Consider the following 140,427-nt stretch of genomic DNA (forward strand, 5'->3'; position numbering starts at 1 on the left):
TGTTATACCAAAAGGACTGTGTTTTTTACTCATTAAACCAAGTCTCTCATGTAACATAAATATATAAAATAGAAAACGTTCCTCCATGTGTTATCTAAAATTACTAGTCTCGCCCAGCCAGCATGTTGACATCTGGGATTACAGTCTGTTGTGAGAGACTGTCCTGTGCACCGTCGGGTGTATAGCAGTATCCCTGACCTCTACCCACTAGATGCCCACAGCACTTCCACCCCCAGGTGCGATGGCCTAATCTGTCTCCAGACATTGCCCAATGCCCCCTGGCGGGGAGCAGAATTGCTTTAGGTGAGAACCACTGTACTAAAGCGCCACAACAACCTTCTGTGGTTCACAGGGAGTATGTGATGGAGCTATCTGAACCCTCTGCTTCCAGAGTCCACACTCCGACCACTGTGTGACAGGGCCTTACATTTGGCCTTGGTCCTGGGCTCTGTCCTCTGAGAGTTCAGCGCTGCTCGGGACCTGCTTCACCTCTCGGCCCCGTCCACCAAGCTAACCAGCCCCAAGGTCAGACCTCCCACCTGGCTGGCTCACCTGCCAGGCTCTAAGTCTGTAACTGCATCCAGAATTTATTTTCGATAAATCAAAAGACTTTGGAATAGCCATCCCGGGAAAAACATCTGCACTTCCTTTCTTCAGCTTTTCAGGGTTTTAACTTTTGAACTCATTGTTTCCTCATAGCTTCAGGCTCCTCCGTGTCGGACCTGGCCCCTGCCTGAACCCAGACAGTCACACCTCCCCTTGAGCCTGCAGCCCGTGCCTCAGTTTCCCCAGATGGGCTGGTAATAATAGTTGGAGCCTTTGCTCTTTCTAGCCTCCTGTGGCTGTCTCTCCCCCCCCCCCCCCCGCCCCCGCCCTACCCCCCCCCCCCCCCCCCCCCTCCACTGGCCTTTGACAGATATTTCCTGGGCATCTGGTTTGCTGGGCCCTGAGGAGACCGAGGAGAGTCAGAGGCCAACTGTGAGTCCTCCCATCAGCCTGCCCACTTGCCCAGGTCAGCCGGCCACCCACCCACCGACCCAAGAATGGTATCTGTCACATCCGGAGGTGGGGCTGACCCTGTCTGGACACACCTAGAGCAGAGGGGCTGGCCAAAGACAACGATAGGATCAAGGGAGGGTCAAGGTGGCTGCCCTGGGGAGGGTGGGGTGGGAGGAGCAGAGCCTGAGTCTGGTGCTGCTGGCTGAGGCCAGAGGTTTTCCTGGAGGGAGAGCCGCAGAGCCCCAGGGGCCTGGGTTGGACCCAGGATGCAGAGCGAGCGGAGGGGCTGGCTCCCAAAGGTTGGTGGAGTCTGGGTTCCCGGTGGCCACAGAGGAGGCTCCTGGGGGCTTCTGGGGATCAGGGGTGCTGACTAGGGACCCCTGTCCAAGCTGGGGAGCAGGCCCTGAAGTGGGGGCCTTGAGGAGAGCCGGGATGGGAGGAGGGTGTTGAGGGAGGATGGAGGAGGAGGCCCCCGGCAGGAGCAGGGCGGCAAGGGGCCCGAGCGTTTGCGGTTTCTGGGTGTCCGCACGTCTCTTTCGCCGTCTCTTCTGCGTCTTTCTCTCCATCTCTCATCTCTCCAACGCAGTCCCTGCGTCCTTCCCTTCCCGCCACTCTCCATACCTCCCCGACTCTGTGTCTCCTGTTCTCAGTCTCTGGGGGCCGCGCCTAGGTCCCCGCCCAGAAGCCGGCGAGGCCGGGGGCGGGCCGGGGCGGGCCTGGCGGGGCGGCCGGGCGGAGTTAAAGGGCCGGGCGGCGGGACGGTGCGTTCAGAACCGAAGTGGCGACGCCGGTGATTCCGGATTGAGGGCCTGAGGCCGAGACCCGAGGGGTAAGTGCAGACGAAAGCGGGGTGGGGACGGTGCGTAACCCGATCGCGCCCTGCGCTGGAACCCGAGGCGCGCCGGCTCCCGGGCTGTCGGGGCGGGTGCGAGGGAATGCGCGGCGGCCTCGTGGATCCCGGGACTCAGGACGGAGCTGCGCGTCCGGGACACTCAGGTTCGCGGGGGCGGGGGGGGGGGGTATGGTGTGTCCCAGACGGTCGCTACTTTTGAGCGCAGACTTTTCTGTGCCCGTCGAGGAGTCCTGGGTGCATCCTTTCTGGGTGTCCGAGGTGGGCAGGGGCCTCAAGAAGACCCACCCCATTCTGCCCCCCCCTCCCCAATCAGGCTCTGCCCTGTGCCGCCTCCTGAGGGCTGATTGGCATCAGTGGGATTTCATTGTCTTAAAAGGGAGGCTGTGCGTCCCACCGACAGACTTCATGCTCTGCTCCGCCTGCCCACCCATAGCAGGCACAGGCCGCTGAGTGCCCCTGTGTGAAGGCAGGGCGCCCTCCTGGGCCCCCAGAGGTAGCTGTGAGGGTTGTGTGAGGTCCTGCAGTGGATCCTAGCTGGTGTTTGTTGGATGCTGGTGACACGATGCTCTCTGGTGTCCCAGGGGCCAGCCTCTCACTCACCCCTTGGACCAGGCGGTAGCTAGCTGTTCCCGGACCATGCCCACCAACTGGGGAATATCAGGCTGAAGGTGGGGGGAAGACAGAGCGACAGTGGGTGAGCTGGGATTTGAACAAACCAGCCTTGTGTGACCCCAACATCCTGGGCACTTTCCAATGGCCCCGGCCTCTCTGTATGGCCCGGCTTGGGTTTCTAAGTGGTAACATTAGCTCTGGCCTGGCAGCCGCTGGTGACCTGAGTAGGTATCTGCAGAGGGGCTTGCCTGACACAGGAGCCATTCACAAAATGCGACCCTCACTCTCCTCTCCGGCAAGCCTTGGGCCCTGTTCTACAAATACCGGGGGGCCGGGTAACAACCTTGAGTCTGACGGTGGCACTAACAGCAATGAGAGGTTCGATCAAGGACTTACTGTGTGCCAAGCACCAAGCTGAGCACATTAAAAATGCTGGGTTGTCCTAACAGAGTCACGAAGCGGGTACTGTGGTTCCTGTCTTCCTGAGGAGGAGATCGAGGCTCAGAGTGGCATAGACACTCGCCTGAGGCCACACAGCAGGGGCTTATAGAATTCTTTCTGAGTCTCACATGTCAGCGTGGCCACACTTGCTCCGGATGGTGCTCACAGGCCCTTGCAGCCCTGGGATGATCTAGGTTACGACTGGTGGCTTTAACAGGTCTTCCTCTGCCAAGATCTACAGTGTGCCCAACGCTGCAGTGAGACTCCCCCCTCCCCACGCCAACTTGTCCACTTGACCCTGCCCTCCGAACTGCCCCTGAAGTTTTCTCAGAACCTCAGAAATCTGGGGTAAGCTCTCTCTCCGTCAAGCCTTCAGGGGCCTGGCACTTTGGGAGCGTATGAGTCTTGGGTGGGGCAGCCCTTTGGCAAAGAGGGGGTCAAAGAGGTGCCATGCGTGAGAATGGGGGAGTGGAGAACAGAGGCGGGGGGTGGGGCAGTGGGACCAGTGTCACGTGCTGGGCTGTCAGGCTGCCGGTGTGCCCCAGCACCTGTGCTTCAAGGAGAGGCAGATAGATGGTTTCCGGCAGGTCAGGGTCTCTGTCCTGAATTCCTTCCTAGGAGCCCACACACCTTGTATGACAAGTCCCCGACTGGCGGCCGGGCTAACCTGACAAACCAGAGCTCCATGGGCGTGGGCCTTGCAGCCACTGGCACCTCCATCTCCAGATAACGTGGGGCCGTCGCAGGACAGGCGGGGTTGCCTCTGCCAGGGCAGGGCTGCTGCGTGCCCTGCCTGGGTCTGGGATGAGCTTGAGGGCTGGTGCAGAGAGGAGTAGGTATGCCGGCCTCCCACAGCATCCTATGTGTCACTTCCATAAAAGAGTAACAGCAGAATTAGGGACGATGGCTAACATTTTGCATGCTACCCGCTAAGCCTCGCCTCACCAAAGTGTCCTAAACAACCTTAACAGGGAGGTCCTGCTATTTGTAACCCATTTTCCAGATCGGTAAGTGGAAACTGAGAGTGGGGACTCGACTCACTCCAGGCTGCTGCTTTATTGGGGATGAGCAGAGTCATGATTTTGAACCGAGGCTTGTTTGAGTCTGTCTACACCTCACATTCTACAGGCTGATACCATGCCCAAACAACATTTTCTTTTCTTTGAAGTTGAAGTGTAATGTCCATACAGGAAAGTGCACATTCCAGACCTGGACCGTTCAGGAGTTTTCTCAAGTTGAAACCACACATGTCACCAGACCCAGGTCAGGAGAGGGAACCTGCCGGCGCCCCACAGCATGCTCCTCCCCGCCAATTAACGCATGTTAACTCATATTTTCATGAATTTTGACTACTTAATTTTAAAATAGTCCTGAATTTTTGGAAATATATTTTATTGATTTTTTACAGAGAGGAAGGGATAGGAATAGAGAGTTAGAAACATCGATGAGAGAGAAGCATCGATCAGCTGCCTCCTACACACCCCCCACTGGGGATGTGCACGAAACCAAGGTACATGCCCTTGACTGGAATCGAACCTGGGACCCTTCAGTCCGCAGGCCAACGCTCTATCCACTGAGCCAAACCGGTCAGGGCTAGACCTGATTTTTTAAAGAGACGTTTTAGACTTACAGAAAAATACGTAAGAAGTATAGATTTCCAACACACCCTTGCAACTCCCTACAATTTCCTGTTTAGTAACATTTTGGAACGGGCAATATGTGCTCACGGTATAGAAAATCAAAAAGCCCCTATGCCCATGGGAAAGTTAAGTCTCCCTTTCACTCCTGCCCCCAGCTCTTCCAGGCCCCTTCCGGAGGCAGCCACCGTGAGAAATTTCACATGGGTCCTCGAAACACTTTGTATTTTTTTTTTTTTTTGCCTCACCTTTGTCTCCTCAGTGCCCAGAACAGAGTCACACACAGAGCAGGGGCTCCCACATGATTTGCCAGCTGAGTGCTGGAGAAATGCATGCAGAGCCCTTGGCGAGGGACAGCACGATGCTCAGTAGCAATCACTCGCTGGCTTCTTGGCATCGCCGGGGGAATCGTTATCCACCGTTAAATCGGTAAAGAAAGAAATACCCACGGCTGCTTCCTGTCGAGCGTGTCGCCTGGAGCTGCCCGAGCGAGAGGCAGCCCAATCATCGCACGTCATTGTCCACAAGTCGGAGCATCTGCCTGGGGCTTGTGACTTGGAGCTCTCTGAGCTTCATTTTGGGGGGTTGCCCACCCCCCACCCCCACCCTACCTGGACCTTTTACGGGGGCAGATCCCCTATACCGGGCAGTCTGTATTTTTTTTTAAAGGAGTTTAAATTGTGGTAAAATACACATAACATTTAGGATCTTAACTATTTTAAGGGTACAGTTCAGTGCCATTGAGTACAATCATATTACTGTGCAACCATCACCACCATCCATCCGCAGAACCTTTTCATCTTCCGAGACTAAAACTCTGTTCCCATGAAACACGAACTCCCCATCCCTCCCTCCCCGCCCCCGCCCCCCAACCCCTGGCACCCACCCTTCTACTTTCTGTCTCTAGGACTGTGACTACTCTCAGGACCTCATGGAGGTGGACCTCACAGTATTTGTTTCTGGTGTGACTGGCTTATTTGACTTAACACAATGTCCTCGAGGTTCATTCATGTTGTAATATGTGTCAGAATTTACTTTTCAGGGCTGAGTAATAGTCCGTTGTATAGATGTACCCCATTTTGTTTATCCATTCATCCTTCTATGGACACTTGGGTTGCTCCCACCTATTGGCCATTATGAATAAGGCTGCTGTGGACATGAATGCACAAATATCTGAGCCCCTACTTTTGCTTCTTTTAGAGATCCATCCAGAAATGGGATTGCTGGAACATACGGCAATTCTGTTTCGTTTCTTTTGAGGAACTTCCGTACTGTTTTCCACAACCTGGCTGTACCATGTTACATTCCCAGCGGCAATACATATGCATTTCGGTTCCTCTGCATCCTGGCCAGCACTTGTTATTTCCTGTTTTGGGTAGTAGCCATCCTAACAAGAGTTCGTGTCATCTTCGTTTTAAGTCAGACCATCCCAGTGGGCCTCTCCAAATCTGGTGATGATCTACCCAGATCGTTTCCCAGGTCGCAGTGACCAATAGAAACTTCATGTTTCCTGCACGGTTGATGTGGCTGGACGTCAGCAGGTGGAAGAGCCTGAGAGTCTGAGCCCCAGGGGCACCACCAGCTATAGTGGGTAGGGACTGAGGCTCAGGTGGGGACCTGAAGTGCAGGGTTTCTTCATCTTTGTTGCTGGAGGAAGTGGAAGCGTAGAGGGAACCCTTGTCTAGTAGGACTGGGTAGAAAGAAGAGGTGAGGACAGGACCCACCCTTTCAGGAATCCCCTTGGCATTGCCTGAGATTGATGGCCTCCCCCTGTGAGGGCGATTGAGGTTGATCTCTGATGGGGTCTTCTGGGGCCAGCTCTTGTCTCCCTTGAGCTGGGGGAACGGACGTTTAGTTGTCTGGAAAATAGCGAGAACGAGCCTGGCTGGTGTGCTCAGTGGTTGAGCATTGACCCCATGAACCAGGAGGTCACAGTTCGATCCCAGTGAGGGCACATGCTTGGGTTTCAGGCTCAATCCCCAGTGTGGGGTGTGCAGGAGGCAGCCGATCAATGATTTTCTCATCATTCATGTTTCTATCTCTTTCTCCCTCTCCCTATCTCTGAAATCGATAAAGCATTTTTTTTTTTTAAAGAAAAGAAAATAGAGAGAATGATGGGACCTCCCTCTAAGGATTGATTTAGGATTCCATGAGACAGCGTGTAGTAAGGGCACCGTATCTGGTCACTGAGTTATTATTGTTACCCACCCACCTTGTTTTGGTTGGCTGCTTCGGAGCTGACCCTAGATCAGGGATTTGAGGGCAAGCAGTTTATCTGGGAAGTGATCCCAGAAAAGGCAAGGAGGATGTGAACCTGGAAGAAGTGAAAACAGGGACTCAAACAAATGCATGTCCACACAGATGCATAGCAGCACATGTCCCAATAGGCAAAAGGTGGAGACATCTAAGCTATCCATCAACAGATGGATGAATAAACACATTGTGATATATCCTTACCATGGAAAGTCACTCAGCAGAAGAAATAAAGCGCTGACGCATGTCACAACGTGGATGAACCTTGAGAACATCATGCCGAGTCCAAGAAGCCAAACACAGGTCACATGTGGTATGATTCCATTGATATGAAATGTCCAGAACAGGTAACTACACAAAGACAGCAAGTAGATCAGTGGCTGCCAGGGGCTGTAGGTATGGGGGGAGTGGGGAGTGACTGCTCAGGGGGACGGGGTTTCCTTTTGGGGTGATGACAACATTTTGGGACTAGGTAGAGGTGATGGTTGCACAACAGCGTGAATGCACTAGGTGCCACTGGACTGTGAACTTTAAAATGGTTCCTTCTATGTCGTGTGACCCTTATCTCAATTTAAAGAAGGAGGAGGTGAAGGTTGAGGAGGGCAAGGAGGAGGAGAAAGAAGTGGAGCATTTCACAGAGAAACTTTCCATTGTGGCCAGCTGGAGTTTAACCCCACTGGTAGCGCACGTGGAACCCACACCTCAGGGTCATGGCACCCAAGGGGAGAAGGCGCTGGCGTCTTTATCTAGCAATGCTCCCCCGTCTTTGATGAGAGCTGCTTTGGGGGCAGGGCGTGTCTTCATGCTCCAGCACTCTGACCAGCCGCAGGGGCAGAGAAGTCAGGAGGGATGTCCTGCAAAGTCAAGGCTGGGCATGTGGTGGGGCACTGGGGCATCTGTCTGGCCAGCTGGCGGAGACCACTGCTGAGGGCAGGAGAGAGATGTACTCTTGGCCTCTGGAACTCACATGAATTGAGCACCTACTGTGTGCCAGGCACACCAGGCTTGACTCCACAGGTCACTGTGCATATGCATATGGCATACGGGTGGCCGGAGGGCGGTTTCCGTCGGCACTGACCCCTACCCCGTGTGTCCCCCCCAGGATGCTGCCCATCACGGAACATCTGCTGCGCCTGCTGGGACTGGAGAAGACCGCCTTCCGCCTGTATGCCGTGTCTGCGCTCCTCCTCTCCCTGCTCTTCTTCCTCTTCCACCTGCTGCTGCGGTTCCTGCGGCTCTGCTGGCACTTCTATGTCACCTGCCGCCGGCTGCGCTGCTTCCCCCAGCCGCCCCGGCGCAACTGGCTTCTGGGCCACCTGGGCATGGTGCGTGTGGGCCGGGCGGGCCGGGCTGGGCAGATCCCATGCATTCAGGGAGCCTGATGGACTGTTGGCTTCCCTCATCCCCCCCAAGAAACTGGTTGGAGCCAGGATGTAAGACTGAGGCTCAGAAAGGGCAAGCAGTTTGCCCAAGGTCACGTGGCTGGGATGAGGCAGAGGTTACTGCAAAGTTTCCTCTGTAATTCCAGGCTATGGCTGTACCTTTCATAGGATATAGGTTCTATCCGATGATATAGTCAGATTTAATATTCAGAATACAGGTACCAATGCCTGTGAAGTTCATCCGATTCTAGGACCCGGGTTGGGGATGAGGGGGGCATGGTCCTGTAGATTTTGTTGCTCCATCCCCAACCCCAACTTGGTTCCATACTTTATCTCCCTCTTCAATGCTGTGGTCCCAGGTCATGGCGCCAACCCTTTCCTTGCATTTCATTTCATTTCTTTCTTTCTTAATCCTCACCTGAAGATATATATTCTGTGAAAATTTGATTTTAGAGAGCCCTGGCCAGCGTGGCTCAGTTGGTTGGGCATCGTCCAGCGCACCAAAAGGTTGCCAGTTTGATTCCTGGTCGGGACACATACCTAGGTTGCAGGCTGGATCCTTGATACGTGGTGTGCAGGAGGCATCCGATCAGTGTTTCACTCTGATATTTTGCTCTCATATTGATGTTTCTCATTCTTCCTCTCCCTTCCTCTCTCTCTAAAAATCAATAAATTGAACAAAAAGATTCTTTAAAAATTTGATTTGAGAGAGAGAGGGAGAGAAAGAGAGAGGGAGAGAGAGGGAGAGAAAGAAACATGGATGTGAGAGAGAAAGATCTATCGGCTGCCTTCTGTACTTGATCGAACCTGCAACCTTTCGGTGCTTGGGGATCCACTGGGGATAGAACCCGCAACCTTTCGGTGCTTGAGACGACACTCCAATGAACTCAGCCACCCAGCCAGGGCACATTTTATTTCTTATTTCACATGTATGTGCCAAGTATTATGCCAGGCGATTTATAAATGTTTACTCCTTTAGTCTTCTTGACATTCCTAGGAGGTAGGTCCCGTTACTATCCTTACTCTGCACCTGAAAACACGGTGGCTCAGAGAGCTTAAGTGACTGGCTCTAGGTCACACAGCTTGTCAATGGCAGAGCCTGAGTCCAAACCCAGCTCTCTGGCTCCAACACACCTGCTCTTAGCTCTCTTCCCTCTGCTACCTCTATTTTCTGGATAAGAAAGGCTGGACTTTTCTAGAAGGGCTTCGCAGGCCAGGGGAGAGAAGTCCAGACCCCTGAGGGCCCTGAGGCCCCGTGCTGAGTGTGGAAGAGGACTTGGGAGAGGTACCATGGACCTGATGCCATTATTGACCAGCGACTGCCTGTGTGGCCTTGGGCAAGCTCCTTCCCCCTCCAGACCTCAGTCTTCCCATCTGCATTGCAAGGACTGTGCTCATGCCTCGTAGCCTCATGGGATTGTTTTGATGATTCCTGCAGTCACCTCTGGGACAGGCTTGGCACGGAACCGGCTACACGGTGGTGGATGTATGAGCTCAACTTCTGGGTCCTGCAGGGACAGAAACATCTAGAAACATTTTAGATACTGCTTAGAGGGAGTGTCTCAGAAGAAGGAAGTGGGAGATGCGTTTCCACTCAATAGTACAAAGAACATTTATTTAGCTTATTTTTTGGAATTATCCCCCTGGGGCCAGCACTCGTCAGGTTTTGCCTGTTTGTGCCTGAATCCCATCACTCTCTTCCATCCTCACCTCTGCTCAGGCCGCATGCCCCCCTGTTGGACCATGGTCCAGCCTCCTGCCTGGGCCCCTGCCTCTGGTCTCACTTCTTCAGTCCATCCCCCATCCTGTCTCTAGAAGGATTCTTGAATCTACCATGTCCCTCCCCTGCTCACACACGCTCCATGGCTCGCCACTGCTGTCTGAAGATGTTCAGGGCCCTTTCTACTCCAACTCCTCCCCTCCTCCCCTATTCCACCGACCCCCTCCAATCCCATGAAATGACTTCCTATTCCTGTCACAAGAGGCCCACTTCCCCCCGCCCCATTCAAGGCCTTTGCTGAAACTGTGCCCTCTGCCCAGAATATAATTTCCTGTTAGATGAACTTCTACTCATCTTTCATGCTGAATCTCCAGTGCCCTTACTCCTCTGGTTTGGATGGTGGTCCTATAGGTAGGCTGATCCTGATAGAGAAGGAGACATCGGAGCTACAGAGGAGTCATGTGTTCATTTATTCATTCTATAATTGCTGGGCCTTACCACTGGCCAGACACTGGGTTAGGCCCCTTCGGATCTGAGCTCTCCCCTAATTCTCACAGCCTGTGAAATAAGGATGGATCTGCCCTATATTATGGACTCCATCTTTGGGGCTCAGAGAGGTTACGTGACTTGACCAAGGTCACACAGAGGCTGAGGGTGGATTTGAGTTCAGATGCATCTGACATTGAGCCTGAAGTGTTTCTGTTTCATAGAGCATGTTGGTTCAGAGCAGGCGTGTTGTAGCCGGGTGGCCTGTGTTCAAATCCTGGCTCCGCCATAACGGCCGGTGGTGCCCAGTGCCTGTCCATATCCTCTGGGCCCATTTCTGGGTGCAATGGCCTGACTTCCGGCTGCCAGCACCTGTGTTCCAGGGCTTTTTCCAGCAGCAGGAGCCCACTCTGCCACGTGGACGGTGAGCCTGAGCGTTAAAGCCCCGGGAGGGCTCTCAGCCAGTGACTATGGGACCGTGTGAGTTGGTGGGTTGACGCTGAGATACGTGTCCCGCAGGGGTCACTCGTGGCACCGAGCCCTGGTCGCCCATGGTGGTCACTTTCTTGACAACTTATTCTTTGCTGGCCACCTTCCCTGCCTCTGTCGCTTCCCCCCTTCCCCATGTTTTTTGGGGTCACCCAAATAAACTACTTGCCCTAGAACTCTTGTCTCAGGACCTGTCTCTGGGGAGGCCAAACCAGGACAGCCACTTACCTGTAACTTCAGATAAAGTAAAATGGGGAAATAGTAGCAATTCTGTCACTGGGTTCTTGGGTGGGTTGAACATATAAATCTGTGAAAAATGCCCCAAACAGAGCCTAACATTGCAAGCACACGCATGTGTTAAATGTGACAATACTAGGAATAGTTTACTACTAACAGAGCAAAAACTTGATAAATACCAACCATTATCATGGACGTGTTTACTGTGCCTGTTTTTATTTCTTTTCTTTTTTAAAAATATATTTTATTGATTTTTTACAGAGAGGAAGGGAGAGGGATAGAGAGTTAGAAACATTGATGAGAGAGAAACATCAATCAGCTGCCTCCTGCACACTCCCTACTGGGGATGTGCCCGCAACCATTGTACATGCTCTTGATGGGAATTGAACCTGGGACCCTCCAGTCCGCAGGCCAACGCTCTATCCACTGAGCCAAACCAGTCAGGGCTGTTTTTATTTCTTGAGCATCAGCTGTGTGTCAGGCCCCGCGTTGGGGTTCTGATGCTTTGTTATTCCATGAATTCTCTCAACTGTCCTCAGACAGAGTTGATTCTTCCCCACTTTTCAGATGAAGAAATGGAGGCTCAGTGAGGTGCAGCCGCTGTCTGCAGTCGTATAGCCCTTCTCGGCTTGTTTGGGGTGCAGGGAGGCGGCAGGGGGGAAGGACTGGCAAAAGCTGGGGCTGGACACCTCCTCACTCTCCTTTCCTACCACCCCCACAGTACCTCCCAAATGAGATGGGCCTCCAGGATGAGAAGAAGGTGCTGGACAACATGCACCATGTGATCTTGGTGTGGATGGGACCTGTCTTGCCACTGGTGGTTCTGGTGCACCCTGATTACATCAAACCCGTGGTGGGCGCCTCAGGTAGGTGGGCTGGGCCTCTGAGTGATGGGTAAACCCTCAACTCCCAGAGTCCACCAGGGCTTCTAGGCAGGTGGGCTATCCAGAATAAGGGTCATTTGAGTAGGGCTTTGAAGAATGAATAGGAGTTCACCAAAGCAGAAATGGCAACACAGAGAATGGGAATAGCATGGGAAAAGGTATGGTTAATAGAGTCCCAGGAACTTTAAGAGAATGCCCATCCACTGGGAAGTCAGAAGCAAACAGGTTTGGATAAGTAGTTGTTTGCCCAAGATTTTGTTAACTGGTTGTTGCTTAATTCTAATGGCACTCCCATCATTTGGGTTCTGACTATCCCAACCTATAGCCTGCTTTCTTCACTTGGGCTGACTCTGACTGGCGGAGAGAGAGATCTAGAAGGATTGTTTCTTTCTTCTGCAATCCACACCCACCCCATTGTGTAGGACTCCCGTGTGCGTGGTAAGCTCTTGCTCAGCCTGCAACACCCAGTTCCAATGACCTCCCTCCCCTCCTCCTGGAAGGTTTCCCAGACTCCCCAGCAGACCATACCCCTCTCTCCGGGACTTTCCCATTCTCAGTCCACACTGTTTGGGGTTGAGTGTGTCTGTCTCTGTCTTCAGTGTGGTCTCGCATGTAGGTAGCTGGGCACCTTCAAAAGCATCAGGGGGCATTTGAGAGAACAGGGATGAGAAGAAAGAGTCCCAGGAGTTTTAGGATCTCTTGCCTCAGCTTGGGCCTCTACAAACATACGTCTGGAGACTGCCTTCAAGGCTGCCACCAGGAGCCATGAAAGAGTAAGGGGCTGTCATCCTTCCCTCCCCCGTGAAGCCCTCCCCATGCCTTTACATCCCCCATTGTTGCATTTGTGAAGGGTGACCATCCCCGTTGCACACACGAGGAACTGAGGCCCTGGGAGAGGTGACTCTTTCAGGGGGTGGGCACTGCGTTTGGGAAGAGCCTTGGGGCCAGGTCTGGGGTGGGCTGGTTCCAATCCTGACGGGAGCACATACTTGCTGTGTGACCCAGAAATTCATCCAGGCTCTCCGGGCCTCAGTTTCTGATCTGTAAAATGGGACTGTTGTGAAGACTAAATAAATATAATGTAGGTAGGTGCTAATAAGGGTTTCTTCTCTTCTGTCTTTTTAATATACACGTTTTTCTTTCTCTCCTCTCCCTGCCTCTTCCTTTTCTCCTTCTCACCCGCCCCCTTCCCTCCCCCCCCGCCCCCCCCAGAGCATTAGTTTCCTAAATGTCATCCTGCTCGGTTTGAGACTCCAAGTAGATCAGGAAGTAGAGCCCCCACATGAGCTTGGCACTAAGTAAATGCTGACGCCTCTTCCTCCCCCCACCCCTCCTTCAGGACAGGCAGGATACCACGGCCTCCCCCACCAGAGGAGCAGGATGGGGACTTCAGGTTGGGGAGGGTGGGGCCTGGCCTCAGGGTGCCCCTGCCCGTCCGTGCCTATCCCCCTGGGATGGGACAGGTCTGGCCCAAAACTCAGACTCCATCTCCCTCTGGGGCCTCCTTGGGGGTCTTGCTGCTCTGAGCTTAAACCAGCACAGCTGATGGGCCCTGAGGAAGGCGTGAGTCCTCTTGGACCCTCTGTGTTTTTGTTTTGTTTTAATTTTCTAATGGGCATTTGGGATAGAGAACATCAATGCGAGGAAGTAGGTGAAAATGCTTTTCAGAGGACAAGGCGTGATATATAGGCATATAATTATAGCTTGGTTTGATACATTCATTTTTTATTGAGATGGAATTCACATAACATGTAATTAACAATTGTAAAGTGCACAGTTTTAGAGTGTAAGATAATTAGTGTGTTCACAATGTTGTGCAACCATCCATCGGCTCTCTCTAGTTTCAAAATTTTTTATGACTCCGTAAAACACCCTGTGCCCATTAAGTAATCACTGACCATTTCCCCCTCTCCTCATCTCCTGGTGAACATTAATCCACTTTCTGTCTCTATGGATTTTCCTATTCTGGATATATCATAGGAAAGGAATTATACAGAATGTGTTCTTTTGTGACTGAATTCTTTCACTCAGCATAATGTTTTTGAAGTTCATTCACATTGTAGCAATGATCAGTGCTGGGGGAATTCAGGCGATCTGGGGTGTCTGGAGTGAAGATGATGTGTGTGGAAAAGTAAAAAATTAGACAGGAGCTGGACACAGAGTACCTGTGTGCAAAGCGAGTGAGCTTGTGTTTTACTCTGGGGGCGAGGTATTTGAAAAGGACAACCATTGGACAGGTCTGTGAGTCAGAAGGCCCTCTGGGAGTCCCAGCCCGGAGTCCAGAGTCCAGAGAGGAGAAGAACAGCTAGACTCCCACTTTCCTCTCCAATGTTTCCTCTTCCAGGGAGCTTGCCTTGACTTCCAACAGCCTTTTCTCGGTGCCTCCCTTCTCTCATGACACACTTCCTACCATCTTGATAACTGCATGGCGTGCTTCTGCTTCCCTTTCCCACCCACCCCGCCCTGAGCTCCTCCAGGCAGGGCGTGGAGCTGAGCCATCTCTGGGTTTCCAGCATCATCCAGCATGGGTTGGGCATGGAAAGGTGGCAGAAGAGGCCTGTGTTCAATGGGGGAATGAATGAGTGGACAGATGACTGTGTGCGTGATTGGCCAATTCCTGGGGAGTGTGTGTGTAGGCAGTTGAGTCACAGCTCAGATAAAGTGACATCACTTGAGTTTCAAGTACTTCCTTCCTAGGCCCCTACCCATTCTGTCCCAAATCTGTTTAGCATATAGAAAAGGAATTCACTCACTCACTCACTTACCCATCCATTCATTCATCCATTCACTAATTCATTTGCTTTTTCATTCATTCATTCATTCATTCATTCATCCATCCATCCATCTATCCATCCATCCATCCATTCATTCTTTGATTGATTCATTCATACAATAAAAATTTATTGAGCACCAATGTATCAGAGATGAACGTGGTCTCTCCCCTTTAGGTGATTGTTACGGGAGTGATGGAATTCAGAGTGATTGGTCGGGGAGGGTATGATATTCACGTAGAGACTAGAAAGATGAGAAAAGAGTTTTTGAGGAAGAGAGGCATCTGGTGGAAAGAAGCAGAGAGAGAACACAGCTTTTCCCAAGGAGCTGAGAAAAGTTTTATGATGTTAGAACATGAAGTATGTGTTGGGGGTGGGGTGGGGTGGGGTGGGGATAGAGGTGTTTTGAGAGCGGTCTGGACTGGGGTAGTTCACTTAGGGCTTTGAAAATGGGCTGAGAAACTGGTGCAGGAAGGGACATGGTCCGATGTAGAGTCAGATAAGATCCCCATGGGGCCAGGGTTCAGGACAGGCTGGAGAGGGCAAGGATGGAGGCAAGCATAGAAGATATAATTCCGGTGGCCTGAGCTGGCAGAAAAGTGGGGATGGATGAAGTTGGAGAAGGCCATTCTGGATGGGGAGCACAGCCTGGGCGAAGGTTTGGAAGTGAGAGACAGCATGTGGGGTTACTTAGTGGATGTTGAAGGATGAGGTGGGAGAGGCACACAGCGGCAAGATGGGACAGGGATTTTGATGCTAACCTGAGCTTGAACTTTTTTTACCAGGGCGATAGGGAGCCATGGGAGGTGTTTGAGCAGGGGAGCCTCATGTTCAGGTCAGCATGTTATAAGGATCTTTCTGGGGTAGGTGTTAGGATGGATTGGAGGGGTGAGGTGGGAGGTTGGAGCCCAGAGAGGAGTCCCAAGGAGGTCAGAAGCAGAGGTCAAAGGTCAGAATTCTGGATCGAGTCATCATTGCTCCTCTGTCTCCACAGCTGCCATTGCCCCCAAGGATGACCTTTTCTATGGCTTCCTGAAGCCTTGGCTAGGTGAGTGTGGGACTGGGTAGGCTGGGGCTTCAGGGAAGAGGGGGGTGGAGCATGAGGTTTCTTGGGGTGTCTCAGAGTAATAGGAGAGACCCCCTAACCTCAGTCTTCTGGGCCCAGGGGATGGGCTGCTGCTCAGCAAAGGTGAGAAGTGGAGCCGGCACCGCCGCCTGCTGACACCTGCCTTCCACTTTGACATCCTGAAGCCCTACATGAAGATATTCAATCAGTGCACCAACATCATGCATGTGAGTCCCAAGGTTTCATGGGCAGAGGATGTCCTGGAAGTGAGGCTGGTCAGGCTCCAGCTCGCGGGTGAGCCATGTGATGTCACAGGGCCTCACTTCCTTTAACTGTATTGGGCTTGTAGTGAGCGTGCAGCTAGGTCCTTGTCAGCCAGGCTTTAAGTCTGCATTCTTTGTGCCCATTTGCTGTCTCTCTCTTCCAGGCTAAATGGCGGCGCCTGGCGGAGGGTCCAATGGTCTCCCTTGATATGTTTGAGCATGTCAGCCTCATGACCCTGGACAGTCTTCAGAAATGTGTCTTCAGCTACAATAGCAACTGCCAGGAGTGAGTGTGGCCTACCTGGGGAAGACAGGACTAGCTGCTTTAAGGGCAAGGTGGTGGGAGGAGACAGGTGGTGTTAGGCACCTATGGGCTGCTGGTGCTCTGCCAGACAGGCTGTGTGGTTCCAGGAAACTGACATCACCTCTCTGAGCCTGTTTCCTTATCCCCTCCCCCCATTAGAATTCCAATTCCTTCCCCATAGTCATGGTGTGGGAATTAAATGAGATAATATGAATCAATGGCTTTGCACATAATAGGTGCTCAGTAAATGCTAGTTTCCCTTATTCTATGAAGACTATATGGTCTTTGGAAAGTATCCCCCCACTTTCTGAGCCTCTGTTTTTTTGTTTGATGACCATCCCTGACTGTCTGAGAGATGCTTTAAGAATAAAATGATATAGCACTGCCCAGAAACACAGTAGAGCCCTGTGAGTATTTGTTGAATGAATTAGTAAAATAACCATTGCCCTGGTTCATTCATTCATTCATCAGATATTCACTGTGTACCTACTATGTGCCTGGCACTATGCTAGCTACTGGGAATATGGTAGGGAAACAGACAAAAACCCATTTCTTTGGAGCTTATAATCTAGTTGGGGATATAAGAAATAAGGACACAATGAATGTCAAGTTTGTAGCACATAGTAGGTCCTCAATAACAAGCTTCTGACTTTGTTATTCAGGGCTTTGCAGGGATATGTTTCAATTGGGTAAGGTGGAGATGACTTTGGTAATTAATTAATTAATTAATCTAAGAAATATTTACCGAGTGCCTACTATGTGCTAGTCCTACAATACTGTGGTCAATAAAACAGACAAGGTCTTGCTCTTCTGGAATTTATATGTTGGTGGGGAAAAAAGCAGTAACCATGAACAAATAAATAAACAAAAAAATGACCGACTGTGAAAGGGTATGAAAACAAGCACACTTCAGGACCAAGGACAGCTCCTTGACCCCCACCCTGCAGTGATTTTGTTATGATTGTTGTTTTGTTTTTAAGTCCTCACCTGGGGATATGTTTTTGTTGATTTTTAGAGATAGAGAGGAATGGGGGGCGGGGGAGAGAGAGAGAGAGAGAGAGAGAGAGAGAGAGAGAATGAGAGAATGTGAGAGAGAAATATGAATCTGTTGCCTCCTATTTGCACCTAGACTAGGGGTCAAACCCACAACCTAGGTATGTGTCCTGACTGGGAATAGCATCCAAAACCTTTTGGTGTATGGGATGACGGTCCAACCAACTGAGCCACCTGGCCAGGGCTGTTGTTATTGTTTTGTTTTGTTTTTTTAAATATATTTTATTGATTTTTTACAGAGAGGAAAGGAGAGGGATAGAGAGCCAGAAACATTGATGAGAGAGAAACATTGATCAGCTGCCTCCTGCACACTCCCTACTGGGGATGTGCCCGCAACCAAGGTACATGCCCTTGACTGGAGTCGAACCCGGGACCCTTGAGTCCGCAGGCCGACGCTCTAGCCACTGAGCCAAACCGGTTCTGGCTGTTATTGTTTTAATAACAGCTTTACTGAGATGTAATTCACATACCATACAATTCACTCATTGAAAGTATACAATCCAACCATAATAAATTTTAGAATATTTTCACCAAAAAGAAACCCTGTATATTTTATTTTGGGGGATGATATGACTAGTTATCCACCAGAGTGGAAATAATGTCTGTACAAAACCATACATTTGTTAATGTAACTTTTGTATCACAGTTAAAATCCAAACAATTTTAAAAAAACAGTCATCTCAATCAAAACTCATTATGTTAGAATCAATAGCTTCTTTGAAGCCACAGGTAACACTTAAATAAGGTTAAGACTCAAATGCAGACATTTGGTTGCTAGGAAAGCTAATTAAATTTCCAACTTGCTCAAATAGAATTACAAAAAGGCAAAATTGTGTTTTCCACAGAGATACAGTCCCCTGGATTCGCCAACACTGGACAGCTGTTAGAGTAGAGTCCTGAGATCCTAAGAAATCCAAGCATCCTTTAGAATCCAGTGGTTCTCAACCTTCTGGCCTTTATTTTTTAATTTTTAAAATATATTTTATTGATTTTTTTTACAGAGAAGAAGGGAGAGGGATAGAGAGTTAGAAACATCGATGAGAGAGAAACATCGACCAGCTGCCTCCTGCACACCTCCTACTGGGGATGTGCCTACAACCAAGGTACGTGCCCTTGACCGGAATCGAACCTGGGACCCTTCAGTCCGCAGGCCGACGCTCTGTCCACTGAGCCAAACCGGTTAGGGCTGGCCCTTTAAATACAGTTCCTCATGGTGTGACCCAACCATAAAATTATTTTCGTTGCTACTTCATAACTGTCATGTTGCTACTGTTATGAATCATAATGTAAATATCTGATAGGCAGGATGGTCTTAGGCGACCCCTGTGAAAGGGTCGTTCGACCGCCAAAGGGGTCGCGACCCACAGGTTGAGAACCGCTGCTTTAGACAGACTTCTGCTGTCCTTTCATCCCAATCAGAGATTTGTGGGCGTGTGGAATGACACCACCACTAGCAATCGTAGCCTTGATGAGAGAGTCCAATTCTTCATCTCCATGAATAGCAAGTTTCAAACGAGGAGGGGTAATTATGTTTTACCTTTAAGTCTTTTGATGCGATTCCTGCCAATTTAATGGACTCTGTGGTGAGGCAGTCCAGATGACTGCGTTGTACACAGCAGTAGTCGCACCCACATGTCCGTGGCTGGTCGTCCTAGATCCTAGATTTTAGGTGTCAATGAATAACAGTTCAGTGGAAACTGTAAGCTCACCCTCTGTGAGCAAGAAACTGCCTTCACCCTGGCCTTCCCGGGATCCTTTCCCGCACTGCCAGCCATTTCAAATTCTGCTGATGTGGAAACAAGCAAGGCAGAGAAAGCACTAGTCAGCCACCCGGCGAGATCCCACCGCCTACACCAGTGGTTGGCAAACTGCGGCTCGCGAGCCACATGTGGCTCTTTGGCCCCTTGAGTGCGGCTCTTCCACAAAATACCACGTGTGGGTGCGCACGTACAGTGCGATTGAAACTTCGTGGCCCATGCGCAGAAGTCGGTATTTTGTGGAAGAGCCACACTCAAGGGGCCAAAGAGCCGCACGTGGCTCAAGAGCCGCAGTTTGCCGACCACTGGCCTACACCATCACACTGTGACTCAAACTGCCCCTACATATGTGAGCACTCACCTCCCAGAACCCACTTCTCCTCCAGATCTAGGCAATCACTAATCTTCCTTCTGTGTCTACAGAGTCGTCTACTATGGACATTTCATAGGTGGAATCATATAGACTTTTGTTCCTGGTTTCTTTTACTCACCATCATGTTTTCAGATTTGTCCATGTTGTAGTGTGCATCAGTAATTCATTTTTCAAAAATTGCTGAATAATATTCCACTTGCTGCGTAAAACCACATTTTGTTTGCTTGATTATTTGCTGATGGGCATTGGGTTGTTTGCACTTTGGGGCTATTATGAATAATGCTGCCATAAGCATTTGTGCACAAGTTTTTGAGTACATTTATGTCTTTAATTTTCTTGCATATATACCTAGGAGTGGAATTGCTGGGTTATATGATAATTCTATGTTTAACTTTTTTGAGGAACTGTTGGACTTTTTCCTAACGTGGTTTTTACGATCACTTTAGGATCCCACCAGTAGTATGTGAGGACTCTAATTTCTCCATATTATCACCAATACTTGTGATTATCTGTGTTTTTTTTTTTTTTGGTTATAGCCATCCTAGTCAGGGTAAAGTGGTATCTCATTGCGATTTTGATTTACATTTGGCTAATTATGTTGAATATCTTATCATGTGCTTTTGGGCATTTTCATATCTTCTCTGGAGAAATGTCTATTCATATCCTTTGCCCATTTTTAAATTGGGGTGTGTCTTTTTTTATTATTGAGTGTTAAGAGTTCTTTAAGTAGTGTAGATACAAGGTCCTCATTAGCTACATGGTTTGCAAATATTTTCTCCCACTCTGTGGATTGTGGCAGTTTAATTTCAGTGATGTCACATAAGTTTGGAATTCCTCATCCCTCTTTGGGCCTGTTTTAAAATGCACCCAGATTGTAGTTTTATCCAGGTATGGTGGGTCCCAACAGTTCAGAAAATGAGGTTCCCAAGAGGAGAGGAAATGCCACACGACACAGGGCCACATGGAGAAGCACTAGGAGAAAGCACAGCAAAAGCCTTTTGCGGGTGTTTCTAGGAATAAGTGGGAAGTGCAGGGCAAGCAGCCTTAGGATTGGCTAGTTTGGAATATTTCAGCAGGCTCTGGAGCCAAAGGGTGCCCCTGGCTGTCCAGTACTTGGTGATTAAGGCAGGGGGGTAGGGGCTCAGCCTGGTAAGGTTTGGAGTAGGGGCTATGGATTGGTTGGTTTCCCAAAGAAAGGCATGCTCTTGGGTGAGTCTCTAAGAATAGGCTAGTGGGGTGCGGGGGGCAATGTCTCTCTAGTCAGGGAGGTCCCAGATGGTAGAGCATCGGGAATACAAGAAAATATAGCTAATCCAGAACGTCTCTCTCTCTTTTTTTTTTAAACGTATTTTTATTGATTTCAGAGAGGAAGGAAGAGGGAGAGAGCGATAGAAACATCAATGATAAGAGAGAATCATTGATTGGCTGCCTTCTGCACACCCCATATTGGGGATCAAGCCCAGGCATGTGCCCTTGACAGGAATTGAACCCGGGACCCTTCCGTCCGCAGGCCGACGCTCTATCCACTGAGCCAAATCGGCCAGGGCCAGGGCCTCTCTTTGTCACTTACCCACTGGGAGAGGAAGCTTGGCTCTACACTCATGGCCCTTCTCCCCGGCAGGAAGATGAGCGATTACATCTCAGCCATCATTGAGCTGAGTGCGCTGTCCGTGCGACGCCAGTACCGCCTGCACCACTACATCGACTTCATCTACTACCGCACAGCCGACGGGCGGCGCTTCCGTCAGGCCTGTGACACCGTGCACAGCTTCACCACCGAGGTCATCCAGGAGCGGCGGCTGGCGCTGCGCCAGCAGGGGGCCGAGGCCTGGCTCAAGTCCAAGCAGGGCAAGACCTTGGATTTCATCGATGTGCTGCTCCTGGCCAAGGTGAGGCGGGGCCCTGGAGGGTGGGCCCTGCCCAGGATGGCCTCCTCAGGAGTTGCAGGAACGCCTAAAATAATGAACGCCCAAACTAACTTAGGCATAGGATGCAGGCAGATGCAAAACACGTAAGACCTGCTATGTTCGTCTGCTAGGGCTGCTGTAACGAAGTGCCGTACACTAGGTCGCTTAAACAACAGAAATTCACCTCCTCCGCTTTGGAGGTAAGAAGTCTGAAATCAAGTTGCCGGCAGGGTTGACTTCTTCTGAGGCCTCTCTCCCTGGCTTGTAGATGGCTGTCTTCTCCTGTATGTTCACGAGGTCTGCCATCTGTTCACGTCTGTGTTCGAATCTCTCTCTTTTTTAAAATATATTTTTATTAATTTCAGAGAGGAAGGGAGAGGGAGAAAGAGATAGGAACATCAATGATGAGGAAGAATCACTGGTCGGCTGCCTCCTGCATGCCCCCCACTGGGGATCGAGCCTGCAACCTGGGCATGTGCCCTTGACCAGAATCGAACCCAGGACCCTTCAGTCCACAGGCCGATGCTCTATCCACTGAGCCAAACTGGTGAGGGCTGTTCTAATCTCTTTTAAAAGGACTGCAGTAATATTGGATTAGGGTCCACTCTAACGAGCCCATAGTAAATTAATTACTTCTGCAAAGGTCCTATCTCCAAATACACTCATATTCAGAGGTTCCTCAGGTTAAGACTTGAAGATATGAGCTCCGGAAGTCCACAACACTTACATGACCTTGAAGGCATGTGACACCTTCAGAGATAGGTGGCCACCCATGTGTGGTGCTTCTGCGGAATTTCTGAGCAGCACCTGGGTTCTGGACTCACACAGCCCTAGACTCCACTCCTGACTCTGATGCTTCATGGATGCTTGACCTAAGTCATCTGACTCTTCCCTTGGAGCCTCTGTTTCCTCATTTATGACATGACTAGAGGCCTGATGCACGAAATTCGTGCAAGGGTAGGCCTTTGCAGCCCTGGCTGCTGATGGCCCCGTGGCCCCACCCCCCCGCTCACTGGTTGTTCTGGAAGGTTGTTCCGGAAGGTCATTCCGGAAGGTCGTTCTGCCGTCTGGTCTAATTAGCATATTAGCTCTATTATATAGGATGATCACATGACCCGATCACAAGATTGTTGGTGCTAGAGCTGCTCAAGAAACACAAACTCCTTTCTTCTCACCTTTGACTTGCCTCCACTCTTTTCATCTTTTTTTTTTTTTTTTTAATATATTTTATTGATTTTTTACAGAGAGGAAGGGAGAAGGAGAGAGAGTTAGAAACATCAATGAGAGAGAAACATCGATTCAGCTGCTTCCTGCACACTCCCTACTGGGGAGGTGGCCGCAACCAAGGTACATGCCCTTGACCGGAATCGAACCTGGGACCCTTCAGTCCAAGGGCTGACGCTCTATCCACTGAGCCAAACCAGTTAGGCTCTTTTCATCTTTCTTAGACAAGTTGCATACTTCCATCTTCTGGGAATCCTTTCTCCTGAAGCTTGGCTTAAGAGAGAGAGGGGAGCATGTATGACTTTGGAGGAGCCCCTAGCACGCAGAAGGCGGGATGAAGTGGGCTGACCCTTGTCTGCTGCCCATTCCAGGATGAAGATGGAAAGGGACTGACAGATGAGGACATCCGAGCTGAGGCGGACACATTCATGTTTGAGGGTGAAGACATGGCGCAAGGCTGGGGAAGGATGGGGGGGGGTCCCCATTTCCTGAAGATAGCGTCTCTGCTATCTCCAGGAAGCCTCCATGCCAGCTCCTCATTTGCCTGCAGGTCACGACACAACGTCCAGTGGGCTCTCGTGGGTGCTGTTTAACCTGGCCAAGCACCCAGAGTACCAGGAGAAGTGCCGGGAAGAGATCCAGGAAGTCATGAAAGGCCGGGAGCTGGAGGAGCTGGAGTGGTCAGTCGGGGGTCATGGGGATGGTGGGGACAGGTTGAGCCTTGGGTGTGAGTCGCTCTGCTCTGCCACTTACTGACGTTCTGACCTCAATCTTAAGTGAAAAATCACTTAAGATTCAATTTAATTTCAATTTCTTTAACTGTAAAACAGGATGCCAACAATGTCTCTGCGTAGCTCATAATGTAGGAGTTCTTACTTGGGAGTGTCTTAGCTAGCAATGGTTGCAATAGTGCTGCATAACAAACAGCCTCTAAACTTAGGGGTTTACGGCAAGCATTTATTTTATTTCTTGCTCTTGTCTGCATATGACGTTTGCACTGCTGGGCGATGCTGAGTTGAATGGGGTTGCTTCCAAACTGAGGTTTGGGCTAAGGTCTGTTCCACATAGCTCTTCATGCTCCTTGAACCAGCAACTACTCTGGGCATGTCCATCTCAAGATAGACTTCAGAAGCACAAAGAGGCACACGACTATAAAAAATGTGATTGGGGTGACATTGATTATTGAAATGATACAACTTTCAGGTGTACACTTCTAGAATACAGCATCTGTATATTTTATTGTGTGTTCACCACCCTAAGTCAAGTCTCGTCCCATCATCACTGAGAGCCAGACAACTTCAAACCTCTGCTTGCATCTCAACATTCCATTACCTAAAGCAAGTCACATGGCCAGGCGCAACACGAATGGGCTGGGACACATACTCCACCCATCGAAGTGGAAGGCACTGCAGAATCACAGGGCACAGGGCACAGGTGCATAATTTGAATACAAGAAAAAGTGAAGAATCAGGAACAATAATCCAACTGACTTCATATGTGTGTTGTGTAGAGCTGCTTCTGGGTGAAGCAAAGAAAACACAGCATTAAATAGCATTGAACAGTGAGGAAGTGGTTCAGTGGCAGCCTTTCAGATTCTGAACACAGGGAGAAACTCTCAGGTGGGTGCTATTGGATCTTTAACACCTTGCTAACTGCTTTTTTTTTTTTTTTTTTTTAATCTTCACCTGAGAATATGCTTAGTGAGAGGAAGGGAGGGAGGGAGGGAGAGAGGGGAGGGAGAGAGAGAGGAACATCGATGTAAGAGAGAAACATTGATCGGTTGCCTTAATCACGCTTCCTGACTGGGGATGAAACCTAAAACCCAGGTGTGTGTCCTGAACAGGAATTGAACAGGTAACCTTTTGGTGCACGGGACAACCCTCAACCAACTGAGCCACTCTGGCCAGGTGCTAACTGCCTTTTAAAAAAATAAATGTTTTTATTGATTTCATTGAGAGAGGAAGGGAGAGGGAGAGAGAGATAAAACCATCAATGGATGAGAGAATCATTGGTCGTCTGCCTCCTGCACTGCCACCTTCTGGGAATGGAGCCCCAAACCAGGGCATGTGCCCCGACTGGGAATTGAACCGTGATCTCCTGGTTCATAGGTCAACCCTCAACCACTGAGCCACGCTGGCCGGGCACTAGCTGCCTTTTTAACAACGGGAGACGATGCTCCAGGTCCCGAGGACTGGGCAGGAGATGGTGCCTTGCCAGAACTTAATAACTCTCTGCTGGTTTCCCCGTGGTGCTTACGTTTATGACACTTCTATGCCAGGAATGCCATTTGCCCTTTAAAGTAGCAATATAAAGTTTCTTTGAAGGAGAACCTGTTGGTGTAAAGAAAACCACTAGATCATGAACCAAGAGTTATAATCAATCCAATGTTGGGCTCTGTATTCCCAAGGAAAAAAATTAAGTGAATAATAGTAAAGGAGGTGGATGTCTGGGTTCTTAATACTGAAGTTGATCCACACAAGCTGGTAAATTGCTGCTGCCTGGCCCCCCTTGGCTTTTCAGGCACCTCCTCCAGTGGCCCTGACTCCCCATAATCCATCTGTTAATGGGTTAACGCTGGGCCCACAGAAGCCCGCTAGCACTGCTCTGATTTGCTTAGAGTCAGCCACAGGGTTAACGGTGTGTGCAGGGCACAACTGCAAATGCTAGAAGTTGGGGCAAGTCTGAGATCCTGGCCTCGAGCACCCACACCCCCACCCCATGCTCCCCAGGGATGACCTGACCCTGCTGCCCTTCACCACTATGTGCATCAAAGAGAGCCTCCGCCAGTTCCCACCCGTGACCCTGGTCTCCCGCCGCTGCACGGAGGACATCAAGCTCCCGGATGGGCGCATCATCCCCAAAGGTGCCTACTGTGTGCTCCCTGCTGCCTGGCTGCTCTGTTGCTCACGGGGCTCATCGTGCTCACCCCAGGTTCACCATCCTGCAGATGGGATGGCTCTCTGTGTGGCTGTTGCTTCTGGGGTGATGGGGGAGACCCAGTGTACAGGGGGGAGATAGAGGTGGGTGAGTACGGATGGACAGGAAGCAGTGGGTGTGGCACGGCGGGCCCTCTCTAGGTACAGGTAGGGGAGGGTTGGTTTCGTTCAGTTGCCAGATATCCCCTGGAGACCCAGCCCTGTCCTGGGTGATGCTGGGGATCTAGAGAGGCCTCATCTCCAGGACCAGGCTGGGGAATACAGCAGGGCACAGACTTTCCCAGCCACATGAGGTCGGGGGTGGGCTAAAGGGAGGGAGAGGGGCTGGAGCAGCCCAAAAGAAGGATGGATGGCTCTATCTGGGAAGAATGCAGGGAGGGCTGCTTGGAAGAGGAAAGGTGGGAGGTGAGCCTTGGAGCTTGGAAGTGAAGATAGTGAAAGGCCTTCAATGCCAGATTAAGGCACTTAAACTTGATCCTCAGGGTAGCAGGTAGCCACGGGAGGGGTTTGAGCCTAGGAGAAGAAATGCCAGATGTGTGAGTGAGAAAGAGCCCTGTGTGGCTAGCGGAGCAGCCAGAAAGGGGATGGAGACCTCTTAGGGAGGCATGCAGCAGCATTTTCCAGGGAAGGATGGGCAGGGGAGGTGGCAGATGGCTCATGGAACACCATGGCGCCAAGGAAAGCAGGTCTCCCCGACTCCCCTCTGCCCCACTGACCTCACCCCTCCCTACAGGAATCATCTGCCTGGTCAGCATCTATGGGACCCACTACAACCCCACAGTGTGGCCTGACTCCAAGGTGAGCTCTTCTCCCTCAGTGTCCTCTTCAGGAGGGGCAGTCCTGCGGCAGTGAGGCCTCCCCTGCCCTGCTTCCCAGCGAACCAGCCATCAGGGCTGGATGCAGGACTTGAGCGCCTCACGCCCCCCCCCCCCCCCCCAGAGATCCCCCACTCACTGCGAATTCATTAAGTCCACAATTATTGATTGAGCTCCTACTGTGTGCCAGACCCTGTGCTGGGTGCTGAGGACAGAGAAAGATATTGTCATTACCCTCATGGAACTCACAATGAAGTGTAAAGAAAAAAGAGCAAAAATAAGATGATTTGGGATATTGGTAAATGTACACAGGAAATAAACAATGGAGGGGGTGGTGGTGGGGGTAGAGGAGTACTTTAGCTCACATGGTGAGGAAAGATCTGTGGAGGAAGAGATGTTTGAGCTGAGACCTGAGAAGTGTGAAGAGCATGGGCAAGTGTGTTTCAGGCAGAGTTAACAGCAAGTGCAAAGGCCCTGGGGTGGGAATGAGCCTGGCATGCCTGGATAGCAAAAGGAGGCAGTGAGGCTGGAATGCAGTGTCCAGCTGGGCTGCTCCCCAGAGGCTGAGGGAGGGGGCCAAGCTGATATGGGTGGGCAAGTCCCCAGACTCACCCGGGCTGCTTCTGCTTAGGTGTACAATCCCTATCGCTTTGACCCGGACAAGCCACAGCAGCGCTCGCCGCTGGCCTTCGTGCCCTTCTCGGCAGGACCCAGGTAACTACTATTTCCCCAAGTATAGGGGGGACACCCAGGCCAGTGGAAAGCCAGGGATGTGCCTCCTGGACAGAGCCCGCATCCCACCCAGGTGTCCTACCTGCCAACCTGGCATACTCTTCCTGTCCTCAATGCACCCCTACGCCCCCAGATCAGATCTGTGATAGCGACCCTCAGTATTCAATGCAACTACTGTGCGCGAGGCCCTGCGTTCTGGGCTCTTAGGCTCCCAAAGGCTGTATGATGCATTGTTCTGTTTTACAAATGAGAAAACCGAGGCTCGGAGGGGTGGGTGGTCATTTACCCAGTTCCAGGGACCCCACTCACGGTCGTTCTTCCTCCAGGAACTGCATCGGACAGAGCTTCGCAATGGCCGAGATGCGTGTGGCCGTGGCGCTGACTCTGCTGCGCTTCCGCCTGAGCGTGGACCGAACGCGCAAAGTTCGGCGGAAGCCGGAGCTCATATTGCGCACGGAGAACGGCATCTGGCTCAACGTAGAGCCCCTCCCTCCGCGGGCCTGAGCCCGAGCGCCGGTGCGCCCCTGCGGAGCCCGGGGCCTAAGCCCCGCCTAGAGGCCGAAGCCCCGCCCTCGAGGGACCAGACCACGCCCCTAAGTCCTGTGGACCTAGGCCACGCCCCTCGAAGTTCAGGCTCCGCTCAGGGGGATCAGGGTCCTCCACTGAGCAGCGGGTAGGTGCAGGCCACGCCCCTCAAGGCAAGGCCACGCCCCTTGAGTTCCAGGACCCACCCACCGAGTGCTGTCCTCTGGTTTGAGGGCCAGGCTAGGCCACACCCCTTGGGCCCAGACCCCTCCTGGGGCTTCAGGTCTTCAGGCCTCTCCCATGGAGCCTTCTAAGACCCTAAGGCCAGACATCTAAAGCGTCTTGGATTCAAGCCCTGGCCCACGCGGATCTGACGGGCTTCTAAATGGAGGACTTGGGAGCTGGAGCCCGAGGTCAGAGCCTTGAACCTGGATATCGCCTTCCTGAAGCCCCCAGCTCGGATGGGCGAACTTCTCGGGCATCAGGCTACCTCCTGTGGCCCTGCTGTTTGCTTTTCTTGTTTTGTAAACTCAAACCCTCCTTCCAAGCCCCTTCCTTCCTCCCTTACTCAAAGGCCCTTTGCTAAGGATGTTGATTTTTGTAGAATAAAAGCAAGGGATACAGACATCCACCATCATCCACCCTCTAGCGGCTAGTCTAGCGGCTAGAGCAGTGGTTCTCAACCTTCCTAATGCCGCGACCCTTTAATACAGTTCCTCATGTTGTGGTGACCCCCAACCATAAAATTATTTTCGTTGCTACTTCATAACTGTAATTTTGCTACTGTTATGAATCGTAATGTAAATATATGATATGCAGGATGTATTTAGGTGACCCTTGTGAAAGGGTCGTTCGACTCCCAAAGGGTTTGCGACCCACAGGTTGAGAACCGCTGGGCTAGAGTCTAGCCTGACCGGACCCTGACATCCAGAGCCCAGCAAGGAAATGAGGGACCTTGGACAGTTGGGAAGCAGCTGAGGGAAGCTGTGAGCTAGGAGGCTGGAAAATCATTTGTCCTTGGACATAAACAGACTTTTTGGGACAGTTTGTGTATTCATTTATTTCATCAACAGACTGCATTATTAACGAAGTGTCTGCTAGCACTGGGCCAGGAGCACAGCTGGCCTGATTCCTGCCCTCAGGAGGACAGGGTTGACAAATGCTGAGCAAATAATTCTACATATAAATATTTACTTAAACTTGTGACAAGTGCTCCAAGGAAGAGACACCGTGGTGCTGGGTGAGCATAACATTTGGTGGGGGTGGCTCAGGGAGAGCTTCTCTGGTGCTGAAGTGGGAGTAGAGTTTGGTGACAAGGGAGAGAAGAGCATTCCAGGCAGAGGAATACCATCTGCAAATGTATGCAGACGAGGGAGAGCATGGTGTGCTAAGGAACTCACAAGGGGCCAGAGTGGCTGGACCTGGGTAGTGGGGTAGAAAGGAGGAAGGGTGGGGAGGGGCCAATCGTGTAGGAACTGTGGGCTATGTCACAGTTCAGCCCTTATGCTGAGGGCAATAGGGAGCTATAGGAGGTGTGTGAGCAGGAACAGGACACATCATGATCAAGCCTGGGCAGGCAGGGAGGTGGCTTGAAAGGGAGTACAGGGGGCAGAAAACCCAGGGGAAAGGGTGCCTGAGGTCCAGGTGGGACAGGAAGGGTGGGGTATAAGTGGAGGAGAAGGTTAGGGTGATTCTCAAGTCTTTGGCTGGGGGAACTAAGTGATGGAATAGTCCCTGATGTGGTGATATAGAAGGCGGGGCAATGACAGCGTCTACAATAATCATATGAATTCATCAAATTGAACATCTACTGTGACCAGTGTTTGAGCTCTCGTGTAACTGACTTTCTAGACAGGGGGGCAGATAACAAATGATTAAAAAGCAAACAAATAAGCAAATTTACACAGGGCCTTAAAGTCACTGATTTTATTGTGAGAAAAATAGGGGGCCATAGAGGATTCTGAGCAGAGGAGGGATAAGATTTGCCGTACAGTCGTTGGCTGCTATGTTGAATAGAGACTACAGAAGGCAAGGATAGAACTAGAAGATGAGGAGGGGGTGACTACATTAGTCCAGGTGAGCGATGACTGTAGCTAAAACCTAAATGGGGGCTGTACAGGGGAAGAGGGGCAATTGGACTCTGATGAGGAATGATTGTTTCATGAAGGTAGTCCTGGCAGGTTTGCCAATGGATGGAGTGTGGGATTCTGAGAAGGGCAGGTCCCCAGGTTTCCAGGTTTGAGCACCTGGAAAGATTGGAGTGCCATCAACGGAGATGGGGAATGCTGAATGAAGCAAGTTGTTTTGGCGGGGGGTGAGATTAGCATGTCCGTTTGGACCAGGAGCAGTTGGACCGTCAAGCTGGCACTTGGACAGATGGGCCTCAAATTTGGGAGAGAGTTCTGGGCTAGGACAGACATTTGGGAAGCCTCAGGATTCAGATGGTGTTTAAAGCCCGAAGACTGAGATACTAGGGTGTGTGTATGTGTGTATGTGTGTGTGTGTGTGTGTTCACGAAGGAGGATGAAGCCTGGAGGGTCTCCGAAGTTAATATAACAATAATGATATTTATTTTTAAATATATTTCTTTATTGATTTCAGAGAGAAAGGGAGAAGGAGAGAGAGATAGAAACATCAATGATGAGAGAGAATCATTAATCAGCTGCCTCCTGCACACCCCCCACTGGGGATCAAGCCCGCAACCCAGGCATGTGCCCTTGCCGGAATCGAACCTGGGACCCTTCAGTCCGCAGGCCGACGCTCTATCCACTGAGCCAAGCCGGCCAGGGCAACAATAATGATATTTAAATTGACTGAGTACTTCTTGTGTGTCCTTTCCATTTAATAATCTCATTTAATTCTCAGGTACTGTTATCCTGAGATGGATATTGAGTTCCCCAGAGTGAAATGACTAAACTAGGGTCCAACAACGATATCCTTGGGGACCTCAGAGGGGACCCTGAGTCCTTTTCCACCCCATTCCTTGGGCCTCCTTGTCCTGCTCAGGGGCATCAGCCGAGATGGCGCGAGGTGGGGGATCTGGAGATGAGTCAAAGCTGGGCTGTCGATCCTGGAGCGCCCCCTGGTGGTGTGTGCTGGGATCGTCGGCCGGAATGCCCTTCCCGAGGTAGACTGAGCGGGAAACATGCAGTCCCAGGCCCTGCCGGAGCCACCCACTGCCTCTCTCACACCCCCATCCCGAGGGAGGGTCTCCGAGCGCTCATTATTCCCCAAACATTGCACCAGCCTCCCTCAACCCACTCCCACCACCCACGCCTCGGAGCAACCCCGTCATGTGCCAGCAGAAATAACTTGACCTTGGGATGCGACTTACATGGGTTCAAACCCAGGCTCTGCTCCTTACTAGCGGTGGCCCTGGCGCGTGACTGCCCGTCTGCTCCTCGGTTCTCCTGTGGGTTTTATAGGTTCATCAGGTTTGTCATGCACGTTGACTTTTCACGAAGGGTCTTGGTGGATGAACGAGGGAGGAGGGCAGGCATGAGGTCCGTGGGGCCCGGGACTCACCTCCACCTGCGTGTGAGTCTTTATACACCTGGTGCCATCACATAAGGCTCGTTCCTCTGCTGAGTGTGTCAGAGGCTCCCTCTGCTGGATGCTTTGGGGACACAGGCTCTTGTCTGTGTGTGTGTAGGGATTGGCGGGGGAGGTGCTGGGAAGAGAGGAGGGGAGAACCCCACTCATTGAACGACTATAACTGTCCACATGGGGCTGTGCTCCTGCTCAAGGTAGGAGCCCCTGTCCAGAGCCCCTCCGTGCCTTGCAGCAAGCAGGACGTTCTGGAGAAAACGTGCTTGCGAGCAGCCCTGACTAATGACAGTTGGGTGCGCGTTCTCTGCTCTCTCCCAGAGGTCCCGAGGGGGACTGAGCCCCAGGTTCCAACAGTGGGAACTTCCTTTTCAAAGCCCCTTTTCCCTGCAGCCCTCCCTTCCCTGCCTCACTTCCCACTGCCTTACTGGCATCTCCTGGGATCACCTTCCAAAGAAACAGCTTACAGTTGAATTTTTGTCTCAGAATAAAGGATTTGCACTTGAATTCTCGTGTCACCGTGACTTTCGGGGAACTCAAACTAAGGGATGCACGTAGACCTGTGCTTATGCCCAACCCCCAATCCCCACAGGCTGTTACTATGCCCTTTTTACAGAGGAGGGGCTTAAGGTTCAACGGGGGGGGGGGGGGGGGGGATGTCTCCGAAGTTAATATAACAATAATGATATTTAAATTGACTGAGTACTTCTATATATATATATTTATATTATTGATTTTTTTTACAGAGAGGAAGGGAGAGGGATAGAGAGTTAGAAACATCGATGAGAGAGAAACATCGATCAGCTGCCTCCTGCACGCCCCCCACTGGGGATGCGCCTGCAACCAAGGTACATGCCCTTGACTGGAATCGAACCCGGGATCCTTCAGTCCACAGGCCGACGCTCTATCCACTGAGCCAAGCCGGTCTGGCTGACTGAGTACTTCTTGTGTGTCCTTCCCATTTAATATTCTCACAGGTACTGTTATCCTGAGATGGATATTGGGTTCCATAGTGAGGATCAGAGAGGGCAAGTCATTTGCCAAAGTCACACAGCTGGAGAATGGCAAAGCTGGGCTTTGATTCTGGGCCCTCTGACCCCAATCTCAGGACTTGCACCCCTCTTGGAAGCCCCCCTCCTTGGTAAGGGCTGAGGGAATGGGGGTCATTCACAGCTAGTCATCCATGTTGTTTGTAGCAGAGGGACCTAAGACTCATTTATAGCTGGTTCCCATGTCTTCATTCTGTCATGAAATAAGAGAAATAATGGCAAATACACGCTGGGTGCTGACCATGAATCAAGGGAGGGTTGTTATAAGCACTTTATTTATTTATCTCCTCTCTCCACATATTGCATGAGCTGATGTAAAAAAAAAAAAGTTGCAAGCGTAGCCCAGCTAGTGTGGCTCAGTGCTTGAGTGTCGACCTATGAATCAGGAGGTCACAGTTCGATTCCCGGTCAGGGCACATGCCTGAGTTTCAGGCTTGATCGCCAATAGAGTGCGTGCAGGCGGCAGCTGATCGATGTCTCTCATCATTGATATTTCTTTCTCTTCCTCTCCCTTTCTCTCTCTGAAATCAATAAAAAACATTTTTTTTAAAGTTGCAAGTGTAAACATTTTAAAGGGAAATTCTTCCATTTCTACTCTCCAGTCCCAACCCAGCAGTTTGGGTTGATTTTTTTCTACAGTTTTTACACATTGCATATATGAACATTTTCCCGTATCTATGCAAACATTTATGCACACACAACCACTTTTTAAAGAGAATTTTTTATAAGAGTTTATTTGAGCCAAACTGATGACATATGCCAGGGAGCAAGATCACAGAACCACTCTTCTGAGGACTCCAAACATGTTGGGAAGTATCTGTTCCAGTTAGCTGTTATTGCATAACGAGCTGCCGAGACGGTTAGTAGCTTCAATTGACAAACTTTACTTTGCTCACCAATGTACAGTTTGGCTGGGCTCCGCTGGAATGGCTTTCTCTACTCCAGTGGTTCTCAACCTTCTGGCCCTTTAAATACAGTTCCTCATGTTGTGACCCAACCATAAAATTATTTTCATTGCTACTTCATAACTGTAATGTTGCTACTGTTATGAATCGTCATGTAAATATCTGATATGCAGGATGGTCTTAGGCGACCCCTGTGAAAGGGTCATTCGACCGCCGAAGGGGTTGAGACCCACAGGTTGAGAACCGCTGCTCTACTCTCTATATCGTCAGTTGGAGCAGCTTGTCTCCAGCTGGAAGATCCTCTTCCACCATAACTCGCTCACATGGCTGGCAATCTGGTGCTGGCTGTTGGCTGGGGTCCTCAGTTCCTGCTAACGTAGGGCCTCTCTGTGGGGCGGCTTGGGCTTCCTCCTAACATGGCAGCTGTGTACAACGGGGTGTATCCCAAGGGGGCTGGAGGGGAGCTTCAAGTCTTCTCATGATCTGGACTCCAAGTCCCTGAAGTCACTGAGGACAGCTCGGGTTCCAGGAGAGAGGAAGTAGATTCACCTCTGTATCAGACCAGGTTCTCCAGAGAAACAGAACTACTAGCACAGATGTCTACCAATCATCTATGTACCCATCTTTTCATTCGGCATCCATCATCTATCTATTATCTATCTCCATCGTCTGTTACTTACCTACAGCATCTATCAGTCATCTCTATATAAAGCATTAAATGTGTCCTGTGAGCAAATAGAGGTGTAAGCTGCCAGCTGTCTTCAAGGCCATCCCTGGCATGACACCACATACAGTGGGGCCTTGATTTACGAGTGTCCAGACTAACGAGTTTTTTGAGATACCAGCTGTCTCTCAGCGGATTTTTTGCATTGAGTTGATAGAGTAATTTGAGTTAACGAGCTCCTTAACTTAACTTAACTTAACTTAACTTAACTACAGTGGGGCATTGACTTACGAGTTTAATTCGTTCTGAGACCGAGCTTGTTAAGGAGCTCAAATTACTCTGTCAACTCAATGCAAAAAATCAGCTGAGAGACAGCTGGTATCTCAAACTCGTTAGTCGGGACACTCGTAAGTCAAGGCCCCACTGTAAACTCCCTTTCCTGGGGACAATGGCAAAACGTTTGCAGGCAGCACCTTGGTGGGCCTGAGATTCTGCATTTCCAAGATGCTGCAGGTGAATTCCAGGCTGCGGGGCTGAGGACCGCATTCTGAGTTCTTAGAGCTCATGGCTGCTGCGTCCTATTCTTCCCTACAGAGTTAATGAAACCTGCTATGGGCCAGGATTCTCTTTCTCCGAATGGCTTTGTTGTGTGGCTGGTACACGTTACCACACCTCTCTGGACCTTTGTTTCTTCTTCTGCTGCTGCTCCCCAGACCTGTCAGGCCAGCCCTGCTGCCTCATCCACCCTGGCCCTGCCCTTCACTCTTCTCCAGATGGGCCTGTCAGCAGGTGGACCCACCCAGCGGAGGAGGAGGAGGAGGAGGAGGAGGAGGAGGAGGAGGAGGAGGAGGAGGGGAATCTAGGGCAGTGTGCCTCACCTGCTGCGGGCTCCGGAACAGGCATCTGGAGCTGGATCATGTAGGACTGGAAGGAGTGAGGTGGTGTGTGTGTGTGTGTGTGTGTGTGCGTGTGTGTGTGTGTGTGTGTGTGTGCATGTTCCCCCAACATTCTATCAGTTGCAGGAGGAAAGTCTGTCCCAATCTTCTCACTCAGCTGCATCCTTCAAATTCACCCTCATTTTGGAGCCTGACCATGGGGACACCTCCTAGGGGCTGAGACCCCTTCGCAGGGGAATTTGGGAAGGAGGTGGACAAGCTGTGACCCCTCTCCGGCTCTCACTCCATGGGAAGGCTAAGCCCCAAAGGGGCCAGCACAGCTTGCAGTCTGAACGAGAGCGAGAGCGAGAGCGAGAGCGAGACAGTAGTCACCGAGGGTCTCCCAGCTCTGCCCTCTCCTGTCTGGACCCTCTTCTCACGGCCCCACAGACCCACCCCGCTCACCCCCAGGTGCCCTCTTTCCAAAGGGCCCTTCCACCCTTGATCTACCCCCATCCACCCCTGAGTCTGATGGGCGAGGCCCCAGTCAGGCTGGGTTCTTTGTTCCTCTTCCCAGCAGGCAGGTGTCAGCTCTGGCCCTGGGCTGTTTGGAGGTAGGGCTGCGTGCCCTGGAGGAGCCAGGGAGATGCTTAGGCCAAGACTCGCCTGGCAACTAAACAATCAAGTTCAAGCTTTACCTGCTGAACCCTAGACTTGGAAAGGTGGAAGAGGAAGTAAACTTGGGGGGCCGAGAGTGACCTTTGTCCACACCCAAACCTGTCCCCTGGCCCCACTGGACGTGCTGAGTCCTGAGGTTCCAGCGCTCACACTCTGTGACGTTGAGCTGGTTTCTCTCTGGACCCAGCTGGCTCTGGCTTTCAGTTTTGGGTGACTGCCATCAGGGAGGAAACAGCTAGGCTCGCAGGCATTGGCTCACTCAGCCAAGCCCAGCCTCCCGGAGTTCAGAGGTCGGCCAGGGACTGTCCTCCCGGAGGAGGGAGAGGAGATCTCGTAGGACTAAGGGCTCCAGGCAGAAGGTACGAGGCTAGGCTGACAGGCCTGAGGGCCCTGGGCCTGGGGCAGGAGGGGCGCTCCTGGGAGCCAGTTGGCCCAGGACTGTGGTTTCCTTGTAATTGGAGCCGCCCCTGGCAACCTTCTGCAGGCTGATTCTTGTCGGGGGCGTCTCTTCATTCCCCTTTCTCTTTCTCGCTTCCCCTTCTCTCTGTCTCCCTCCCTCCTCGTCTCTCTCCCTCTCTGTCTCTGTCTCTCTCTCTCTTTCTGCCTCTCTCTCCCTCTCCCTCTGAATTTCCCTGGGCCTGCCTTCCCTCCAGAGCCCCCATGTCCTGTCACCTGCCCATACCCCTTACGCCCTTGTAAGCTGGTCTCTGCCTCTGAGCTCGCCCTTACCGCCCCGCCCTAGGCCCCAGGAGCTCACCCTCTGCCTGCCCTGCAGGATGCTGCAGCCGAGCCTGTCCTGGCTGGGACTGGGGCCGCTGGCAGCCTCCCCGTGGCTACTCCTGCTGCTGCTGGGAGCCTCCTGGTTCCTGGCCCGAGTCCTGGCGAAGATCTATACCATGTATGACAACTCTCGCCGCCTCCGATGTTTCCCGCAGCCCCCAAAGCGGAACTGGTTATGGGGTCACCTGGGCTTGGTGAGTGTGGGCATCAGGACAAGTCTGGGGTATCAGGGTAGATGTGTTACCTATGAGTTTGGGTTCTTGTCTTCAGATATTTAAAGAATTTAGACCAGGGACACTGATAAAAGCAAAGGCAGATTTATTGAGGAGGAAGAGAACACAGAGATAAGGTACCAGGTTCTGCTCCCCAAATGTGGGGCTCAGGGCTTTAGGGCTTGAGAACACAGAAATTTCTGGGTCGACCAATCAGGGAGTAGGTTAGCAGGCTTTTCCTTTCTGAAACGCTGATATCCAGGTATACATCCATGAAGCGAAGCATTCTGGGATTGTGCAGCACTTATTATGGGATGTAGGAAGGGACTTTCCAACCGGGGATGGAGTTTGTCCCTGTGGCTGGCAGCTTGGCTTTAGATCTGAAAAACAAACTTAAGTCAGGGAAGTTCCTGGACCGTTGTTTTATAATTACCTATTGATAACGGCCGTAGTTCTGGTAGGGCTTGCCCCATGGAGACATTTTTGGGAACATTTTATTCTACCGTTTCAGATGGTCTCCCCGAAGGCTGGGGATGGGGCTCAGAGGTTGGGCTGGGGTCGAGGACAGCAGAGCAGTGAGGGAGCCCTCTTTCCTCACGTCCCCACCAGGCTCGTTCCTCTCCTCTGTGCACTCCATGTCCCCAGCGCTCTCTTTTTCTTACCCTTCCTCACCCCAGCCCCCTTCTGCTTGTCTGTCCCCATCCGTGCTCCTCTGAGGGTTTCTCAGGGTGGACAGCACAGAGCCGGGTGTCCCGGTGCCCACAGTCTCCGCTGCTGGACCCGAGGCCTCCTCAAGGTCCGCTCACTGCCCGGCTCATCTCTGTTGGCCTCAGGCCAGTGTCTGCTCCTCTCTTGACCTCTGCTTCCCCAAAGGAATTAACTATGACCTCTGCCATCTCCTCCCTCTCCCCCTCCCCGCAGGGCACAGCTGGGCCTGAGAAGGGCGTGGGCAGTCTCTCCTCCTCCCTTCCTCCGGCAATTTTCTTATCTTGCCTCCCACTCCCCAGGTGTATCAATGGGCCCTGTTGCCCAACTTAGATCAAAGTTGACCACTTCACCTTTCAGAAGGGATCCCTCCGGCCTTTGCCCTTCTGGCCGACTTCCTGGGACGGGGCTCCTGGCCCCCTCCCCCATTCCTAGCCTTCTCCCCAGAGGCCCTCTGTCCATGCTGCATCCACCCCCTGTTGCCACAGTCACACTTTGGACTTTGTCATCACCTGTAAAGTGCTGCCTCCAGAGCCACTGATCTGTGTGTTGCATCCTCTGGCCGGAACCCCCTCTTCCTCCCAGCTTCTTTCTTCTTCTCCATCTTTGAGGCCGCCAGGATGTCTAGTCCCTTTACGTCTCAGTCCGACAGCTTCCTACTGACCCCTCTTCCTTGGGCACATCCTTTGCACATGGGCTACGGTCTCTCGCCGACTGAAGTTTCCATCATGACTCCTTGGACAGCCTCTGCCTGTTTGAGCTCAATCACCACATCCTCCCATCTGTCTCCACGACGATGCTAGAGGAGGTCATGAAACCGGACGACAGGGTGTCAGCTAAATCCCCACTCACCTCCAGTGCAATCCAACCTGCACAAACCTCCCGTCTGCGTGCTCTTCTGTCTCCTCGTGGACAAAGACTTGTCTTCCCTCCTCTCCTCCATCTCCCCACTCAGTCCTCACCTGCTCTAGTCTGCTCTGCTCTTTTTTTTTTTTTTAAACATATTTTATTGATTTTTTACAGAGAGGAAGGGAGAGGGAGAGAAAGCCAGAAACATAGATGAGAGAGAAACATCGATCAGCCGCCTCCTGCACATCTCCTACTGGGGATGTGCCCGCAACCCAGGTACATGCCCTTGACCGGAATTGAACCAGTGACCTTTCAGTCCGCAGGCTGACGCTCTATCCACTGAGCCAAACCGGTTTCGGCTCTAGTCTGCTCTGCTCTTGTCAGGCTCTTCTGAGATGAATGTGAACTCAGATCCCTAAATCCCATCTCATTCACCTCCAAGCAACTCAGACCTTGCTGACTGCTCTGTCATCTTGCAAACTCCCTTTTCTCTTGATTCTAGGATAAGTCCCTGCCCTCATTGTTACCTCCATGTGGCTCCTCTATCTCCAGCCCCGACTCCTCCTCCATCCTACCTTTCCATGTGGGGATTCACCCCGAGTCCTAACCCCTCCTCTTTCTCCCAAGGCCACCTCCTTACCAAGGGCTTCTAATCTTGAGGAGACCATCAGTTCCCTGCATAAGTGAATCCCAAGTTCACATTTCTCCCGAGTCTGAGGCTCTATGTCCAGCCCCTTCCTCCCCTCCTCATATGGTGGGGATGTCTCATAAATACCTCATTTCTCCGAGTTGGAATCTGAAATCACGGCTCCATCCCTAATCCTCATCCCCACCCTGGGTCTAGTTCATCATTCAGTTATCCACATCCCATACTTTAGGGTCCCCTGGCCCCTCTCTTCTCTCACCTACACATCTGGTCCATCACATCTGGTATGGTGCCTCCACCACCTTTCCTCAGTCTGTCCCCTCTGAATCATCCTGTCACACCCCTGGCTCCATCCACCATCATCTTTTTCTGGAAGCCTCACCCAGCTCCCTCTCTAATCTCCTCATTTGGCTTTTGTTTACTATCATCCTCTCTCTCTTTAACCTTGAAGAGATTTTTCTGAAATTGAGTTTAGATCATGCCTCTTCTTGGCTGAAGACTGATGACTGCCTATCCCTCTGAAGATAAAGAATAAATGTTGCCTGCCCTCGCCAGCCCCACCCACACTCAGCTCCTGCTTTAGCTCCTCAATGAGCCAGGCCATTCCTACCCCAGGGCCTTTGCTCATACTGCTCTTTTGACTGGAAGCACTTCTTTTCTTGTGGTTGCCTGGTCGATTCCTCCCATTTTTCAGCTCAAATGTAACTTCCTTCTAGAAACCATCCTCGACCCCCAGACCTTGACTTCTGACTAGGCCTTGCTCACACTTAAACAGTTAATTGTCCAACTATTTGTTCCTTATTCATCTCTCCCATTAGATAGTGTCACTGGGGGTAGACACAATATCTGTAGTGCCCATGCCAGGAACTGATATACAGTAGGCACTTCATAAATATTTGATGATGTCATGGTGGAGGCCATGTCCTAGGCCTGGATGAACTTGCAATCACCTTTCTTGGTTATCCAAGGCCGAAGGGATGAGTGTCCAACTCCTCTCCTCCCCCACAGCCCCCCAGCTTATCACAGAACAGGATGTCCTAAGCTCATCACAGAACAGAAGGTCCCAAGCTCATCATGAAGGTTGGTTGAGATTCTGGGTCTTAGAATGATCTTAGTGAGCCCTGGGGGCAGTGGGAATGTTATAAAGTTACAGCAGTTCTGCCTCCCCCTCCAAGGGCTCGGATGTGGAGGATGGCCTTGGGCACTCTTCCCTCTTCCAGCCCCTCAACTGGTGAGTGGAGTCACTCTTTCTCTCTGGAGCGATCGAGTTCTTGGAGAGCAGGGACAGGTCACACAGTGAAAACAACTCATCTCACCTGCCTGGAGCACCGGGGAATCTGTCAGCTCTGACGGGGCATTCCATTCGGAGGGGCTGGAGAGGACACCTCACCAGGAGGTGATCCACCCTCCTTCCCCTTTGGGGGACATGGCTTCAGTTTCTCATTTGTAAACGGTACAATTAATGGGTGTGTCCATAGCTTCAGGAGAGATAGATAAACAGGACATACTATGAGAGATGATGGGTGGATAGATAAATATAGATAGATAATAGATAGACAAAAGATGATGGATGGATAGATGATTAGATGATGGATGGATGGATAGATAGATATATAGGTGACTAGATGATGGATGGATAAATGGTAGATGGATGAATAGATAGATGAATATATAGATAGATTATGGATAGAAAGATGGTAGATGATGGATAAATTGATTGATAGATTGATAGATATATAGATTATATATATAGATATAGATTGATAGATGATGGATAGATAGATGGTTGGATGGATATGGATAGATAAATACATACATAAATACATGCATACATACATACAAACAGAAGATAGATGTATGTGCATCTGTGTATGTACTTATTTCTTTTACTCCCTCTGTTTACCTGTATCTCTATGTGTTCTTCTCTCTGTCTCTCCCTCACTCTTTCTCTGTTTCTTTTTTTTTTAAATATATATTATCATTGATTTCAGAGAGGAACGGAGAGGGAAAGAGAGATAGAAACATCAATGATGAGAGAGAATCACTGATCGGCTGCCTCCTGCACGCCCCCCACTGGGGACCGAGCGTGCAGCCTGGGCGTGTGCCCTTGACCAGAATCGAACTTGGGACCCTTCAGTCCGCAGGCTGATGCTCTATCCACTGAGCCAAACTGGCTAGAACATCTTTCTCTGTTTCTTTTTTTTTTTAAAATATATTTTATTGATTTTTCACAGAGAGGAAGGGAGAGAGAGAGAGAGCCAGAAACATCGATGAGAGAGAAACATCGATTAGCCGCCTCCTGCACACCCACCACTGGGGATGTGCCCGCAACCAAGGCACATGCCCTTGACTGGAATCGAACCTGGGACCCTTCAGTCCGCAGGCCGACGCCCTGTCCACTGAGCCAAACCGGTCAGGGCCTTTCTCTGTTTCTTTGCTTTTATTTCTCTGCCCATCTCTCCAATTCCCCATCTGCTTCTCCTCATCTCCATATCCTGCATGGCCTCCCAGTGCCCTCAGAATCAATCCCCTGCCTCTACCCACTCATGATCTCTTGATGCCCTGCTTGATCTGCTCTCCTTTCCACCTTTTCTCTGCTTCCCACCCATTTCACTTTAGCTGCACGGAACTCCTTGCTGCTCATAGCCAGGTGCTGGCTCTCTCACCTCCAGGCCTTTGAGTGGGCTATTCCTTTCCATTATCTATCTATCTATCTATCTATCTATCTATCTATCTATCTATCTATCTATCATTTATCTATCATCATCTATTTGTCTCATATATCTATCTACTTATTTATCTCGTAAAGAAACAGAGAGATAAAGAGAATGAGGGGACAAGGAGAGACACATAGGTAGCTAGACACACAAAAGACCTGAAGAGAAGCTAACTTAGTGAGGTGGAGACAGGTGCAGACCAATAATCCAGGCAGAAGGAGTTAAGGGGTGAGTAGGGTATGGTGAGTAGGGGGTACAGTGGGCAGTTGTTGCATCTGAGGCCCCCGGTCAGGCCTTGCCTCATCCCCATCCATTCCCAGGTGAAGAGCAATGAGGAGGGCTTGCAGATGATAGAGGAACTGGGCCACTACTTCCGTGACGTCCATCTCTGGTGGGTTGGGCCGCTCTACCCCGTCCTGCGGCTCGTTCACCCTAAGTTTGTTGCCCCCGTGCTCCAGGCCCCAGGTACCTCTCCCAGGAGCCCCCAACCCTAGCCTCTCCCTTGCCTCTGCTCCCAGCCCTTCCCACGCCTGGACAGACCAGGTTGAGCAGGAGAATGGGCTATGTTGACAGAGTCCATGACTGTGACACTAACCTGTTGGGTAACTCTGGGAAGGTCCCTGGTTCTCTCTAGTTGACAAAGTCTCTTTCAGTTTTGAGTGGCAGAAACTCAACATTGTAGGTGTGAGTAAAGAAAGGGGAGCTATTGACTGGAAAGCTCAGTGAGAGTTGTCTTCAGGTATGGCTGGATCCAGGTCTTCAAACAATGCCATTGGAAATCTGTCTTCATCTCATAGTTCTATGTTCTTCTGTGCCAGAGCTCAGCTGCCCCGGAAAAGTGAGCTCATTCCCAGGAAAGATTGCAGGATTCTCTAAACTGGCCTGGCTTCGGTTCCAGGGACCAATCCCTCATCTAATCACTGTGACTTGATTGCTAAGTCTCGGAGTCATATGCTTAGCTCTGGAGTAGAGGGTGGGTTGTCATGGCCACCCTCCTAATTACTTGGATTGAGAGTGGAGGAGGGATGGGATCCTGGTTTCAGGAGAAGGGGATGGACACTGGACAGGCAGATACGAGATGTCCATCTACCAGCAACCTTGGTAGGTGGGCATTTCCTGGGTGAGGAATCAGGCTCAGAGAGGCATGGTAACTTCTCAAGACCACAGAGCATGATGAAGCTTTCCTCTTAGTCCTGTGTGTTTTCAGCTGCCTTCGCTGCCTCTGATGGGAGGAACCCTAAGCTAGAAGGTGATTTGGGATGGGAAGACCAATGGCCAGACTATTGTGGGGGAAGATCCACCAGACCCCAGGTTGGTGACCTGTGTCTGGTTGGCCCTGGGGGCCTGGTCTAGAAGGAGTAGTGGCAGTTCTTCATGGTGAGTGGAGCTCAGTATCTGGGAGGGGCAGCATCCTCTATTCCCTTTAAGGACAGAGGAGCCCCTGACTTAAGCACTTAATGCTGAGTATAAGGTAGAGGAGAATACTGGGAAAGTCTGGGTCATACCTGTGTCATGTCTGAGACATTAATGGGACCATATTTAAGTCCTAACTGGAGCCTGTTTGCGGGACATACTGAGGTCATGTCAGATTGTCTTTGGACCCATGTCAGAGCATGCTGTATTATGTCATGGCATGCCATCCATGTTGGAGTCATGTCAGGATATGTTAAAACATGTTTGAGCCATGTCAGATGTCCTAAGAGATGTCAGAGAGTGCTGGGGCAGACAGGGTGTCCTAGGTCCCTGTAAAGGCATTTTGCAGAGTGCTGGACTGTGCTCGGGCATGTAGAACATGTTAGATCATGGAGGATCCATGTCAAGGTGTGTTGAAGCACGTGGTGCCATGTTGGGGTGAGTCTAAGCATGTAGGACGGTGTCTTTGGGTCTGCCTTTGCTCTGCTCTGTGTTGCAGCCTGGTCTGGTCCTCCCGTGGCTCCCTCCTCCTCACCATTTCCTCTGCCCTTGTCCCATTTCTGCCATGATGGGTTTGGAGGGGGAAGGCAGACCCCTGGTTCTTAGCCTCCTCCCCTTACTCAAAGTTCCTCTCCTCCCCCCTCCATTGCCCCTGATGGTCCTCGTTCATGTCAGCTGCCGTCGCCCCCAAGGACATGGTCTTCTACAGCTTCATGAAGCCCTGGCTGGGTGAGTAACTGAGGGAGAAGCAGGTTGGGTACACCCCTTGGGGGACCAGGAGAAGGTCCTACCTTGCCCACTCCCTGTGGCTGCCTCTACTAGGGGATGGGCTTCTGCTGAGTGCTGGTGACAAGTGGAGCCACCACCGCCGCCTGCTGACTCCCGCCTTCCACTTTGAAATCTTGAAGCCCTACATGAAGATTTTCAACAAGAGCGCCGACATCATGCACGTGAGTTCCTTAAACCCAGGGACCCAGCTGGAGCCTTGGGAAAGGAGGAGTGGCCTCAGGCATAGGTGGTCTGGAGTCCCTGCTCTACTGGATGGCTAGGGGGCCATTGCATTTCCTCTCTAAGCCTCAGTTTCCTCATTTGTACACTCGAGATAACAACCCCTTTTTAATGGTGGTCAAGATGATGGCACTAGCGCTCAGAAAGGCTTTAGTATCCAGTCTGCTCACGGAAGCCCTCTAAGTTCAAGACGGTAATGATAAAGATTGAATAGTAGCTTTTTTTGCACAACACACCACCTTAAAACTCATGGATCTGAAAAAAAAAATTTGTTATTGCTCATGAGATGCTGGGTCAGTTGAGTAGTTCTTCTTGTCCTAGCTGGAATCACACACTGTCTGTGGTCATGGCTGGGTTCAGTAGACAGCTCTGCTGATCCAGGCTCCGCCCTGTCACATGTTTGCGGCTTAACTTGCTGTTGGCTGGTCTAGGATGGATGGCGTTTGCCTTTCATTTTCTAGTAGGCCAGCTCACTTGCATGGTGGAGACTACATTCCAAGAGAACAAGCAGAAACATGTAGTGCTTCTTGAAGCCTAGTTTCAGAATCAGCACACCGTCATTTCCATCGTCTTCTATTGGCTGAAGCAAGTCCCACATCCAGCTCAGATTCAAGAGATGCTCCCTCCTAATGGAAGCACTGCAGTGTCTCATTGCAAAGGATGAGGATGTAGGGACGGGCAAAGAAAAGGAAACTTTTTTTTGCAGTCATTTCCCATTTGATCATTTGATGATGATGGTCATTATCAAATGGGAGTAGTCATTTTGGTAGTCATACCACCATGATAATGATGAAGATGAAAGTGATAGCTAACAGTTACTTCACACTTACTGAATACCAAAAATGACGAGCCAATTCCATTGCATATGTTGTATAATTTAATTTTTAGCAACCATAGGAGGTAGAGATGATAATTATGACCACTTTGCAGGTGATAAAACAGAAGGTCAGAGAGACTAGGGAGTTGCCCAAATTCACAAAGCTAGTAAGTGAGCGATGAGTGGTGGATCAAGAATTTTAAGCTAGCCCGACCGGGCTCAGTGGTTGAGCGTCGACCTATGAACCAGGAGGTCCCGGTTCCATTCCCGGTCAGGGCACATGCCTGGGTGGTGGGCTTGATCCCCAGTGTGGGGCGTGCAGGAGGCAGCCGATCAATAATTCTCTCTCATCATTGATGTTTCTATCTCTCTCCTCCTCTCCCTTCCTCTCTGAAATCAGTAAAAAACATACATTAAAAAAAAAGAATTCTAAGCTGGTTTGTCTGACACAAAAACAGGTTATCTTAAGTTGACTGAAGATTTGACAGGTGGAGCCTAGAGAAGGACAATGATCTTGAACCCAAGTATCCTGACTCCCAGCCATGGGGTCACTCCTACTCAAGCCTGGTCCTCTCTGGGGATGGGTGCCTGGGGCAGAGGACCAAGAAGCAGGGTCCGGGGACTCCATCCAGGTGGTTGGGTTGGGGAAGGGCTCAGGGAAGCCCCAGCTCTATGCCCTTCTCTGTCCAGGCCAAGTGGAAGCGCCTGGCCTCAGAGGGCAGCACCCGTCTGGACATGTTTGAGCACATCAGCCTCATGACCCTGGACAGTCTGCAGAAATGTGTCTTCAGTTTTGACAGCAAGTGCCAGGAGTGAGTCTCTTCCCAGAGCCTGGGAGCATGAGCCATGGGCCCAAGGGAGTAGATGGAGGGGGTACTGACCAGGGCAATCATAAGGGCCTTCCTGGAGGAGGTGGGCCAGGGCTGGACATTGAAGGATAAGGTTGAGGAAAGAAAAAGAGCAATCCCTTCAGATAGGTAGAACCATTTGATAAAGGCCAGGAGTGTGTGAAGCAGTGAGGAGACATATTGGAAATGAGGTTGGAGGACGTGGCAAGGGCTGGATCTTAATGACATTCAAAAGCTAGGCAAATAGGTAGAACTTTATCCTGAGATATCCAGAGAGCCATGGGAGGTGTTTGAACAGATGAGAGTTGTGGTCAAAGCTGAGCTTACACATCTGAGTCTAGAGATGATGGACTGTTCTGTAGACACAGGATGCAAGGAGACCGTGAACAGGAGAACTGAGCTTGGTGGAGAAAATGGGGCATATTTGAGAGAAACCAGAATGGGCAGGGCCAGATATTGCACAGGAAGAGAGGAGAGGAGCATGATTCCTAAGCTTTGTCTTGGGGTCTAGGACATGAGGCAGCACGTAGAGATAGAAGCAGGTTTGGAGGGCATCCTTTTCTAGATTGAACGTGGTGTTGGGGTCTGGCTGGGAGGGCCTCCCAGGGTTTCCTGTGTGGTAAGGAGCTGGTTTGTCTGTCCTGGTCCTGCAGGTATCCCAGCGAATATATTGCTGCCATCTTGGAGCTCAGTGCCCTGGTGACGAAGCGGGCCCAGCAGATATTCTTGCACCTGGATTTCCTGTACTACCTCACCCCCGACGGGTGGCGCTTCCGCAGGGCTTGTGAACTGGTGCACAAGTTCACAGACGCCGTCATCCAGGAGCGGCGGCGCATCCTCGTTAGTCAGGGTTCTCACGCCTTTCTCAAGGCCAAGGCTAAGACCAAGACTTTGGACTTCATTGATGTGCTCCTGCTGGCCAAGGTGGGCTTCTCTGGGATCTGAATTCAAGAGGTAGAATGGACATTGATTTCAAATGTCAGATGGAAGAACCTGGACTTGAAGCAGAGGGCACTGGGGAGCCATGGAGGGTGCTTGAGGGAGGGAGGAATGGGTTAGAGATAAGCTGTAAACATGACTGTAGAAGGCTGTCTGGAAGGAGTAAACAGGAGGCAGGAGACCAGAGAGAAAACGCATGGGGTGTGCTCTGGAGATGAAGAGGGAAGAATCCTGCGTAGATGATGGAGCTTCAGGGACTATTTCAGGTCAGACACGCATCCTCAGAGCCGGTGTGATTTGAGGCATCTTGCCCTTTCTCAAGGATGAAAATGGGAAGGGACTGTCAGATGAGGACATCCGAGCTGAGGCTGACACCTTCATGTTTGAGGGTAAGGGTCCTAGTGTGGGATTCCAGAGGGGGTGGGGTCTCTCCATCCCAGGGACTTGGCAGGTGGGCCCTGGTTCACCCCATCCTGCCTGATCCCGCCCCCCCTCCCTGAGGGCCTTAATAGGAGGGCACGGCCCACCCTCTGGTGCTGCAGTAGCCCAGAGACCCAAGCCTGTCTGACTGCCTCCCAGGCCATGACACCACAGCCAGCGGCCTCTCCTGGGTCCTGTACAACCTCGCAAGGCACCCAGAATACCAGGAGCGCTGCCGGCAGGAGGTGCAACAACTCCTGGGGGACCGTGAGCCTCAAGAGATTGAATGGTGAGTGCAGGTCCTCCTGGCCTCTTCCTGAGCCCCTCTCATTGGCTCTGCCCCCAAAGTGGGGAAAAGGGAAGATCTTTTGGTTGATTCTGTCATTGCGTCCTCCCATTTAGTGGGAATGGGAGCAGAGTCCAGAGGCAGGGTCTGGTACCCAGCCTGGACAGCAGGACAGAGCTTACAGGCTTTGGGGACAGAAAGAGCTGAGTGTCCACATTTCTTGCCCCACTAACTTGCTTTGTGACTTTAATAAAATCAGTTTCCTTTTCTGAATTCTACTTCTGCCTCTGTAGTGTGTGTGTGTGTGTGTGTGTGTGTGTGTGTGTGTGTGTGTGTGAATGTCGCCCCCGCAGGGCTGCTTGGAGAATTGCAACAGTGTGTAAAACATGCCACCCAGCAGGTGATCAGTAAATGAACTTCTCCTCCCTTCCCTTGCATTTCTGCCTGAAGTTGCAAGACCTCAACTCCCCTTAATTTTTGCTCTTTTCTTGAATTCCCCACCTAACCATCTATTCCAGGGATTCCCAAGAAATCTTTAGGGGTAAAAATCACCCATGTTTTCATTCAGTAAACAGGTCCACACTGCCTGTCCTTTCCCAACTCAGTGTCTAGTCCCGTGGTCGGCAAACCGCGGCTCGTGAGCCACATGCAGCTCTTTGGCCCCTTGAGTGTGGCTCTTCCACAAAATACCACGTGCGGGCGCGCACGTTCAGTGCGATTGAAACTTCGTGGCCCATGCGCAGAAGTCAGTATTTTGTGGAAGAGCCACACTCAAGGGGCCAAAGAGCCGCATGTGGCTTGTGAGCTGCAGTTTGCCGAGCTGCGGTTTGCCGAGCTGTGGTTTGCCGAGCCGCAGTTTGCCGACCACTGGATCTGAGTCTTACCTGGGCAAGGCTGGGGCTGGGAGAAAAGGAGGTGAAACTGGGTTGTGCAACAACAAAGACGAACTCACCACATTGAGTGAACATTGCTCCTGGCCAGGGGGACAGCTTGTGCACAGGCCAGATCAGAAGCATTTAGGAGTGAGCCTGGCATATTGGGGGGGTGGGGGGGGAGGAAGAAAGAGGGGCGGGGAGAGGGGCAGGGGGGGCAGGTAGAGGTGGCTGGGTCCTTGTGACATAGAGGGACTCCTGATGAGGCTGAACTGGTGATGGAAGCCCCCTTGGAATGCTTTGGAAACTATGTTAAGGGTGTCCAAGGGTAATACTTCAAATCTTTGGGAAGTCAATCTAAACTAATAAAAGAGAAAGATGCCCTAACCAGTTTGGCTCAGTGGATAGAGCGTTGGCCTGCAGACTGAAGGGTCCTGGGTTCGATTCTGGTCAGGGGTGTGTACCTTGGTTGCGGGCACATCCCCAGTGGGGGGTGTGCAGGAGGCAGCTGATCAATGTTTCTCTCTCATTGATGTTTCTATCTCTCTATCCCTCTCCCTTCCTCTCTGTAAAAAATCAATAAAATATATTTTAAAAAAGGATAAGGATGCAAATTGACCGTACCTTCGCGATGCCCACCAGCCAATCAGGAGTGAGTATGCAAATTAACCCAACAAAGATGGCGGTTTAATTTCCATATGCAGGCGCTGAGCAGCTGGGGGCGGGGCAGGATGCTTGCGTCATCACCATGACATTGATGCAGGCATTCCACACCGCCCCAGCTGCTCTGGGCCGCTGGGCCGCGTGGGAAGGCGGAAAGGCGGGTCCTGGCTGGAGCAAAGGCAGAAAGGCAGCTCCAGCTGAAGCAAAGGCAGTGCTGGCAGCCAGGGGAAGGAAGGCCCATTCTTACACAAATCTTCATGCATCAGGCCTCTAGTATTGGATAAAAGGTAAAAGTGGGCAGGGATGCTGCCATTAGAGTCTCACGTTGGTCAGGCAGCAGTAGCCACCTGCTCAGTCATTGGCTAGGGGCTGCCCAGGTACGTGTGGCCTTGGTGTGAATGCTGCAGCAAGGCCTAGAGACCCTATAGCTTGAGGCTGTCAGCTAACTGTTCTCCTTGCAGCTGTAAAGCAGACTCTTGAAGGGAGAGCCATGACTAATGTAGGGCAATGGGGAGCCATGGGGGATGTTTGAGCAGTGGAGGGACAGGTCAGATGCAGGCCTTAGAAATATCTCTCTGCAACTACAGGGGCAAACTGGAGGGGACGAGCTGGGCCCTGGGGGTCCGGGGTCAGGTTCTAGGCCAAGGGCTGAAGGATGGAAAGGAGATATTAGACGGGACAAACATTTTTGAGACAGTATCCTCAACTTCAAGGCTTTGCTCAGCACAGCAGTCCTGTGAGGTGGAGAAGTGTTTTTCTCCCAACTTCAAAAGATTATGTACTTGGTGAAATTCAAATAGTACAAAATGGTTTACAGTGAATAGAAGCCTTCATCTTTTTTCTCCCAGCTTTATGGAGACATAATGGACATAACACTGTGTACTAGTAAATTCAAGGTGTATAATGTGATGATTTATGTGTATACTAGAGGCCCAGTATGCGATTTCGTGCACCAGTGGGGTCCCTCGGCCTGGCCTGTGGGATCGGGCCGAAACCAGCTCTCCGACATCTCCCAAGGGGTCCTGGATTGCGAGAGGGTGCAGGCCAGGCCAAGGGACCCCACCGGTGCATGAATGGGGCTGGGGAGGGATGCAGGAGGTTGGCCAGCCAGAGAGGGACTGCGGGAGGGCTCCAGGGTGTGTCCGGCCTGTCTTGCTCAGTGCTGATTGGCTGGAATCCAACAGCAAGCTAGGGCAGAGCGTCTGCCCCCTGGTGGTCTGTGCACGTCATAGCGAGTGGTTGAGCAGCCTTAGCATATCATTAGCATATTACTCTTCGATTGGTTGAATGGCTTGCTGGTCGACCAGGCACTTAGCATATTAGGCTTTTATTGTATAGGATTGCACAATGAGTACAATAAGGTTAGTTAACATGCTCATCACCTTGTATAGGGAGTAGATGAGGATCTGGTTCGTTTCATTTCCACATCATCGATTGTCTGAGCACCTTCTATCAAACTTTCCGTCTATCGCCCAGGGAGTTTTGAGGCCTCCTTTACCAGGTGCTAACATTTCACTTATGGATTTGCGGTCTCTGAGCTCTCTCTTTTCTGTCCCATGGGCGTTTCCTGTTCTTGCAACAATACCACACTGGTGTTTTGTTTTGTTTTATTACTGCATTTTTGTGATGGATTTTAATATCTGGTAGACTGAATTCTCTTTCTTGGATCTTTTATTTTTAAATTGACCTAGCTCTTAATGAACTTTAATTCTTTCAAATTGGATAACAACCAAGTTCCCAAAAAACCACAAGTAGATTTTTATCGGATTGCATTAAATATATCGATTCATTTAGATGGAATTGACACTTTCATAGTAGGTCATCCGACCTTAGAGTGTGGAGTGGATCTTAGTTATTCAAATAAGCTTCCAAGTCCATCATAGAGAGATGTGTTTTTGCTCTAAGGTAATGATATAATTTAAAAAGCTTCTTAGGCAAATGTACTAATGCTTTTAAGAATACCGTGTGAATGTTGTGTTTTGCTCAGAAATGGTTCTAAAAATACCAGCCTACATTTTCTTTTTTATTATTATTCTTTTTAAAAAATACATATTTTTTATTGATTTCAGAGAGAGGAAGGGAGAAGGAGAGGGAGAGAAAAACATCAGTGATGAGAGAGAATCATTGATTGGCTGCCTCCTGCACGCCCCACACTGGGGATGGAGCCCGCAACCCGGGCATGTGCCCTTGGCCGGGAATCCAACCGCGACCTCCTGGTTCATAGGTCGACGCTCAACCACTGAGCCACACCGGCCCGGCCAGCCTTCATTTTCTTTAGCAAACTTTTGTCATTTCGACTTTCTGATGCTTACATTTTTGGTTCACCTGGAATTTATTTTGGTCTCGGAGTGAGGTGGAGAGAGGATCTCGGGGGGCAGGACCCTGGGGTGTCTGGTTCTGCTGAGGATGGGTAACCGTGTGGGTCCTTAGGGACGATCTGGCCCAGCTGCCCTTCCTGACCATGTGCATCAAGGAGAGCCTGCGCCTGCACCCCCCGGTCACCGTCATCTCCCGCTGCTGCACCCAGGACGTCTTGCTCCCCGATGGCCGGGTCATCCCCAAAGGTGCTGGCCGTGGCGGGGGGAAGAGGGTGCTGGTCCCTCAGCGGGGACCTCGTTCTGACTGCCCCTCCTCCCCCACACAGGCAACATCTGTATCATCAGCATCTTCGGGGTTCATCACAACCCGTCAGTCTGGCCGGACCCCGAGGTGCTGCCCCTCCCCCCTTCCCCCCTGGGCCCTGGTGATGGGGAGGGAGCCTGACCCGGGACAGCAGACACGCCCCTTCCGCCTTATCCACGTGCTTTTCTGGGGATGCCTGGGCGTCCTGAGAAACCCATCCAGCAAGCCTGCCCTCCTCGCCCCCAGGTGTACAACCCCTTCCGCTTCGACCCAGACACACCCCAGAAGAGGTCGCCTCTGGCATTTATTCCCTTCTCGGTGGGGCCCAGGTGAGGCCAGCGGGTGTCCGATGCGGGGTGGCCTGTGGGTGGTGAGGCTCCGCGGCCGTGGCCAGCCAGCCTGGGGTTCGCGGGCACGGTTACCCCCGCTTCTCTATCCCTGCAGGCGGAAGTGGGGTCCGGACACCATCTGAGCCCCTCTCCCTCTGGCCCCCAGGAACTGCATCGGGCAGACGTTCGCCATGGCCGAGATGAAGGTGGTCCTGGCGCTCACGCTGCTGCGCTTCCGCGTCCTGTGCGACCAGGCGGAGCCTCGCAGGAAGCCCGAGCTCATCCTGCGCGCGGAGGGCGGCCTGTGGCTGCGGGTGGAGCCGCTGAGCGCCGGCCCACAGTGACCCTGCGCTGTCTGGCCTGGGAGCCCACCCAGACCCTCACACCTCCCCTTGCAGGTTCCCAGGAAAAGAACTGTGCTGTCACCTCTGCTTCAGCCTCACTGAGTCTGCAGCGGGCGCTTGGGCCTGCGGGGACCCAGGGAGCGGGTGACGCTGGCTGGAGGGGTCTGGGGTCTCCAGCCGACCACTGGGCCCACACTAATCGCGGGCTCTCCCTGAGCCCAAGCACGGACTTTATAGCCTGGGTAGTGGGGAGCCATGGGAGGTGTTTGAGCAGGAAGGAACCAGGTCGAAGGACGTATCTAAGGGGCACATTTGAGGCCCTGAGTCACACAGGAGAACCCAACGTGACGCTACACACACTGGCCACCCTGACCTCAGTTCTGATCTCCTAACATACCCAGTCTTTTCTCGCCTCAGAATCCTTCACGATGTTCCTATGGTTACCCTGTTACAATGTTTACTTAAACATGACAAGCCCGATTGCCTTATAGTTTGTGCCTGATCATTGCAATAACGGTATCTGTTATATTGTCCTTTGTTTCTGCTGATTTTCATGCATAGGGTCAGGGTTCTTGTGTGTCTAGTTATCTTTTCCTGGATAATGGCTATCATATTTGAAATAATATTTGTAGAATTTGGAGAAGGCAGCTTTTTGTGAGAAGAGTCCTGGGAGCTCTGCTGGTTGAGGATTAAGTGAAATGAGAGGCCCAGTGCATGATTTTGTGCACCAGTGGGATCCCTCAGCCTGGCCTGCAAGATTGGGCTAAAACTGGCCCTCAGACATCCCTGGAGAGGTCCAAGATTGTGAGAGGACGCAGGCCAGGCCGAGGGACCTCACTGGTGCAAGATCAGGTCGGGGAGGGATGAGGGAGGTTGGCCATCCAGGGAGAGCTCCAGGGTGAGTCTGGCCTGTCTTGCTCAGTCCCTATCAGCGGGACCCCAGCAGCAAACTAACCTACCGGTCATAGCATCTGCCCCCGGTTGGTCAGTGCATGTCATAGTGAGCGGTTGAGCGCCCCTAGCATATCACTAGCATATTACGCTTTGATTGGTTGAACAGATGACTGGACACTTAGCATATTAGGTTTTTATTATATACGATGAAGTTCAACACTTCTGTGCCCAAGGTTACTAAGGCACTTGCTGGTTCTTTCATTTCTGCCTGCTCTCACCCTAAGAGGTGTAGCTTTCTGAGGCCTCCACTATGGGAGGAGAGTCTTCTTACAATCTCCCCTCCTTGTGCTATCCTGGGCTTGGATTTTCTTCCCCCACCAGATAATCAAAACAGAATTTCACATTTTCCTGACTTGGGAAATGCTTCCAGGACAAAAGTATAATTGATGTTCATTTTATCTCTAGGTTTCTATTTTCATTTAGCAGTGTCTTTATACCTCTTTACCATATTTTCATGTCATTTACTCATTTAAGAAATTGAAGAAGTACCCAGCATTAGGAGTTGTTTTTTAAAAAGCTGGAAGTTTGATCCAAATAACCTAGCTTGCCATGAATAGAAACAGAAAGTCTCCATTGGGATTTTAAATAGTCACGATCCAGTTATTACTTCAGGGTGATAATTGTCTTCAGGTGCATAGAATTGCAGACCACGAAAGCCCACATCAGGATTTAAGGGGGAGGATCACACGTCACCCCAAGATGCTGTACTTTGAGACAAATGGAGGGAGCAGGTGGATGGGGTTGACTCCCTTGGGCATGTTGTGTGTTCCTTGTATAGAAGAATGACACACGATGGGTGTTTTTGTTGTTGTTGTTAATCCTCACCTGAGGATATTTTTTCCATTGGTTTTTAGAGAGGATGGAGGAAGGAGAAGGGACACAGAGAGAGAAACATCGATATAAAAGAAACACATTGGCCGAAACCGGTTTGGCTCAGTGGATGGAGCGTCGGCCTGCGGACTGAAGGGTCCCGGGTTCGATTCCGGTCAAGGGCATGTACCTTGGTTGTGGGCACATCCCCAGTAGGAGATGTGCAGGAGGCAGCTGATCGGTGTTTCTCTCTCATCGATGTTTCTAATTCTCTCTATCTCTCTCCCTTCTTCTCTGTAAAAAATCAATAAAATATATTTAAAAAAAAAAAAAAAAGAAAAGAAACACATTGGTTGGTTGCCTCCCGCAGACGCCTTGACCAGGGCAGGGATCAAGCCCGTAATCCAGGTATGTGCCCTTGACCAGAATCAAACCCTTCAATCTGCGCCCAAAGCTCTAACCACTGAGCCAAACTGGCTAGGGCCACATTGGATTTTTTTTTTTTTTTTTTTTTTTTTTTTTTTAAATATATTTTATTGATTTTTTACAGAGAGGAAGGGAGAGAGATAGAGAGTTAGAAACATCGATGAGAGAGAAACATCGACCAGCTGCCTCCTGCACATCTCCCACTGGAGATGTGCCCGCAACCCAGGTACATGCCCTTGACCGGAATCGAACCTGGGACCTTTCAGTCCGCAGGCCGACGCTCTATCCACTGAGCCAAACCGGTTTCGGCCACATTGGATTTTTTAAAAAATATATATTTTATTGATTTTTTACAGAGAGGAAGGGAAAGGGATAGAGAGCCAGAAACATCGATGAGAGAGAAACATCGATCAGATGCCTCCTGCACACTCCCCATTGGGGATGTGCCCGAAACCAAGGTACATGCCCTTGACCGGAATCGAACCTGGGACCCCTCAGTCTGCAGGCCGATGCTCTATCCACTGAGCCAAACCGGTCAGGGCAACACACTGGATGTTTTGATAGTCAACAGGATGGACAGTGTCTGTGACGGCTAATTGTGTATCCTGATATCCACTTCTACCCACTTGGAATCCCTGGTTGTTAGCCAGGTGGATGGCAGACTGAAGTACAGGTTATCATTGAAAGCTTTTCTTGCAGCTGGATTGGTTAAATGGCCATGTCCTGTCCCATATGGAGAAATCAAAGCTTATGTGGTCATTCTGGAAGCCTTCCTTAAGAGAAATCTGGAACACTGTCTCTGCCCAGTCCTTCCCCCTCCTCCTCCTGCTGCTTGGAGCCTTGATGGGGTGCTGGAGCTCTATCTTGGGTTATGAGGACAGGACCACTCTTTAACGAAGGTGGAGCAGGCAGCTGGAACAATCAGGGTCCGATGACCCTGGATCCACCACGCCCTGAGGTCATGCTCCCAAGGTCACAATCCCAGTCTGCTATTTACTAGCTGTTTGGCTTGAGGAACATCATTTCTCTCTAAGCCTCAGTTCTTTTACTATCCTATAGAATAAAGAGGTAATATGCAAATTGACCATCGCTCCCTTGCACAAGATGGCTGCCCCCATGTGGTCCAAGATGGCCACCACAAGATGGCCAGCAGGGAAGGGCAGTTAGGGGAGACCAGGCCTGCAGGGGAGGGCAGTTAGGGGTGACCAGGATTGGCAGGGGAGGGCAGTTAGGGGTGACCAGGTCTGCAGGGGAGGGCATTTAGGGGTTACCAGGCCTGCAGGGAAGGGTAGTTAGGGGTAACAAGGCCGGCAGGAAAGGGCAGTTTGGGGCGATTGAATTGGCAGGGGAGGCAGTTGGGGCAATTGGGCCAGCAGGGGAGGGCAGTTGGGGGTGATCGGGCCAGCAGGGGTGTTGATCAGGCTGGCAGGGGAGTGGTTAGGGGGTGATCAGGCTGGCAGACAGAAGTGGTTAAGGGCAATCAGGCAGGCAGGCGAGTGGTTGGGAGCCAGCAGTCACGAATTGTGAGAGGGATCCCAGATTGGAGAGGGTGCAGGCTGGGCTGAGGGACACCCTCCCCCCCAGTGCACGAATTTCGCATATATATATATGCCTGACCATCTGACAGGTAGCTATGACACGCACTGACCACCAGAGGGCAGATGCTCAACGCAGGAGCTGCTGAGCTGCGGTGACTTGGCAACTGTGGTTCTCAAGTGACGCACCCAGACCAGAGAGGAGGGAGCCCGATTCTGGGGTGCATCACCCAAGAACTGCCCTCTCTCAATCCAGGATCCCTCGGGGGATGTTGGAGCCAGTTTCAGCCCGATCTCCACAGGCCAGGCCGAGCAAGGGACCCCACCTGCCGGGGGGACCCTGCCCACTCCGCAGATGCCCAGGCATTGCCCCAGATGCGGCCAGCTGGGGAGGGACAGCAGGAGGTTGGCTTCAGGGCATGTCCGGCCCCACCATTTCCTTTCAATGTGAACGAATCCGTGCACCGGGCATCTAGTATAACAATAGCCAGTTGATGGCCCTGTTGTGGAGATTGAATAACTAAGCACAATAACACGATGGAGCCATTATCTGGTAAGCTTCAGTCCTTCCGTGAGGATTGACTTCCTCTCTTCTCTCTCTTTTTGCATCACATTCCAAAATGTGAATTATTTTAAAGTCATAACAGTGAAATTTAAGTTTTTGGAAATGTGGCGGCTACTGGTAAAGAAAACTATCATTAGAAGATTCAGTAAATTTAAAATATCTGTGGTTATGTCTGAGAAATTACAAGAGTCTTTGATGTGAAGCTGGTCTGAAGCTAGGAACTGGACAAAGCACTTTTCTTTTTTCCCCCAGAGAGGCATGACCTGGACTTTATTTTTGCCCATATGTTCTGGGAAATGGAGGTTTCATGGGTCTGCAATAGTGAGAGGAAGATGGAAGGGAGGCGGATCGAGCGCGCCTCCAGCACCCGGGACAGTGGCTACCCCAGGACTTGGTCCTCTCTGGTGGGGGTGGGGTGAGAAACGGGGAGGTCCAAGGTACAAGTGTCAGCTCTTCAGGGCCCACAGATTGGGAGATGGAAGGCTTACTGGCGGAAAAAACAAACAAACAAACCCCAACACACAACACTGCAGCATGGAAGGACCAAATATTTAATATAATCGAAGCTGAAAAATCACATTTTTCCGTTGCCGTTAGAGTTCTTAATTAAAACGTTTTTTCTTATTCCTATAATGATACATTTTCATGGAAGAAAATACAAATAGAAAAAGAAAGAAATAAAAATGATATTCATAGCGTTAATCCAAATGTGTCGAAATAATCAGTTAATATTATCTGACATGTACTTATTACATCTATACATGTTTAATCCAAGTAAACCCTTAATTTACATAAAAATGAATTACATTTACATGTAATCTTCGGTTTAAAAATTCAATTTCATCAGCTAACAAGAACTCAAAGAGATGCTCAACATGACTAGTCACAAGAAAATGCAAATCAAAACCACAAAGCGATTCCACTTCACACTCACTAGGATGGAAAGAATGTAAAAAAGGGAAAATGACAAGGTTAGTGAGGATGGGGAGTAACTGAAACCCTTATCCATGGCGAGAGGGAATGTATGCAGCCACTGTGGAAAACGGTTTGATGATTCCTCAGTAAATTTAACCTGAAATTACCATACGATCCACCAATCCCATGCCCAGGTTTATACCCAAAAGAATTGAAAATGGGTGTTAAGCCCTGGCCAGGTGACTCAGTTGGTTGGAGCGGACACCAAAAGGTGTGGTTTCAATTCCTGGTCAGGACACATACCTAAGTTTCGGGTTCGATCTTCCGTCAAAGAGCCAATGGGAGGCGACCCATTGTTATTTCTCCATTGATATTTCTCTCTCACATTGATGCTTCTCTCTCTCTCTCTTTCTCTCTCTCACTCTTCCTCTTTTTCTAAAAAATCAATAGAAACATATCCTCATGTGTAAAAAAACCCAAAACCAGAAATTGGGTATTGAGACAAAAGCTTGCACAGGAATGTTCATAGTGGCACCATTCACATTTGCCAAAAGTTGGATATTTGGGAAACAGTCCAAATATCTATTAACATATGAATGGATAAACGAAATGTGGTGCATTCACAACAAGGAATACTGATGAGTCAGTGAGAAAGGAAGTACACTGTTGGTTGTCAGGGGCCAGGTCGGGTAATGAGAAGTAAGTGCTAATGGGACGGGGTTTCCTTTTCGGGTGATGAAAACATTTAGAACTACATAGCGGTGGTAGTTGCACTATATTGTGAATGTACTAAATGCACAAAATTGTACACTTTATAATGGTTAAGATGGTAAAGTTTATGGTATGTGTATTTTATCCTAAACCAAAAAGCTATTTTATCATACATCTTTGTTAATCTATTGTGAACATCTTTCTACAACATTAAATCATCTTTCCATGACATGATAACATAAATTCTTAAGTGCTAAGTATTCAAGCCATTCTTTTTTATTTCTTTCAAAAAATGGCATTATGTTAGAAAATAATTTAAAAGTTTGTTGGTGGGAATGCAGATTGGTGCAGTCCCTGTGGAAAGCAGTATGGAGTCACATCAAAAAATTTAAAATGGAACTGCCTTATGATCCAGCCATTCCACTGCTGGGAATTTATCTGAAGAAATCTGAAACATGAATTCAAAAGAATATATGCACCCCTATGTTCATTGCAGCGTTATTTACAGTAGCCAAGATTTGGAAGCAGCTGAAGCGCCCATCAGTAGATGAGTGGGTAAGACAGCTGTGGTACATTTACCCAATGGAATATCACTCTGCTGTAAAAAGCAAGAAACATTTACCCTTTGTGATAGCAGGGACGGACCTGGAGAACATTATGCTGAGTGAAATAAGCCAGTCAGAGATTTCACTCATGTGTGAAATTTAGTGAACAAACTGAATTACCAAGCAGAATAGAGACAGACTCATAGATAGAGACAGGCAGACAGCTCTGTTGGGGGAAGGGTGTTGGGGGTGGATGGAGGGATTGAGCCGAAAAGAAAAAAAGAGAGAACTCATGGACATGGACAACAGTGTGATGATTGCAGGGGCAGGGGTGGGTGGAGGTGGAAGAGGGCATAGAAGGGATAAATGGTGATGGGAAAAATAAAATAAAATAAAAAATTAATAAAAACAGTTCAACTCACTTTCCAAGAATTCTCTTCATGCACATAGATAACGGAAGATATCCCTCTCAATTACACAGAGGTACTCTCAATGAAATAACCTTTTTATAGCAATAGATACACGTGTATTCATGTAAGATATTGGTTACAAACCTTTCATAGAACATGTATGTCCTGGCGACTCCTCGGACACGGCAGGTTTCGGTCCTATTAATAGAGGTAGAGCGCTGAGAAGGGAGAAGGTGACACATCAGCTCCCCCAGGTGAACACTGGTTTCATCCTCACACCGGTCTTATGGACCCAAGAGATTCAGTCCCTTGCTCAAGGTCACTCGGTCAGTGAGTGAATTTGGTCAGCGTGGCTTCAGAGATCTATCTTAACCTACAAGGGATGTGTTTTTCAAGGATGGTCTTAGCCTTAGGCACATCAGATCACATCAGGAACCACTCCAGGCTCACCACATGAGACTGTCCGGTGATGCCTGTATTTTAAAATGTAATATTATTGACAGGGGATACATTCACTTGTGAAAAAAATGCACGGAGAAAAGTATTGGCACTCCAGCTGTCCTTCGTTTGCCCAGTTTCTTCTGTAGGTAAACACCTGTCCTTTCTGTATATCGCTTCATAGTATGTTTATGCAAATAATGTATGTGCTTGGTTACCCTCTGCCTCATCTGAAAATTGTATGTAATTTACAAAATTTGCAAAAAGTAAAATTTTCTCTTTTGGGTGTATAATTCTGAGTTTTGACAAGTGCTTAGAATTGTGCAACCATCACTTACCATAGTTACCCCCAACCCCTGGCTACCACTGATCTATTCTTCATCCCTATCGTCTGTCTTTCTTTCACTTAAAACAATGCATTTGAGATTCATTTATGCTTCGAGTCTCAATACTTTTTTTTTTTATAGCTAAGTCATATTCCAGCACATGGATGAGCCACCGTTTGGAGGACCTGGGGATTATTTTCAGTTTAGGGCTTTCATGAAAACAACAACAACAACAACAACAACAACAAAACTACTCTGAGTATTTGTGTACAAGCATTTGTTGTTCTTAGAGTGGGAGGGCTGGGTCATATTCTATGTGTGTGTTTACCATTAAAAGCAGCGGCCAAACTGCCATCGAAGTGTCTGTGCCGTTTTGGATTCTACTCCGCAATGTGTGACAGTTGTAGTTGCTCCAGCTCAGGGGCACTTAGTGTTGTCGGCTCCCCCGCGGCTATCTTGTGATGTGTCTCTGTGACTGTCCTCTGCATCTACTGATGGTTAATGATGTTGAATATTTAGTCATGTCCCTGTTTGCCAGCCATGTATCTTCCTTAGTGAAATGCTGGTTCAAATCTTTGCCCATTAATTTTCCTTGCATTGTTTGCCTTTTTATCATAGGATTTGGAGAGTTCTTTATATTTTTGGTAGACGAATCTTTGGTCAGATGTGTGATTTGCAAGTCTTTTTCCCCTCGTCTGTGCCTGATCATTACATTATCTTACTAGTAAATTTCTTTCACAGTGCACATTTTAAAAAATGCATAAGGTACAATATTATCAATATTTTATCTTTATAGATTATGTGTATGGTATTGAATATAAGAACGGTTTGTCCAACCCAAAATCACAACTATTCTCCCTACATTTTCTTCTAAAGTTTTTAGTTTTAGATTTTACATCACTTAGTTTTATGACCCATATTCAGTTAAATTTTGCATAAGTATGAGTTATGAATTGACTCTTTTCTTGCATATTGTTCTAGTATCATATATTGAAAAGACTGTCCTTTGTGCATTGATTTGCCTGGCATGTTTAAAAAAATCAATTGATCAATTTGGGGGGGTTATTTCAGGACTCTTCTGTTCCACTGATTTATATGTCTAATCTTTGACCAATACCACACTGTCATGATTACTGCAGTTTTATGGTATACTAGAGGCCCGATGCACAAAGTTCGTGCAAGAGTAGGCCTTCCTTCCCCCAGCCGCTGGCAGGCACCCGGGACCCTGGCTTCCCTCACAACCCCAGCGAGGGAAGGATGTCCAGAAGGACGTCCGGTCTAATTAGCATATTACCCTTTTATTATTATAGATTGTTGAAAGGAGTTTTAGGGGTAAAATAGGCAAGTTTAGGAAGTTTTAGGAATTAGGGGGTCCACGGGAGAGGAAGGTATATTTGGTTGGGGGCTTGGAGCTGCCAAAAGGCATATATTCACAGAGAACAGAAGGTGCCACAGGATAAGGGGGAAAGGAAGACATCCATTCACAGAAGACAGGGACAAGCCACAGGGTATGAGGAGAAAGAGGAAACAAGCTTTCACAGAGGACAGAGCATTCTACTGAAGCGGGAGAGGAAGAGGGGGCACCACGTGGGGTTTGAGCTTTGAAGCTGATATTCTACCAATGGGAAGGCAGCACCAAGAAACAAAGCACTGCCGCCTTTAGGAACCTCAGGAAAAGGGGCTCAGTGGGTCACCCCCTTGGGAACCTCTCCCCGCCTGACAGTCTGCACTTGTTTCCAATAAATGCCCACCCTTTTCATCTACCACCTTTTGTCTGTCTGTGGCTTCACTCTTCGAGCCCACCTGGACAAGAACCCAGGAAAGAAACCACCCTTGCATCCTGTTCAGAGAAAAACCACCGACTCATTGTGAAAGGGTGATGTGAATCCTTCAATCACATTATTTTCTTTTTAAGTTTTTTGGCTACTTTAAGTCCTTTGTATTTTCATGTAAATTTTATAATCAGTTTATCTATTTCTAGGATTGTGATTGTAATTTATTTAAACCTAGACCAGTCTGAGGAGACTTAACATCTTAACATCAATCCATGAACATTGTATGTCTCTTCTTTAATCTGGGTCTTCTTGGATTTCTCTCACCCATGTCTTGAAATTTTCATTCTAGAAATAGATGCATATGTTTTGTTTTAACATATAGTTATAACTGAGAGTTTCACTTTTTCTGGCATATGCTACTTTTTCACCTCCAAATCAAATATTTGCACTCAAATCTTTGCATTAGAGTTGGCTTCTGGGTGACCCAAACTAAAACACACATGTGGGCTTGCTCTTCTAGTCCCCACAGGCCTTTGGTTTTTCCTTTTTACCGAGGAGGAGTAAGAGGCTTAGAGAGGGCAAGCCACCTGCCCAAGGCCACACAACTGAAGAGCGGCACAGCTGGGCTTTAACCTGGGCCACCTGACCCCAAGCCCAGTGCTTGCTCCCCTCCTGGGTCCTCCGAGTCGCTAAGGGTCAGGGGCAAAAGAGAGATGTTCTCAGCCAGTAAGATCTCTGACGTGTGTACTAGAGGGACCTACAGCTCATAGCTGGTGCCCACATCCTCATTCTGCCATAAAATAAGAAAAACAATGGCAAACACAGGCTTGGAACTGACTCTGTGTCAGGATTGTTGTTGAAGCAGTTTGCTCATTTCAACTCACCTCATTTTCACAACTCACCTGCGTCAATTCACAGCTGGTTCTGACTTGCACCCTGGCACCTGGGGTCCTTGTTCTTAACCACAATGTCCTCTGGCTTCTCACAGGCCTACATATGCAGTCCTACTACATGCCAGGCATGGTGCTACATTTTTCCTTTTAAAAATATAATTTATAATTACATACATTAGTAATGGTAATTAAGAACACTATGCAGGCTTTTTATAAGAAAAGGAAACAATTGGTAAGTGTAGACATTTAAAAAAAATTCCACTCGGCTGGTGTGGCTCAGTGATTGAGCATCGACCTATGAACCAAGAGGTCACCAGGTCGTTTCCCCGTCAGGGCACAAGCCTAGGTTGCAGGCTAGATCCCTTAGGGCAGCGGTTCTCAACCCCTTTGGCGGTCGAACGACCCTTTCACAGGGGTCGCCTAAGACCACCATGCATATCAGATATTTACATTACGATTCATAACAGTAGCAACATTACAGTTATGAAGTAGCAACGAAAATAATGTTATGGTTGGGTCACAACATGAGGAACTGTATTTAAAGGGCCAGAAGGTTGAGAACCACTGCCTTAGGGGGTGTGCAGGAGGCAGCCGATCAATGATTCTCTCTCCTCATTGATGTTTCTCTCTCTCCCTCTCCCTTCCTCTCTCTGAAATCAATAAAAACATTTTTTTAAAGAAAAAATTGTTCCTTTCTCTCCCTCTCTCATTCCAGGGATTGGAGGTACCTTTTCAGATATTTCGGTGCCTAGACAAACATCAGTGAACACCTGAATAACTGGTTTGGTCAGGATTTTCATCCCTTTGGGGAATGTAGTGGCCAGGTCTCGCCAGGTCCTGGCCCAGGCCCTGGCAGCTATGTCAGATGAGATAAACAAACGGTTTTAAGAAGGGGCCATTAACAAAGGCATGGGCAGGGCCAAGGATACCATCAAGGCTAGTGCAGCAGGAGACTGGCATCAGCTGAGGGCTGCCACCACCCCCGGGCTAATGGGACCAGGAAGCAAGCTGTTCCTGGAATACAGAGGGAGTAGCTGTCGCTGAACACGGAGGTAGCCTTTGGCAGAGGACAGATGTCCTTTCCCTAATCCCCTCCTATTGCCTTCAGTGGCCTCCCACTGACCAGACACTATCTTACTGACTCCCAGAGGCTGCAGGTAGGAGGCCAAAGGCACCTGATGTCGGCCATCGGCTCCACCTGGATCAGTGTCAGCTGCCCATGTGCCCGCAGATGAGCTCCTCTGTGGGTGGGAGGGCCCCTTGCGAGCTGGCTAAGCAGACACCCCAATGGGGAGCAAAATTCTGCATCTCCTTCTGCTCCTTTTGAGCAACATCCTTGGGGTCCCCTCTGTTGATTTTTAAGTGAGAAGCACCCTTTTCCCTTCCATGAGGACGGTCTCTGTTGACCCTGCTGAGGTCCCCCCTTCTGAGTGGCGAGGAGTGGTCAAGCTACTTTTCAAAACTGGCCCCACCCCTGAAATCCCATCCAGAGGAAGTTGACGCCAACTATTGTGGGTCCTCGGGACTTTGTGGAAGTTTTCCTTGCACATTATTTCCCCCCCAAACCAGCTCCTTTGATCACCTGGTACCACTGCCAAGAAGCTGACAACCAAAATTTACAGACCTGGCTCTCACTGGACATGCCTTCCGGGGCGACGAGGTTTGCCCAATTTTATTATGGCCAGTAAAGCACAGCTTCTGTTTCTGGCCTGAGTGTCAGGCCCGATTTCATCACCACCTGGGCTCCAGCACAGCTGGTTCCCGCTTCCCTCAGACTCTGACCAAAATTGCCTCACAGTTTCTGCTTAGTCTGTTTATCTCAGCACGTCTGAGGAAGGAAGCAAAAATGACACACTTCTTAGGCCATTTGATTGCCACAACCTGAGCTAAGTCTTTACAGTCCTGGGGTGGCTTTGGGGCTGGGAAGGGTGATCTTTATTCACTGTTCTCGCCTCCATGTCAGGTTTCTGCTTACAGATGACCTCCTCTGGGAGGCCCTCCTGGATTGCCCCATCCAGAGCAGCCCCCTCCGTCACTTTCTAGAGTGTCCCTCAGTTTGTTAATTTTCTTCATTATCGCCCCCATCTGACTTGGTCTTATTTCCTGTTGGCTTCCCCCGTCAGACATGAGCACCACAATCCAGAGACCTCATCTGTCTTGTTCATCCCAGGTCCTAGCGCTGTGCCTAGTACAGAGTGGGTATCCAAGTACAGTATCCTGTTGAGGCATGAACTCCCTGGGAGGTATACATCCACCTCTTCATTTTATCGAGGAGGACATAAGGCTCAGAGAGGACAAGAGATTTGGCGGAGGTTACGCCACAAGTGGCAGAGCTGGGATTTGAATTCGGTCTGCTGAACCCAGAACTTGTTCCTGTCGATGTAAGAAATGTCCAATCCTGTAGAGACTTGTTAATGAGTTTATTTGAGTCAAACTGACGGAAATTTCCGGGAAGTAAAATCGCAGCGGATTGAGAAAATGCTCTGGAAAATGGCAGTTTTACAGCTTATTTTATGCATTGCAGTCAAAGGCGCAGGTGTAAGGACGATAACATGAAATCCACTGGTGGCAGGTTAAGGGGGAAGGAGAAAGCAAAGCTGGGAAATCTCTGGGATTGAATTAAAAGTAGAACAGAGAGACACATACTTCTTTCACGTTGGTAGGAACAGGATAGTTAATATTTAACATTTATAGCCCGTTAAGATAGTATTTAGGGAACAAGACAACAGTGAGGGGTTCTGGAAAAGAAGATCACTCTGACATTTCAAAGGTCTGTTATCTTAGAGCAAAAGACAATGGGCTCACTTAAGGTAAAGACTGATCTTTGTCAAGGAAACTGCAGGTCCTGGATGTGACTATCTGCCACAACCTGCTTTTAGTTAGGAATTATATGTTTATACTAGAGGCCCGATGCATGAAATTGGTGCATGGGGGGCGGGCCTCAGCCGGGCCTGCTCCCTCTCCAATCCAGGACCCCTTGGGGGATCTCCTACTGCCTCTCTTAATCTGGGACCGCTGGCTCCAAACTGCTCACCTGCCTGCCTGCCTGATTACCCCTAACCCCTCTGCCTGCCTGCCTGATCACCCCTAACTGCTCCCCTACTGGCCTGATTGCCCCTAACTGCTCCCCTGCTGGCCTGATTGCCCCTAACAGTCTCTGCCTCACCCTGTACCTGGGACCCAGGCTTCCCTCCCTCTGGCTGGCTGCAGGCACGCAGGACCTGGGCAGGCTTCTCCTGGGCTGACCCATGCCGTAGGGGACTGCAGGGCAGGCAGCTTGTCCCTCTCCTGGGCTGCAGGCACAGCCGCTGGTGCCCAGGACCACGGGGACCATGGGGCGGGCGGCTTGTCCCTCTCCCGGGCTGCAGCCTGGCTGGTCCCCATTCATCTCTTCCCAGTGTTGAGTTATTATGGCGTGTGGGTGTGGGTGTGATGACCATTTGCATATTAGCTCTTTATTATATAGGATCATTCTATGTGGTTACTTGGCATCTCTGAGTTTGTAAGGTCCACCATGCAGGCCTCCCCTGAGCTTGTCAGGTTTGGTAAGTAGCCCTTTTTTTGTCCATAATCTTTTCCACTGGCTGGAAAGGAAAGGTGGAACTCAAGCCAGCAGATGCCTGCATACTGATTCTGGAGACACCGCAGGCTGTGTGGCGTCACGGTGACACAAAGCAGGAACTGCTCATCTGCTTTGTGTGCTAACTATTGTCCCCCACTGTGCCAAATTCTTATTTCTTTTAAAAATTATGTTTTAGTGATAAACGTTAAAGCAGCTCGGTGTGTGTGGGGAAGCATTAAAGACATAGCTCACTACAAGGGCAAAGACTCCAATTCTTCCAATTCCATTGTGATGCATGAATTTTCTGGAAGTTTTTCAATGTATCTCCAAACACATTGCAAACACATGCACACACAGATGTGTTTTTTTAAAAATATATTTTATTGATTTTTTTACAGAGAGGAAGGGAGAGAGATAGAGAGTTAGAAACATCGATGAGAGAGAAACATCGATCAGCTGCCTCCTGCACATCTCCTACTGGGGATGTGCCCGCAACCCAGATACATGCCCTTGACCAGAATCAAACCTGGGACCCTTCAGTCTGCAGGCCGACGCTCTATCCACTGAGCCAAACCGGTTTCGGCCACACACAGATGTTTTATATGAGGATGAGACCACTCCTCACATTTCACTTTGTCACTGAGATATCATGAACATAATAGCTTATTTGTTTCAGGTGTACAACATAATGATTGGATATTTGTATACACAGAAAAATGATCACTACACTAAGTCTAGTTAACATCCACCACACACAAGTCACAGAATTTTCTTCTTGTGATGAGAACTTTTAAGATTTACTGTCTTAGTAACTTTCAAATATGCAATACAGTATTATTAACTATGCTCACCATGCTGTACATCACACTCCCAGGATTTATTTATGTTGTATCTGGAAGTTTGTACATTTTGACTCCTTTCACCCATTTCCCCCACCTCTTACCCCCCATCTCTGGCAGCCACCAATACGTTCTGTGTATCTTAGTTCTTTTTTGTTTGTTTGTCTTTTAGATTCCATGTATAGAATTTTGTAACATATAAGTGAGAGCATAGATAAGTCACATCATATGGCATTTGTCTCTCTCTGTCTGACTTATTTCACTTAGCGCAATGCCCTCAGGCCCATGCATGTGTGCCAGGCCCCTCTCACACACCCCACAGAGGTGTGACGGGACAGGCCCCTGAGCCAGAAGGAGGTGGCTGTCCCCTCCTCGGTTCTTGTCTTCCCGTAGGAATGAATTCAAATGAGTGACTCCAGGTGATTGTGTTGCAATAAAGCCAAGTTACTAATAAAATTAAAGTGAGCAAATTTATTCAGGAAGCAAGGCAAACTAATCTACTAAACTACATCTGAGCTGGGGCTCAGGTGGGCTTTCCCCACTAGTTTGGAAAAGCGAGTCTGGTGGGAGTCCAAGGGGTTACATACCTTCTGTCTATAGTTTCACGTTCCTCTGCTAGATGCCCTGGTACCGGTGAGCTCTCAAGGTCTCCCCTCTTACTTGGTTATGGCTTTCCCAGAATTTATGAGAAGCACCTAGTACTTTTATCTTGATGAGCCCAGAGACTGCTGGCTTCACAGTTTAGAAAGAGAAATAAAACTGCCCCCCCCCCCCCACCACTTGGGCCCCCCCAAACAGCTGACTTCTGTGTTTACTGAGACGGGTTTTTAATTCTCCCTCGTCTTTCCCTCCCCACACCTGCCTTGGCAGTTCCTGGGTGATTTTTGCTTTGTGTCCTCTGGTCAGAGAAGGGCATTGAGATTCCCACTCCCCTCCTGCATTCTTTAGTGAGGAGAGGTGTTTATCCATTTGCTCCCAAGTGTCCTTGCTTTGGGGGAGATGATGGCGTGTTATTATTGACAAGCTGGCTGCAAGCTCTCCATGGAAAATTGTTTAATTTTCTTGTCTCAGTTTCCCTGTTCCTCTTGCTTCAGAATGTTCCTAGCTTCTTACTATGCTGTAACACATCTACCCACGGTGCACAAAATATTTCCTTTGTATATCACTTGTATTTTTTTTTTTTTACAGCGAGTGGAAGGGATGAGGAGAGACAGAGAGAAACATCAATGTGAGAGAGACACATTGATTGGTTGCTTCCTGCACAGGCACCAGGGCCAGGGATCGAGTCTGCAACTGAGGTAACTGAGGTACGCGAGCCCTTAATTGGAATCGAACCTGGGACCCTTCAGTCCATGGGCTGACACTCTATCCTCTGAGCCAAACTGGCTAGGGCTTTCATATATCACTTTTTCATATATCACTACTCTTCCTGCCTGGGTCTGATGGAATGCTTGCAATGTTGAGGTTTAATCAGGCCCATTTTGTAGATATGAAGACGGAGGCTCAGAGGGGTGACTGGCTGTGCCTGAAGCTGGTCACTGACGCAAGGCCTGCCACCACTGATCGGACACACACTTGCCCACTGTCTGGCTCTGGGAGACGGACCAGCCTCTCCCTTTCCCTGTGTGCCTCCCCTACCTCCATAGTGGCTGAGGGACATTTCAGAAGCCAGGAGGCCTGTGTTATTTGGAAGCTGAGCCCTTCACCACTGGGGATGCTCCAGCCTCGTCAGGCTCAGAGTAAAGTCCCCACCTGCGGCATCCTTTCCCCTTCTATCACCCGATCCAGGAATCGAGGGAGCCCCAGACCTATAGACGCTGCCCTCATGATGGCTGCAGAGCCCTGCTGGGGTTCTTGGTCATGGCTCCTGAAAGTTCAACCCCCACTTACAGCTTCAATTTGGGCCCAGATTCTGCGGCCCTCCTTGGCCTTTCTGAGGGCCCATTGCGTGGTTTCATAGGTTAGTGCTCTCGGCCCCAGTGTCAAAGGGACAGGAACCAATTGCCTTTATGTGGAGCCCGGGTGTCCCATTCCAGGCCTGCCCCTGGAGGCCCTCCCTCTTCATTCAGGTCTCTGCTCACCCTGACCCCTGGCCTGAGGTGGAACCCCTCCTCCAGGCACATCGCTGACCCCTGTCCGATATGTCCTGATCATATGATTGATCATCGCCCATCTCTCCACAAGATGTGAGCCCCTTGACACCAGGGACGATGTCTGCCGTGCTCACTGCTGTATCCCTTGTGCCTAGAATAGTGCCCAGCACATAAAAGGTGTTCAATAAGCAGATGGTTGCATAGAAAGCCCCAGGGTGTGTAGATTTACCCCCTAATTTATAACTAAAAAAACCCCTGTGAATCAGAGAGGTAAAGGCACTCCTTCCCCGTATCCCTTGTAGAACCCAGACTTGGGGGCCTTAACGCCACATGTCTTAAAACTCGGAGTGTACACCACGCCCCAACAAGGATTCAGTTCTCAGGCAGTATTTCTGGGCCAGAAAGCTAGGCTCTGCATTCCCTATGAGCTCTCAGGTGATACGGATGGCGGAGGCCTGAGGGCCACACTTTGAGTAGCCAAGTCTTAGAGTTCGTGGTTGCAAAGCTCACTTGCTTCCCCGGATGTTTAATGAGCACCTATTATGTACCAAGCTTTGCTGTCGTTTTGACCTCATTTGCTGTAATGCTGGAGCAAGCGCTTTACCTCTCTGAGTCTCTGGTTCCTTTTCTGTAAAAATGGGCTCATGAGGGTAATATCGCAAGGCTGTTGGATGGTTGCACAAGTATAGTAACAACAACAACAAAACAATGACTAGCATCTGTTGAGCCCTTCCTCTGTCCTATGTGTCTTCCATACACAGTCTCTTTTCATTATTCCCACCACCTTGGCGGGGGCACTAATGAAATGCCCACTTACAGACATGAGGGCCACAGCTTACTGGTGCAGGGCATCCGCCAACCTAAAGCCTGGTGCCCAGTCTGGCCCCACCAGCTGTGACTGTGGGCAAGGCACTCAAATGGAATTCAGCCTCAGTTTCCTCATCCATAAAATGAGAAAACAAAAGGCTAATATACCTCAAGGGCTTAAAACAGATTCAGTGGCTTATGTTTTCAAATACTAGCAGTGGCTGCCATTCCTGCTCTGGGCCTCTCTGCCTGACCCCCAGGGCTCTGGCCTAGACAGCTGAGGGGAGGGGGATGCCTTACTTTGCAGGCAGGACATCGACACATAATAGGTTTACTTTATGTGGTGCACCTGATGCACAGAAGGAGCATTTTATATGAGTAGCCAGCACATAGTAGGCATGCTTTATTTAGTATGTTGAGTACTCAGGAGGCACTTTTTATGTAGAATGTCTGGCACACAGCAGGCATGCTTTACGTGGAGTACCCTGCATGCAGTAGGTGTGCTTTATCTGGAGCTCCTGGCAGTTAGTAGGCATGCCTCATGGAGAGTGCCCAGCATACAGTAGACACACTTTATGTACAACACTTAGCACAAGGCAGACAGTATTTATTAGAGTCCTTGACACACAGTAGATGCACTTTATATAGCACACCTGACACATAGTAGGCACACTTTATGTAGTGCAACCTGACACACAATAAGCATGCCTTTTAAATTACCCAGTACACAGTAGGCACACTCTGTGGAGAGTAGCTTGCATACAGTAGATGTGCTCTGTATAGAGCACCTGGCACATAGTAGGCACACTTTATGTAGAGTACCTGGCACTGAGTAGGAACGCTCTTTGAGGTGTCCAGCACACAGTAGGCATGCTTTATGTAGAATGCCCAACACACAGTAGGCACACTGTACATACAGTCTTTTGAGCAGAGTGGGTTTACTGTCCGTGGTGTACTGGTACACAGCAGCACAAGTACCAGCTGTCAGCTCGTTCCCTTCACTCCAACTCCTTGGGGGCTCCTGATCTTTCCCTCCTTCCTGTGTAACCCTCCTCTGTCTGCCCCTCAAGACCTCAGTCACCGTCCCAGGTGGAAGACTGCTCCCAGAGGGGCCGGCTCAGCCATCATTCAGAGCGAGGGCAGGGTTACACTCATTCAGCGTCTCCCAGTCTGCCCTGCCCTGTCAGGACCCCTCAGCCTTCCCCTCTCGCCTCCTGGTGCCCTCTCCCCTCTGGGTCCTTCCTGCCCTGAATCTGATGGGGAAGCTTCCAGCCAGGCTGTTTGCTGGTTTCTCTTCACAGCAGGCAGGTCTCAGTCCAGGCCCCGGGCTGCTGGGAGGCAGGACTGTAACTCCTGTCAGGCTGTGCGCCTGGAGGCCAGAGGCTTTTGCCTCTGAGTTTCATGACTCTGAGCCAATAAACTGCACAACAAGCTCTGGGCCGAGGACCTGTACCTGACAAGCTTGGAGAGAGCAGCTTGGCAGAGGTTTGGGACAAGGCTCACCTGGCAACTCAACAGTCAAGTTCAAGCCTTTACCCGCCACGCCCTGGTCTCGGGAAGGTAGGGGAGGCAGTAAACTTGGGGGCCCAGAGTCATCTGTGCCTACCCCCCAACCTACCCTTGACCCCCTGGGAGTGGGGGTGCTGAGTCCTGAGGATCCAGTGTCCACACTGTGTGACCCGGAGCTAGTTCTAGGCCTATAGTGACAACACTGTAAGCCTCCTCCCCCACCGTCTATCTGGGCCAGTGCCAATTGGGGTGGAGGTAAGCAGGTCTTTGGGGATTGGTTGGCTTAGCCCAGCCCCTCCCGGCCTGGCCTCCCCTAGGTCAGAAACCGAGGGCAAAGGCTTCCCAGGAGGAGGGGAGAGCAGGTTGTGTGGAACCAGCTTCTCCAGACAGAAGGTGCCAGTCTCGGGGTCAGGGAGCTGAGGGTCCTGGTCCAGGGTGGGGAGAGGTGTTGCTCAAGGCTGGGGTGGCTCCAGGGAGTGGAGCTGGCCTGGGAGTTGGGTGGATAACAGTGGGTCATGTAACTGTGTCTCTCGCTCTCTCCCTCTGGCTCTTCCTCTGTATTTCCCCGGGTGTCCCTTCCCTCCTGAGCCCCCATTCACCCATCCCTGAGCCCTCCCTGTCCTGTCCCAGCACTCACCTGGCCCTCCATGAGCCAATTCCACACACCCTCTCCCTCCGTAAGCTGGTCTCTGCCTCTGAGCTCCCTCTTACCACCCCGTCCTAGGCCCCAGGAGCTCACCCTCTGCCTGCCCTGCAGGATGCTGCAGCTGAGCCTGTCCTGGCTGGGACTGGGGCCGCTGGCAGCCTCCCCGTGGCTACTCCTGCTGCTGCTGGGAGCCTCCTGGCTCCTGGCCCGTGTCCTGGCCTGGATCTATACCATCTATGACAAATCTCGCCGCCTCCGATGTTTCCCGCAGCCCCCAAAGCGGAACTGGTTTTGGGGTCACCTGGGCTTGGTGAGTGTGGGCAGCAAAGTGAGTCTTCGGTGTTAGGGTGGATGGACTCCCCAAGAGGTTGGCAATGGGGCTTAGGGGTTGGGCTAGGGTCCAGGACAGTAGAGAAGTGAAATGAGGGGGGGTCACGGGGAGCCCCTCTTTTCTCACTCATTCCTCCACTCTGCCATCCCAGGCCTCCCCCACATCCTGGGCCTCTCTCCAGCTGCTCTGGGTCCATTTCCGTCTGCCTTCCCCACAGTAGTGCACCTCTGAGGGGCTCCCAGGGTGGGTTGGGCAGAGCTGGGTCCCCTAGGACTCCCGGTGTCCACAGCCAGCCTTCAGACCACCTCAGGGGCACTGCCCAGGGTTTGCTCCTGTCTGGCTCATTTCTGTGTGTCTGCTCACCCCCATCCACAGGCCACAGCTCCCCGTCCCCTCAACTTCCTGGTATACCGTCCTCTTCCCTTACTCTTCTCTCCTAAGATGTCTCAAGGAGCCTGTTGCACAATCTGGCTAAAGTTGGCCACTCATTTCTCTTTTTGGAAGCCTTCTTCAACTCCTGCCACACCCTAAACTTTGACCTTCAACTTGGTCCTGCTTCATTTTAATTATACAGTTAATTGTCTAATTGCTTATTATCTGGGTCTCCAACTTCATGGTAGCTCTGGGGAGCAGACACTCTATCTGCAGCTCACAGCCCCAGGGCTGGCATACATCAGGCACTTAATCATGTTTGAGTCCCTAAGTGGTGAATTTGCCATCACCTCCCTTAGTCAAGGCCAGCTCCTCCCTTCCCCGGACCAGCCGAGGGATGAGTACAGCTTTCCTTTCCTGCCTGGAATGAGAACTACAGCTTGGGGAAGGACATCCTGTGATTTCACTGCTCACTATGGCCAAGTTCACAAGAGGACATTCCCAAGCTCAGCATGAAGGCTGCCTGAGGTTCTGGGTCTTGGAATGGAAGTTCCAGCCGTTCCAGCTCCCCCTCTGACGCTCAGCCATGGGTGCTGGCCATGTCACCTTCTCTCCTCCAGCCCCTCTTGCTGTGCGACCTCAGCTGAGTCACTCTCCCTTATGGACCAACCTCATCACGAATCCTGCCCTCTGGGTCCTTGGCATCAGGGGGCAGGTCACTAGGGTGAAAGCGACGTATGTTCACCTGCCTGGGGCACCTGGGGTATTTGTCAGGCTTGGATGGGGCATCCTGAGGGACGGAAGAGGAGGCCTCACCAGGAGGTGACCTGCCCTCCTTCCCCTTTGGGGGGATGTGTCGTCTGTTTCTTCGTTTGTAAATAGCGTGATTGGTGGGCATGTCCATCGGTTGAAGAGAGAGAGATAGACAGGACGAACTATGATAGGTAGGTAGATAATAGATGATAGACAGACAGACAGAATCCACTCTTAGATAGGTAGATAGTTAGACGCACAGACTGACAGACTTGATGCACTATGTTAGATTAAAGATAGATAGATGATAGATAGATAGATAGATAGATAGATAGATGATAGATAGATAGATAGATAGATAGATGATAGATAGATAGATGATAGGTAGATAGATAGATAGATAGATAGATAGATAGATAGATGATAGATAGATAGATAGATGATAGATATATAGATGATAGGTAGATAGATAGATAGATAGATAGATAGATGATAGATAGATAGATAGATGATAGATAGATAGATGATAGATAGATAGATGATAGGTAGATAGATAGATAGATAGATAGATAGATAGATGATAGATAGATAGATAGATGATAGATAGATAGATAGATGATAGATAGATAGATAGATGATAGATAGATGATAGATACATAGATGATAGGTAGATGATAGATAGATGGATAAATAGATAGATAGATAGATGATAGGTAGGTAGGTAGATGATAGATAGATGGATAAATAGATAGATAGATAGATAGATAGATAGATAGACAGGACACACTATACACAGAGCCTGGCCAGCAGAAGGGGCTCATAGGTGGGAAACACCCACCTGACTGATGAGCAGAGAACTCTGTCCCTCGGAATCTGGTGGCAGAGAACATGTCCTCTCCCTGTGCCTGGGGGGCACCCTGACGGCCTGGGGAGGCCTCCAGAACCCACGTTCTTGTGGGAAGGAGCAGGAGGAAGCAGATTGTCTCCATCCAGGCAAAATTCAGACACACTCTCCATTGCAGAGGCTACAGGGGGGACCTGCTGTGGCTCCTTTTGGGGTGTGACAACCCTGCCTTGCTTTCAGGTCACCCCCACAGAGCAGGGCATGAGGGACGTAACTCAGCTGGTGGCCACCTACCCCCAGGGATTTAGGACCTGGCTGGGTCCCATCCACCCCCTCGTCACTCTGTGCCACCCTGACATGGTCCGGGCTCTCACCAACGCCTCAGGTACCCACACAGAGCTGGTGGTGGTGGGTGCCCTGGCACATCTGGGGCTTCTTGCCCTTCCCTGCCAAGCTTCTGAGAGGCCCCTGCAGGACCTGGCCCTCTTCCCCTCTTCTCTCTTCACATCTTCTTCTTTTTTTTTCTTTTATGTATTCAAACATGCATCTCACCACCTCCTCCCTCTAATGCAGGGGTTCTCAACCTGTGGGTCCCGACCCCTTTGGCGGTCGAACGACCCTTTCACAGGGGTCGCCTAAGGCCATCCTTCATATCAGATATTTACATTACGGTTCATAACAGTAGCAACATTACAGTTATGAAGTAGCAACGAAAATAATTTATTGTTGGGTCACAACATGAGGAACTGTATTTAAAGGGCCAGAAGGTTGAGAACCACTGCATGCCGTCTGCTTCTGACCCGGTGTCCTGGGCACCCACTGCGGCCCCAAGAGGCTTTAATCCAAGGTTCTGTCTGGAGGAGGAGCTCCCAGTCTTGAGGAGACGAATCAGGACGGAGGGATCCCCAATCTGGTGTGGTCGGAATTGGCCAGAGGCAGGCTGTGGCCGCCCAGAGAGAAGCAGGGTCTCTCCTGGAGGAGGCTGGGAGGCCTCCTGGAGGGGGAGTGGCTGGAACCGGGTCTGGAACAATGAGGAGAAAGTGTTTAAAGCAGAAGGTAGAGGAATGCAGGGGGCATTGCCAGCATCCCAGGCCCGAAACCCAGACCTGCCCCTGCTCCCCTCCCTCAGGCCCAGAGCAGTGAGGGCTTGCTATTTCTGTGATGTTCCCTCTGGTGGGTCCGCTCCTTCTACCCCACCTGCAGCTCAGCCAGGAGTCTCCCCAAGGAGAGCCCGCCCCCGCCCCCACCTGGGCCTTGTCCTTGGCTTTCTGCTTTTCTCACCCCCAGACAGATGAGGCCGAGCCGGGGAAAAGGCAGCATTTGACAGAGAGCTTGTCTCTGACACCAACATTCTGGTGACTCTGGTTCTCACCGACTGCTGAGGTCTCTTGCAGTTCTGAGTGGTGGAAACTCACCCGTGTGTGCTCCAAGCAAAGAGAGGGACTCCGTGGGCTGTCCAGTCCACGAAGGTTGCCTTCAGGCACAGCTGGATCCAGGTGTCAAAGAATGTCCTCAGGAACCTGTCTTCATTTTTGAGTTCTGTTTTCCTCTGTGACCCCTTCACTCTCATGCTGGTAAAGATGAATCCCAGAAGCTCAAGCCCCATGGAAAAGTGAGCTCATTCCCACCAGTTCCAGGAAAAGTGGCCGGATTCACTTGAATCTGCCTGGCCTGGCCCAGCGCCTCATCCAGTCGCTGCCACCCTCATTGCGCAGTCTCGGCAGGCATAGGGTTCTCAGAGTCATTATTGTTTTGGGAGTTCAAAGAAGTTCACTAGTTCAGAACTCAGGTGCTGGATTCGGACAGACCTGGGCTCAGGTCTCAGGCATCCCACCGACTGTCTGGGAGACCACGGGTACGTGACTGCTGTTCAGAGCCTCAGTTTCCTTATCTAGAAAATGGGACAGAAGAGAAGTCAGTGAATGTGGTACTTGGGATCCAAATGAGAAAAGACGCTGATTGTTGAGTATTGAGGGTAAGGGGAGGGAGCCCAGGGGGAGGATGACCTGCTGGATAAGGTTCTTCTCTTGGCCACCTTTATAGTGGGAGTTGGGTCCTCTTTGTTTCTCTCCAGATCCGGAGCTCAGAGGAAGGCCTCCTGTACGAAGAGGGCCTGGCGAGCACCTATGGGGATGTGTGCTGCTGGTGGGTGGGGCCCTCGTATGCGGTCGTTCGCATCTTCCATCCCGCCTACATCAAACCTGTGCTCTTTGCTCCAGGTAGACACCCCTCCGACCACAGCTTGCTCATCGCTGAGGTCTCTGTGCTGCCTCCAGCTGGGCAGGTGACCCAGGTGCAGACAGGAGGGGCTGTGGCGGAGATGCCACTGCCTCTGTCTCGCTTGGGCCCCCACCTGCCCCACCCCTAGTCATGTCTGCTCACACCTGGGCTGTGCCTGGGTGACATCTTCTGAATGGCCATCCCTGGTCACATGTATGTTTCCACGTGTGTCCTAGTTGTAGCTGATACATGTGTATACCTGGGCTCCAATGGAGTTGGCCTCAGTCATGTCTGGGGGCTCAGCTTGGCCAGGGGACTGTCTGGTGGTGCCTATCTGAGATGCCATTTGAGATGGTCTGGTTTTGCTGCCGATCATGTCTGGGCCATGTTCTGCATCTGTCTGGTGTCTGAGACCCAGGGTCCCACTAAGAAATGTCTGAGACCTTATGTGAGTCTTGTTAAGGCAGGTCCTAGGGTACGCCTGGTCACACTTGGTTCATATCTGTGACATTAGTGGGACCATATTTAAGTACTATCTGGGGCTGTCTGTGGGACACACTGAAGCCATGTCAGATTGTCTTTGCTTCCATGTCAGAATATATTGACTGGGCCAGGGTGTGTCATGCATGTTTGAGCCATGTTGGGACATGTTAAAAGATGTTGGGGACATGTCAGATGTCCCAGCAGATATCAGAGAGTGCTGGGGAAGAAGGGGTGTCTGAGGTCCATGTAAAGGCATTTTGTAGAGTGTTGTGCTGTGCTTGGGTGTGTAGAGCATGTTGGACCATGTAGGAGCCACGTCAAGGCATGCTAAAGCATGTTGTGCCATGTTGAGATGTGTCTAAGCATGTAGGAGTGTGTCTTTGCGCTCTGCCTTTGCTCTGCTCTGTGTTTCAGCCTGGCCTGGTCCCCCCTCACCTCCCCACTCCTTGCCATTTCCTCTGCCCTTGCCCCATACCTGCTATGCTGGGTTTGGAGGGGGAATGCAGGCCCCTGGCTGGGAGCCCCCCGTTCCCACCCCCCCTCCCCCCGACATTAAAGGTCCCTCTCCTACCCCCTCCACGGTCCTGATGGTCCTCATTCATGTCAGCTGCCGTGGCCCCCAAGGACATGATCTTCTACAGCTCTCTGAAGCCCTGGCTGGGTAAGTCACTGAGGGAGAAGCAGGTTGGGGACACCCTTGGGGGACCAGGGGAAGGTCCTTCCTTGCCCACTCCCGTTGTTGCCTCTACTAGGGGATGGGCTTCTGCTGAGTGCCGGTGACAAGTGGAGCCACCACCGCCGCCTGCTGACTCCCGCCTTCCACTTCAACATCCTGAAGCCCTACATGAAGATTTTCAACGACAGCGTGAACATCATGCACGTGAGTCTCTTGAACTCAGTGAGGGTCTCAGTGGAGCCTCGGGGGTACTGGGGGCTCAGCGGCATCCTGACTGGAATGCTGACTCTTCTGGGTAGATTTTGGGCCATTGCTCTCCCTTTCTGAGCCTCAGTTTCCTCAGCTGTGAAGTTGGAATAATTCCATAGTGTGGGAAGATGACATAATGGAGTCAGGTCCCTGATACATAGCAGGTGTTCAGAGGCATTAGTTTCTGTGCTTCGCCCACAGAGGCCTTGGGGTTCTGAGACATGATGGAGGGTAATGATGACTATTGCGCACTAACTATGGTTGAGTAACAAACCACTTCAAAACAATACGGGTGATTATTGGCAGCCAGTCTGTGAGTCCATTGGAGGGGGTGTTCTGGATGTGGCTGCGGTCACTCATGTACCTGTGATCAGCTGTGGGGCAGCTCTGCTGATCTGGGCTCCTGAGATTGGGCCTCCACTGGCTGCATGCTGACCTAGGAAGCTCCCAGCTGGGACAACTAGACTTCGTTTCATGGGATTCTCTCTCGCTCCTTCCTGGGCACCTCAGGCTGTTCACATGGCAGAGGCAGGGTTCCAAGAGATTGAGAGGAGGCTGCGATCCCTCTTGAGATCCTGGATTAGGACCAACACCTCCTCATTCTCACCATAGTCCTTTGGCCAACGCAAGTCAAAAGGCGAGCACAGAATTACATGGCAGTGCAATAGGTTCCAACTCCTAATGGTGGTTGTTCATAAATCACATTGTAAAGAGTGTGAACCTTGGACCCAGGTCTCCTGCCTCCCAGCCAGGAGCTCTTCCTGTCCTAAGAGTAAAGCTTATACTCCCACTTAAGCCTGGTCCTCCCTGGGGATGGGTGCCTGGGGCAGAGGACCAAGAGGCAGGGTCTGGGGACTCCATCAGGTGGTTGGGTTGGGGAAGGGCTCAGGGAAGCCCCAGCTCTATGCCCTTCTCTGTCCAGGCCAAGTGGAAGCGCCTGGCCTCAGAGGGCAGCACCCGTCTGGACATGTTTGAGCACATCAGCCTCATGACCCTGGACAGTCTGCAGAAATGTGTCTTCAGTTTTGACAGCAAGTGCCAGGAGTGAGTCTCTTCCCAGAGCCTGGGAGAATGAGCCATGGGCCCAAGGGAGTAGATGGAGGGGGTACTGACCAGGGCAATCATAAGGGCCTTCCTGGAGGAGGTGGGCCAGGCCTGGACATTGAAGGACAAGGAAGGGGAATGAGCAAGAGTGATTCCTTCAGGTAGGTAGAACCGTTTGCTAAAGGCCAGGAGGCTGGAATGGGCAGCGTGTGTGAAACAGTGAGGAGAAGTGAAGTGAGAGGGCTTAGCAGGGGTGAGATCTTTGGGCCGTTAATAAGCCACGAAGTGGGGTATGATCTTTATCCTGAGGCGTCCAGGGAGCCAGGGAAGGTGTTTGAGCAGCTGAGGGCTGTGACCCAAACGAAGCTTGGACATCTCACTCTAGAGAAGACCAATTGGATGGTGTTGACTTGGATGCAAGGAGACTGGGGAGGGGGCTGGGCCCGTTGGCCAATGAGGAGAGGAGGAGGTCTGAGCTGTGTGGAAAGTCTAGGGAAGGGGAAGGGCAGACACTGGGGAGGAGAGAGAGGAGAGAAGCATGATGTCTCAGCTGTGCTCTGGGTGCCTGGGCATGGAGGCCGCTCAGGGAGAGTCATGTTTCTGGATCATCCCCACCACGTATCTGCAGGGCCATCTGTTCCTGGCTTCTCAGTTCCCTAATGGGAGGTAGCTCCTGGCTTCTGGTGGGAGGACCACCTCAGGCTTTAAGTGAACTAAGTTGTTGCTTCCCTCCCTGCCTCATCCTGCAGGAGGCCCAGCGAATATATTGCCGCCATCTTGGAGCTCAGTGCCCTGGTGACAAAACGGCACCATCAGCTCTTCATGTACATAGACTTCCTGTACTACCTCACCCCCGATGGACAGCGCTTCCGCCAGGCCTGCCGCCTGGTGCATGACTTCACAGACGCCGTCATCCAGGAGCGGCGCCGCACCCTCCCTGACCAGGGTGTTGAGGACTTCCTGAAGGCCAAGGCTAGGACCAAGACTCTGGACTTCATCGATGTGCTCCTGCTGACCAAGGTGGGCTTCTGTGGCATCTGAATTGCAAAGGAAGAATGGACCTCGATTTCAAATGTCCAATTGAAGAGCTTGGATTTGATGCAGAGGGCACTGGGGAGCCATGGAGGGTGCTTGAGGAAGGGGGGGGGGATAGTCAGGGATGAGTTTTAGAGGTGACTGTGTGCAGTGCAGCCTGTAGGGGATTGCTAAGTTTGAAACTGTGAAGGGCCTGAGGTTTTATTCTACTTCCAACTTAATAAGTTAGTCTACCATGAATATATATACTATTACTCATAGCAGTAATAGGAGCCAGGTTAGAACTATAGCCCTGGTTCCCCACTCCCACATTCTTCTCAGGGCTACATGATATGTTTACCATGTGCTTGCATCACAGGAGAGGTCCTGCACATTTTGAATCTTAGAACTTACATGGGACAGCTGACACATCGGCCCTTTCTTTAGTAGGTGGGGGGAGGAGGAGAGAGAGGGGGAGGAGGATGATGATGAGGAGGAGGTTGTTATGGTTTCTGAGCATAAACAAATCCTTTGAGAAGGCAAAGTCTACAGGTTGTATAGATTTATAACCCATTCCTCATCTCCAGCGAAGATAGAGCCTCTGGATTGACCTTCCTAGAATGCGAGCCACTGGCCCTGGACCAATGCTCACTTTCTAATTTCCAAGGCCATTCAATCATCTGTAACCTTGGTTGCCAGTATCTTTTTTTTAAATCAGCAAGCCCTCATCACCAGGAGGCAATGAGGACAAGGAGGAAGCCGGTGGGTCAAGGCCTCTTGGTGCTGGTGAGAAAGGGAGGTCAGAAGTGCAGAGTGGGCTTAGGTTGTTTTTTTAACATATATTTTATTGATTTTTTACAGAGAGGAAGGGAGAGGGATAGAGAGTTAGAAACATCAATCAGCTGCCTCCTACACACCTCCCAATGGGGATGTGCCCACAACCAAGGTACATGCCCTTGACTGGAAACGAACCTGGGACTTTTCAGTCCGCAGGCCAACGCTCTATCCACTGAGCAAAACTGGCCAGGGCATGGGCTTAGGTTTCTGAATGGATGCTGGCACTTCAAACATTGCCTCAGGGGCCGGCAGAGCTGCTGTGATTTGGGGAGTCTTGCTTTCTCTCCAGGATGAAGATGGGAAGGAATTATCAGATGAGGACATCCGAGCTGAAGCGGACACCTTCATGTTTGAGGGTGAGGGCCCCAGTGTGGGAGGACAGAGGGGGCAGGGGTCTGTCTACCCCAGGGACTCAGCACGGGGCCCTGGATCACCTCATCCCTCCCACTCCTCCCCGTCCTCCCCGAGGGCCTTCACATAAGGGCACGGCCCACCTTCTGGTGCCAGAGACCCAAGCCTGTCTGACTGCCTCCCAGGCCATGACACCACAGCCAGCGGCCTCTCCTGGGTCCTGTACAACCTCGCAAGGCACCCAGAATACCAGGAGCGCTGCCGGCAGGAGGTGCAACAACTCCTGGGGGACCGTGAGCCTCCAGAGATTGAATGGTGAGTGCAGGTCCTCCTGGCCTCTTCCTGAGCCCCTCTCATTGGCTCTGCCCCCAAAGTGGGGAAGAGGGAAGATCTTTTGGTTGTTTCTGTCATTGTGTCCTCCCATTTAGTGGGAATGGGAGCAGAGTCCAGAGGCAGGGTCTGGAACCAGCCTGGATAGCAGGACAGACCTTACAGGCTTTGGGGACAGAAAGATCCGGGCTGCTGAGAGAATTAGGGACAATGTGTGAGGGCATTTCAGCAAGTTATCTTCTCCTTCACTCCCTTCCTTTCCTGTCTGAGATCACTTTTTTTTTTCAAGTATCTTCACGACCTGAATATTTACTTATCTCTTGCCTCCTAATTCCTTCCATATTGTTTAGTCCAGGATTCACAGGGGACCCCTAGGCACAAAGCCACTCAACTCTTGCCCAGTTACACCTGAATCTCCCCCATCCAGTCCCTCTTCAACAGACACTGCCACACTGCCCCCCATCTCCACCTCGGTGCCATCTCCAATTCTCCCCGGCCCCCTTCTGCGTCCTGGGGGCCCAGGAAGGACCCAGCCAGCCTTTGCCTTCTGGGAGCTCCCAGCCTGGGCGGGAACGGTCCCAGCTCAGGGCCCCCAGTTGACAGTAAGATGGGCCAGGCTGAGGGCTGAAAGAGTGTGTCCGCTGTGACCCTGAATGCTGATCAGTAGATGTTTGCATGGATCTACTGACCTGGCCCAGTTAGGTAAAAAGAGACAGTCCTGGCAAAGCAAGGGAGTCGGGGAGAAGGGCAGAGGGAGAGGGAGGGTGAAGAGGGAAGGAAGGGGAGGGAAAGGAGAAGGAAGGAGGAAGGAAGAGACGGAGGGAGACAAGAAGAGAGAGAGATGTGGAAGGCTTTGAAAGCAATGTTAATGGCTTCCATTTTAACCCAAGGACATGAGGAGCCACAGGAAGTGTTTGTGCAGGAGGAGGGCAGGGCAGATCTGGGTACCAGAGGGATCTTTCTAGGGCTAGTGTGGGAGACAGTGGAGAGGACCAGCCGGCGCCTGGGCCCAGGGAGGAGGTTCTGGGCCTTCGCCAGGCCAGGGGCTGGAGGTGGTGAGGAGGTTTGAGGCTGGACAGGCATGTGGGAGGTAACGGTCTCGACGCCAAGCCTTTGCTCAGCACAGCAGTCCTGGAGGTGAAGAAACATGTTCATGCTTTTTCAACCGAGACTCCAAACAGATTCATGCTCTTAAAGAGAAAAGAGTACAAAAGAGTTTATAATAAAAATGAACTTCCGCTCTAGCCGGTTTGGCTCAGTGGATAGAGCCTTGGCCTGAGGACTGAAGGGTCCCAGGTTCGATTCTGGTCAAGGGCACATGCCCGGGTGCAGGCTTGATCCCCAGTACGGGGTGTGCAGGAGGCAGCCAATCAATGATTCTCTCTCCTCATGTTTCTATCTCTCCCTCTCTCTTCCTCTCTGAAGTCAATAAAAATATATTTTAAAAAATAAATAAACATTCTTCTTAATCCTACCCTACGAGTAACTTCCACGAATAATTTCCTGTGTGTCCTTTCAAGGGTAGTGTTTTATAGTTTTCCAATTGTGAATCAGTTAACAATATCAGCTGTTAAAAATTTAATTCATCACACAAAAAGAAGGGGATTAAAGAAAAAGAATTTAGCTCTTTACTGGATCTTCAATATTTATAATTTTCCAGTGGATTCTCTTGTGTTTTCTAATTATGAAATCACTATCTGCCAAAAATGGCACATTTCCCTCCCACATTCAAGTTATATTACTCTCCTTTTATACCCTTGCCTAACTGCATTAACTACTCTCTCTAGCACCGTGATAAGTAACATATTGGATCTCTGTGTTTTTTTCTTTCTTACTCATTTGCCTTTTGATTTTGCTCTCTTGCCATAAAGAATATATATATTTAAAAATATGCTTTATTGATTTTTATAGAGAGGGAGGGAGAGGGATAGAGAGACAGAAACATTGATGGGAGAGAAACATCGATCAGCTGCCTTCTGCACACTCCCCACTGGGGATGTGCCCGCAACCAAGGTACATGCCCTTGACCTTGGAATCAAACCTGGAACCCTTGGAATGGAACCTGGAACCCTTGAGTCCACAGGCCGATTGCTCTATCCACTGAGCCAAACCGGTCAGGGCTAAAGAATATATTTTTTTAATGCAAATTTGTAAACCTTGTTATGGTTGGCGTTCTTGTGTTGTGTTGCTCAGAAAAACCTCTAACATTTTCTCTAGTACTTTTGTGACACTGGTTTTCTCTTTGAATTTTAAACCACTTTATGGAAGTGTGATCGACATACAAAAGCTGTACCCATTTAATGTGCACAACCTAATGAGTCTGGAGCTATTCGGTCCACCTGGAACTGATGATCTCACACAGGGAGAGCTCATGGAGCTGGGAGGGGTCTGGTTCTGCTGTGGGTGGGTAACCGTGTGGGTCCTTAGGGACGACCTGGCCCAGATGCCCTTCCTGACCATGTGCATCAAGGAGAGCCTGCGCCTGCACCCCCCGGTCACCGTCATCTCCCGCTGCTGCACCCAGGACATCACGCTCCCGGATGGCCGGGTCATCCCCAAAGGTGCTGGCCGTGGCGGGGGGAGGAGCCACCTGGGGGGAGGAGCCACCGGGCAGGAAGAGGGCCCATCAGGCCGGGCCTCCTCCTGACGGCCCCCCCTCCCCTTTCCCACAGGCGTCACCTGCCTCATCAGTATTTTTGGGACCCATCACAACCCATCCGTGTGGCCAGACCCCGAGGTGCGGCCTCCCCCTCCCTCATCCTTGTCCACTCCCTTTGGGGGAGGGGGGTGGGGGGGGAGCAGGGCCTCTGACCTGGCAAATCAGACATCACGGTCCCCCACCCGCCCCCATCACACACCGGCTGCCTCTCCAGGGCGGGCTGTCGGGAGACCCCACCCAGCAGCCCCGTCTTGGTCTCGCCCTCAGGTCTATAACCCTTTCCGCTTCGACCCAGAGAATAGCAAGGACAGGTCACCTCTGGCTTTCATTCCCTTCTCTGCGGGGCCCAGGTGAGGGCAGCGGCATCGGAGGAGGAGGCGGGAAGGGGTGATGGGGCAGGATCTGGGCTGAGGGCCCAGAGGACAGTGAGGGCGGGGAAGGGGGGATGAAGAAGGTCAGAGCCGGTCTCTCCTTCCCTTCCCTCACCCGAGGTGATGGGGGTTGGGTGGGTCCAAGGAAGGGACCCCCATGTGCTCAGAGCCCCTTCTGCCTGCGTGCTGCTCCGAGTTTGCTGGAGCCAGGGGATCTGCCAGCCTGCACGGGGTCCCTTCCCCATCCCACTAGCCCCTTCCGTATCCCGGGCACAGCAGCCCCTTCCCCATCCCGGGCACAGCAGCCCCTTCCCATCCCGGGCAAAGCAGCCCCTTCCCCATCCCGGGCAAAGCAGCCCCTTCCCATCCGGGCTCAGCAGCCCCTTCCCCATCCCGGGCAAAGCAGCCCCTTCTCCATCCCGGGCACAGCAGCCCCTTCCCATCCCGGGCAAAGCAGCCCCCTTTCCCATCCCGGGCAAAGCAGCCCCTTCCCCATCCCGGGCACAGCAGCCCCTTCCCCATCCCGGGCACAGCAGCCCCTTCTCCATCCCGGGCACAGCAGCCCCTTCCCCATCCCGGGCTCAGCAGCCCCTTCCCCATCCCGGGCAAAGCAGCCCCTTCTCCATCCCGGGCACAGCAGCCCCTTCCCCATCCCGGGCACAGCAGCCCCTTCCCATCCCGGGCACAGCAGCCCCTTCCCCATCCCGGGCAAAGCAGCCCCTTCTCCATCCCGGGCACAGCAGCCCCTTCCCCATCCCGGGCACAGCAGCCCCTTCTCCATCCCGGGCACAGCAGCCCCTTCCCCATCCCGGGCAAAGCAGCCCCTTCTCCATCCCGGGCACAGCAGCCCCTTCCCCATCCCGGGCACAGCAGCCCCTTCCCCATCCCGGGCACAGCAGCCCCTTCTCCATCTCCGCGGGCGTGGATGGGGGTCTTGGGCCAGGGCCCGGGCGCATTCCGAGTCCCTCTCCCTCTGGCCCCCAGGAACTGCATCGGGCAGACGTTCGCCATGGCCGAGATGAGGGTGGTCCTGGCGCTCACGCTGCTGCGCTTCCGCGTCCTGTGCGACCAGGAGGAGCCTCGCAGGAAGCCCGAGCTCATCCTGCGCGCTGAGGGCGGCCTCTGGCTGCGGGTGGAGCCGCTGAGCGCAGGCCCACAGTGACCCTGCGCCCCCGGGCTGGGTCCACCCTTCACCCCCACACACCTCCTTTGCAGGTTCCCCGCAATAAAACTGCTGTTTCCTCTGCCCCAGCCTCTCCCAGAGCCACTAGGAGGCGTTTGAGGCCTGAGGGGACCCAGGGGCTGGGCATACCTGGGGCGGGGGGTGGGGGGGTGGGGGTGGGGGGTGGGGGGGTGGGGGGGGGTGGGGGAGGGCGGGGGCGGGGGGGGGGGGCGGGGATTGTGTCCCTGAGCCCTAGACTTTGACTGCCTCTGCCTGGGGCCCCCGGCTGATAGCGGATGGAGGGTTCTCCCAGGGACCAAGTGTGGATTTTATCCTGTGGGGAGGTGGGAGCCATGGGAGGTGTTTGAGCAGGAGGAGGGCCAGGGTGAAAGATGGTCGTAAGGGGCACAGTTGAGGTTCTAAATCACGGAGAACCCATAGAGGCAGATTCAGTCCTGCGAGTCCCGGGTGCCTCCCCAAGCAGTTCCCCGGCCGCCCAGAATCCGGGGCAGGAGACCCGGCATGCTCTCCAGGACTCAGCTCCTCCCTGCTCTGGTCAGCAGCCCCACCCTGTGCCTGCACCCCCCCCCCCCCCCCCCCCCCCCCCCCCCCCCCCCCCCCCCCCCCCCCCCCCGCTCCGCACCCCGCCACACACTCCCCCGTCTGTCTCTCAGGTGATCCCCTGACCTGCCTCTAGGGAGCCCCTCTCTTTCCTTTTCTGGACCCCTTGATGCTGCCCAGGCAGCCTGTCCAACAGATACTGGTTGAGCCCCCACTGTGACCCAGGCACGCTCACAAGGGTTTGGAGGGCCCCCAACCCTCATCCCTGACCTTTGGCCTCCAAGTCCCTCCTTGGGGCAGAGTGAGCGAGGGCCGTCCTTTGACCTTGAAACTCAAAGCCAGACCATTGTAAACAGAACTTGCCCCAAGAGCATGGGTTCCCGAACCAGGCTCCTTGGGTTTAAGTCTCAGCTCTGCTGTGTGCCCTGGGCAAGGCGACTCCCTTTTCTGTGCAAAAGAGGCAGCAGCGTGTACCTCAGGGTTGACTCCCTGTGCTTGGCGAACAGTAAACGCTCAATAAAAGTTGCCATTATTACTTTCCCTCTCAGAAAGCCTGGCTCTTCTTTAAAAATTTTATTTTTTAATCACAATTAACATTCGATATTATTTTGTATTTTAGGTGTACAGGGTGTACAGCCTATTGATTAGGCAATCATATACGTTACAAAGTGATCCCCCCGATATTTCATATACCCACCTGACACCCTGCCCGTTGTGACGATGTTGCATTCCCCAGGCTGTACATTCCACCCCTGTGACTGCTTTGTAACTACCTATTTGTACTTGGTCCCTTTACCTTTTTCACCCAACTCCCAACCCCCTGCCCTCTGGCAACCATCAGTTTGTTTTCTACATCTATGAGTCTGTTTAAATTCTGTTTGTTCATATCTTTTTGTTATGTCACATTCCACATATAAGTGAAATCATACGATATTTGTATTTCTCTGACTTATTTCTCTTAGCATAATACCCTCTAGGTCAGCCGTGGGCAAACTACAGCCCGTGGGCCGGATCTGGCCCGCTTGAAATGAATAAAACTAAAAAAAAAAAGGACCGTACCCTTTTATGTAACGATGTTTACTTTGAATTTATATTAGTTCACACAAACACTCCATCCATGCTTTTGTTCCGGCCCTCCGGTCCAGTTTAAGAACCCATTGTGGCCCTTGAGTCAAAAAGTTTGCCCACCCCTGCTAGGTTCATTCATGCTGTTGCAAAAGGTAAGATTTTATTCTTTTTTATGGTTGAATAATATTCCATTGTATGCATGTTCCACAATCTTTTATTTACTTGTCTTTTTTAAAAAATATATTTTATTGATTTTTTACAGAGAGGAAGGGAGAAGGACAGAGAGTTAGAAACATCGATCAGCTGCCTCCTGCACACTCCCCACCGGGGATGTGCCCACAAGGTACATGCCCTTGACCAGAATCGAACCTGGGACCCTTGAGTCCCCAGGCCGACACTCTATCCACTGAGCCAAAACCGGTTAGGGCTACTTGTCTTTTGATGGGCACTTGTGTTGCTTCCATATCTTGGCTATTGTAAATACTGCTGCATTGAAATAGGGGTGCATATATTCTTTCGAATAAGTGTTTTGGGTTTCTTTGGATATGTACCCAGACGTGGAATCACTAGGGCAGGGGTGGGCAACCTTTTGTGAGTGCGTGGCCAAACCAGCAAAATCTCTGACTCAAAATTCTTCTGCGTGCCACCCTTATTTTTTGAGAACATGTTACGCCGACTTGATATCTCTTAAGGTGTACGTATGTGAAGAACCTTGAAGAAATAATAAAATTCATTTGAGCGACAAAAAAACACAGTATATGATGATGAAAAATACATTTATTTTTTAATGTATACATGTACACTGATAGTCCGACAGAAAACTTTATGACTCTGTTTGATATTATCAGTGGGACTTTTGCTGCTGCATCACTGATGACAGAGATTTTACATCAGGTTTATATTTCGTGACCTTCAGAGATATGCACGAGCTACTACTTTCATCCATCAGGCTACTCCTATTACCAGACTTAACAAAATTCATCACTGAGAACAAAGATTCCAAGCGTATGTGGATGAAAAACATGGAGAGTGACGCTGTTGCAAAGTTTTTTAAACAAAATTTTTGTGGATGGCATTCCAAGTCCTCAATAGTTCGTTTTCGACACTTCTTTCTGGTACTCCCTGTCTCTAATCACTTTTTTTTCAATGTCTGCTCCATAGTTGACTCGATGATGTTTAAAAAACCAGCTTTTGAAGGCTTTGGCAGTCTGTTCTGTCATCTTTTTGGAGGCCTTTGATGTGCCTCTTGAGGTTTGGGAAATATCTAAATCTCTCACCATCCACATCCCTCTTAAAGACTTCCAGTTTCTTTTCAAAAGCCTTTATGTAACCAACATAACATCAAGTGTCTTGCCAGTTCCTTGTAATTTAACATTTAAGTCATTCAAATGTTCACAAAAATTGTAAATGGAAGATTAATAAGAGAGGGTTTCTCGTGCCAGCAAAAGTTATTGGCGTGCCATGTTTGGCATGCGTGCCAGGGGTTGCCCACCCCTGATCTAGGCGAAATAAAGTCCAGCTCATGCCTCTCTGGGGGAAAAAAGGAAAGTGCTTTGTCCAGTTCCTAGCTTCAGACCAGCTTCACATCAAAGACTCTTGTAATTTCTCAGACATAACCACAGATATTTTAAATTTACTGAATCTTCTAGTGATAGTTTTCTTTACCAGTAGCCGCCACATTTCCCAAAAAACTTAAATTTCACTGTTATGACTTTAAAATAATTCACATTTTGGAATGTGATGCAAAAAGAGAGAGAAGAGAGGAAGTCAATCCTCACGGAAGGACTGAAGCTTACCAGATATTGGCTCCATCGTGTTATTGTGCTTAGTTATTCAATCTCCACAACAGGGCCATCAACTGGCTATTGTTAAACTAGATGCCCGGTGCACGGATTCGTTCACATTGAAAGGAAATGGCGGGGTGGGACTGGGCGAGACTGGCCGGACATGCCCTGAAGCAACCTCCTGCCTGTCCCTCCCCAGCTGGCCGCATCTGGGGCAAATGCCTGGGTTCAAAGGGCATCTGTGGAGTGAGCAGGGTCCCTCCAGCAGGTGGGGTCCCTTGGGCCTGGCCTGCAGGGATCAGGCTGAAACTGGCTCTCCAACATCCCCTGAGGGGTCCTGGATTGTGAGAGGGCTGTTCTTGCATGATGCACCCCGGAATCGGGCTCCCTCCTCTCTGTTGAGCATCTGCCCCCTGGTGGTCAGTGCACATCATAGCTACCCAGTCAGATGGTCACTTAGGGCTTTTATGTATATAGACCAGAGGCCGGGTGCATGAAGTTTGTGCACTGGGGGGGGGCGGGGGGGGGGGTGTTCCTCAGCCCAGCCTGCACCCTCTCCAATCTGGGACCCTTTGGGGGATGTCCGACTGCCTGTGAGATCAGGCCTAAACCGGCAGTCGGACAATCCCTCTCACAATCTGACACTGCTGGCTCCCAACTGCTCACCTGCCTGACTGCCTTATTGCCCCTAACCGCTTCTGCCTGCCAGCCAATCACCCCACTAACCACTCCCCTGCCAGCCTGATTGACGCCTAACTGCTCCCCTGCTGGCCCAGTCGCTCCCAACTGTCCTCCCTTGCTGGCCCTGTTGCCCCCCAACTGCCCTGCCCTGCCGGCCTGGTCACCCCTAACTGCCCTCCCCTGCTGGCCATCTTTGACCACATGGGGGTAGCCATCTTGTGCAAGGGAGCGATGGTCAATTTGCATATTACCTCTTTATTCTATAGGATAGTAAAAGAACTGAGGCTTAGAGAGAAATGATGTTCCCCAAGCCAAACAGCTAGTAAATAGCAGGACTGGGGTTGTGACCTTGGGAGCATGACCTCAGGGCGTGGTGGATCCAGGGTCATTGGACCCTGACTGTTCCAGCTGCCTGCTCCACCTTCATTAAAGAGTGGTCCTGTCCTCATGGCCCAGGATGGAGCTCCAGCACCCCATCAAGGCTCCAAGCAGCAGGAGGAGGAGGGGAAAGGACTGGGCAGAGACAGTGTTCCAGATTTCTCTTAAGGAAGGCTTCCAGAATGACCACATAAGCTTTGATTTCTCCATATGGGACAGGACATGGCCATTTAAACCAATCCAGCTGCAAGAAAAGCTTTCAATGATAACCTGTACTTCAGTCTGCCATCCACCTGGCTAACAACCAGGGATTCCAAGTGGGTAGAAGTGGATATCAGGATACACAATTAGCCATCACAGACTCTGTCCATCCTGTTGACTATCAAAACATCAATGTGTTGCCCTGCCCAGTTTTGGCTCAGTGGTTAGAGCTTTGGGTGCAGACCAAAGGGTTCGATTCTGGTCAAGGGCACAGACCTGGATTGTGGGCTCAATCCCAGCCTGGTCAAGGCGTCTGCAGGAGGAAACCAACAAATGTGTTTCTTTCATATCGATGTTTCTCTCTGTGTGTCCCTTCTCCTTCCTCCATCCTCTCTAAAAATCAATGGAAAAGATATCCTTAGGTGAGATTAACAACAACAAAAACACCCATTGTGTGTCATTCTTCCTATACAAGGAACACACAACATGCCCAAGGGAGTCAACCCCATCCACCTGCTCCCTCCATTTGTCTCAAAGTCCAGCACCTTGGGGTGACGTGCGGTCCTCTCCCTTAAATCCTGATGTGGGCTTTTGTGGTCTGCAACTCTATGCACCTGAAGACAATTATCACCCTGAAGTAGTTACTGGATCATGACTATTTAAAATCCCAATGGAGACTTTCTGTTTCTATTCATGGCAAGCTAGGTTATTTGGATCAAACTTTCAGCTTTTTAAAAAACAACTCCTAATGCTGGGTACTTCTTCAATTTCTTAAATGAGTAAATGACATGAAAATATGGTAAAGAGGTATAAAGACACTGCTAAGTGAAAATAGAAACCTAGAGATAAAATGAACATCAATTATACTTTTGTTCTGGAAGCATTTCCCAAGTCAGGAAAATGTGAAATTCTGTTTTGATTATCTGGTGGGGGAAGAAAATCAAAGTCCAGGGTAGCACAAGGAGGGGAGATTGTAAGAAGACTCTCCTCCCATAGTGGAGGCCTCAGAAAGCTACACCTCTTAGGGTGAGAGCAGACAGAAATGAAAGAACCAGCAAGTGCCTTAGTAACCTTGGGCACAGAAGTGTTGAACTTCATCGTATATAATAAAAACCTAATATGCTAAGTGTCCAGTCATCTGTTCAACCAATCAAAGCGTAATATGCTAGTGATATGCTAGGGGCGCTCAACCGCTCACTATGACGGGCACTGACCAACAGGGGGCAGACGCTATGACCGGTAGGTTAGCTTGCTGCTGGGGTCCCGCTGATAGGGACTGAGCAAGACAGGCCAGACTCACCCTGGAGCTCTCCAGAGGTCCCTCCCTGGCTGGACAACCTCCCTCATCCCTCCCCGACCTGATCTTGCACCAGTAGGGTCCCTCGGCCTGGCCTGCGTCCTCTCACAATCTGGGACCCCTCGAGGGATGTCTGAGGGCCAGTTTTGGCCCAATCTTGCAGGCCAGGCTGAGGGACCCCACTGGTGCACAAATTCATGCACTGGGCCTCTCATTTCACTTAATCCTCAACCAGCAGAGCTCCCAGGACTCTTCTCACAGAAAGCTGCCTTCTCCAAATTCTACAAATATTATTTCAAATATGATAGCCTTTATCCAGGGAAAGATAATTAGACACACAAGAACCCTGACCCTATGCATGAAAATCAGCAGAAACAACGGACAATATAACAGATACCGTTATTGCAATGATCAGGCACAAACTATAAGGCAACCGGGCTTGTCATGTTTAAGTAAACATTGTAACAGGGTAACCATAGGAACATCGTGAAGGATTCTGAGGTGAGAAAAGACTGGGTATGTTAGGAGATCAGAACTGAGGTCAGGATGGCCAGTGTGTGTAGGGTCACGTTGGGTTCTCCTGTGTGACTCAGGGCCTCAAATGTGCCCCTTAGATCCGTCCTTCGACCTGGTTCCTTCCTGCTCAAACACCTCCCATGGCTCCCCACTACCCAGGCTATAAAGTCCGTGCTTGGGCTCAGGGAGAGCCCGCGATTAGTGTGGGCCCAGTGGTCGGCTGGAGACCCCAGACCCCTCCACCCAGCCTCACCCACTTCCTGGGTCCCCGCAGGCCCAAGAGCCCGCTGCAGACTCAGTGAGGCTGAAGCAGAGGTGACAGCACAGTTCTTTTCCTGGGAACCTGCAAGGGGAGGTGTGTAGGGTCTGGGTGGGCTCCCAGGCCAGACAGCGCAGGGTCACTGTGGGCCGGCTCTCAGCGGCTCCACCCGCAGCCACAGGCCGCCCTCAGCGCGCAGGATGATCTCGGGCTTCCTGCGCGGCTCCGCCAGGTCGCACAGGACGCGGAAGCGCAGCAGCGTGAGCGCCAGGACCACCTTCATCTCGGCCATGGCGAACGCCTGCCCGATGCAGTTCCTGGGGGCCAGAGGGAGAGGGACTCGGAATGCGCCCGGGCCCTGGCCCAAGACCCCCATCCACGCCCGCGGAGATGGAGAAGGGGCTACGGTGCCCGGGATGGGGAAGGGGCTATGGTGCCCGGGATGGGAAGGGGCTACGGTGCCCGGGATGGGGAAGGGGCTATGGTGCCCGGGATGGGAAGGGGCTGCTGTGCCCGGGATGGGGAAGGGGCTATGGTGCCCGGGATGGGAAGGGGCTGCTGTGCCCGGGATGGGGAAGGGGCTGCTGTGCCCGGGATGGGAAGGGGCTGCTGTGCCCGGGATACGGAAGGGGCTAGTGGGATGGGGAAGGGACCCCGTGCAGGCTGGCAGATCCCCTGGCTCCAGCAAACTCGGAGCAGCACGCAGGCGGAAGGGGCTCTGAGCACATGGGGTCCCTTCCTTGCACCCACCCAACCCCCATCACCTCGGGTGAGGGAAGGGAAGGAGAGACCGGCTCTGACCTTCTTCATCCCCCCTTCCCGGCCCTCACTGTCCTCTGGGCCCTCAGCCCAGATCCTGCCCCATCACCCCTTCCCGCCGCCTCCTCCGATGCCGCTGCCCTCACCTGGGCCCCGCAGAGAAGGGAATGAAAGCCAGAGGTGACCTGTCCTTGCTGTTCTCTGGGTCGAAGCGGAAAGGGTTATAGACCTGAGGGCGAGACCAAGACGGGGCTGCTGGGTGGGGTCTCCCGACAGCCCGCCCTGGCAAGTCATGTCTGATTTGCCAGGTCAGAGCCCTGCTCCCCTCCCACCCCCCATCCCCCAAAGGGAGTGGACAAGGATGAGGGAAGGGGGAGGCCGCACCTCGGGGTCTGGCCACACGGATGGGTTGTGATGGGTCCCAAAAATACTGATGAGGCAGGTGACGCCTGTGGGAGGGGGGTGGGGGGCGTCAGGAGGAGGCCCGGCCTGATGGGCCCTCTTCCTGCCCGGTGGCTCCTCCCCCCAGGTGGCTCCTCCCCCCGCCACGGCCAGCACCTTTGGGGATGACCCGGCCATCCGGGAGCGTGATGTCCTGGGTGCAGCAGCGGGAGATGACGGTGACCGGGGGGTGCAGGCGCAGGCTCTCCTTGATGCACATGGTCAGGAAGGGCAGCTGGGCCAGGTCGTCCCTAAGGACCCACACGGTTACCCACCCACAGCAGAACCAGACCCCTCCCAGCTCCATGAGCTCTCTCTGCGTGAGATAATCAGTTCCAGGTGGACCGAATAGCTCCAGACTCATGAGGTTGTGCACATTAAATGGGTACAGCTTTTTGTATGTCGATCACACTTCCATAAAGTGGTTTTAAATTCAAAGAGAAAACCAGTGTCACAAACCCAGTGTACCATTTACTAGAGAAAATGTTAGAGGTTTTTCTGAGCAACACAACACAAGAACGCCAACCATAACAAGGTTTACAAATTTGCATTAAAAAAAATATTCTGTAGCCCTAACCGGTTTGGCTCAGTGGATAGAGCATCGGCCTATGGACTCAAGAGTTCCAGGTTCGATTCTGGTCAAGGGCGTGTACCTTGGTTGTGGGCACATCCCCAGTAGGGAGTGTGCAGGAGGCAGCTGATTGATATTTCTCTCCCATAGATGTTTCTGTCTCTCTATCCCTCTCCCTCCCTCTCTGTAAAAAATCAATAAAATGTATTTTAAAATATATATATTCTTTATGGCAAGAGAGCCAAATCAAAAGGCAAATGAGTAAGAAAGAAAAAAACACAGAGATCCAATATGTTACTTATCACGGTGCTAGAGAGAGTAGCTAATGCAGTTAGGCAAGGGTATAAAAGGAGAGTAATATAACTTGAATGTGGGAGGGAAATGTGCCATTTTTGGCAGATAGTGATTTCATATTTAGAAAACACAAGAGAATCCACTGGAAAATTATAAATATTGAAGATCCAGTAAAGAGCTAAATTCTTTTTCTTTAATCCCCTTCTTTTTGTGTGATGAATTAAATTTTCAATAGCTGATAGTTAACTGGTTCACAATTGGAAAACTATAAAACACTAGCCCTGAAAGGACACACAAGAAATTATTCGTGGAAGTTACTCCTAGGGTGAGGATTAAGAAGAATGTTTATTTATTTTTTAAAATATATTTTTATTGATTTCAGAGAGGAAGGGAGAGGGAGAGATAGAAACATGATGAGAGAGAATCACTGATTGGCTGCCTCCTGCACACCTCCTACTGGGGATCGAGCCTGCAACCCCGGCATGTGCCCTTGACTGGAATCACACCTGGGACCCTTCAGTCCTCAGGCTGATGCTCTATCCACTGAGCCAAACCGGCTAGAGCGGAAGTTTATTTTTACTACAAACTCTTTTGTACTCTTTTCTCTTTAAGAGCATGAATCTGTTTGGAGTCTCGGTTGAAAAAGCATGAACATGTTTCTTCACCGACAGGACTGCTGTGCTGAGCAAAGGCTTGGCGTCGAGACCGTTACCTCCCACATGCCTGTCCAGCCTCAAACCTCCTCACCACCTCCAGCCCCTGCCCTGGCGAAGGCCCAGAACCTCCTCCCTGGGCCCAGGGGCCGGCTGGTCCTCTCCACTGTCTCCCACACTAGCCCTAGAAAGATCCCTCTGGTACCCAGATCTGCCCTGCCCTCCTCCTGCACAAACACTTCCTGTGGCTCCTCATGTCCTTGGGTTAAAATGGAAGCCATTAACATTGCTTTCAAAGCCTTCCACATCTCTCTCTCTTCTTGACTCGCTCCGTCTCTTCCTTCCTCCTTCCTTCTCCTTTCCCTCCCCTTCCTTCCCTCTTCTCCCTCCCTCTCCCTCTGCCCTTCTCCCCGACTCCCTTGCTTTGCCAGGACTGTCCCTTTTTACCTAACTGGGCCAGGTCAGTAGATCCATGCAAACATCTACTGATCAGCATTCAGGGTCACAGCGGACACACTCTTTCCGCCCTCAGCCTGGCCCATCTTACTGTCAACTGGGGGCCCTGAGCTGGGACCGTTCCCGCCCAGGCTGGGAGCTCCCAGAAGGCAAAGGCTGGCTGGGTCCTTCCTGGGCCCCCAGGACGCAGAAGGGGGCCGGGGAGAATTGGAGATGGCACCGAGGTGGAGATGGGGGGCAGTGTGGCAGTGTCTGTTGAAGACGGACTGGATGGGGGAGATTCAGGTGTAACTGGGCAAGAGTTGAGTGGCTTTGTGCCTAGGGGTCCCCTGTGAATCCTGGACTAAACAATATGGAAGGAATTGGGAGGCAAGAGATAAGTAAATATTCAGGTCGTGAAGATACTTGAAAAAAAAGTGATATCAGAGAGGAAAGGAAGGGAGTGAAGGAGAAGATAACTTGCTGAAATGCCCTCACACATTGTCCCTACTTTTCTCAGCAGCCCTGATCTTTCTGTCCCCAAAGCCTGTAAGCTCTGTCCTGCTATCCAGGCTGGTTCCAGACCCTGCCTTTGAACTCTGCTTCCATTCCCGCTAAATGGGAGGACACAATGACAGAAACAACCAAAAGATCTTCCCTCTTCCCCACTTTGGGGGCAGAGCCAATGAGAGGGGCTCAGGAAGAGGCCAGGAGGACCTGCACTCACCAGTCAATCTCTGGAGGCTCTCGGTCCCCCAGGAGTTGTTGCACCTCCTGCCGGCAGCGCTCCTGGTATTCTGGGTGCCTTGCGAGGTTGTACAGGACCCAGGAGAGGCCGCTGGCTGTGGTATCATGGCCTGGGAGGCAGTCAGACAGGCTTGGGTCTCTGGCACCAGAAGGTGGGCCGTGCCCTTATGTGAAGGCCCTCGGGGAGGACGGGGAGGAGTGGGAGGGATGGGGTGGTCCAGGGCCCCCTGCCGAGCCCCTGGGGTAGACAGACCCCTGCCCCCTCTGTCCTCCCACACTGGGGCCCTCACCCTCAAACATGAAGGTGTCCGCTTCAGCTCGGATGTCCTCATCTGACAATTCATTCCCATCTTCATCCTGGAGAGAAAGCAAGACTCTCCAGATCACAGCAGCTCTGCCGGCCCCTGAGGCAACCTCTGAAGTGCCATCAACCATTCAGAAACCTAGGCCCACACTGCACTCCTGACCTCCCTTTCTCACCAGCACCAAGAGGCCGTGACCCACAGGCCTCCTCCTTGGCCTCATTGCCTCCTGGTGATGAGGGCTTTCTGATTTAAAAAAAGATACTGGCAAGCTGGGTTACAGATGATTGAATTGCCTTGGCAATTAGAAAGTGAGCATTGCTCCCGAGCCAGTGGCTCGCATTCTAGGAAGGTCAATCCAGAGGCTCTATCTTCGCTGGAGATGAGGAATGGGTTATAAATCTATACAACCTGTGGACTTTGCCTTCTCAAAGGATTTGTTTATGCTCCGAAACCATAATAACCTCCTCCTCCTTCTTCTTCCTCCTCCCCTCTCTCTCTCTCCTCCCCCCACCTACTGAAGAAAGGGCCGATGTGTCAGCTGTCCCGTGTAAGTTCTAAGATTCAAAATGTGCAGGACCTCTCCTGTGATGCAAGCACATGGTAAACATATCATGTAGCCCTGAGAAGAATGTGGGAGAGGGGAACCAGGGCTATAGTTCTAACCTGGCTCCTATTAGTGCTATCAGTAATAGTATATATACTCATGGTAGACTAACTTATTAAGTTGGAAGTAGAATAAAATCTCAGGCCCTTCACAGTTTCAAACTTAGTGATCCCCTACAGGCTGCACTGCACACAGTCACCTCTAAAACTCATCCCTGACTATCCGCCCCGCCTTCCTCAAGCACCCTCCATGGCTCCCCAGTGCCCTCTGCATCAAATCCAAGCTCTTCAATTTGACATTTGAAAACGAGGTCCATTCTTCCTTTGCAATTCAGATGCCACAGAAGCCCACCTTGGTCAGCAGGAGCACATCGATGAAGTCCAGAGTCTTGGTCCTAGCCTTGGCCTTCAGGAAGTCCTCGACACCCTGGTCAGGGAGGGTGCGGCGCCGCTCCTGGATGACGGCGTCTGTGAAGTCATGCATCAGGCGGCAGGCCCGGCGGAAGCGCTGTCCATCGGGGGTGAGGTAGTACAGGAAGTCTATGTACAGGAAGAGCTGATAGACCCGTTTTGTCACCAGGGCACTGAGCTCCAAGATGGCGGCAATATAATCGCTGGGCCTCCTGCAGGATGAGGCAGGGAGGGAAGCAACAACTTAGTTCACTTAAAGCCTGAGGTGGTCCTCCCACCAGAAGCCAGGAGCGAACTCCACTAGGGAACTGAGAAGCCAGGAACAGATGGCCCTGCAGATACCTGGTGGGGATGATCCAGAAACATGACTCTCCCTGAGCGGCCTCCATGCCCAGGCACCCAGAGCACAGCTGAGACATCATGCTTCTCTCCTCTCTCTCCTCCCCAGTGTCTGCCCTTCCCCTTCCCTAGACTTTCCACACAGCTCAGACTTCATCCTCTCCTCATTGGCCAATGGGCCCAGCCCCCTCCCCAGTCTCCTTGCATCCAAGTCAACACCATCCAATTGGTCTTCTCTAGAGTGAGATGTCCAAGCTTCGTTTGGATCACAACCCTCAGCTGCTCGAACACCTTCCCTGGCTCCCTGGACGCCTCAGGATAAAGATCATACCCCACTTCATGGCTTATTAACGGCCCAAAGATCTCACCCCTGCTAAGCCCCCTCACTTCACTTCTCCTCACTGTTTCACACACGCTGCCCATTCCAGCCTCCTGGCCTTTAGCAAACGGTTCTACCTACCTGAAGGGATCACTCTTGCTCATGCCCCTTCCTTGTCCTTCAGTGTCCAGCCTGACCCACCTCCTCCAGGAAGGCCCTTATGATTGCCCTGGTCAGTACCTACTCCATCTACTCCCTTGGGCCCATGGCTCATGCTCCCAGGCTCTGGGAAGAGACTCACTCCTGGCACTTGCTGTCAAAACTGAAGACACATTTCTGCAGACTGTCCAGGGTCATGAGGCTGATGTGCTCAAACATGTCCAGACGGGTGCTGCCCTCTGAGGCCAGGCGCTTCCACTTGGCCTGGACAGAGAAGGGCATAGAGCTGGGGCTTCCCTGAGCCCTTCCCCAACCCCAACCACCTGATGGAGTCCCCAGACCCTGCCTCTTGGTCCTCTGCCCCAGGCACCCATCCCCAGGGAGGATCAGGCTTGAGTGGGAGTATAAGCTTTACTCTTAGGACAGAAAGAGCTCCTGGCTGGGAGGCAGGAGACCTGGGTCCAAGGTTCACACTCTTCACAATGTGATTTTTCAACAACCACCATTAGGAGTTGGAACCTATTGCACCGCCATGTAATTCTGTGCTCGCCTTTTGACTTGCGTTCTCCAAAAGTCTGTGGTGAGAATGAGGAGGTATTGATCCTAATCCAGGATCTCAAGAGGGATCGCAGCCTCCTCTCAATCTCTTGGAACCCTGCCTCTGCCATGTGAACAGCCTGAGGTGCCCAGGAAGGAGAGAGAGAAATGGTCTAGTTGTCCCAGCTGAGAGCTTCCTAGGTCAGCATGCAGCCAGGCGAGGCCCAATCTCAGGAGCCCAGAACAGCAGAGCTGCCCCACAGCTGATCACAGGTACATGAGTGACCACAGCCACATCCAGAAGACCCCCTCCAATGGACTCACAGACTGGCTGCCAATAATCACCCGTATTGTTTTGAAGTGGTTTGTTACTCAACCATAGTTAGTGCGCAATAGTCATCATTACCCTCCATCATGTCTCAGATCCCCAAGGCCTCTGTGGGCGAAGCACAGAAACTAATGCCTCTGAACACCTGCTATGTATCAGGGACCTGACTCCATTATGTCATCTTCCCACACTATGGAATTATTCCATTTTACAGCTGAAGAAACTGAGGCTCAGAAAGGGAGAGCAATGGCCCAAAATCTACCCAGAAGAGTCAGCATTCCAGTCAAGATGCCGCTGAGCCCCCAGGACCCCGGAGGCTCCACTGAGACCCTCACTGAGTTCAAGAGACTCACGTGCATGATGTTCACGCTGTCGTTGAAAATCTTCATGTAGGGCTTCAGGATGTTGAAGTGGAAGGCAGGAGTCAGCAGGCGGCGGTGGTGGCTCCACTTGTCACCGGCACTCAGCAGAAGCCCATCCCCTAGTAGAGGCAACCACGGGAGTGGGCAAGGAAGGACCTTCCCCTGGTCCCCCAAGGGTGTCCCCAACCTGCTTCTCCCTCAGTGACTTACCCAGCCAGGGCTTCAGAAAGTTGTAGAAGACCATGTCCTTGGGTGCCACAGCAGCTGACATGAATGAGGACCATCAGGACCGTGGAGGGGGGAGGAGAGGGACCTTTAATGTCGGGGGGAGGGGTACTCCCAGCCAGGGGCCTGCATTCCCCCTCCAAACCCAGCATAGCAGGTATGGGGCAAGGGCAGAGGAAATGGCAAGGAGTGGGGAGGTGAGGGGGGACCAGGCCAGGCTGAAACACAGAGCAGAGCAAAGGCAGAGCGCAAAGACACACTCCTACATGCTTAGACACATCTCAACATGGCACAACATGCTTTAGCATGCCTTGATGTGATTCCTACATGGTCCAACATGCTCTAAACACCCAAGCACAGCACAACACTCTACAAAATGCCTTTACATGGACCTCAGACACCCCTTCTTCACCAGCACTCTCTGATATCTGCTGGGACATCTGACATGTCCCCAACATCTTTTAACATGTCCCAACATGGCTCAAACATGCATGACACACCCTGGCCCAGTCAATATATTCTGACATGGAAGCAAAGACAATCTGACATGGCTTCAGTGTGTCCCACAGACAGCCCCAGATAGTACTTAAATATGGTCCCACTAATGTCACCGATGTGAACCAAGTGTGACCAGGCGTACCCTAGGACCTGCTTTAACAAGACTCACATAAGGTCTCAGACATTTCTTAGTGGGACCCTGGGTCTCAGACACCAGACAGATGCAGAACATGGCCCAGACATGATCGGCAGCAAAACCAGACCATCTCAAATGGTTCTCAGACAGGCACCACCAGACAGTCCCCTGGCCAAGCTGAGCCCCAGACATGACTGAGGCCAACTCCATTGGAGCCCAGGTATACACATGTATCAGCTACAACTAGGACACAAGTGGAAACATACATGTGACCAGGGATGGCCATTCAGAAGATGTCACCCAGGCACAACCCAGGTGTGAGCAGACATGACTAGAGGTGGGGCAGGTGGGGGCCCAAGCGAGACAGAGGCAGTGGCATCTCCGCCACAGCCCCTCCTGTCTGCACCTGGGTCACCTGCCCAGCTGGAGGCAGCACAGAGACCTCAGCGATGAGCAAGCTGTGGTCGGAGGGGTGTCTACCTGGAGCAAAGAGCACAGGTTTGATGTAGGCGGGATGGAAGATGCGAACGACCGCATACGAGGGCCCCACCCACCAGCAGCACACACCCCCATAGGTGCTCGCCAGGCCCTGTTCGTACAGGAGGCCTTCCTATGAGCTCCGGATCTGGAGAGAAACAAAGAGGACCCAACTCCCACTGTAAAGGTGGCCAAGAGAAGAACCTTATCCAGCAGGTCATCCTCCCCCTGGGCTCCCTCCCCTTACCCTCAATACTCAACAATCAGCGTCTTTTCTCATTTGGATCCCAAGCACCACATTCACTGACTTCTCTTCTGTCCCATTTTCTAGATAAGGAAACTGAGGCTCTGAACAGCAGTCACATACCCGTGGTCTCCCAGACAGTCGGTGGGATGCCTGAGACCTGAGCCCAGGTCTGTCCGAATCCAGCACCTGAGTTCTGAACTAGTGAACTTCTTTGAACTCCGAAAACAATAATGACTCCGAGAACCCTATGCCTGCCGAGACTGCGCAATGAGGGTGGCAGTGACTGGATGAGGAGCTGGGCCAGGCCAGGCAGATTCAAGTGAATCCGGCCACTTTTCCTGGAACTGGTGGGAATGAGCTCACTTTTCCATGGAGCTTGAGCTTCTGGGATTCATCTTCACCAGCATGAGAGTGAAGGGGTCACAGAGGAAAACAGAACTCAAAAATGAAGACAGGTTCCTGAGGACATTCTTTGACACCTGGATCCAGCTGTGCCTGAAGGCAACCTTCGTGGACTGGACAGCCCACGGAGTCCCTCTCTTTGCTTGGAGCACACACGGGTGAGTTTCCACCACTCAGAACTGCAAGAGACCTCAGCAGTCGGTGAGAACCAGAGTCACCAGAATGTTGGTGTCAGAGACAAGCTCTCTGTCAAATGCTGCCTTTTCCCCGGCTCGGCCTCATCTGTCTGGGGGTGAGAAAAGCAGAAAGCCAAGGACAAGGCCCAGGCGGGGGCGGGCTCTCCTTGGGGAGACTCCTGGCTGAGCTGCAGGTGGGGTAGAAGGAGCCGACCCACCAGAGGTAACATCACAGAATAGCAAGCCCTCACTGCTCTGGGCCTGAGGGAGGGGAGCAGGGGCAGGTCTGGGCTGCGGGCCTGGAATGCTGGCAATGCCCCCTGCATTCCTCTACCCTCTGCTTTAAGCACTTTCTCCTCATTGTTCCAGACCCGGTTCCAGCCACTCCTCCTCCAGGAGGCCTCCCAGCCTCCTCCAGGAGAGACCCTGCTTCTCTTCTGGGCGGCCACAGCCTGCCTCTGGCCAATTCCGACCACACCAGGTCGGGGATCCCTCCGTCCTGACTCGTCTCCTCAAGACTGGGAGCTCCTCCTCCAGACAGAACCTTGGATTAAAGCCCCTTGGGGCCGCAGTGGGTGCCCAGGACACCGGGTCAGAAGCAGACGGCATTAGAGGGAGGAGGTGGTGAGATGCATGTTTGAATACATGAAAGAAAAAAAAAAGAGGAAGATGCGAAGAGAGAAGAGGGGAAGAGGGCCAGGTCCTGCAGGGGCCACTCAGAAGCTTGGCAGGGAAGGGCAAGAAGCCCCAGATGTGCCAGGGCACCCACCACCACCAGCTCTGTGTGGGTACCTGAGGCGTTGGTGAGAGCCTGGACCATGTCAGGGTGGCACAGAATGACGAAGGGGTAGATGGGACCTATCCAGACCATAAATCCCTGGGGGTAGGTGGCCACCAGCTGAGTTATGTCCCTCATGCCCTTCTCTGTGGCGGTGACCTGAAAGCAAGGCAGGGTTGTCACACCCCAAAGGAGCCACAGCAGGTCCCCCCTGCAGCCTCTGCAATGGAGAGTGTGTCTGGATTTTGCCTGGATGGAGACAATCTGCTTCCTCCTGCTCCTTCCCACAAGAACGTGGGTTCTGGAGGCCTCCCCAGGCCATCAGGGTGCCCCCCAGGCACAGGGAGAGGACATGTTCTCTGCCACCAGATTCCGAGGGACAGAGTTCTCTGCTCATCAGTCAGGAGGGTGTTTCCCACCTATGAGCCCCTTCTGCTGGCCAGGCTCTGTGTATAGTGCGTCCTGTCTATCTATCATCTATCTATCTATCTATCTATCTATCTATCTATCTATCTATCTATCCATCTATCTATCATCTATTTATCTATCTATCATCTATCTATCTATCTATCTATGTATTATCTATTTATCTATCTATCTTTCTATCATCTATCTATATCTATCTATCTATCTATCTATCTATCTATCATCTATTTATCTATCTTTCTATCATCTATCTATCTACCTATATCTATCTATCTATCTATCTATCTATCTATCTATCATCTATCTATCTATCTATCTATCTATCTTTAATCTAACATAGTGCATCAAGTCTGTCAGTCTGTGCATCTAACTATCTACCTATCTAATAGTGGATTCTGTCTGTCTGTCTATCATCTATCATCTACCTACCTATCATAGTTCGTCCTGTCTATCTCTCTCTCTTCAACCGATGGTCATGCCCATCAATCATGCTATTTACAAACGAAGAAAGGGACGACACATCCCCACTAAGGGGAAGGAGGGCAGGTCACCTCTTGGTGAGGCCTCCTCTTCCGTCCCTCAGGATGCCCCATGCAAGCCTGACAAATACCCCAGGTGCCCCAGGCAGGTGAACATACGTCGCTTTCACCCTAGTGACCTGCCCCCTGATGCCAAGGATCCAGAGGGCAGGATTCGTGATGAGGTTGGTCCATAAGGGAGAGTGACTCAGCTGAGGTCGCACAGCAAGAGGGGCTGGAGGAGAGAAGGTGACAAGGCCAGCGCCCATGGCTGCGCTGGCAGAGGTGGACCTGGAACGGCTGGAACTTCCATTCCAAGACCCAGAACCTAAGGCAGTCTTCATGCTGAGCTTGGGAATGTCCTCTTGTGAACTTGGGCATAGTGAGCAGAGAAATCACAGGATGTCCTTCCCCAAGCTGTAGTTCTCATTCCAGGCAGGAAAGGAAAGCTGTACTCATCCCTCGGCTGGTCCGGGGAAGGGAGGAGCTGGCCTTGACTAAGGGAGGTGATGGCAAATTCACCACTTAGGGACTCAAACATGATTAAGTGCCTGATGTGCGCCAGCCCCGGGGCTGTGAGCTGCAGATAGAGTGTCTGCTCCCCAGAGCTACCATGAAGTTGGAGACCCAGATAATAAGCAATAAGACAATTAACTGTATAATTAAAAAGAAGCAGGACCAAGTGGAAGGTCAAAGTCTGGGGTGTGGCAGGAGTTGAAGAAGGCTTCCAAAAAGAGAAATGAGTGGCCAACTTTAGCCAGGTTGTGCAACAGGCTCCTTGAAACATCTTAGGAGAGAAGAGTAAGGGAAGAGGACGGTATACCAGGAAGTTGAGGGGACGGGGAGCTGTGGCCTTGTGGGTGGTGGGGGTGAGCAGACACTCAGAAATGAGCCAGACAGGAGCAAACCCTGGACAGTGCCCCTGAGGTGGTCTGAAGGCTGGCTGTGGACACCGGGAGTCCTAGGGGACCCAGCTCTGCCCAACCCACCCTGGGAGCCCCTCAGAGGTGCACTACTGTGGGGAAGGCAGACGGAAATGGACCCAGAGCAGCTGGGGAGAGGCCCAGGATGTGGGGGAGGCCTGGGATGACAGAGTGGAGGAATGAGTGAGAAAAGAGGGGCTCCCCGTGACCCCCCCCTCACTTCACTTCTCTGCTGTCCTAGACCCTAGCCCAACCCCTAAGCCCCATTGCCAACCCCTTGGGGAGTCCATCTACCCTAATACCCAAGACTCACTTTGCTGCCCACACTCACCATGCCCAGGTGACCCCAAAACCAGTTCCGCTTTGGGGGCTGCGGGAAACATCGGAGGCGGCGAGATTTGTCATAGATGGTATAGATCCAGGCCAGGACACGGGCCAGGAGCCAGGAGGCTCCCAGCAGCAGCAGGAGTAGCCACGGGGAGGCTGCCAGCGGCCCCAGTCCCAGCCAGGACAGGCTCAGCTGCAGCATCCTGCAGGGCAGGCAGAGGGTGAGCTCCTGGGGCCTAGGACGGGGCGGTAAGGGGGAGCTCAGAGGCAGAGACCAGCTTGTGGAGGGAGAGGGTGTGTGGAATTGGCTCATGGAGGGCCAGGTGAGTGTTGGGACAGGACAGGGAGGGCTCAGGGATGGGTGAATGGGGGCTCAGGAGGGAAGGGACACCCGGGGAAATACAGAGGAAGAGCCAGAGGGAGAGAGCGAGAGACAGACAGTTACATGACCCACTGTTATCCACCCAACTCCCAGGCCAGCTCCACTCCCTGGTGCCACCCTAGCCTTGAGCAACACCTCTCCCCACCCTGGACCAGGACCCTCAGCTCCCTGACCCGGAGACTGGCACCTTCTGTCTGGAGCAGCTGGTTCCACACAACCTGCTCTCCCTCCTCCTGGGAAGACTTTGCCCCCGGTTTCTGACCTAGGGGAGGCCAGGCCGGGAGGGGCTGGGCTAAACCAACCAATCCCCTAACACCTACTTACCTCCACCCCAATAGGCACTGGCCCAGATAGACGGTGTTGTCACTATAGGCCTAGAACTAGCTCCGGGTCACACAGTGTGGACACTGGATCCTTAGGACTCAGCACCCCCCTCCCCCCCCCAGGGTGTCAAGGGTAGGTTGGGGGGTAGGCACAGATGACTCTGGGCCCCCAAGTTTACTGCCTCCCCTACCCTCCCGAGACCAGAGTGTGGCGGGTAAAAGCTTGAACTTGACTGTTGAGTTGCCAGGTGAGCCTTGTCCCAAACCTCTGCCAAGCTGCTCTCTCCAAGCTTGTCAGGTACAGGTCCTCGGCCCAGAGCTTGTGCAGTTTATTGGCTCAGAGTCATGAAACTCAGAGGCAAAAGCCTCTGGCCTCTGGGCGCACAGCCTGACAGGAGTTACAGTCCTGCCTCCCAGCAGCCCGGGGCCTGGACTGAGACCCGCCTGCTGTGAAGAGAAACCAGCAAACAGCCTGGCTGGAAGCTTCCCCATCAGACTCAGGGCAGGAAGGACCCAGAGGGGAGAGTGCACCAGGAGGCGAGAGGGGAAGGCTGAGGGGTCCTGACAGGGCAGGGCAGACTGGGAGACGCTGAATGAGTGTAACCCTGCCCTCGCTCTGAATGATGGCTGAGCCGGCCCCTCTGGGATCAGTCTTCCACCTGGGATGGTGACTGAGGTCTTGAGGGGCAGACAGAGGAGGGTTACACAGGAAGGAGGGAAGGATCAGGACCCCCAAGGAGTTGGAGTGAAGGGAACGAGCTGACAGCTGGTACTTGTGCTGCTGTGTACCAGTACACCACGGATAGTAAACCCACTCTGCTCAAAAGACTGTATGTACAGTGTGCCTACTGTGTGTTGGGCATTCTACATAAAGCATGCCTACTGTGTGCTGGACACCTCAAAGAGCGTTCCTACTCAGTGCCAGGTACTCTACATAAAGTGTGCCAACTATGTGCCAGGTGCTCTATACAGAGCACATCTACTGTGTGCCAGCTACTCTCCACAGAGTGTGCCTACTGTGTACTGGGTAATTTAAAAGGCATGCTTATTGTGTGTCAGGTGCACTACATAAAGTGTGCCTACTATGTGTCAGGTGTGCTATATAAAGTGCATCTACTGTGTGTCAAGGACTCTAATAAATACTGTCTGCCTTGTGCTAAGTGTTGTACATAAAGTGTGTCTACTGTATGCTGGGCACTCTCCATGAGGCATGCCTACTAACTGCCAGGAGCTCCAGATAAAGCACACCTACTGCATGCAGGGTACTCCACGTAAAGCATGCCTGCTGTGTGCCAGACATTCTACATAAAAAGTGCCTCCTGAGTACTCAACTTACTATATAAAGCATGCCTACTATGTGCTGGCTACTCATATAAAATGCTCCTTCTGTGCATCAGGTGCACCACATAAAATAAACCTATTATGTGCTAAATGTTCTCCCTGCAAGGTGAGGCACCTCCCTCACCTCAGTTGTCTGGACCAGATTCCTCGGGGTCAGGCAGAGAGGCCCAGGTGACAGCATCCCCAGGAGGGAAGAGGCCTGTTTGACATAAGAGCAAACTGAAGCTCAGTTGTAGAGCTGGAAGGAGCCCAGGTCTGTCATACTCCCAGGCCCACGCCTGTTCCCTCTGCAAGGCTCCTCCAGCTCCACCCATAAGGGACTGTGCTTTATGAATCCAGGGACCTTTATTGTGGTGATGCTCGGGCAATATGGTGACTCCACAGGGGAGGTAGCTTGAGGCCCTTGCATTTCAACATGGGTTATCCTCTCAGTGGACCCAATGCCCCACTCCTGGCCCTCCCTTGATCCCGTCCAGAACTGCCCTGGGAGTGGTCTCAGGTATGGGTGGGCTTGAAGGGTGGGGCTCCTGGTAGAGCTGCTGAGCAGAAGAATGAGGGAAAGACAGTCTTCCTGACACTGGTAGAATGTTGGGGAGAATCCAAACCTCCTCCCCCCTCCCACTGGATTAAGGTCCTAGAGTCCTCAGTGAAGCTGTAAGTGGGGGTTGAACTTTCAGGAGCCATGACCAAGAACCCCAGCAGGGCTCCGCAGCCATCATGAGGGCAGTGTCTATAGGTCTGAGGCTCCCTCGATTCCTGGATCAGGTGATAGAAGGGGAAAGGATGCCGCAGGTGGGGACTTTACTCTGAGCCTGACGAGGCTGGAGCATCCCCAATGGTGAAGGTCTCAGCTTCCAAACAATACAGGCCTCCTGGCTTCTGAAATGTCCCTCTGCCCCTATGGAGGTAGGGGAGCCACACAGGGAAAGGGAGAGGCTGGTCCGTCTCCCAGAGCCAGACAGTGGGCAAGTGTGTGTCCGATCAGTGGTGGCAGGCCTTGCGTCAGTGACCAGCTTCAGGCACAGCCAGTCACCCCTCTGAGCCTCCGTCTTCATATCTGCAAAATGGGCCTCGTTAATCCTCAACATTGCAAGCATTCCATCAGACCCAGGCAGGAAGAGTAGTGATATATGAAAAAGTGATATATGAAAGCCCTAGCCAGTTTGGCTCAGAGGATAGCGTGTCAGCCCATGGACTGAAGGGTCCCAGGTTCGATTCCATTTAAGGGCTTGCGTTCCTCAGTTACCTCAGTTGCAGGCTCGACCCCTGGCCCTGGTGCCTGTGCAGGAAGCAACCAATCAATGTGTCTCTCTCACATCGATGTTTCTCTCCGTGTCTCTCCTCATCCCTTCCACTCTCTTAAAAAAAAAAAATCAATGGAAAAATATCCTCGGGTGAGGATTTACCCTCCCCCCCCCCAAAAAGTGATATACAAAGGAAATATTTTGTGGCACCGTGGGTAGATGTGTTACAGCATAGTAAGAAGCTAGGAAAATTCTGAAGCAAGAGGAACAGGGAAACTGAGACAAGAAAATTAAACAATTTTCCATGGAGAGTTGCAGCCAGCTTGTCAATAATAAGACGCCATCCGGCGCAGTGTGGAAAATACAAAGGTACCGAGGTGCGCGCGAAAGCGGGCTGGTGGCTGAGGGCGCGGTTGTCGTTTTCTGTCGGGACTGAGTCTCAGACTCTGGGCTCCAGATCCGGGCGAGTCTCTAGGGACCCAGACTCAAACGGGAGAAGCGGGATTACCCGGCATCAGTTGGAACCTGAGGGCAGCTTTCTCTCCGAGGTTTGCAGCGGCTGCCGGGGTTCTGAGAAGCAGAGCCTCTGGGAACGGGACTGAGCGTGGCCATAACTGCTCCCTCCGCCCGCCCTGTTGATCCCGCCCCGCCCAAAGCCTGCGCACAGCCATTTGCTGATCGCCTCAGGCAAAGGCTGGATTAGCGCCTCCCCAGAAGACAGAGTTTTCCGCACAGCTGATTACTATAGCCAGCCGGCCTGAGGGTCAAATCCCCCTAGTGTTAACTACAACAATTAAGGCTTGGCTAGAACAAGACTGCGCACAGAGACCACAAGGGGGTGCACCAAGAAAGCATAAAAGATGCGGAGACAAAAAAACATGACAGAAATGGAGGATATGGAGCTAAGAATCGCAATTTTGAGGGCTTGCCATAAATTTGTGCAGAACCTCACGAAAACTAATGAGACCCTCGATGCTACGATAAAGAAATTAGAAAGTAAGCATACACGGACTGAAATAAAGAATATTATACCCAATAGCAGACCAGAGGAGTACAATAATCAAACCAAAGATTCGACAAAAAACACCCAATTGGAAAAGCAAAATGAAAAAAGAATCCGAAAGTGTGAAGATAGTGTAAGGAGCCTCTGGGACAGCTTTAAGCGGTCTAATATCAGAGTCATTGGAGTGCCAGAAGATGAGAGACAGCAAGATATTGAAAACCTATTTCAAGAAATAATGGCAGAAAACTTCCCCCACCTGGTGAAAGAAATGGACTTACAGGTCCAAGAAGCGCAGAGAACCCCAAACAAAAGGAATCCAAAGAGGACCACACCAAGACACATCATCATTAAAATGCCAAGAGCAAAAGACAAAGAGAAAATCTTAAAAGCAGCAAGAGAAAGAGGCTCAATTACCTACAAGGGAATACCCATACGACTGTCAGCTGATTTCTCAACAGAAACTTTGCAGGCCAGAAGGGAATGGCAAGAAATTTTCAAAGTGCTGAATACCAAGAACCTACAACCAAGATTACTTTATCCAGCAAAGCTATCATTCAGAATTGAAGGTCAGATAAAGAGCTTCACAGATAAGGAAAAGCTAAAGGAGTTCATCACCGCCAAACCAGTATTATATGAAATGCTGAAAGGTATCCTTTAAGAAGAGGAAGAAGAAGAAAAAGGTAAAGATACAAATTATGAACAACAAACATGCATCTATCAACAAATGAATCTAAGAATCAAGTGAATAAATAACCTGATGTACAGAATGAACTGGTGATTATAATAGAATCAGGGACATAGAAAGGGAATGGACTGACTATTCTTGGGGGAAAAAGGGGTGTGGGAGATGCGGGAAGTGACTGGACAAAAATCATGCACCTATGGATGAACACAGTGGGTGGGGAGTGAGGGTGGAGGGTGGGGTGGGAGCTGGAAGGAGGGGAGTTATGGGGGGAAAAAAGAGGAACAAATGTAATAATCTGAACAATAAAGATTTAAATAAAAAAAAAAAAAAAAAAAAAAAAAAAAAAATAAGACGCCATCATCTCCCCAAAGCAAGGACACTTGAGAGCAAATGGGTAAACACCTCTCCTCACTAAAGAATGCAGGAGGGGAGTGGGAATCTCAATGCCCTTCTCTGACCAGAGAACACAAAGCAAAAATCATCCAGGAATTGCCAAGGCGGGTGTGGGGAGGGAAAGACGAGGGAGAATTAAAAACCGGTCTCAGTAAACACAGAAGTCAGCTGTTAGGGGGACCCAGCTGGGGGAGACAGTTTTATTTCTCTTCCTGAACTGTGAAGCCAGCAGTCTCCGGGCTCATCAAGATAAAAGTACTAGGTGCTTCTCATAAATTGTGGGAAAGCCATAACCAAGTAAGAGGGGAGACCTTGAGAGCTCACCGGTACCAGGACATCTAGCAGAGGAACGTGAAATTATAGACAGAAGGTATGTAACCCCTTGGACTCCCACCAGACTCGCTTTTCCAAACTAGTGGGGAAAGCCCATCTGAGCCCCATGGGATTAGTTTGCCTTGCTTCCTGAATAAATCTGCTCGCTTTAATTTTATTAGTAACTTGGCTTTATCACAACACAATCACCTGGAGTCACTCATTTGAATTCATTCCTACAGGAAGACAAGAACCGAGGAGGGGACAGCCACCTCCCTCTGGCTCAGGGGCCTGTCCGGTCACACCTCTGTGGTGTGTGTGAGAGGGGCCTGGCACACATGCATGGGCCTGAGGGCATTGCGCTAAGTGAAATAAGCCAGACAGAGAGAGACAAATGCCATATGATGTGACTTATCTATGCTCTCACTTATATGTTACAAATTCTATACATGGAATCTAAAAGACAAACTAAGATACAGAGAACTAAGATACAGAGAACTTATTGGTGGCTGCCAGAAGTGGGGGGTAAGAGGTGGGGAAAATGGGTGAAAGGAGTCAAAAGGTACAAACTTCCAGATATAACATAAATAAATCCTGGGAGTGTAATGTATAGCATGGTGAGTATAGTTAATAATACTGTATTGCATATTTGAAAGTTGCTAAGACAGTAAATCTTAAACGTTCTCATCACAAGAAGAAAATTCTGTGACTTGTGTGTGGTGGGTGTTAACTAGACTTAGTGTAGTGATCATTTTTCTATGTATACAAATATCCAATCATTATGTTGTACACCTGAAACAAATAAGCTATTATGTTCATGATATCTCAGTGACAAAGTGAAATGTGAGGAGTGGTCTCATCCTCATATAAAACATCTGTGTGTGCACGTGTTTGCAGATACATTGAAAAACTTCCAGAAAATTCATGCATCACAATGGAATTGGAAGAATTGGAGTCTTTGCCCTTGTAATGAGCTATGTCTTTAATGCTTCCTCACACACTGAGCTGCTATAACGTTCATCCCTAAAACATAATGTTTAAAAGAAATAGCCGAAACCGGTTTGGCTCAGTGGATAGAGCGTCGGCCTGCAGACTGAACGGTCCCGGGTTCGATTCCGGTCAAGGGCATGTGCCTGGGTTGCGGGCACATCTCCAGTGGGGGATGTGCAGGAGGCAGCTGATCGATGTTTCTGACGCTCTATCTCTCTCCCTTCCTCTCTGTAAAAAATCAATAAAATATATTTAAAAAAAAAAAGATATAAGAATTTGGCACGGGGGGGGGGCCACATAGTTAGCACACAAAGCAGATGACCAGTTCCTGTTTTGTGTCACCATGACACCACACAGCCTGTGGTGTCTCCAGAATCAGTATGCAGGCATCTGCTGGCTTGAGTTCCACCTTTCCTTTCCAGCCAGTGGAAAGGATTATGGACGAAAAAGGGCTACTTTCCAAACCTGACAAGCTCAGGGGAGGCCTGCATGGTGGACCTTACAAACTCAGAGATGCCAAGTAACCACATAGAATGATCCTATATAATAAAGAGCTAATATGCAAATGGTCATCACACCCACACCCACACGCCATAATAACTCAACACTGGGAAGAGATGAATGGGGACCAGCCAGGCTGCAGCCCGGGAAGGGACAAGCCGCCCACCCGATGTTCCCTGCGGTCCTGGGCGCCAGCGGCTGCGCCTGCAGCCCAGGAGAGGGACAAGCCACCTGTCCTGCAGTCCCCTGCGACATCGGCCAGCCCAGGAGAAGCCTGCCCAGGTCCTGGGTGCCTGCGGCCAGCCAGAGGGAGGGAAGCCTGGGTCCCAGGTACAGGGTGAGGCAGAGACTGTTAGGGGCAATCAGGCCAGCAGGGGAGCAGTTAGGGGCAATCAGGCCAGTAGGGGAGCAGTTAGGTGTGATCAGGCAGGCAGGCAGAGGGGTTAGGGGTAATCAGGCAGGCAGGCAGGTGAGCAGTTTGGAGCCAGCGGTCCCAGATTAAGAGAGGCAGTAGGAGATCCCCCAAGGGGTCCTGGATTGGAGAGGGAGCAGGCCCGGCTGAGGCCCGCCCCCCATGCACCAATTTCATGCATCGGGCCTCTAGTATAAACATATAATTCCTAACTAAAAGCAGGTTGTGGCAGATAGTCACATCCAGGAAATGCAGTTTCCTTGACAAAGATCAGTCTTTACCTTAAGTGAGCCCATTGTCTTTTGCTCTAAGATAACAGACCTTTGAAATGTCAGAGTGATCTTCTTTTCCAGAACCCCTCACTGTTGTCTTGTTCCCTAAATACTATCTTAACGGGCTATAAATGTTAAATATTAACTACCCTGTTCCTACCAACGTGAAAGAAGTATGTGTCTCTCTGTTCTACTTTTAATTCAATCCCAGAGATTTCCCAGCTTTGCTTTCTCCTTCCCCCTTAACCTGCCACCAGTGGATTTCCTGTTACCCTCCTTACACCTGCGCCTTTGACTGTAATGCATAAAATAAGCTGTAAAACTGCCATTTTCTGGAGCATTTTCTCAATCCACTGCAATTTTACTTCCCGGAAATTTCCGTCAGTTTGGCTCAAATAAACTCATTAACAAGTCTCTACAGGTTTGGACATTTCCTACATCGACAGGAACAAGTTCTGGGTTCAGCAGACCAAATTCAAATCCCAGCCCTGCCACTTGTGGCGTAACCTCCGCCAAATCTCTTGTCCTCTCTGAGCCTTATGTCCTCCTCGATTAAATGAAGAGGTGGATGTATACCTCCCAGGGAGTTCATGCCTCAACAGGATACTGTACTTGGATACCTACTCTGTACTAGGCACAGCGCTAGGACCTGGGACCTGGGATGAACAAGACAGATGAGGTCTCTGGATTGTGGTGCTCATGTCTGACGGGGGAAGCCAACAGGAAATAAGACCAAGTCAGATGGGGGCGATAATGAAGAAAATTAACAAACTGAGGGACACTCTAGAAAGTGACTGAGGGGGCTGCTCTGGATGGGGCAATCCAGGAGGGCCTCCCAGAGGAGGTCATCTGTAAGCAGAAACCTGACATGGAGGCATGAGCAGTGAATAAAGATCACCCTTCCCAGCCCCAAAGCCACACCAGGACTATAAAGACTTAGCTCAGGTTGTGGCAGTCAAATGGCCTAAGAAGTGTGTCATTTTTGCTTCCTTCCTCAGACGTGCTGAGATAAACAGATTAAGCAGAAACTGTGAGGCAATTTTGGTCAGAGTCTGAGGGAAGCGGGAACCAGCTGTGCTGGAGCCCAGGTGGTGATGAAATCGGGCCTGACACTCAGGCCAGAAACAGAAGCTGTGCTTTACTGGCCATAATAAAATTGGGCAAACCTCGTCGCCCCGGAAGGCATGTCCAGTGAGAGCCAGGTCTGTAAATTTTGGTTGTCAGCTTCTTGGCAGTGGTACCAGGTGATCAAAGGAGCTGGTTTGGGGGGGAAATAATGTGCAAGGAAAACTTCCGCAAAGTCCCGAGGACCCACAATAGTTGGCGTCAACTTCCTCTGGATGGGATTTCAGGGGTGGGGCCAGTTTTGAAAAGTAGCTTGACCACTCCCCGCCACTCAGAAGGGGGGACCTCAGCAGGGTCAACAGAGACCGTCCTCATGGAAGGGAAAAGGGTGCTTCTCACTTAAAAATCAACAGAGGGGACCCCAAGGATGTTGCTCAAAAGGAGCAGAAGGAGATGCAGAATTTTGCTCCCCATTGGGGTGTCTGCTTAGCCAGCTCGCAAGGGGCCCTCCCACCCACAGAGGAGCTCATCTGCGGGCACATGGGCAGCTGACACTGACCCAGGTGGAGCCGATGGCCGACATCAGGTGCCTTTGGCCTCCTACCTGCAGCCTCTGGGAGTCAGTAAGATAGTGTCTGGTCAGTGGGAGGCCACTGAAGGCAATAGGAGGGGATTAGGGAAAGGACATCTGTCCTCTGCCAAAGGCTACCTCCGTGTTCAGCGACAGCTACTCCCTCTGTATTCCAGGAACAGCTTGCTTCCTGGTCCCATTAGCCCGGGGGTGATGGCAGCCCTCAGCTGATGCCAGTCTCCTGCTGCACTAGCCTTGATGGTATCCTTGGCCCTGCCCATGCCTTTGTTAATGGCCCTTCTTAAAACCGTTTGTTTATCTCATCTGACATAGCTGCTGGGGCCTGGCCAAGACCTGGTGAGACCTGGCCGTTACATTCCCCAAAGGGATGAAAATCCTGACCAAACCAGTTATTCAGGTGTTCACTGATGTTTGTCTAGGCACCAAAAAATCTGAAAGGTACCTCCAATCCCTGGAATGGGAGAGGGAGAGAAAGGAATAATTTTTTCTTTAAAAAAAATGTTTTTATTGATTTCAGAGAGAGGAAGGGAGAGGGAGAGAGAGATAGAAACATCAATGAGGAGAGAGAATCATTGATCAGCTGCCTCCTGCATACCCCCTAAGGAAGCGGTTCTCAACCTGTGGGTCCCGACCTCTGAAAATACATCCTGCATATCAGATATTTACATTATGATTCATAACAGTAGCAAAATTACAGCTATGAAGTAGCAATGAAAATAATTTTATGGTTGGGGGTCACCACAACATGAGGAACTGTATTAAAGGGTCGCGGCATTAGGAAGGTTGAGAACCACTCCAGGGATCTAGCCTCCAACCCAGGCTTGTGCCCTGAACGGGAAATGAACCGTTGACCTCTTGGTTCATGAGCCGATGCTCAACTACTGAGCCACACCAGCCGGATGCAATTTTTTTTTAAATGTCTACACTTACCAATTGTTTCCTTTTCTCTTTCTTTTTTTTTTCAAATATATTTTATTGATTTTTTACAGAGAGGAAGGGATAGGGATAGAGAGTTAGAAACATGAGAGAGAAACATCGATCAGCTGCCTCCTGCACACTCCCCACTGGGATGTGCCTGCAACCAAGGCACATGCCCTTGACCGGAATCGAACCTGGGACCCTTGAGTCTGCAGGCTGATGCTCTAACCACTGAGCCAAACCGGTTAGGGCTATTTCCTTTTCTTATAGAAAGCCTGCATAGCATTCTTAATTACCATTACTAATGTATGTAATTATAAGTTATATTTTTAAAAGGAAAAATGTAGCACCATGCCTGGCATGTAGTAGGACTGCATATGTAGGCCTGTGAGAAGCCAGAGGACGTTGTGGTCAAGAACAAGGACCCCAGGTGCCAGGGTGCAAGTCAGAACCAGCTGTGAATTGACGCAGGTGAGTTGTGAAAATGAGGTGAGTTGTGAAAATGAGGTGAGTTGAAATGAGCAAACTGCTTCAACAACAATCCTGACACAGAGTCAGTTCCAAGCCTGTGTTTGCCATTGTTTTTCTTATTTTATGGCAGAATGAGAATGTGGGCACCAGCTATGAGCTGTAGGTCCCTCTAGTACACACGTCAGAGATCTTACTGGCTGTGAACATCTCTCTTTTGCCCCTGACCCTTAGCGACTAGGAAGACCCAGGAGGGGAACAAGCACTGGGCTTGGGGTCAGGTGGCCCAGGTTAAAGCCCAGCTGTGCCGCTCTTCAGTTGTGTGGCCTTGGGCAGGTGGCTTGCCCTCTCTAAGCCTCTTACTCCTCCTCGGTAAAAAGGAAAAACCAAAGGCCTGTGGGGACTAGAAGAGCAAGCCCACATGTGTGTTTTAGTTTGGGTCACCCAGAAGCCAACTCTAATGCAAAGATTTGAGTGCAAATATTTGATTTGCAGGTGAAAAAGTAGCATATGCCAGAAAAAGTGAAACTCTCCGTTATAACTATATGTTAAAACAAAACATATGCATCTATTGCTAGAATGAAAACTTCAAGACATGGGTGAGAGAAATCCAAGAAGACCCAGATTAACGAAGAGACATACAATGTTCATGGATTGGAAGACTCAATACTGTTAAGATGTTAAGTCTCCTCAGACTGGTCTAGGTTTAAATAAATTACAATCACAATCCTAGAAATAGATAAACTGATTATAAAATTTACATGAAAATACAAAGGACTTAAAGTAGCCAAAAAACTTAAAAAGAAAATAATGTGATTGAAGGATTCACTTGACTCTTTCACAATGAGTCGGGTGGTCTTTCTCTGAGCAGGATGCAAGGGTGGTTTCTTTCCTGGGTTCTTGTCCAGGTGGGCTCGAAGAGTGAAGCCACAGACAGACAAAAGGTGGTAGATGAAAAGGGTGGGCATTTATTGGAAACAAGTGCAGACTGTCACGCAGGGAGAGGTTCCCAAGGGGGTGACCCACTGAGCCCCTTTTCCTGAGGTTCCTAAAGGCGGCAGTGCTTTGTTTCTTGGTGCTGCCTTCCCATTGGTAGAATATCAGCTTCAAAGCTCAAACCCCACGTGGTGCCCCCTCTTCCTCTCCCGCTTCAGTAGAATGCTCTGTCCTCTGTGAAAGCTTGTTTCCTCTTTCTCCTCATACCCTGTGGCTTGTCCCTATCTTCTGTGAATGGATGTCTTCCTTTCCCCCTTATCCTGTGGCACCTTCTGTTCTCTGTGAATATATGCCTTTTGGCAGCTCCAAGCCCCCAACCAAATATACCTTCCTCTCCCATGGACCCCCTAATTCCTAAAACTTCCTAAACTTGCCTATTTTACCCCTAAATCTCCTTTCAACAATCTATAATAATAAAAGGGTAATATGCTAATTAGACCGGGCGTCCTTCTGGACATCCTTCCCTTGCTGGGGTTGTGAGGGAAGCCAGGGTCCCGGGTGCCTGCCAGCGGCTGGGGGAAGGAAGGCCTACTCTTGCACGAATTTTGTGCATCGGGCCTCTAGTATACCATAAAACTGCAGTAATCATGACAGTGTGGTATTGGTCAAAGATTAGACATATAAATCAGTGGAACAGAAGAGTCCTGAAATAACCCCCCCAAATTGATCAATTGATTTTTTTAAACATGCCAGGCAAATCAATGCACAAAGGACAGTCTTTTCAATATATGATACTAGAACAATATGCAAGAAAAGAGTCAATTCATAACTCATACTTATGCAAAATTTAACTGAATATGGGTCATAAAACTAAGTGATGTAAAATCTAAAACTAAAAACTTTAGAAGAAAATGTAGGGAGAATAGTTGTGATTTTGTGTTGGACAAAACATTCTTATATTCAATACCATACACATAATCTATAAAAATAAAATATTGATAAATTATACCTTATGCATTTTTTAAAATGTGCACTGTGAAAGAAATTTACTAGTAAGATAATGTAATGATCAGGCACAGACGAGGGGAAAAAGACTTGCAAATCACACATCTGACCAAAGACTTGTCTACCAAAAATATAAAGAACTCTCCACATCCTATGATAAAAAGGCAAACAATGCAAGGAAAATTAATGGGCAAGATTTGAACAAGCATTTCACTAAGGATACATGGCTGGCAAACAGGGACATGACTAAACATTCAACATCATTAACCATCAGGAGATGCAGAGGACAGTCAGAGACACATCACGATAGCTGCGGGGGAGCCGACAACACTAATGCCCCTGAATTGGAGCAACTACAACTGTCACACATGGCGGAGTAGAATTCAAAACGGCACAGACACTGATGGCAGCTTGGCCGCTGCTTTTAATGGTAAACACACACATAGAATATGACCCAGCCCTCCCACGCTAAGAACAACAAATGCTTGTACACAAATACTCAGAGTAGTTTTGTTGCTGTTGTTGATGTTGTTGTTTTCATGAAAGCCCTAAACTGAAAATAATCCCCAGGTCCTCCAAACGGTGGGAAAAGAGTGGCTCATCCATGTGCTGGAGTATGACTTAGCTATAAAAAAAAAAGTATTGAGACTCGAAGCATAAGTGAATCTCAAATGCATTGTTTTAAGTGAAAGAAAGACAGACGATAGGGATGAAGAATAGATCAGTGGTAGCCAGGGGTTGGGGCTAACTACGGTAAGTGATGGTTGCACAATTCTAAGCACTTGTCAAAACTCAGAATTATAAACCCAAAAGAGAAAATTTTACTTTTTGCAAATTTTGTAAATTACATACAATTTTCAGATGAGGCAGAGGGTAACCAAGCACATACATTATTTGCATAAACATACTATGAAACGATATACAGAAAGGACAGGTGTTTACCTACAGAAGAAACTGGGCAAACGAAGGACAGCTGGAGTGCCAATACTTTTCTCCGTGCATTTTTTTCACGAGTGAATGTATCCCCTGTCAATAATATTACATTTTAAAATACAGGCATCACCGGACAGTCTCATATGGTGAGCCTGGAGTGGTTCCTGATGTGATCTGATGTGCCTAAGTCTAAGACCATCTTTGAAAACCACATCCCTTGTAGGTTAAGATAGATCTCTGAAGCCACGCTGACCAAATTCACTCACTGACTGAGTGACCTTGAGCAAGGGAGTGAATCTCTTGGGTCCAAAAGACCCGTGTGAGGATGAAACCAGTGTTCACCTGGGGGAGCTGTTGTGTCACCTTCTCCCTTCTCAGCGCTCTACCTCTATTAATAGGACCAAAACCTGCCGTGTCCGAGGAGTCGCCAGGACATACGTGTTCTATGAAAGGTTTGTAACCAATATCTTACATGAATACACGTGTATCTATTGCTATAAAAAGGTTATTTCATTGAGAGTACCTCTGTGTAAATGAGAGGGATATCTTCCGTTATCTATGTGCATGAAGAGAATTCTTGGAAAGTGAGTCAAACTATTTTTATTAATATTTTATTTTATTTTTTCCATCACCATTTATCCCTTCTATGCCCTCTTCCACCTCCACCTGCCCCTCCCCCTGCAATCATCACACTGTTGTCCATGTCCATGAGTTCTCTCTTCTTTTCTTTTCTGCTCAATCCCTCCATCCACCCCCAACACCCTTCCCCCAACAGAGCCGTCTGCCTGTCTCTATCTATGAGTCTGTCTCTATTCTGCTTGGTAATTCAGTTTGTTCACTAAATTTCACACACGAGTGAAATCTCTGACTGGCTTATTTCACTCAGCATAATGTTCTCCAGGTCCGTCCCTGCTATCACAAAGGGTAAATGTTTCTTGCTTTTTACAGCAGAGTGATATTCCATTGGGTAAATGTACCACAGCTGTCTTACCCACTCATCTACTGATGGGCGCTTCAGCTGCTTCCAAATCTTGGCTATTGTAAATAACGCTGCAATGAACATAGGGGTGCATATATTCTTTTGAATTCGTGTTTCAGATTTCTTCAGATAAATTCCCAGCAGTGGAATGGCTGTGTCATAAGGCAGTTCCATTTTTAATTTTTTAACTCCATACTGCTAATTTTTTAACTCCATACTGTCAGGGGTGGATGGAGGGATTGAGCAGAAAAGAAAAGAAGAGAGAGCTCATGGACATGGACAACAGTGTGATGATTGCAGGGGGAGGGGCGGGTGGAGGTGGAAGAGGGCATAGAAGGGATAAATGGTGATGGGAAAAATAAAATAACTCCATACTGCTTTCCACAGGGACTGCACCAACCTGCATTCCCACCAACAAACTTTTAAATTATTTTCTAACATAATGCCATTTTTTGAAAGAAATAAAAAAGAATGGCTTGAATACTTAGCACTTAAGAATTTATGTTATCATGTCATGGAAAGATGATTTAATGTTGTAGAAAGATGTTCACAATAGATTAACAAAGATGTATGATAAAATAGCTTTTTGGTTTAGGATAAAATACACATACCATAAACTTTACCATCTTAACCATTATAAAGTGTACAATTTTGTGCATTTAGTACATTCACAATATAGTGCAACTACCACCGCTATGTAGTTCTAAATGTTTTCATCACCCGAAAAGGAAACCCCGTCCCATTAGCACTTACTTCTCATTACCCGACCTGGCCCCTGACAACCAACAGTGTACTTCCTTTCTCACTGACTCATCAGTATTCCTTGTTGTGAATGCACCACAATTCGTTTATCCATTCATATGTTAATAGATATTTGGACTGTTTCCCAAATATCCAACTTTTGGCAAATGTGAATGGTGCCACTATGAACATTCCTGTGCAAGCTTTTGTCTCAATACCCAATTTCTGGTTTTGGGTTTTTTTACACATGAGGATATGTTTCTATTGATTTTTTAGAAAAAGAGGAAGAGTGAGAGAGAGAAAGAGAGAGAGAGAAGCATCAATGTGAGAGAGAAATATCAATGGGTCACCTCCCCTTGGCTCTTTGATGGAGGATCGAATCTGAAACTTAGGTATGTGTCCTGACCAGGAATTGAAACCACACCTTTTGGTGTCTGCTCCAACCAACTGAGCCACCTGGCCAGGGTTTAACACCCATCTTCAATTCTTTTGGGTATAAACCTGGGCATGGGATTGGTGGATCATATGGTAATTTCAGGTTAAATTTATTGAGGAATCATAAAACTGTTTTCCATAGTGGCTGCATACATTCCCACTGGCAATGTATAAGGCAGCGGTTCTCAACCTGTGGGTCGAGACCCCTTTAGCGGTTGAACGACCCTTTCAAAGGGGTCGCCTAAGACCATCCTGCATATCAGATATTTACATTACAATTCATAACAGTAGCAACATTACAGTTATGAAGTAGCAACGAAAATAATTTTATGGTTGGGTCACAACATGAGGAACTGTATTTAAAGGGCCAGAAGGTTGAGAACCACTGCCTAGAGCAGTAGTCGGCAATCTCATTAGTCAACAGAGCCAAATATCAACAGTACAACGATTGAAATTTCTTTTGAGAGCCAAATTTTTTAAACTTAAACTATATAAGTAGGTACATTGTTATTAACTTAATTAGGGTACTCCTAAGGCTTAGGAAGAGCCACACTCAAGGGGCCAAAGAGCCGCATGTGGCTTGCGAGCGGCAGTTTGCCGACCACTGGCCTAGAGGAACTGAGATGATGCTTATCTGGGCAAAGAGCAAATGAAATAAAACCACACACAAAAACTGGGAATTTCAAAGCAAGAGAGCCTTGAGGACATGGCTCAAGTCCCAAGGTAACCTTTCCCAAGTCCTGCACGTCCTAGCACAGAAGTCATTGCATTTCTGGTTGTTTAGGGATATATATATATATTTTTTTGCCTAAAATTTACCTTTCCTTCCCTGACATTTGAAACAGTCCCCACCAAATCAGAAAAGAACGTAGGAGTCCGTCACCCCTTCCACACGTAATGGGGGAAGGGATGGCGACCTCTGTCTGTAGCCCCCCTTCCTCCCTGGCCAGTTCCTCTTCGGTGCCTTTAATACCAAGGAAACTCCTCTTCCCCTGCAGCACCCCGACCTCAAACAGTCACTCAGGTGTGTGTGTGTGTGTGTGTGTGTGTGTGTGTGTGTGTAGTACAACCATCTCAGAAACATGGATGCATTTAGTTCAATGCTTAGGACACACGGTTTGAAAACCTCAGTAAGTTTTTCATTTCCTTCAGCACCACAATACACATGTGTAATCCTGTGATTCACTCACCCATATTCTCAGGAATTATTGTCACTCCAGAAGGAGTGAAACCAGAAGGCAGGGGACCTTATCTTACTTTGTGCTTGAATTCCTAGAGCCTGGAACACAGAAAGGGCTCAGTAAATGTTGGTTTGGATGAATGACTGGGTGAGTTCTCAAAGCATGGGGTTGGGCAAATGAAGTCACTGATGGGCTCTAACCCCTACTGAACTCGTCTGAGTGATGGAACAACACTACCTAGCATTTACTCAGTGCCAGCAAGTTTACATGCACCACAACGTGAGGCCGGTGCTATTACCATCAGCTTCCCCATTTGCAGGCAGGGACTCAGGGAGGGCAATTTGCTTCACCAACGTTACGCAGCCAGAAGGGCAGGGCCAGGATTGGAACCCACACCTGTCTGAGCAGTGCCCTCAAGCAGGGAGCTATCCGCGCTACCACACCAGTCTCCCTTTGCTTATTAATCCGTGTTTAAGAACCTGGAGAGAAACAATCCACACTCACGGCCAGCTGGTCTCTGTTTAATAAATGAAAATAATAAACTAAGGGGAGGGGGGAGCCCCACAAGTGCCCAGAGAGTTCAATGGAAGTGAGGTGATGGGTTCTCCTTAGCAGGCAATTAGGAGAAGTCGTCTGAACCTGTACCTCCAGTCCCACCCCAGTGCCCTCTGTGCCCATCAATCCAGGTCCCTGGGCATCCTTCCTGGAGAACTTAGATAGGTTAAAAACATTACAGAGTTGACTTGTATTAAAGGGCCCAGTGGGACATGCATCCCGCACACGCAGCAAAACTCTGCCGGCGTCCTAACCCCAAGAAGCCAATTTCAAGTTTTGCTGGTGACAGAGCCAAGAGGTTTTCAGCGACACCTGGGAGCTCATTAAAAGTTGGCTCTCAAGTCCCCACCTCCATCTCATTTGTGCAAATTAAATTAGCCCTAAGGGGCAGCCGCAGAGCTGCAGGCAGATGAGGTCTGATGCATCATCGCTCAGGGCCAAGTGAAGAGGAGCCACAGGTTCGCCTCACTTCTGAGCGATGGTCCCGAGACAGTTTCTCCAAACTTGGGCACTTGATTAGTATCAAGGGACACAAGTGGGAAATGGAGTTGGCATTCTCTTTCCCTGAGCCACGAGTTGCTCAGAGTTCCAAACAGCCAGACGCACTGGGGTGCCCAGGGCAGGAGAACCCAACGTAGGCACAGCTGTGCGTGCCCCCTGCTGGTGGCTGTGCGTGGAGGGGAAGGCCTCCAGAGCGCTGAGCCGTGGAGGCTTCTACTGCCATAGTGATAACCACCCACTGCAATATGTTCTCTAAGTTGCTTGATCAACACCTGCCCTCCTCCCCCACTAGACAGGCAGCCTTGAGAGGGCAGGACCTCCTGGCCTGGCTCACCATTGTGTTCCCACAGCCTGGCACTTCCTAGGTTCTCAGTCAATACTTGCCGAGAGGAACAGATGACTTGCCACTTCATGGCTGGTCTGTGAGCTGTAAGATCCTTCTCAAATGCGAACGGACATTCCCTACATTGATCTGACGTCCACTTTTCAGGTGTGACTGACATCACAGGAGTCCACCTGGCCCTGGAAGTGTGTCACAGCCAGTACCCCCTGCGTGAGTGAGTGTCGTCTCAGGCCTGTTGGGAGGATGGGGTGATGGCGTTGGTGATCTGACCCCTGTGTGTTATGTGAGCGGCCCCTCCCCCTTGCTGTCCTGTCGGCCTTCTGTTCCTTGGATGTGCAATCATCTTCCCACATCCGAACCTTTGCTGTCTCTTCTGCCTGGTGCACCCTTTCCCTGCCCTGGAGCAGAATGTCTCAGCTCAAAGGCCACCTTGTCCTTGAACCTTCCCCACACCCCGGCCTGCCCTCTCTATGGATTAGGTTGTTGGGCTCCTGAGGAAAAAAGCAAACTCCTCCCCACCTCACAGGGGACATGACAGACCAGGAATGAGCCTTCCTGGAGATGAGGGACCGACAATGCCATGACATACACCAAGATGAGCCACCTTGACAATGGAGGACCAACGGCGCTTTAGTAACTGGTCAGTGCTGCTTTCAAGGACCAATATGGATCAAAAGGGGGGAAATGTAAAAATAAATAAATAAATAAATAAACAGAGCCCCTTTAAGACGGAGGCGGAGCGGCCAGGCCGGAGGAACTGCCTTGCACGTCTTATGCCTCGAACGTTTGGAATGTGAAAACCGGGCTAGATAAACGTTGGGACTGGGCCTCAGGCAACATTGTTTTCCAAAGAACTGTTTGCAAAGATAACAAGAAAGCAGTTACTATGACCACCGGACTGATGACTGCCGGACTGAAAAGTGAAAACATTGTTTAGGCCCTCGCTGGTGGCTCAGTGGACAGAACGCCGACCTGCGGACTGAAGGGTCCCGGGTTCCATTCCGGTCAAGGGCACATGCCCGGTTGTAGGCCTGATCCCAGTAGGGGGTGTGCAGGAGGCAGCCGATCAATCATTCTCTCATCATTGATGTTTCTATCTCTCTCTCCCTCTCCCTCTCCCTTCCTCTTTGAAATCAATAAAAATATATTAAAAACAAACAAACAAACAAGCAAAACATTGCTTAGAATTACTGTCGCTGCTGTGTTATCTTCACCAGTAGAAATGCCTCCCCTCTACTGATGTAATTGCTCTCCCCTTTCGCATAAATGCCCAATTGCATTTGTGTCCTAAGCAGAGCACTATTTGGGCTGCTGTGTGAATCAGCGCTTCCTGAATAGCTATTCTCATTGCTCTCATAGAAATGCTTGTTGCCTCTCACTTTGAAAGGCCCTTTTATTTTTAGGGTAACACTTTCCCCCCCCCCCGAACTCCTCACCCCCTTTACTACATTCAGTTACTCCTCCTCTACCCTCTCACCTCCTCTGGAATGTCTATGAGAGCAGGTATTGTGCCCATCCTGGTGTCTGTGGTCTCCCCAGATGTTCCGGACACATCTGTTGAATGCGTGGTTTCTGGGGCTGGATTTCCTCTGAGCTGGAGAGAGGTTATCATCGTATGCACAGTCTTTTTTCTTTTTTTAAGCTCTCGCACCCGTGTGTTTTCTTTTAAAAAAATATTTTATTGATTTTTTACAGAGTGGAAGGGAGAGGGATAGAGAGTTAGAAACATCGATAGGAGAGAAACATCGATCAGCTGCCTCCTGCACACTCCCTACTGGGGATGTGCCCGCAACCAAGGTACATGCCCTTGGCCAGAATCGAACCTGGGACCCTTCAGTCCGCAGGCTGATGCTCTATCCACTGAGCCAAACCGGCTAGGGCGTATGCACAGTCTTTAGGTACCGAGGCTGTTCACTGGTCACATGATTCAAACTAACAAGCTAGTGTGGCTAGTTCTGAATTTACCCAGTTGTCAAAGAACAGATCAAACAGGAGGGATCCTTTCTCCATTTAGCATCAGACAGCCACTTATCTCAGAAAAGAGGAGACCTCTTGAGCAAAACATTGGCCACGGATTTGAAGAACTCAACTGTCCAAGCCTTAATGGGAATTTTATCCTATAAATATTTACGGTAGACCTAGTTTGTGCTAGAGAGGAAAGATGACAGGGGCCCGAATTTTACTTTTAAGAGCTTCTAGACAAGGGAGGGAGACAGGCAGGTGCACAAGTCATTCAAATACTGGGAGATACATGCTGTGAAGAGGTGACATATGCCTGAGAAGATTACAGCTCCTTTAACCCATTGAGGTAAAAAAAAAAAATCCAGAAAGGAAATCCACTGACAACTAATTTACCATTGCAATAAAGAGTTTCTGCCAGATTCATATATTTGGGATGAGATTGAAGACACACTCCCAAGTCAAGAGCAGGGTGCAGCAGAGGGAAGTACCTGGAGGGGGAGGGATGGGGTCTCACCCACCTCTTCGTCTGCCCAGGTTCTGTCTTTAGACGTTCACTTAGGATACTAACGAACATATAGTTTCTCTTTATATTTTTGGTAGTTAGTGTTTTATTTCTTTCTTTTTTTTTTTTTTAAATATATTTTATTGATTTTTTACAGAGACGAAGGGAGAGAGATAGAGAGTTAGAAACATCGATGAGAGAGAAACATCGACTAGCTGCCTCCTGCACATCTCCCACTGGAGATGTGCCCGCAACCCAGGTACATGCCCTTGACCGGAATCGAACCTGGGACCTTTCAGTCCGCAGGCCGACGCTCTATCCACTGAGCCAAACCGGTTTCGGCAGTGTTTTATTTCTTAACCCAAGTGGTAATTACAAAGTGTTGCTTTGTTATTATTTTCTAAAATGTATACAAATGTTTTTATACACTCTTGTGTATGTAGAATATATTTCACAATAAAAAGATAATATGAGAATATAGCTTCACACCAACACATTTATAAACTTAGGCAAAATATATTCCCAGGAAAACACAAATGACTATAACTGCCTCAGGAAAATACAGAAAAATAGAGAAAAACCTAAATATAGTGAGGGGCGATGAATGTTTGGGGAGTGAAACAACTGAACCCACATTTGTTGGTCATCACCTGGGTCACAGTCGGTGAAGAGATCAGAAATGCATGGCTCCTGCCTGGGAGAAAAGTCGAGCAAAGCTTAGGGCTCAAAGAGATTTTAGTGACTCATTGTTATGTTAGGCACAGTCTTTAGGTACCAGCCCCCCCGACCCTATTCTCTAGTGGCCACATAGTAGGTGCTCAACAAAATCTGTGAGACAAATAAAAGCATAGGATGCATAGTTCAAGAAAAAATTTGAAATTGGTGTGAAGGGAGGGGAGTTCCCCTTGACCAAGCACCTACTCTGTGCCAAGCTCTTTATACATAACGAGAGGCCCAGTGCATGGAATTCCTGGCCGAACTCCGTGAAGAAGTCCAGTCGAGGGGACAATTTGCATACTATGCTTTTATTATATAGGATGTGTTTCCTGTCTATAATTCGGCCCCATTTTTAAAGAGAACACAAGGTCCAGAGAGGCCAAGTCACTCGTCCAAGGCCACAGTGCCACCTCCAGGCAGGCTGTAAGATGCAACTGAGCTGTGACCTCCGTCTCCTCCACTTCAACCCTGGTTCAATATTGACCTCCGCTGTGACCTTAGCCTTACATACTGACCTCCCTGGGCATCCAGGGGCAGTATTCAAGAGCTTTCTCCTTAGCCCTGGATTTATTTCTTGGTTGAACACCTGTCCCTCTGATGTCCTTCCCTGACTTGAGTTATGCCAGGAAATCCCGGAAGATGTTCCCTACATTCTGGGTTGTTTGCTGTCCCATTAGGATAGAGCTTATAGGATCATGGTGGCTGGACCCTTGTCCAGTCCAGGCTGGCATCTTCCCTTGCCAAGCTGGCTGCCCCAGCCCCTTCCTGGCCTCTCCTTCTAGCCCATCCTCCCCCTGGGCTCTAGAGCAATGATTTTAAGGTGCCTTCAAGGCCCTTCACATTTTGGTCCCAGGCTGACTTCCCAGCCCGCCTGACCCTATTCTGGGCACTTCTCCATGCCTTTGCTTTGCTTGTAATTCCCTCCCCGACAATGTGTGCTGGGACTGTTGTTCATCCTTCAAAGTCCAGCTCGGAGTATACCTCTCCATTCCCTTGCTTGCACTATAGAGTCTCATGGCACCAGGCAGGTCCTTTATTCATTATTTTCTTTAACATATATATTCATTGAATACTTACTCTTCTATTTAACGTTTACCATTCTAGGTTCTGGGAACACAGCATGTAACCCGTGAGATGCCATCTCTGTCCTCAGGAGGTCCACAAGGTGGGAGACACAGACACATAAACAACGATGACAACGCCATGTGATGGGGGACTTCAGGAGAAGCCAAGAGTCCGAGAGGCACCTGACCCAGGAAAGGGCGTGTGAAGCATGGTAGGCTTCCTGGAGGTGGTGGCATGTGACCTGAGACTGGTTGATTGAGGCATATGGGAGTGAGGTATGAGGCATGTGGTGGGATCTGGGGTGAGAGAGAGAGGTTGGCACATTCAAGAAACAGAAGATGCTTCCATCTCATTTTAGCCTAGAGATACAAAATTGGGGGGAGGGTGTTGGAATTGGAGGAGACATGTCCAATTTTTAGTCCCAGGACAGCCTGCCTCTTCCCCCAGAATCCTCCTGTGAGTCCAGCCCAATGCCTGGCAGGTTTCTGGGGTCTCCTGTTTCTACTTCTCCACAGACAACTCTTCTAGGATAAGGCCAAGGCTCCCTTACACAGGAGCGTGCTCACCTACTCACTATCAACAGCTACACAGAGGAGGAGAGGACAGGAGGGACCTTTGGGGCCTTCTCCAAGACAGTGCCTGGCCATGTCCCTGCCCCCTGCAGGACCCACTCCAAACCCAGTCTTTAGTCCATAGCTAGTCTCTCAGCAGTGCCCTAGCCCATGGACATGACCCCACCATGCATTTTCCTGCTCTACTCAGTACTTTTATTGGTTTCAGTCCCTGTGGCAGGAATTCCCTTTCCCCTGCCATCAGCCCAGAGAACGCCTATGCATCCTTTAAGACCCAGAGAAAACATTCCTTCCTCCACATTTCCCATAGTCACCAGCAGGTGTCTCCCTCACAGGCCTGCGCTTCGTGCTGCGGCTGGTGATCATGGGTCTGGGACTGGATGTGAAGTATCTCTGTGTTCCCTGGGCCTGTAACAGCGCGGGCCTCACAGTTGGAACTCAGTATGCAGATGCTTCTCGACTTACAGTAGAGTTGCATCCTGATAAAGCCCTCGTAAATTGCAATTATAGTGGGTTGAAAATGCATCTGATAGGCCTAACCTGTCAGACGCCATAGCTTAGCCTAGCTCACCTTCAGTGTGCTCAGAGCACTTGCGTTGGCCCTCAGTTGGGCAGAGTTGTCGAACACGATGAACACACTGTGGAGTACCTGTGGTTTGCCCTCGTGGTTGCGTGGCTGACTGGGAGCTGCAGTGTGCTCGCTGCCTGGGCCCAGCATCACAGAGGGCACAGTACCACATATTGCTAGATGAATCGAATCGACTGAACGTGTATTGCTTTTGAACCATCATAAAGTAAACAAAGTATAAGTTGCACCATTGTAAGTCGCGGACCATCCATGCCTCGTATGAAATTCAGTGGCAAAGCCACTGCTATTGTCCAGAGTCCAAGATCTGAAGCCGAGTGTCGAATGTCCTGTAACGAAACTCAGAGATGCAGTGCTTCTGTGGGCATAATAAGCGCACACAGTGTGTCCACATGACCGTGACCAATGGTCAGATTCGTTCTGGCAGGGAAGTGCTGTTACTACTCCCAGTTTTCAGATGAGGAGGCTAAGGTTCTGAGGTTTGTGTTAATTTTTTTCTGAGGTCAAAGGGCCTGTTAGCGATGGAGCTGGAAGCCACACCCTGACTCTAAAGAGGACATTGATTGAAAGGGACCAGAGCAAATGTCAAACCCTTTTAGAGGAGAGAGATGTGGGCATCCTGGGCGGTGGCTGGACATGTGGTGCAGAGCCTGTGGCTGGCCGATGGGGACCACTCTAGGGGCCAGCAGCAGAAATGCACAGGGGAAAGGACTTCTGTCACCATCCCTGCCCCATCTGGAAACTGAGAACAAGACATCGCATCAGAACGTGAACACTCAAGCCCAGCCGGCGTGGCTCAGTGGTTGATCATCGACCTATGAACCAGGAGGTCCCGGTTTGATTCCCGGTCAGGGCACATGCCTGGGTTGTGGGCTCATGCAGGAGACAGCTAATCAATTATTCTCTCTCATTGATGTTTCTATCTCTCCCTTCCTCTCTGCAATCAATAAAAAAATATGTTTAAAAAAGAAAGTGAACACAGAAGAGCACATGCACAGGACAGGGCATAACTCAGGCTCCAGGGTGATGTTGACCCCTGAACTCATCCGAGGTCCATGGCGAATGTCCCCCCAAATCAGTGCCTTACCACCTCAGGCTGCCATAACCCAGACGTACCTATAAAAGAAATTTCATGCCACCAAGGCACACGTGCAAATCTTAGAGCTGCTTTAGTCTTTGGTCAACCTTATATGTAGGCTTGAGGGTTAAGAGAGGCCCCCAGAGGGAGAAATGGGGACCAGCGCTGTCCCTGAGGGGTGAGAGGCACCAAAGGGGAGTGAAAGGTTTGAGGCCATTCTTTCTTGCGATGGAGACCCACTGGAACCCAGTCTGGTTCTCCACGCTTAGAAACCCATGCGGTCCAACTGCTGAGACCGAATTGACAAAGGAGGCATTCCAAGTACCCAGGTGGCTCTGGGTTCGTGAATGCGTGTGATGTTCCATGAAGATGCACCCCTCGTGCCTACAACTGTGGGGAACGTAGTGACTGGCCGCCTGAGGTCACCGCTGCACTCACGCCACGGCCGATGTCTGAGGGCAGTCGGTCTCCTCGATGAAACTTAGGCTCCTCACTCCCCATCAGCTTCACCAAAGCGTTCTTAGCACTGCACTGTGGTCTAGGATGGCTTTACCCAACCTACTTCCTCCCTTCTCTTCGCCACAGGGGTCAGACTGCCCAGGGGTCCACAGCGCTCCCGGCTGGTCCTTCTCCCTCCTCCTCACAGGAGTCTTCCCCAGTAAGTCCTTGTACGTCTCATCCTGTCTTAGCATCTGCTTCTTGGAAGACCTGAGCAAACACACAGTAGGTAGAGGGCGCCATTTGCAAATCCACCTCAGAAGGTTGGGCAGGTCTCGTTGGATGCGTGGAGTCTTATGTGCTTCACTGGACTCCGGAACAAGCTGTGATTAAGGTACCCAGGATCCCAAGAATATGGTTCTCCAACAAGACAAACCCCACCCACCACTGTCCTCCCCAAAGGGTTGTACCACTGACAACCCCGCTAGCAGTTCTTGAGCGTGCTCAGTTCCCTCATCCTTGCCAATACTGAGTGTTATCCATGCGGCGCATTGCTACCGGTCTGCCAGGCCGGGAGTTGTATTTCATTGTTCCTGCTGGAATTTCTTAGACCATGAGGGAGATTGAACTGTTTTAGTGTTGAAGTTCACATAATGAAGCATAGTAACCTCCATCTTGGGTAAAAACTGCTGTTTAAAATTTTAACCCTGCTATTCTGGCTTCTGTAAACGTTTGCTTGCTTAAATAATAGGGACAATAAGACTACAACCCATTCCAGAGTGGCCATAAACCATGCCCCAGACAGAGTTGTCAGTGCTGGCGCCAGGCCAGGCCTTGAGATACGGTCTCATGGCCCCTTCCCAGCACGCAGGACCTCTTTCTCAGAAGGTCCGGAAGTCTCATTCCAAATTTGGAAAACAAAGAGCTGAAAAATGTATAAATAGGAGAGACTTCTACCATGTTGGGCCCCAGAATTTGAGAAGCAATATTTCCTCTGGGCCCGCTAGCGAAATGAAAAAGACTCCAAATAAATTTGGCTTATTGATTAAGGCGTCTTCTGATTTACAATATAACAATAACATAACATTAACCAGCAAAGTTAACGATTCAGTGGCATTTAAGGCATTCACAGTGTCGTGCAACCACCACCTCCATCTAGGTCTAGAGCAGTGGTAGGCAAACTGCGGCTCGCGAGCCACATGCGGCTCTTTGGCCCCTTGAGCGTGGCTCTTCCACAAAATACCGACTTCTGCGCATGGGCCACCAAGTTTCAATCGCACGGTATATGCGCGCCTGCATGTGGTATTTTGTGGAAGAGCCACACTCAAGGGGCCACAGAGCCGCATGTGGCTTGCGAGCCGCAGTTTGCCGACCACTGCTCTAGAGCACTTCCATCACCCTCTGAGGAGACCCCATCCTCATTAAACACTCACTCCTATTCCCCTTCCCTCCAGCCCCTGGCAACCACTAATCTACGTTCTCTCTATGGATTTGCCAGTTCCAGACATTTCATATACATGGAATCGTATAATACGTTACCCTTTATGCCAGCTTTTTCCACTTACCATGATGTTTTTGAGGTCCGTCCACACTGTAGCATATGTCAGCACATGAAAAGATACTAAAAATCTTTAGACGTTCACTTACGTTACTAATTAACCTATAAATTTTCTTTATTTTTTAGTAATTTTTGTAGCGTTTTATTTCTTAACCTGAATGGTAATTACAACATGTTGCTTTGTTATTCTTCTTAAAACATATACAAATGTTTTATATGCTCTTGTGGATGTATAATACATCTCCCAATAAAAAGATAACACAAGAACATAGCACTACATTAATACATTTATAAACTTAAGCAAAATATATTCTTAGAAAAAATATAAATGACCATAACTGTCTCGGGAAAATATAGAGAATCTAATAAACCTATAATTTGTGTCATATGTTTTTTAAAAAGGAGGGTGGAGGGCCTGGATGACATCATGGTTGGTGATAGTATGCCACTTGCAGAGGCATCTGGTTGATTTTCTAATTCTATGTATGTGAGTTCATGGTGATGATCACGGAAGTTTCCAGGAAAACAAGCTACATCTGCAGCAGCACTTCTCCCTGGCGTTTCTAAAGCTGCATCAGCTCCTTCCTCCTCGGCAGCAGGGGAAGCCCAGAGGCCTCTCCACAGCCAATGAGTTAGCTGGTCAGCTCTATAGTTTCTCCTTAAAGAGAAAAAACAACAACAATGCTCAGCATCATTGGTAAAATGCAAATCAAAATCACAATGAGATACCACTTCACACTCATTAGCATGACGATAATTAAAAAAAAAAAACAAGCAGAAAACAGTTAGTGTTGGCAGGTGTGTGAGAAATCGGAACCATCATCCACTGCTGATAAGAATGAAAAACAGTTTGGCAATTTCTCAAATGTAAAATATAGAATTGCTATGTGACCCAGCAATTCTACTCCTGGATATACACCCAAAGGAATTGAAAATAGGTCCTCAAACAATCCTATTATGCAAATGTTTACAGCAGCACTATTTACAACAGCCAGAAGGCGAAAACACATCAACGAAAGACAGGACAAACAGAAGGTGGTATTATGTGGTAATGGAATATTTTTTAAAATATATTTTTATTGATTTCAGAGAGGATAGGAGAGAGCAAGAGAGATAGAAAAATCAATGATGAGAGAGAATCATTGATTGGCTGCCTCCTGCACGCCCCACACTGGGAATCAAGCCTGCAACATGGGTATGTAATCCTGGCTGGGAATTGAACCTTGACCTCCTGGTTCACAGGTCAATGCTCAGTCACTGAGCCATGCTGGCCAGGCTGATACTGTAATATTATTCAGCAATTTAAAAACTGAATTATTGATACATGCTACAATATGGGTGAATCTGAAAACATTATATTGAGTGAAAGAACCCAGATCCAAAAGTCTGTATACTTCCATCTATATTACATTTCCATAATAGATAAATCTATGGAGATAGAAAGAAGATTAGTGATCCCCTGGATCTGAAGAAAAGTGGAAAATGGGGGGTGGGGGGAGGTTAGGGTTGTTGCTAAAATATACAGGGTTTCTTTTGGGTGAAAATATTCTGAAATTGATTATGGAAGTAGTTGCACAGTTCTGTGAATGTACTAGAAACCTTTGGATTGTATACACACAATGCGATATTATTCCGATATCACTAAATTAAATATCTTTTTATGTGTGTGCGCAGGGCCATTTACATTCATAGTTGTGCCCTGCAGTCAGACTATCTAAATCCAGCCCTAAATCTGCCACTTCAAGCCGTGTGACGATGGGCAGGTGAGATTCTCAGTTTCCTTCCTCACTGGGCTTTGGTGAGAGTTATAGGACATTGCATGCTCATCACAGCTCCAACCACGTAACAAATACTATAACCATTATTAGGCATAAAATATTTTAAAAACTTCTTCATAGGAAAAATTGGGTGCATTCTATCCTCTGTCAACCAAGAGAGACAGGTCTGAGGAAAGACAATGCTCTTGAGAGGAAATTCTTTTCCACAAGGAGGGGGGGCGGGCCTAGGCTCAAAGGCCCCCCGAGGGAAGGTGAGGTAACTGTATTCATCCTGACAAGGTTCTCTGGCATCACCCCCAGGGGCCAGAGTCTGGTATAAACCTGAAGTAGGGGTTCTGTGTGCTCCCAGAGAAGGCATATTCCTCCTCCACAGCCACAAGACACACTCGAGGCGGCAGCAGTCCCAACCCCCTGGACCACACCACCTGAGGGCTGAGAAGTCCTGGGATCTGATGCAGGTACAGGGGTCATTGGTCAAGTAAGTGTGTCAGGTAGAGGAGTTGCAGGGGTGGGGCCTTCCTGCCCTGGCACTTCCCCTCAGAGGTGGGGGTGCTCTCTGCTCGGTTTCACCCACAAGGACTTCAGGTGCTCTGCACAAGCCTCAGGAGTGGGGGGCGTTATGGGGAACGGGTCGAGAGTGGACACCAGAACCAGAGCCTGGCTGGATCCTGGTTCCAAGCAGGAGTGACGTTGGACTGCCTCATGGGGCTGCGGAGGGCTCAGTGGATGCTGTGTGTCAGTGGGAGCTCAAAGGAATTGTCCTGTTCAGTTTGTGTGGGTGATGCAGAAGGGAGAGTTCACAGAGCTTTAGCCTAGCTCCGTGGTCAGCAAACTGCGGCTCTCGAGCCACATACGGCTCTTTGGCCCTTTGAGTGTGGCTCTTCCTAAGCCTTAGGAGTACCCTAATGAAGTTAATAACAATGTACCTACCTATATAGTTTAAGTTTAAAAAATTTGGCTCTCAAAAGAAATTTCAATCGTTGTACTGTTGATATTTGGCTCTGGTGACTAATGAGTTTGCCGACCACTGGAGACCAGGGGTCCTCAGGGGGAGAGATTTTGACATCTCCCCAAGGGGCCTCAAGATCTTTTTGCAGACAGAGTGGGAGGGGGGCTACTGGCATCCAGTGGGTCAAGGCCAGGGGTCAACCTCCTACAATAATACACAGGGCAATCCCCACCACAAAGAAATGATCCGGCCCCGAATGTCAGTAGGTCCTGGCTGAAACCTGCTCGCTCCCCTCAGTAGAAGTGAAGGCATGTGGGTGAGGAAAAGCCACAGGTGCAGAGGCTCTGAGGCAGGAGGTGGAACTGCAGGTGTGGGAGGGAGCGGAGCAGTGGTGAGCCCGGCGGGGTGAAGCCGGGGAAGACCCCGTTACCTCTGCAGTCACGTTGGCTGCAGAATGGAAAGCACTGAGGGGGCGAGAGTGGCCATGCAGGGACCACTCCATGATGGGTCATCCAGGTGGGAGACGATGCTGGCTCAGTCTGGGAATAACTGTTCTGCTTCTGTCCAAGAGATGAAGATGCTGTTGTAAATCTACAAATTAGGCATCGGTGGAATGTGAGGGGTGAGAGAGGAGTGGGTTGAGCTGACCAGGGTTGTGCAGCCTGTGCAGCCATGAATGGTGCCGTGCAGGACTCCCAGGGCCAAGCCCAGCAGCCCTGGTCGGGGAGAGCCCATTATGGACCTGGTGAGACTGGAGTGCCTGGGGAAGGAGGTGTCTGGGGGTGATGTCCAGGAAACAGGATAATCAAGTAGGAATTTGGAGAGAAGTGGCTGCTGGAACCAGAAATTCAGTCACTGAATGAAACGTGCAAGGGAGTGTGGAGGATGACAGAGTCCTCTCATCAAGACACCTGCCACCCGTATCATAACTATTCTCCCGCCTCAGAGGTGCCTTGAGCCTAGCGTGGTGGCCAGTGTATGGGTTGCAGGGTGAACAGCACTCCTGGGTTCTGAGCACAGGACTCCAGAGACACAAAGGCCAGACCTGTGTCTCTCGGAGAAATGCATGCTCTCCTCTCCTCAGCCCTCGGTGGAAGAGGTCGGCCACTGCAAAGCTTTGGAGAGTCTATTCTTTTTCACTCATGTTTGCCGCTGCTCCCTGGAGAGATTTCTAGCTCTCCACCCCCCGGACACCAGGCTTGGCCATTGAAATGTGAGTAAAGGTGAGCGGGGTGGGGGAGTGTTTCCTGGCAGAAGCTCTTAGGAGTCAGCATACAATGCACTTTTCTCACTGCTGCAGTGACTGGCAGCGTCCCAGACAAAGGTTTGTCCACCAGTCTGAGTCCGGGAGAGAATTCATCACAAGCACTACCATAGCGCCCTGTGATGGACATGGAGCCTGAGTGAGAAATCAGCCTTCGTTGCTGTCAGCCAGTGAGGTTGGGGCCTGTATGTTACTGCAGCGCGATTTAGTCTAAACTGACTAATTCAGAGCCGATGGGCTGTCCAGTGGAGGCCAGAATAAGGTTCATGCAAGTCTCACCTGGCACGTGGGGCCTACATTTGTGGACAAAGATCATCTGTCTCTAAGGTTGATGTAAAAAACATAGGATGAGCAAGATTAGCTCCCTTTGGAAATAACTTACCCCAAGATATAGTGAATCAGTACATGCTCTCACAGCCCACTGAGGAGAGAGACATCGTTGGTGTAAAAGATACACCATTGTAACATTTAAGATTAGTGCCTTCAACCCGGCCAGCTTCGCTCAGTGGTTGTTGACCTATGAATCATAGTTCGATTCCCAGACAGGGCACATGCCAGGTTGCAGGCTGGATCCCCAGTGGGGTGGGTACAGGAGGCAGTCAATCAATGATTCTCTCTCATCATTGATGTTTCTATATCTCTCTCCATCTCTGAACTCAATTAAAAATATATTTTTAAAGAGAGCATCCTTTTAAAGATCTCCACACTCATTGTCTCATTTAATTCTCTCAGGAAACTGAGGCTTTGGGCTTGTCTGTCACTGGCTCACACAGCTAATGTGTCAGGAATGGCATTCAAACAGGATTCATCTGGATCCCAGAGACTTTACTCTCAAACACTAAGACTTCTTTTAATTGAGGCAAAATTGATGTACAACATTATATTAGTTTCAGGTGTGCAACATAATCATTTTATATTTGTGTATATTGAGAAATGATCACAATAGGTCTAGTTAACATCCATCACCACAAAAGTTCTTGTGATGAGAACTTTAAAAATCTACTCTCTTCAAAAACTAAAACCATTTCCCCTGACAACAGGAACAAGACAGGGATGTCCGATTTCACCACTCTTATTCGGCATAGTACGGGAAGTCCTAGCCACAGCGATCAGACAAGAAGAAGAAATAAAAGGCACCCAAATTGGAAAGGAGGAAGTAAAACTCTCAATATTCCCAGATGACATGATACTGTATATAGAAAACCCTTAAGACTCCACCAAAAAAACTGCTAGATGTAATAAAAGAATTTGGCAACGTAGCAGGATACAAAAAATCCACTCTTTTAGCAACTTTCAAATATACAACCCAGTATTGTTAACTATGGTCACTATGATGGACAGGCCCAGGACTTATTTCCTTTAATCTGAAATCTGTACCTTTTAGCTCACTTCATCCATTTTGCGTCCCCTCCACCTCTGTCCCTGGCAACCACCAGTCTGTTCTAAGAGATCTTAACTCTCAGAAAAATACATAAGGTTCAACATGTTACATATGAAATCATTGCATCTTCACAACAACTCCTTGGGGCAGATATAGTATTATCCTAATTTTACAGATGGGAAGACTAAGGCACAGAGAGGTTAATGAACTTGCCTAATGTCACACAGCTAGTAAGTGCTGAGCTGGGATTTAAAACCCAGGCTGTCTGACTTTGTAGTTGATACCCTTATCACTCTATTACTCATTTTTATTTTAAAAGACAAACTCTAGAAACATTTATGCTGTTTATTTTGTGTTTATTTCTTTTTCTCCATCTTTATTGAGTGATGTATTGACTGATAAAAACCATATATGCCTAGGTGCAAACCTTGATGTGTTGATACACTGTAAAACCATTGCCACAGTCAAGCTAATGAACATGTCACTGTTTTGATAGCATCACTGAGAGTTTCCACTATGAAAAATAATTATCCATATAACATGTCATATATGAATGTAAGCCCCTTGAGCTTATTTCTCTTATAACAATCCTAAAAGGTAAGAATTATTAATCCCGCCCTGGCTGGTTTGGCTCAGTGGATAGAGTGTTGGCCTGTGGACTGAAGGGTCCTGGGTTTGATTCTGGTCAAGGGCACATGCCTGGGTTTTGGGTTTGATCCCCAGGATGGGTTGTGCAGGAGACAGCTGATCAATGATTCCCTCTCATCATTGATGTTTCTCTCTCTCTTTCCCCTCTCCCTTCCTCTCTGAAATCAATAAAAATCTATATTAAAAGAGAATTATTAATCCCATGTGACAAATGGGGGAACTGAGGCTCAGAGAAGCTGAGATGCACCTGGAAAGATGAGTGGGAGGCAGCAATGCGGGGACTGGCTTCCTCCCCGGGAGCCCTCCCACCGCTGATGCCCTTGCTTCTGCTTGTAGAACTGCCTGGACATGGCCAACCAGACCCAGGTCTCCCAGTTCATCCTCCTCGGCCTTTCTGAGCAGCCCCAGCAGCAGCAGGCGCTCTTGGGGCTGGCCTGCAGCCTGTATCTAATTGGGTGCCTGGGGAACCTGCTCACCATCCTGGCCATCATCTCAGACCCTCGCCTGCACAGCCCCATGTACTTCTTCCTCAGCAACTTATCTCTCCTCGACGTCTGCTTCACCTCCACCACCATCCCCAAGATGCTGCTGAACCACCTGTGCGGGCTCCCCACCATCTCCTCCTCCGCTTGCCTGGTCCAGATGTATTTCTTCATCGCCTTTGGGGCAGCCGACAGCATCCTTCTCTCGGCCATGGCCTATGACCGCTACCTGGCCATCTGCCGCCCGCTGCACTACATGACGATCATGAGCGTGCTGCGGTGTGCCTCGCTGGTGGCGGCAACCTGGGTTGTGGCCAGCTTCATCTCCTTGGCCCACACTGTTCTGATGGCCCGGTTGTCCTTTCACGCCAGTAGGATCCCACACTTCTTCTGCGACATCAACGCCTTAATCAAGCTCTCCTGCTCTGACACGCAAGTCAACGAGATGCTGATGTTGGTGCTCGGGGGTTCAGGGGTTCTGGTCCCTTTTGTGTGCATCATGGCCTCTTACACACTCATCGCTGTGGCTGTGTGGAAGGTGCCCTCGGCCCGGGGGAAGTGGAAAGCGTTCTCCACCTGTGGCTCTCACCTTTGTGTCGTCTCTCTCTTCTACGGGACTATCATTGGGGTCTACTTCAACCCTGCATCCACACACACCACCTACAGGGACATGGCAGCCACAGTGATGTACACCATGGTGACCCCCATGCTGAACCCCTTCGTCTACAGCCTGCGGAACCGGGATCTGAGGAGCGCCCTCAGGAGGCTTCTCAGCCAGAAGCACTTTGCTAAGCCTCTTTGAACACTCTTCTTACACCCACTTGCTTTGCAAATAGCCTAATGCTTCCCAATGTTAGAACTCGGGGTGGCATTTCTTTTTTCCCCTTTTCTAAAGGTGGAAATTAAGTTATTATTCATGTAAGTTCTTTATTTTTAATATATTTTGAATATATTTGACACATAACATTGTGTAAGTTTAAGGTGTACAATGTGTGTTAATTTGAGACATATATTATAATATGATTGCTGTTGTAGCAATATTTTGTACTTGTCACATTCCATAATTATCCTCTCTTTTTAGTGGTTGAGATCATTAAGATTTATTCTCTTAGCTAGTTTGATGATTGCAGTAGAATATTGTTGTCTGTATTCATTATACTGTGCATTAAATCTCTATGGCTTATGTACCACTCATTGAAAGTTTGTATCCTTAAACATCAATCTTGTCTTCCCAAACCCCACCTCCTAGTAACCACCATTCTCTGTTTTTCCACGAGTTTGATTTTTTTAGAGCACACACATATAAGTGGTATCGTACACTGCTTGTCTTCCTCTGACTTACCTCACTTAGCATAATGCGCTCAAGGTCCATCCATGTTATTGCAAGTGGCAGGATAGCCTCCTTTTTCATGGCTGAATAATATCATATATATAATATCATATATATGTGATTATATATATGAATGAATATATATATATAAAATAAAAGCCTAATATGCTAAGTGTCCAGTCATCCATTTAACCAATCAAAGCTAAGGCCACTCATCCGCTCGCTATGATGTGCACTGACCATCAGGGGGCAGATGTTCTGACCAGTAGGTTAGCTTGCTTCGGGGTCTGGCTGATTGGGACTGAGCGAGACAGGCCGGACACACCCTGGAGCCCTCCCCGGCCCCTCCCCGCTGGCCAATCTCCCACCTCCCTCCCTGGCCCCAGTGGTGCACCAGTAGGGTCTCTTGGCTTGGCCTGCACCCTCTCACAATCCAGGACCCCTCAGGGGATGTTGGAGAGCCGGTTTTGGCCCGATCGTGCAGGCCAGGCTGAGGGACCCCATTGGTGCATGAATTCGTGCACCGGGCCTCTAATATATATATATATAACTTCATTTTTTTATTCATTTATTCATTTTGGGCATTTAGGTTGTTTCCATGCTTGCCTATTGTGAATAATGCTACAATAAACCTAGGAGCACATATATCTCTTCTAAACCCTGTTTCCATTTCCTTTGGGTGTATATCCAGAAATGGAATTATTGGATTGTATGGTAGATCTATTTATCATTTTTTGAGGAAACTCCATACTATTTTCCTTAGTGGTTATACCAATTTATATTCCCACCAACAGTAGATAAGGATTCTCTTTTTACCAGATGCTTGGCAACACCTGTTTTCTTTTCTCTCTCCGTGATAGTAATTCAAACAGGTGTAAGGGGATATCTCACTGTGGTTTTTGACTTGCATTTCCCTAATGATTAGTGATGTTGAGCATTGTTTCATGTGCCTGTTGGCCATTTTGATGTCCTCTTTGGAAAACCTTCTATTTAGTTTTGCCGATTTTTTGGGGCCAATTTCTAATCAAATTGTCTCTTTTTTATTGAGTTGTATAAGTTCTTTGTATATTTTGGATAGTAACCCTTTACCCAATATATGGTTTGC

The 140,427-nt window shown here is 50.1% G+C and overlaps 5 protein-coding genes and 1 pseudogene across 8 annotated transcripts; 4 read left to right on the forward strand and 2 right to left on the reverse strand.

Moving 5' to 3' along the window:
- The first annotated feature begins 1,224 nt into the window (after nucleotides 1–1,224).
- Nucleotides 1,225–28,763, forward strand: CYP4F22 (cytochrome P450 family 4 subfamily F member 22). 2 transcript variants are annotated; one of them, XM_070416286.1, is made up of 13 exons: nucleotides 1,225–1,298; nucleotides 7,898–8,120; nucleotides 11,831–11,975; nucleotides 15,759–15,812; nucleotides 15,930–16,057; nucleotides 16,258–16,379; nucleotides 21,202–21,469; nucleotides 23,083–23,149; nucleotides 23,262–23,391; nucleotides 25,441–25,574; nucleotides 26,381–26,445; nucleotides 27,094–27,176; nucleotides 27,521–28,763. In XM_070416286.1, exons 2-13 carry the CDS (start codon nucleotides 7,899–7,901, stop codon nucleotides 27,696–27,698), a joined length of 1,596 nt encoding a protein of 531 aa, XP_070272387.1. In that variant the 5' UTR covers nucleotides 1,225–1,298; nucleotide 7,898; the 3' UTR covers nucleotides 27,699–28,763. The 2 variants fall into 2 exon arrangements, with proteins under 2 accessions (XP_070272387.1, XP_070272386.1); XM_070416285.1 differs by lacking the exon at nucleotides 1,225–1,298 and adding an exon at nucleotides 1,753–1,828.
- LOC139009920 (histone H2A.Z pseudogene) lies at nucleotides 18,834–19,225 on the reverse strand (annotated as a pseudogene).
- A 6,964-nt stretch (nucleotides 28,764–35,727) lies between the features above and the next one.
- Nucleotides 35,728–52,439, forward strand: LOC139011071 (cytochrome P450 4F6-like). 2 transcript variants are annotated; one of them, XM_070416287.1, is made up of 13 exons: nucleotides 35,728–35,795; nucleotides 36,212–36,410; nucleotides 41,666–41,810; nucleotides 43,434–43,487; nucleotides 43,581–43,708; nucleotides 45,274–45,395; nucleotides 46,085–46,355; nucleotides 46,693–46,759; nucleotides 46,950–47,079; nucleotides 51,042–51,175; nucleotides 51,256–51,320; nucleotides 51,480–51,562; nucleotides 51,729–52,439. In XM_070416287.1, the coding sequence occupies exons 2-13, from the start codon at nucleotides 36,213–36,215 to the stop codon at nucleotides 51,904–51,906; spliced, it is 1,575 nt and encodes a 524-aa protein (XP_070272388.1). In that variant the 5' UTR covers nucleotides 35,728–35,795; nucleotide 36,212; the 3' UTR covers nucleotides 51,907–52,439. The 2 variants fall into 2 exon arrangements, with proteins under 2 accessions (XP_070272388.1, XP_070272389.1); XM_070416288.1 differs by having other exon boundaries at nucleotides 35,739–35,795; nucleotides 36,179–36,410.
- LOC139011072 (cytochrome P450 4F2) lies at nucleotides 35,746–85,445 on the forward strand. Of its 2 annotated transcripts, none has more exons than XM_070416290.1 (13): nucleotides 35,746–35,795; nucleotides 71,777–71,975; nucleotides 74,206–74,350; nucleotides 77,276–77,329; nucleotides 77,421–77,548; nucleotides 78,516–78,637; nucleotides 79,387–79,657; nucleotides 80,778–80,844; nucleotides 81,025–81,154; nucleotides 83,597–83,730; nucleotides 83,842–83,906; nucleotides 84,096–84,178; nucleotides 85,184–85,445. In XM_070416290.1, the coding sequence occupies exons 2-13, from the start codon at nucleotides 71,778–71,780 to the stop codon at nucleotides 85,359–85,361; spliced, it is 1,575 nt and encodes a 524-aa protein (XP_070272391.1). In that variant the 5' UTR covers nucleotides 35,746–35,795; nucleotide 71,777; the 3' UTR covers nucleotides 85,362–85,445. The 2 variants fall into 2 exon arrangements, with proteins under 2 accessions (XP_070272391.1, XP_070272392.1); XM_070416291.1 differs by lacking the exon at nucleotides 35,746–35,795 and adding an exon at nucleotides 71,398–71,412 and having other exon boundaries at nucleotides 71,744–71,975.
- A 6,309-nt stretch (nucleotides 85,446–91,754) lies between these two features.
- LOC139009921 (cytochrome P450 4F2-like) lies at nucleotides 91,755–104,704 on the reverse strand. The gene is made up of 12 exons (XM_070414036.1): nucleotides 104,507–104,704; nucleotides 102,323–102,467; nucleotides 99,580–99,633; nucleotides 99,361–99,488; nucleotides 98,285–98,406; nucleotides 97,267–97,537; nucleotides 96,297–96,363; nucleotides 95,987–96,116; nucleotides 93,424–93,557; nucleotides 93,250–93,314; nucleotides 93,012–93,094; nucleotides 91,755–92,423 (listed from the first exon to the last, which is right to left on the reverse strand). The coding sequence occupies exons 1-12, from the start codon at nucleotides 104,702–104,704 to the stop codon at nucleotides 92,246–92,248; spliced, it is 1,575 nt and encodes a 524-aa protein (XP_070270137.1). The 3' UTR covers nucleotides 91,755–92,245.
- A 28,541-nt stretch (nucleotides 104,705–133,245) lies between these two features.
- LOC139011501 (olfactory receptor 1f45-like) lies at nucleotides 133,246–138,794 on the forward strand. Its single transcript, XM_070417021.1, has 3 exons — nucleotides 133,246–133,253; nucleotides 133,618–133,726; nucleotides 137,847–138,794. The coding sequence occupies exons 1-3, from the start codon at nucleotides 133,246–133,248 to the stop codon at nucleotides 138,792–138,794; spliced, it is 1,065 nt and encodes a 354-aa protein (XP_070273122.1).
- Nucleotides 138,795–140,427: the final 1,633 nt, after the last annotated feature.

The sequence above is a fragment of the Myotis yumanensis genome, unplaced genomic scaffold, assembly GCF_028538775.1.
Source record: "Myotis yumanensis isolate MYYU_CA2020_CCGP unplaced genomic scaffold, mMyoYum1.0.hap1 SCAF_5, whole genome shotgun sequence".
NCBI lineage: Eukaryota > Metazoa > Chordata > Mammalia > Chiroptera > Vespertilionidae > Myotis > Myotis yumanensis.

What these genes read in the sequence shown, in the direction of transcription:
- CYP4F22 (XM_070416286.1), top strand. Translation starts at nt 7,899, where the DNA reads ATGCTGCCCATCACGGAACATCTGCTGCGCCTGCTGGGACTGGAGAAG. An exon ending in AGTGCACCAACATCATGCAT is followed by an intron (nt 16,058 to 16,257) that starts GTGAGTCCCAAG and finishes TCTCTCTTCCAG; the next exon opens with GCTAAATGGCGGCGCCTGGC. An exon ending in CCCTTCTCGGCAGGACCCAG is followed by an intron (nt 27,177 to 27,520) that starts GTAACTACTATT and finishes TTCTTCCTCCAG; the next exon opens with GAACTGCATCGGACAGAGCT.
- LOC139011071 (XM_070416287.1), top strand. Translation starts at nt 36,213, where the DNA reads ATGCTGCAGCCGAGCCTGTCCTGGCTGGGACTGGGGCCGCTGGCAGCC. An exon ending in AGAGCGCCGACATCATGCAC is followed by an intron (nt 43,709 to 45,273) that starts GTGAGTTCCTTA and finishes TTCTCTGTCCAG; the next exon opens with GCCAAGTGGAAGCGCCTGGC. An exon ending in CAGTCTGGCCGGACCCCGAG is followed by an intron (nt 51,321 to 51,479) that starts GTGCTGCCCCTC and finishes CCTCGCCCCCAG; the next exon opens with GTGTACAACCCCTTCCGCTT.
- LOC139011072 (XM_070416290.1), top strand. Translation starts at nt 71,778, where the DNA reads ATGCTGCAGCTGAGCCTGTCCTGGCTGGGACTGGGGCCGCTGGCAGCC. An exon ending in CTCTCTGAAGCCCTGGCTGG is followed by an intron (nt 77,330 to 77,420) that starts GTAAGTCACTGA and finishes TGCCTCTACTAG; the next exon opens with GGGATGGGCTTCTGCTGAGT. An exon ending in ATGTGCTCCTGCTGACCAAG is followed by an intron (nt 79,658 to 80,777) that starts GTGGGCTTCTGT and finishes CTTTCTCTCCAG; the next exon opens with GATGAAGATGGGAAGGAATT.
- LOC139009921 (XM_070414036.1), bottom strand. Translation starts at nt 104,704, where the DNA reads ATGCTGCAGCTGAGCCTGTCCTGGCTGGGACTGGGGCCGCTGGCAGCC. An exon ending in GGCTCTCACCAACGCCTCAG is followed by an intron (nt 99,634 to 102,322) that starts GTACCCACACAG and finishes CATTCATGTCAG; the next exon opens with CTGCTGTGGCACCCAAGGAC. An exon ending in ACAGCGTGAACATCATGCAC is followed by an intron (nt 98,407 to 99,360) that starts GTGAGTCTCTTG and finishes TTCTCTGTCCAG; the next exon opens with GCCAAGTGGAAGCGCCTGGC.
- LOC139011501 (XM_070417021.1), top strand. An exon ending in AGTCCTGGGATCTGATGCAG is followed by an intron (nt 133,727 to 137,846) that starts GTACAGGGGTCA and finishes TTCTGCTTGTAG; the next exon opens with AACTGCCTGGACATGGCCAA.